General features: G+C 43.1%; 1 protein-coding gene and 1 pseudogene across 2 annotated transcripts; both read left to right on the top strand.

Annotated features, from left to right (window-relative positions):
• Positions 1 to 19,341: 19,341 nt before the first annotated feature.
• On the top strand, positions 19,342 to 118,651 carry APPL1 (adaptor protein, phosphotyrosine interacting with PH domain and leucine zipper 1). 2 transcript variants are annotated; one of them, XM_068253706.1, is made up of 22 exons: positions 19,342 to 19,576; positions 26,823 to 26,921; positions 36,526 to 36,585; positions 44,552 to 44,623; positions 47,169 to 47,256; positions 48,407 to 48,448; positions 50,434 to 50,492; positions 52,574 to 52,720; positions 57,033 to 57,115; positions 62,665 to 62,823; positions 67,455 to 67,643; positions 67,756 to 67,798; positions 69,296 to 69,352; positions 73,003 to 73,091; positions 88,334 to 88,522; positions 104,485 to 104,531; positions 105,223 to 105,397; positions 110,429 to 110,465; positions 110,646 to 110,792; positions 112,909 to 112,959; positions 113,044 to 113,182; positions 116,597 to 116,674. In XM_068253706.1, exons 1-21 carry the CDS (start codon positions 19,523 to 19,525, stop codon positions 113,149 to 113,151), a joined length of 1,995 nt encoding a protein of 664 aa, XP_068109807.1. In that variant the 5' UTR covers positions 19,342 to 19,522; the 3' UTR covers positions 113,152 to 113,182; positions 116,597 to 116,674. The 2 variants fall into 2 exon arrangements, with proteins under 2 accessions (XP_068109807.1, XP_068109806.1); XM_068253705.1 differs by having other exon boundaries at positions 19,344 to 19,576; positions 113,044 to 113,133; positions 116,597 to 118,651.
• On the top strand, positions 32,376 to 32,487 carry LOC137533717 (U2 spliceosomal RNA; annotated as a pseudogene).
• Positions 118,652 to 121,896: the final 3,245 nt, after the last annotated feature.

Consider the following 121,896-nt stretch of genomic DNA (forward strand, 5'->3'; position numbering starts at 1 on the left):
TAAGTCACTGCTGCTCCACTGCTGCCCATGTGTCCCCATCCGAAATGGCCGCTAGAATCCGCATAGGAAGTGGGGTAGAACGTCAGGTGTTTGCATCCTGTGTGTTCTGTGCTTTCCGTTTTCCATAGGTTTCCACATCCGCATGGTGCAGTCAGGATCCGTTCCGGGTGCGTGGGCCGGATGAGCCGGACCCAAAAAATAGCGCATGTTGGAAAAGCCTCCGGAGTCCGGATCCGATCCGGCTCCGTACTGTACGGAACGTATGTGTGTGAACGTCCAAATAGCCTTTGCATTGCTATGCGGAACGTACGTTCCGTTTGTACAGTATACGGTCCGGATCCGATCAGGCGGATCCGGACAGGGAACGCTAATGTGAACCGGGCCTAAACATATTATTTTTATCAAAAAGTATTAAAACCTCACTCAATCCAATCAAGGTACATACAAATAAGCATATGAGTTACCGGTGCGTTCTGAAGAAGCCTTCATAGCCGAAAGCTTACTCCTTTTCTTCTAAGTTAATCAATAAATAATATCATCCTGACCTGATTCGAAACTTCTTTCTCCCCCGTCAACAGTTAGAATACATGACCTGAACACTCTGCTGCCTCCATGCAGCAATTTCTGACCCTTTCAATCCTCCATCCATGTTATAAAAGGTTCTGATCGCAGGCCATGAGAGCCGATCTTATGAATCACAAAGCCCCTCCTCAATATCACATGCTCCTCTGTTTACAAGATAAAAGACCATAGGAAAGGTCTGTTGTCTGTTATTGCTAGTTCAGAAATAGTCTAAATTACGCTAATAGAATTTATAAAATAATAAAATCCATGATTAACCATTTCACCTCGAAGGGTTTTTAAAAATAATGAAAATGCATTTCATTTTTCTATGGAAAGGTGTATAATAGGGTCATTGGATGTGGTTTTACTTTTTGGCCACAAGATGGAGATACAGAGTTAGTGTGTTCTAAAAACAGAGACAGAACCAAGTGTTTGTATTTGTTTATATTTGTGTAAATACAGGGAGGTAGGTACTCATGCTGGGGGAGGTGAAAAGGTTAAAAACGTTTCTTTCACAGAAATAAAACTTCGTTTATAACAGCCACATAGAAAAGTTTTCATCAAGTGCTCACTCCCGCCATCTTGTGTTCAAATATAGAAAGCATCTTTTTAAAATTTTCTTGCAATACAAAGTGCTCACATACACCATCTTGTGTCCAAATTACAGAAAGCACATTTTAAGATTTTCTTGCAATGCCACTTATGCATGTATGTTCAGCTGATATTGGATCATAATATATACAGTAAAACTATCTATCATTATCCTCCTTTTCTATAATACAAAAAAAACAGGGGAAAAGAAGAGAAAAAATATAAATAAAAATGAATGCTGCAGAATAAAAAAGGAGTTAAAAAACAAGGAAAGAAGAAACAGTGGAGAAAGAAAACATGCACAAAACAAGGATCTTTATGAATCATCACCTTTTACTTATAAAAACAATTGATACTATATTCTAAATATCCACTTTGTCTCTCTCTTTAATAATTCAGTTTCCCTGCCCCATCCAACCCCCCCCCCCCCCCCGCCCCACCCCCATGTCGTAAAATTGCATCAATTATACAATATTGCAACCATCTATAATTCTTCCTGTATATAGGCAGATGGCGTAATATCCGTTCATATAGAGCACACCTAAGTCCCCAATTTTACTACCAAATTAGACTTTTTTTTACTGGACTTTCTATTGGGTGTGACCGGAGTGCGATGACATAGGGACACTTCCTGGATAAGGGCAGGTGGCGAAACATCAGTTCATATCGAGCACACCTGAGTCCTCAATTTTCCTACCAAATTAGACTTTTTAAACTGGATTTTCTATTGGGAGTGACCAGTGTGCAATGACATAGGGACATTTTATGGATAAGGGCAGATGGTGTAACATCTGTTCATAGAACGCACACCTGAGTCCCCCTTTAACTACCAGATTTCCAGATGTGATATACCTGGACTTGTTTTTGCAGATAATGATTTATACATTTTTAAATATTATTTTTAAACGAAAAACAGTACAATATTTTTTTTCCAAACATTATTTTTAAACGAAAAACAGTACTTTTTTTTAATTTTTTTTCTTTCCATTATTTTTAAACGAAAAAACCAACAGGGGGGTCTTAGGTTTAGGCACCAACAGGGGGGTCTTAGGTTTAGGCACCAACAGGGGGTCTTAGGTTTAGGCACCAAAAGGGGGGTCTTAGGTTTAGGCACCAACAGGGGGGTATTAGGTTTAGGCACCAACAGGGGGTCTTAGGTTTAGGCACCAACAGGGGGGTCTTAGGTTTAGGCACCAACAGGGGGGTCTTAGGTTTAGGCACTAACAGGGGGTCTTAGGTTTAGGCACCAACAGGGGGGTCTTAGGTTTAGGCACTAATAGGGGGGTCTAGGGGTTAGGGGTAGGTACAGGGAGGGTTACTTAGGCACCAACAGGGGGGGTCTTAGGTTTAGGCATCAACAGGGGGGTCTAGGGGTTAGGGGTAGGTACAGGGAGGGTTACTTAGTAATTTTTTTTTAAACGTTATTATACGTTTCACTATTTAAACGAAAGATTAACGTTTTTACAATTGCCGATTTAATGCACATTATTTAATGATTTATAACTTTAAAAAACATTAATTTTAAACGAAATACAGTACAATACATTTTTAAACGTTATCCATGCTTATCGTTAAAAACCCGGCGCCCTTTTTTCCCAGCGCCCCTTTTTAACGTACGCACCTGGAAGTGCACAGGTGATTTGAGTCTGGGCACGTCACCTTTTTGAAAAAAAAATTTTCCCCCATTGGTGCATGCCTTACACAGAGTAGCAGTAAAATATTTAATACTTTTATATAAAACTTAAATCAGTGAAGAGAGTGCACTGCAGCTCTCACCTTACTGGTTGGCAGTGGTGTTCTCAGGGGGTAGTGCAAGAAGCGGCCCGCCCTGGGTGTCAGCGTGCAGGGGGGGGGGGGGGGAATAACAACCAGACTCCCTTCAGCCTTAGTGTTTTGGCTGGCAGCCTCCGTGCACTGCCGTGCTACCCCCTTGCCGGTATCTTACCTGCTCCCTGGAGTTCAGTGATCTCAGACTTCCTATTAGCGCTAAGCATTATGCAGCAAGCGGTGCCAGACAGTAGGGGAGAGCTGAGCGATAACAGGAAGTCTGATGGTGGACTCCAGGGAACAAGTAAGCCAAGCACGTTTTCCAGCTGCGCTTTACTCTGCAACTATACCAGGCTACCTATACTGTGGGAAACTATTCCAGGCTACCTATACTGTGGGCAAATAGAAATGAAGGAGGCACTCAACTGGCGTATAAACTTGCGTTTATCAAATTAGTAGTGTTTGCTACTAATTTGATAAATGCAAGTTTATACGCCAGTTGAGTGCCTCCTTCATTTCTATTTGTATCTGCTGTGGCGGAGTGGTGATCCGCAGAGGGATTGTGCACCGGCAGCCCAGGTGACATACCTGGAGTTGAAACCAAGCTCAGCAACCCCCTTATTTGCTGTATACTGTGGGCAACCATTCCAGGCTACCTATACTACGGGCAACTATTCCAGGCTACCTATACTACGGGCAACTATTCCAGTCTACCTATACTTGGGGCAACTATTTCAGGCTACCGATACTGCGGGCAACTATTCCAGGCTACCTATAAGGGGACATCTATTCCAAATGTAATTTTGCCTCCTTAAAACAGAAGGCATTTGCAATAATTTAACTGTAAGTAAACTTGGGTTTCCCATGATGCATCAGTCCCAGATATGCAAATCATCTCTTTATTCCCTGGAAAGCAAGGCTGCAGATCTAGAACCGCTGGTGTATAGTGAGCCTGTAGCTAATACATTTTTCAAAACCACACCAAACCAACATACATATAGCCCATTTCAGACATGTTGGTCCTCATCAGTGAATGTTTTGTATTGATATAGCTCTATGGGATATGGCTTGGACCACTACAAAACAATACAGTAGAATCTCTTTATAGTAAACTCCAAGGGAAAAGTACAGTAGTTTACTATGTCAGAAGTTTACTTTATCAGAATTGGTCACACACTGTATATTTATACAGACACATTTGCTGGAACCTAAGCACTGAGTTTACTATATCCAGAGGTTTACTATATCACAAAAGGTGGATCCTATGTGATATAACCTATGGATTCGTGCACCTTGGTCCATGTGAATGGATCCGTTATGCATGCTCCACTGAACCGCACGTTTGGTGCTACAGCGATTTTTCCAGAAAGCGGAACCCTGCGGAATGGAAACAGAGGCTGAAGCTGTGAGAAAACGCGGAAAAGCCGCCGCGTGTGCTCAGAACAAGGCGGCTGATTCCGCATCCAACGCGGCGGTTTGCACGCGTAGGCCTACATCTGCCAGTATGGCTAAACGCGGAGAAACCGCCGCATGCCCTGATAGCGGTGCGGCTGGTTCCGCGTCCAGCGCAGCGGGTGGTACACAACACATGTCTGGTGTGGCTGGGACTGATGGTCCACACAGGTTCAGAAGGACGCGCGCGCGCTGAGAGGCAGAACTTTTATGACAGCCAGAAGGGAGTCAGCTGACCAAGCCGGTCAGCTGACGAATCTACCAGTTCCCATTGGTCCAGAACTGAGGGGAGGTGCTGGAGAGCGCTGTACTATATATACCGGGTGCTGGTCATTCACTGGTTGTCTGCCGTTGCGATCACTACGTGGAAGCACTCAGACCTTTTTGTCAGAATCTGTTACTATTCTGTTATACTTCAGACTAGTTCCAGGGTGTTGATGATCACAGACCTCACACCCAAGATTAGGGACTTGTGTTATCATTCTGTTATATGTCAGACTAGTTCCAGGGTGTTGATGATCACGGAGCTCACACCCAAGACTAGGCATTGTTTATTATCTGTTATGACTTACTGCTTTCCTGACCACTCTTCTGTTCACTGATTCGGTACTTCGCTATATCTGATACTCTGTTGCCAAACCCTGCGTGCCTTAGGATTACCGAATCAGCTTCCTGTCTTTGTACTTTGTATGTCCGTGTGTTGCCGACCTGGCTTGCCCGACCTTGAGAACTATCTCCCCAGTTAAGGAGATAGTTCACAGATCAGTCAGTGACATCCTCCTATTGGTGTTGCTCACACTCTGGTCCTTCCTTCTTCCAGCCTGACTCCGCTCTGCGGGAGATTCTCAGGCTGCTGGAAGGTACTCGTTCTCTAGTGCAGCATTCCCTACTGCCTTTGTACCTGTCCTCCAGATATTGTCCTCAAAGTATTACTGTTGCACCAAACACTCATATCACTCAGGTGTCCAGAGGTTAGTAATATATCTGATTATCGGTGATACTGCAGATCATCAATAATCAGGTATATATCTGTATTTTGGTGATACTGCAGATCACCAATACTCAGACCCTCTCTGCGTTACACCGATCGTTACAGAACGGCAGACCAAAATGCAAATGGACGCACTCACCAGCCGTCTGGGCACACTTACCACTTCGGTGGAAAACATCAATAAAGTGCTGGGAAGCCACCAGACGTTAATTGACGCTTTGTCTGGATCTATACAAACCCTCCAGACGGATGTGAAGGAAGAGCGATCTCCTCCTAGCACAGACATACGTATGCCTGTACCTGAAAAATGTTCTGGTCACAGATCTGACTTCCGAAATTTTAGAAGTAGAGTGTTATCATACTTTGAGTTAAGACCTAATTCTTCAGGAACTATGGCCCAAAGGGTTACCTTTATTAAAACCTTGTTATCTGGCGATTCTCAGACCTGGGCGTATAGCCTTCCCATCAGTCACCAGGCCCTAACCTCTGTAGAGGAAATTTTTAAAGCTATGGCTATAATTTACGACGACCCGGACATTGCCTCGACTTCTGAGCGGAAGCTCAAACTTTTATGTCAAGGCAAGAGTCCGGTTGAAGATTATGCTGCTGAATTTAGGAGATGGTCAGTATCGGCCAGGTGGGACACATTTGCCCTTTTAGATTTTTTTTATCGGGGTTGTCAGACGAGGTCTCCGATCTTATGTTAAGTCAGCCTGAACCTAAGTCCATCGATGAGGCCATTTCATCGGCCATCAGGATAAATCGCCGGCTGCGCTATCAGAGACAGACCCGGGGTAAAAACCATGTGAGAATGGTGTCCCACGCTGCACCCCCAGTGACTCCACCTCCATCCGCTTCACCTCCACCGGAGCCAATGCAGATTGGTCGGTCAAAGTTGTCTCAAGTGAAGCGGAAACGCAGAATATCAGAGCAGCTCTGTCTTTATTGTGCAGAGGGGGGTCATAGAGTGCAAAATTGCCCTAAGAAGTCGGGAAACGCTACTGCCTAGGTGTAGTTGGGGGTAATACCCTAGGCATGCAATTTTTACCCCTAGATGATAAACGGTTGCTTCTTCCCTGTACTATTTAGTGGGAACATAGGTCTGAAGTCACTGAAGCCTTCATTGACTCGGGCTCAGCAGCTAATTTTATGGATTATGAATTTGCAAAAAAGTTGGGTATTGCGGTCACCCCCAAAAACCACAGATTCAGGTTACTGCAGTAGATGATTCCCCTCTGCAGGGTAACAGTCCTCTGTCACAGACTCCAGAAGTGGGAGTCACTATCGGGGTGTTGCATAGAGAAAAGTTGTTTTTTTGTGTGTTACGAATGACAACCTCCACGATCATTCTTGGCATGCCTTGGTTACAACTTCACTCCCCTCAGATTAATTGGGCCACTGGTCAGCTAACGAGCTGGTCTTCCCATTGTTTTCATCATTGTTTAGCGAAGGTAACCTTGGGTGAGACCAAGATTCACGTGGAAGGATTGCCAGATCAGTATTCTGAGTTTGCAGACGTGTTTTGTCCTAAGTCGGCTGATAAACTTCCTCCACACCGCCCTTTTGATTGTCCTATTGATCTCCGGTCTGGTTGTATGCCCCCTAGAGGTCATCTCTACAATTTATCTGGGCCCGAAAAGTTGGCCATGCAGGAATATATCCGTGAAAACTTAGCTAAAGGGTTCATTCGCCCTTCCCGGTCACCTGCTGGAGCAGGTTTTTTTTTGGTAAAGAAAAAAGACGTGCATTGATTATCGGGGCCTGAATAAAATCACAGTAAAAAAATCGCTATCCATTGCCTTTGATAGACGAACACACTGACTACAAAACAGACAAGTCTTGCCAGCAAAAATCTACTTTCCAGATCATGTCCCAATCCTACTATTACTTTGTGTCTGCTAGACATATTTCAGCATTTGTCTGGTCCGAAACTTTAATGTAAACTTGAAGTGAAAATAAACATGAGATAATTAATTGTATGTGTTTTATTAACGTTAAAGAGACTCTGAAGTCTCTAAAAAATCCTCATTTTATAACAAAATCCTGATTAACATATTAGCCCTACCTAAACCAACGCATTCTCGCCACTGTACACTATCTAAATCCACCCAAACTCCCTGGGGGGCAATCCGGGCAGCGCTTCCATGAGAGGCAGAGCTATGAGCAGCAGCTCTGCCTCTCAGCGTCTGTCAGCCCGGATCGCCGCCTCTCAGTCTTCCTTCCCTGAGAGGGGTGGGGGAGAGGCGGAGATCTGCCGCTGATAGACGGGTGTGGAGGCAGAGCTGCGGCTCATAGCTCTGCCTCCAATAGCAGCAAAATCCACGACCAAGAAAGTCGTGGATTTTGCAGGGGAGAGGGAGGGCAAGTTTGGGGGGATTTAGATAGTGTACAACGGCGGGGATGCGGCAGTTTAATAATAATAATACCTTTTTTTGTATAGCGCTTTTCTCCTGTCGGACTCATGCGAGGCAGCCACTAGAGCACACTCAGTAGGCAGTAGCAGTGTTAGGGAGTCTTGCCCATAGAACTCCTTACTGAATAGGTGCTGGCTTACTGAACAGGCAGAGCCGAGATTTGAACCTAGGCTTCCTGTGTCAGAGGCAGAGCCCTTAACCATTACACTTTCCAGCCACCAGGGCTGGATAGGTAGGTAGGGCTATGATGTCAATCAGGATTTTGTCATAAAAAAAGGATTTTTAAGGACTTCAGTGTCTCTTTAAATGGAAAATGAGTGACATAGAACATAGGCAATTTCTTAGTAAGACTAGTACTATACTGTATGTACAGTGGGTTGCAAAAGTATTCGGCCCCCTTGAAGTTTTCCACATTTTGTCACATTACTGCCACAAACATGCATCAATTTTATTGGAATTCCATGTGAAAGACCAATACAAAGTGGTGTACATGTGAGAAGTGGATTGAAACTCATACATCATTCCAAACATTTTTTTACAAATAAATAACTGCAAAGTGGGGTGTGCGTAATTATTCGGCCCCCTGAGTCAATACTTTGTAGAACCACCTTTTGCTGCAATTACAGCTGCCAGTCTTTTAGGGTATGTCTCTACCAGCTTTGCACATCGAGAGACTGAAATCCTTGCCCATTCTTCTTTGCAAAACAGCTCCAGCTCAGTCAGATTAGATGGACAGCGTTTGTGAACAGCAGTTTTCAGATCTTGCCACAGATTCTCGATTGGATTTAGATCTGGACTTTGACTGGGCCATTCTAACACATAGATATGTTTGGTTTTCAACCATTCCATTGTTGCCCTGGCCTTATGTTTAGGGTCATTGTCCTGCTGGAAGGTGAACCTCCGCCCCAGTCTCAAGTCTTTTGCAGTCTCCAAGAGGTTTTCTTCCAACTTTGCCCTGTATTTGGCTCCATCCATCTTCCCATCAACTCTGACCAGCTTCCCTGTCCCTGCTGAAGAGATGCACCCCCCGAGCATGATGCTGCTACCACCATATTTGACAGTGGGGATGGTGTGTTCAGAGTGATGTGCAGTGTTAGTTTTCCGCCACACATAGCGTTTTGCATTTTGGCCAAAAAGTTCAATTTTGGTCTCATCTGACCAGAGCACCTTCTTCCACATGGTTGCTGTGTCCCCCACATGGCTTGTGGCAAACTGAAAACGGGACTTCTTATGCTTTCTGTTAACAATGCCTTTCGTCTTGCCACTCTTCCATAAAGGCCAACTTTGTACAGTGCAATGCATGACTAATAGTTGTCCTATGGACAGAGTCTCCCACCTGAGCTGTAGATCTCTGCAGCTCGTCCAGAGTCACCATGGGCCTCTTGACTGCATTTCTGATCAGCGATCTCCTTGTTCGGCCTGTGAGTTTAGGTGGATGGCCTTGTCTTGGTAGGTTTACAGTTGTGCCATACTCCTTCCATTTCTGAATGATCGCTTGAGCCTTGAACAGTGCTCTGTGGGATGTTCAAGGCTTTGGAAATCTTTTTGTAGCCTAAGCCTGCTTTAAATGTCTCAATAACTTTATCCCTGACTTGTCTGGTGTGTTCTTTCTTCATGGTGTTGTTGCTCCCAATATTCTCTTAGACAACCTCTCAGGCCCTCACAGAGCAGCTGTATTTGTACTGACATTAGATTACACACAGGTGCACTCTATTTAGTCATTAGCACTCATCAGGCAATGTCTATAGGCAACTGACTGCACTCAGATCAAAGGGGGCCGAATAATTATGCACACACCACTTTGCAGTTATTGATTTGTAAAAAATGTTTGGAATCATGTATGATTTTTGTTCCACTTCTCACGTGTACACCACTTTGTGTTGGTCTTTCATATGGAATTCCAATAAAATTGATTCATGTTTGTGGCAGTAATTTGACAAAATGTGGAAAACTTCAAGGGGGCCGAATACCTTTGCAACCCACTGTAACTATGTTTATCCTATCATGTCACATATCACTTCAGTTGCGCTTTAAATCCAAAGTCTTGAAACTAGTCCAGTCCTAGCAATTATGCACCATGTTTAGTGACATAAAATGGGAAATTACCCACACACATATTCTGGGCAGTGACTGGCAAATGTTACCTGGCCCAGGACTGAAGAGAGTTACTATAACCAGAGATCGAGGCTGGGAGCACACTAAGCAGTGCAGAAAACCATGTGTTTTCTGCACTGTGCATTTTAGTTTTTTTGCTATATGTTTTTGGTGTGTGTTTGTATGTGTTTGGAATAAAATAAAGTAACATATCAAAAATGCATGCAAAAACGCATTGCTCTGTGTCTCCATAGAGATTTATTATGTGCGTTTTACATGCGCTTTTGAAAATTCTTCAGCAAGTTGTGCAATTTCAAAACTGCACAAATGTAAAACGCACATATATGTGCATTTTTACATGTGGCCCATAGACTTTCATTAGCAGCAAAAACACTAGTGTTTTCCGCAACGCTAACAATTCTGCCTAAGGCTTAGTGCACACCGAGCGTTTTTTGGAGCGATCCAACCGGCCGCATCCGCCTGTAAAAACGCTTGGCTAATGTATTGCAATGGGATGGTGCACACCGGCGGTTTGAGGTTTTTGCCCAGCCGCAAACGTGGTTTTCTGAAGCGTTTCGTCCTCAATGTAAAGTATAGGAAAAACGCAAACCGCTCTGAAAAACGCTACTTCAGAGCGGTTTGCCAGGCGTTTTTGTTACAGAAGCTGTTCAGTAACGGCTTTTACTGTAACAATATGTGTAATCTGCTACACAAAAACGCACCCAAAACCGCTAGGTATGTTTAGAAAACCTCTCTAAACATACCTAGAATCGCTCTGAAATCAGCTCCCAAAACCGTTAGCATATTGCGGATCTGCTAGCGGTTTTGGTGTGCACTGGGCCTTAGGCTGGTGTCTCCTGGAATGGGTAATTAAATATCTGAATTTCAATCAGATGCCAGCAGTAAGTGGCATGCACCAGGGTAATATTTTTTTTTTGGGGGGGGGGGGGGGGAGTTAAAGTCAATTGAAGTAGGACCAAATACTGGGTGCCGTGGTGGTGCAGGATAGCTGGGCCAGGGTAATAATACTAATTTTTGGTATGCGTAAGGCCCGGTTCACATTACCGTTTTGTTCCCAAACTGTCAGTTCCAACGGATCCTTGCGGACTGGTTTAAATCCGTTTCCGGTCCGTTTAAGTTCCGTTTGTATCCATTTTGCATACACGTTTTGTGTCAGTTTGCGTTTTAAATGGGAAGTTCTAAAATTAGCATTAAAGATAGCTATATATACACCAGAGCTCTGAATGATCTGTAAATACATTGTGGTCATTGTTGAGAAGAGAGCTTGCTGTTTGGACAATGGATCCAGTGTATTTCCAGAAATCAATGAACTGGGATGGATCCCACTCCTGCAACTCTACTAGGCCCATGTGCCAAACAAGCCAAGACGGCCGCTGTACCATAGAGCATACATATGAAACGGCTAGAAAGTTCCGTTTTTATAGCCAGTGTGTTGTTAAGTTCCGTTTTCTATTGGTTTCTATTGCCCTGCAAAACCTTCCGTTTCAGGTCCGCAGGGAGCAACGGTCCAGAAAATTAGGGCCTGCAGAATTTTTTCGATCTGGGGACCGGAACGTAGGTAATAGTTTCGGATGGACGGACGGATGTGTACGGTCCCATAGATTAACATTGGATTCGTTCGCGTCCGTTCCGTTTGTACAGTATACAATCCGGTTCCGATCTGCAAAAAAATGCTAATGTGAACTGGGCCTAAAGCTAATCGAAGTAGGACCAAATGACATACTGGGTGCCGTGCTGATGGTGGTGAAGAGTAGCCGTGTCTGTGTCCAGGGCAGACATGAGGCCTGAAGTAACTGGCACATGCCAGGGTAATAATGCATAATAATGGGATTACATATTTGTGATGTAACCCTCTGATTAGAGTTGGGCCGAACGGTTCGCCTGCGAACGGTTCCATGCGAACTTCCGTGGTTCGCGTTCGCGTCCCGCAGGCGAACGTTTGCGGAAGTTCGGTTCGCCCCATAATGCACCATGGAGGGTCAACTTTGACCCTCTACATCACAGTCAGCAGGCCCAGTGTAGCCAATTAGGCTACACTAGCCCCTGGAGCCCCACTCCCCTTATATAAGGCAGGCAGCGGCGGCCATTACGGTCACTCGTGTGCCTGCATGAGTGAGAGTAGGGCGAGCTGCTGCAGACTGTCTCTCATAGGGAAAGATTAGTTAGGCTTAGCTTGTTCCTGGCTGCATACCTGTTCTGTGAACCCACCACTGCATACCTGTTCATTGAACCCGCCACTGCATACCTGTTCTGTGAACCCACCACTGCATACCTGTTCAGTGAACCTGCCAGGCTGCCACTGCATACCTGTTCTGTGAACCCACCACTGCATACCTGTTCAGTGAACCTGCCAGGCTGCCACTGCATACCTGTTCTGTGAACCCACCACTGCATACCTGTTCTGTGAACCCACCACTGCATACCTGTTCAGTGAACCCACCACTGCATACCTGTTGTGTTCAGTGAACCCGCCACTGCACACCTGTTCTGTTCAGTGGACCCGCCACTGTATACCTGTTCAGTGAACCCGCCACTGCATACCTGTTGTGTTCAGTGAACCTGCCACTGCATACCTGTTCTGTGAACCCGCCACTGCATACTTGTTCTGTGAACCCACCACTGCATACCTGTTCAGTGAACCCACCACTGCATACCTGTTGTGTTCAGTGAACCCGCCACTGCATACCTGTTCTGTTCAGTGGACCCGCCACTGTATACCTGTTCAGTGAACCCGCCACTGCATACCTGTTGTGTTCAGTGAACCTGCCACTGCATACCTGTTCTGTGAACCCGCCACTGCATACCTGTTCTGTGAACCCACCACTGCATACCTGTACTGTGAACCCACCACTGCATACCTGTTCAGTGAACCCACCACTGCATACCTGTTCAGTGAACCCACCACTGCATACCTGTTCAGTGAACCTGCCACTGCATACCTGTTCTGTGAACCCACCACTGCATACCTGTTCTGTGAACCCACCACTGCATACCTGTTCAGTGAACCCACCACTGCATACCTGTTGTGTTCAGTGAACCCGCCACTGCATACCTGTTCTGTTCAGTGGACCCGCCACTGTATACCTGTTCAGTGAACCCGCCACTGCATACCTGTTGTGTTCAGTGAACCTGCAACTGCATACCTGTTCTGTTCAGTGGACCCGCCACTGTATACCTGTTCAGTGAACCCGCCACTGCATACCTGTTGTGTTCAGTGAACCTGCCACTGCATACCTGTTCTGTGAACCCGCCACTGCATACCTGTTGTGTTCAGTGAACCCGCCACTGTATACCTGTTCTGTTCAGTGAACCCGCCACTGTATACCTGTTCAGTGAACCCGCCACTGCATACCTGTTGTGTTCAGTGAACCCGCCACTGTATACCTGTTCTGTTCAGTGAACCCGCCACTGCATACCTGTTGTGTTCAGTGAACCCGCCACTGTATACCTGTACTGTTCAGTGAACCCGCCACTGTATACCTGTTCTGTTCAGTGAACCCGCCACTGCATACCTGTTGTGTTCAGTGAACCTGCCACTGCATACCTGTTCTGTTCAGTGGACCCGCCACTGTATACCTGTTCAGTGAACCCGCCACTGCATACCTGTTGTGTTCAGTGAACCTGCCACTGCATACCTGTTCTGTGAACCCGCCACTGCATACCTGTTCTGTTCAGTGAACCCGCCACTGTATACCTGCTCTGTTCAGTGAACCCGCCACTGCATACCTGTTGTGTTCAGTGAACCTGCCACTGCATACCTGTTCTGTGAACCCGCCACTGCATACCTGTTCTGTTCAGTGAACCCGCCACTGTATACCTGTTCTGTTCAGTGAACCCGCCACTGCATACCTGTTGTGTTCAGTGAACCCGCCACTGTATACCTGTACTGTTCAGTGAACCCGCCACTGTATACCTGTTCTGTTCAGTGAACCCACCGCATAAGTGTGCATACCTGTGCAGTTAAGTGAACCCACCTACCTACGTGAGTGCACGCAGTGTGATATACCACTCCGTGCATGCCCGATATGGACAAAACAGGTAGAGGAAGAGGTAGTGCCAGAGCCAGAGGAAGGCCACCCGGCAGGTCTGCGCGAGGTCGTGTAAATGTAATTTCGTGTGGACCTGGCCCACAGTACAGTGCTCGGGAAGAAGGCACGTCCCATCACCTCCCAAGATTGTCAGGACGTGGTTGAGTATTTAGCGACACAGAACACCTCATCTTGCTCAGCCACCAGCGCTACTACTAGCACCACTTCCGCTGCATTTGACACTTCGCAAGAATTATTTAGTGTTGAAATCACTGATGCACAGCCATTGTTACAGCCAGATGAATTTTCACCAGCTCATATGTCTGAGTTACGCGGCAACACTATGGATGTAACGTGTAAGGAGGATGAAGGACCTACTGATGGTGCATGTTTGGATTTTTCTGAGGCAAGCGAAGCTGGGCAGGATGATTACGATGATGACGATGATAGGGATCCTCTGTATGTTCCCAATAGAGGAGATGAAGAGGGGGACAGTTCAGAGGGGGAGTCAGAGAGTAGTAGGAGGAGAGAAGTTGCTGAAAGAAGCTGGGGCAGCTCTTCGTCAGAAACAGCTGGTGGCAGTGTCCGGCACCATGTATCGCCACCTATGTACAGCCAGCCAACTTGCCCTTCAGCATCAGCTGCTGAGGTCCCCATAGTGCCCACATCCCAGGGTGGCTCAGCGGTGTGGAAATTTTTTAATGTGTGTGCCTCAGATCGGACCAAAGCCATCTGTTCGCTCTGCCAACAAAAATTGAGCCGTGGAAAGGCCAACACTCACGTAGGGACAAGTGCCTTACGAAGGCACCTGGAGAAAAGGCACAAACCGCAATGGGATGGCCACCTGAGCAAAAGCAGCAGCAGCACACAAAAGAAAAGTCACCCTCCTTCTCCTCTTCCTCCTTCAGGTGCATCATCTGCTTCTGCCGCTTTCTCCCTTCCACCTTCACAGGCACCCTCCTCCACTCCGCCTCTGCCCTTGAGCGCTTCCTGCTCCTCTGCCCACAGCAGCAGTCAGGTGTCCGTGAAGGAAATGTTTGAGCGGAAGAAGCCAATTTCGGCCAGTCACCCCCTTGCCCGGCGTCTGACAGCTGGCGTGGCGGAACTGTTAGCTCGCCAGCTGTTACCATACCGGCTGGTGGACTCTGAGGCCTTCCGTAAATTTGTGGCCATCGGAACACCGCAGTGGAAGATGCCAGGCCGCACTTATTTTTCGAGAAAGGCCATACCCCAACTGCACCGTGAAGTTGAGAGGCAAGTGGTGTCATCTCTTGCGAAGAGCGTTGGGTCAAGGGTCCACCTGACCACGGATGCCTGGTCTGCCAAGCACGGGCAGGGCCGCTACATTACGTACACAGCCCATTGGGTCAACCTGGTGATGAACGATGGCAAGCAGGGCGCAGCGGACCAAATTGTGACACCTCCACGGCTTGCAGGCAGGCCTCCTGCCACCTCCTCTCCTCCTGCTACATGCTCTTTGCTGTCCTCCTCCTCCTTGGCTGAGTGGCAGTTCTCCTCTCCAGCTACACAGCCCCAGCTCCGCAGGGCCTATGCTACATGCTAGGTACGATGGTGTCACGCCATCTTAGACATGTCTTGTCTCAAAGCGGAGAGTCACACTGGAGCAGCTCTCCTGGCTGCTCTTAAGAAACAGGTGGATGAGTGGCTGACCCCGCACCACCTGGAGATAGGCAACGTGGTGTGCGACAACGGCAGCAATCTGCTTGCCGCTTTGCATATGGGGAAGCTGACACACATACCCTGCATGGCACATGTCATGAATCTAGTTGTTCAAAGATTTGTGGCAAAGTACCCTGGCTTAGCGGATGTCCTGAAGCAGGCCAGGAAGTTCTGTGGGCATTTGAGGCGGTCTTACACAGCCATGGCACACTTTGCGGAAATTCAGCGGAAAAACAACATGCCGGTGAGACGCCTGATTTGCGATAGCCCGACTCGCTGGAATTCGACCCTGCTCATGTTCTCCCGCCTGCTAGAACAGAAGAAAGCCGTCACCCAGTACCTCTACAACTACAGTAGAATGAAACAGTCTGGGAAGATGGGGATGTTCTGGCCCGACAACTGGACACTGATGAAAAATGCATGCAGGCTCATGCGGCCGTTTGAGGAGGTGACCAACCTGGTGAGCCGCAGTGAGGGCACCATCAGCGACTTAATTCCCTACGCTTACTTCTTGGAGCGTGCTGTGCGTAGAGTGGCGGATGAAGCTGCGAATGAGCGTGACCAGGAACCGTTACGGCAGGAACAGGCATGGGACTAATTTTCATCAGACCCAGCTGTTTCCTCAACACCTGCGGCAGCACAGAGGGGGGAGGAGGAGGAAGAAGAGAAGTCGTGTGCAGAAGACGAGTCAGACTCAGAGGATGATGAGCAAGGTGTTTCTTTGGGGGAGGAGGAGGGGACGGCAGCATGAGAACAACCGCAGCAGGCGTCGCAGGGGGCTTGTGCTGCTCAACCTTCCCGTGGTATTGTTCGTGGCTGGGAGGAGGAGGTTGACTTACGTGACGTCACTGAGGAAGAGCAAGAGGAGTTGGAGGGTACTGGATCCGACTTTGTGCAGATGTCGTCTTTTATGCTGTCCTGCCTGTTGAGGGACCCCAGTATAAAAAACCTCAAGGGGAATGAGCTGTACTGGGTGGCCACACTACTAGACCCTCGGTACAGGCACAAAGTGGCGGACCTGTTACCAACTCACCTGAAGGTGGAAAGGATGCAGCACATGCAGAACAAGCTGTCAACTATGCTTTACAATGCCTTTAAGGGTGATGTGACAGCACAACGCCAGCAAGGTACCACTGCCACTAATCCTCCTCCCGTGTCCACGCAGTCAAAGACAGGACGCTCCAGCGATCTCATGGTGATGTCGGACATGCGGACGTTCTTTAGTCAAACGCCTCGCCGTAGCCCTTCCGGATCCACCCTCCACCAACGCCTGGAACGGCAGGTAGCTGACTACCTGGCCTTAAGTGTGGATGTAAACACTGCTGTGAACAGCGATGAGGAACCCTTGAACTACTGGGTGCGCAGGCTTGATCTGTGGCCAGAGCTGTCCCAATTTGCGATCCAACTTCTCTCCTGCCCTGCCGCAAGCGTCCTGTCAGAAAGGACCTTCAGCGCAGCTGGAGGCATTGTCACTGAGAAGAGAAGTCGCCTAAGTCACAAAAGTGTTAAGTACCTCACCTTTATCAAAATGAACGAGGCATGGATCCCGGAGGGCTGCTGCCCGCCCCAAGACTAAGTCAGTCCCCGCACACACAGCATCTCTGCCTGCACGCCGTGTGACTGGCTGCCTGGCCTGCCCCAAGAAGACTAAGTTGCTCCCAGTCCCTCCACACAGCATGTCTGCCTGCAGGCCGCTTGACTACCTTCTCCGCCACCACCAACAGGGTCCGGGACTCCAGGCGGATTGCTGAATTTTTTAGGCCGCTGCTACCAGCGGCCGCTGTAATAATTTTTCTGGTGCGTGTACATGACTGCCTAATTTTTCTGGCTGCACTGCGGGCAGCTGCAACAACAAAAGAAAAGGCATGTACATGCGCCCATTCCCCTTCGAGTTGAAAATGCAGGGCAACTGTGCTTACAGCATAGGAGGTGGTGAGGAGGTGAGCCGATGACAGCCGGGTGGTCACCAAATCTAGCCGAGTGGAGCACCCGGCTAAAAGAGCCTGGGGAGAACACTGAAGTTCCTCATATCGGACGATTGCCACATCACCATCAGCAGCAATTTGCAGGGAAGTGTTTTTGCTGGTACCTCTTTGGCTGTTAATGGCTCTTTCTGTACCACCACACTGAAAAGCAGAGTACAGCATCTGTCTCAGCTTGGTATAGAAATGCTGCATTTTCACTTCCCTCTATGACTGTAATAGGATCTCTGCCATTTGGGTGCATGCCGCACCTGGTAAATATGGCGCCACCATGCAATTAGCAAGTATAGTGGTGCAGGGGGGTTATTTGTGCATAGGAGAGCACCCAAACTCCGGATGAGACAACCCGATAATAAAATATTGGTAACATTACCTGTTCTGACATCATTCATCCAGGCAGGTGATCCCTTTGGCCCCCTTAAGCCATGCTGAGTTTTTTCTTTTAAATTCTGCCCCAGCTCTGCAGCCACTGCTTGACTGGTTTCTATGTTTCTGAAGAGCTTCAGCAGTATTCAGAAACCTGGTTGTGACTGCAGTGCAACCTGTGACCTGAAGATGTCAGATCAGGTAAGCATTTACCCCCATCATCAGGATACCCCAGGTGAAAATAAAAATAGTTATTTTACTTACCTGAGGCTTCAGCCCCAGACTTGTATGTCCCTCGCCATCCTCCCAGTTCTCCTCCTTGCTCAGCTGTTTGTCCTGCTCCTGCAGCAGACTAGCACAGTACTGTGCATTGCATTGGCCCAGGGGTGCACACAGAGCCGGGACAAGGTCCTCCAGCACCCAAGGCTGAGACACCAAAGTGCGCCCCTCCACCCCTCCCACCCCAGCTGTCACTCACTGATTGCTGTTAGACTAAGAGGGCCACAGGGCCCACAACCTCCCCAACACCTTAATATCTAGTTATCTGGCTTGCAGTCACTGCCATGTATCCCCTTTTCTTATTTCTTCCTGTTTCATACACAATTAGGAATGACAGCTGAATGAATTGTGCGCCCCTCCTACACTGCGCCCTGAGGCTGGAGCCTCTCCAGCCTATACTTTGGCCCGGCCCTGGGCGCACATCCTTGATCGCACTTCTGTGACAAGGAGCATTTCGCATAATGCGAGGCTTGACATAGTGCACATGCAGAGCGTGATCATCGATGTGTGCCGACGGGCTAATGAATGCGCAATACTGCGCGATTCAGCTGCAGAAGCAAGAGGAACAGCTGAACCAGGAGATAGACAATGAGGGACATACTAGCCCACAACAGCAGGAAGAAGCCCAAGGTAAGTAAAAGAACAATTTTTGATTTTTACCTCTGGTATCCTTTAAGACAGAGCCTATCATGACAGACTGAGGCTCTGTCATTTTTACCTGTTCCCTTCCCGTGTTGCAGCTGTTTTTAGAAAGTTTAGTACAGAGTGCTGGGGGGGGGCAATAACCACCTCCACTGGCGGTCTACGGCTGCTACTGAACGAGGATAACGCTCAGAAGCGAAATAGTGAGAACTGAAGCTGTGCTCATTATTCCAGTACAGCATAAATAAGCTGCCCATGCGTGTGCACCTCCTGCCCACTGCCCAGCCTGCCAGACATTTGGTCGCAAGGAAAATAGTGCTTCAGTTCCAATTCATCAGACTGTTGTGGGCGGAGTTCGCCGCGGCTCTGTCACTTGTTGTCATTCATGGGAATGCATTGCCTTCCTCTCTCAGCTCTGGTATCCTCCTGACATCGTGACAACTTCCTTATGTTCCCGCCCCTTAGTTACGGCTACTGATTGACGTATCCCGCAATCAATCGGCTGCCCGGGTTTCTGAACAACTGCGCTATCCATCCAATCGATTTCCGTATGAGGCTGGACATCCGCTGTGTGTGCTACTGGCTGGGTGCAGATCAGCTGCTGAGACTGTCGCTCCTGTTCTGGGCTTAGCTCTCTCGGTTGCCCCCACCATGCTCGGTATTGACAAGCTACCGATCGAGGAGACGTTGGAGGATAGTCCCCAGGTCAGAGGCGTTCCCGTGGCTCTGGCTGCAGTACTGGGGCTCTGTGTACCTGTGCATTGGGATGTATTGATTGTGATGACGTAATGTTGTGTAGTATTGATATAAGGAGTACCTTGTGCTATGTATTTATCATTGCCTTTAATTAACTTTCCTCTGCTGCAGAATCCTGACTTCTGCATGCAAAGTATATGGTATTAAATGCTAAATACACCGTGATCTGATTGTATTTATTATAATTGTATATTATCAAATTAATATGTGTTTATACAGCGCCTTTATTTTTTTTGCTGCACATTACAGAATACAGTATAATCCTTTTATAGTAAGCTCCATAGGACAGGGCACAATAGTTTTCTATATCAGAAGATTATTATATCAGAAATTGTACTCAAGCACATAAAGTATACTATAGTACTGTAGAACCTTTTAGTAGGAGGGCTCTTCGGTCTCTTTTATACCCCTATACATTCCTAGTGGTTTGGGTCACCCCGAGTTGCTTGGTTACTCTGTTAAAGAGAACCTGAGACCGACGGGAAGAAAAGTTTTATACATACTTGGTGCTAACTACAGCCCCTTCCATGCTTACCGCTCCCTCCACCTTCTGGATCTTCTGTAATTATGCGCGGAAAGTCCTCAGGTTCGTGGCGCACTGTGCATGCATGGCTCGGCCGCACCTGCAGTCTCAGAACACTCCCGGCCACGGGAGTGAGATAGGGCAGCACGTGTGGCCAAACTGCACATGCGCCGAGGGCCCTGACTGGAGGACTTTTTGGGGACAGTTTAAGAAGATCCAGGAGTTGGAGGACGGTGGCGAGGAAGCAATTAGCCTGGAAGGGGCTGGAGGAAGCCCCAGGTATGAATACATTTTTCCACAATTCCCATTTCAGGTACGCTTTAAATAACTGTACAGTATAACATACTGCAAATAAGCTCAATCAGTGCAGCTGCAGATACTGCATAGCAACCATGCACAGATGATAGACAGTTCCCTCAATTCAGCAAACGAGCACCGATACCATCTAAGCTAGATCAATATGCAGGGATTTGTATGTAAGAATCATGCAACAGCTTACACAGGAAGCATAGTTCTAACCAGCTAGTGCAGGTTCTGGTAGTGTGCTACTGATAGGCGATTCCTTCATAATCAGACAGCAGCTTACACAGGAAGCATAGGTCTCACTAGTTGAAGTAGCTTGTGGTGTTTAGCCAGTGCCCAGAGCAGTATGCAAATAGCGAGCAGGCTTCAAGTGGCTGACAGCTCTATCATGGCTCATGGGTCTCTGATTGACATATGACACATGCGCCTACCAAGTTTCCACTATCGCCGGATACAGAGTACCACAGAGGCTAAAAACAGGTTCACTATAAAGGAAGTTCTATCTGTGTTTACTGTACCAGGCATTAGCCCCATATACAGTGGGATGAGAAAGTTTGGGCAACCTTGTCAATCAACATGATTTTCCTGTATAAATCATTGGCTGTTAAGATAAAACATGTCAGTTAAATATATCATATAGGAGACACACAGTGATAATTGAGAAGTGAAATGAAGTTTATTGGATTTACAGAAAGTGCGCAATAATTGTTTAAACAAAATTAGGCAGGTGCATACATTTGGGCACCACAAAAAAGAAATTAAATCAGTATTTAGTAGATCCTCCTTTTGCAGAAAATACAGTCTCTAAACGCTTCCTGTAGGTTCCAAAGAGAGTCTGGATTCTGGTTGAAGGTATTTTGGACCATTCCTCTTTACAAAACATCTCTAGTTAATTTAGGTTTGATGGCTTCCGAGCATGGACAGCTCTCTTTAACTCACACCACAGATTTTAAATTATATTCAGGTCTGGGGACTGAGATGGCCATTCCAGAACGTTGTACTTATTCCTCTGCATGAATGCCTTAGTGGATTTTAAACAGTGTTTAGGGTCATTGTCTTGTTGAAAGATCCAGCCCTGGCACAGCTTCAGCTTTGTCACGGATTCCTGGACATAGGTCTCCAGAATCTGCTGATACTGAGTGGAATTCATGCATCCCTCAACTTAGACAAGAATTCCAGTCCCTGCACTGGCCACACAGCCCCACAGCATGATGGAAATATTTTATTGTATGTAGCAGGTGTTTTTCTTGGAATGCTGTGTTCTTTTTCCTCCATGCATAACGCCCCTTGTTATGCCCAAATAACTCAATTTTAGTTTCATCAGTCCACAGCACCTTTATTCTAAAACGAAGCAGGCTTGTGCTTTAGCATACCTCAAGCGGCTCTGTTTGTGCTGTGGGTGGAGAAAAGGTTTCCTCTGCATCACTCTCACATACAGCATCTAAAGTGTGCAGACTAGTTGAACGATGCACAGTGACTCCATCTGCAGCAAGATGATGTTGTAGGTCTTTGGTGCTGGTCTGTGGGTTGACTCTGACTGTTCTCACCATTTGTGGCTTCTGTTTATCTGAGATTTTTGTTGATCTTCCACTTCGAGCCTTAACTTGAACTGAGCATGTCGTCTTTCATTTCCTCAATATGTATCAGCTGAAATCCCTGAGACAGCTTTCTGTATCCTTCCCCTAAACCATGATGGTGAACAATCTTTGTCTTCAGATCATTTGAGTTGTTTTGAGACCCCCATGTTACTACTCTTCAGAGAAAATTAAAAGAGGAGAGAAACTTACAATGACCCCCTTAAATACTCTTTCTCATAATTGGATTCACCTGTCTATGTAGGTCAGGGGTCACTGAGCTTACCAAGCCAACTTGAGTTCCAATAATTAGTTCTTAAGGTTTTGGAATCAATAAAATGAAAACAGTGCCCAAATTTATGCACCTGCCTGAATTTTATTTAAACAATTATTGCGCACTTTCTGTAAATCCAATAAAACTTAATTTCACTTCTCAAATGATCACTGTGTGTGTCTTCTTTATGATATATTTAAGACATTTTTTTTTTTTAACATAACAACCAACGTTTTATACAGGAAAATCATGACAATTAAAAAGGTTGCGCAAACTTTCGCATCTGACCTGTACTTTTTAATGATGCTTGCCGAGACCTGGACATTTAGTTTACTATATCCGAGTTTACTATAATGAGATATACTGTACACAAAATACTTCATGACTCAATCTGTTCTTCAAAAGTAGTAGTTTAGAGCCAATTTGAGAGGAGGCCAAATAACCTACCAGTATGTTTCTGCATTGTTGGAGAAAGACAAAGTTCTCCTGGGAAACCCACGTAAAGGATACCCGAGGTGATATGTGACATGATGAGATAGACGTGTCTGCACAGTGCCTAGCACACAAATAATTATGCTGTGTTTCATTTTTTTTTCTTTCTCTGCCTGAAAGAGTTAAACATCAGCTATGTAAGTGGCAATTTCTGTCAGAGTCAGGACTGGGTCAGACTACTACAGTGTGACCCTCACTGATAAGAAATTACAGCTATAAAACATTTTCCTAGGAGAAAATGGCTTCTGAGAGCAGGAAAAAGAGTCAATATTCATATATTTTATCTCTGACATACTTCACTGAATGTCATTAAGCAAAACAATAAAACAGTAAAAACTTAAAAAGTAGATTTAAATATAAAATAAAACTGGAATATCTTAAGTCATTTTTAGGAGAAGGGGGATAGATAAAACTGTTTATTTCTTTAGTTTATTTTCACCCCGGGTGTCCTTTAAAACATAGGAAGAAAAACAAAAGTTTGCTTTCTTAAAACAGAAAGAATTTGCGATAATTCAGGTTGGAGTGAGTTTGAGATGTCTCCCAGGGCATCACTGCTGAATATATGCAAATTAAACCATTGTACCCTTAGAAGCTAAACACACCTCCAGAACCGCTGGAATGCAATGATGTGTCATTTTGTTAATTTGTACAGAGCCATAATAATCCAACATGCATACAGACTGTTTCGGATTGTTTGATCCTCATCAGTGCATGGTATGGAGTAATTTGGCTCTATGCAGTAGGGCTTGTAACACCGAGAGGCACAGACTAACCAGCAAGCTCATGGTGACCCAGAACTCATTGGAGTGTGTAAGGGACTACAATGGTCCTAAAAGCCCCCTTACTAAGATGTTAAGAAAAACAAAAGTTTGCTTTCTTAAAACAGAAAGAATTTGCGATAATTCAGTTGGAGTGAGCTTGAGATGTCTCCCAGTGCAACACTGCTGAATATATGCAAATTAACCATTGTACCCTTAGAAGCTAAACACACCTCCAGAACATACAAACATAGGAAGAACATGCAAACTTCAAGCAGATAGTAGTATTGGGAGTCTAGAGCTGCAAGGTGATAGTGCTAAGCACACATGAACACCCTTGTGTTCCTAGATATGATGGGACATCGTAATGTAAACACGCATGTAAAATCAGCAATCGCTGCAGGGATACAGGTTGGAAAGCATGTCTCCCTTTAGATATACTGCTAAAGCCTGTTCCCTTGATCTCTCTCTCTCTCTCGTCTCTCTCTCTCTCTCCTCTCTCTCTCTCCTCTCTCTCTCTCTCTCTCTCTCTCTCTCTCCTTCTCTCTCTCTCTCTCTCTCCTCCTCTCTCTCTCTCTCTCTCTCTCTCTCTCTCTCTCTCTCTCTCTCTCTCTCTCTCTCTCTCTCTCTCTCTCTCTCTCTCTCTCTCTCTCTCTCTCTCTCTCTCTCTCTCTCTCTCTCTCTCTTCTCCCCCCCCCCTCTCTCCCTCTCCCCCCCCCTCTCTCCCTCTCCCTAAACCTAGTTCACATGGTTGTTAAAACACTTGGAAAAGTGCATACAACACTTGCACACATTTCAGTGCATTTTGTTGCATTTATTGTGTTCATTTAGCATTAGTTTGTAGATGTTTGGCCTCATTGTAACATGCTTGGCTACAATGGTTTCCCATTATTTCCCACTCTGTAATACAGTGTTTCTTTGGATGTCTTTTGTGTTTAGTTATACAGTGGCATGGATGATATGTTTCACATGACAGCATTTTGGGCCATATGCATGCAGCAGTTAAAGAGGAACTCCAGTTAAAATAATGTAATAATAAATGTGCTTCATTTTTACAATCATTATCAGCGTTCTCCCCAGAATTTTTTTCCAACCGGGTGGCATGAAATAGTAGCCGGGTGGCATGAAATAGTAGCCGGGTGGGTTGAGATGAAAATGCAGGGCAACTCTGCTTACAGCATAGGAGGTGAGCCGATGACAGCCGGGTGGTCACCAAATCCAGCCGGGTGGAGCACCCGGCTAAAAGAGCCTGGGGAGAACACTGATTATGTATAAATGATTTAGTCAGTGTTTGCCCATTGTAAAATATTTTAAATCCCTGATTTATATTCTGACATTTATCACATGGTGACATTTTTACTGCTGGCAAGTGATGTAGCTGCTGCTTGCTGTTTTGGTCAGTTGGAAGCAGCTGTAAACAGCTATTTCACACAATGCAAAGACACACACTTGCGCTCAACAGATTACAGTAGTGGCCCTTTAAACCATGCCACGGCGCTGCTCTCTTTAAACTGGATGGAGCCAGTTACTGGTAAAACAAGAGGGTGGGGGGAGAACAGAGAGCGCTCCAATGGTGCATTAACTTAGATGTGAAATTACACACACTTAAATGTTACACTTACAATTAAAATGGTGATGTTGCGCTTTGCTAAACAATCCTCCAGTGGGTAACCTCAGCCTAATCCAGCCTGGCCAGGGCGGGCGGTGCAGATGGTAATGCTAGAGGACGTCCGTCTGGAGGGAGAGCTGTGCGCCGTTGTTACTGTCCTACGTCACGTACAGTAACAATTTTAATTGTAAGTGTAACATTTAAGTGTGTGTAATTTCACATCTAAGTTATTGCACCATTGGAGCGCTCTCTGTTCTCCCCCCACCCTCTTATTTCACACAATGCAACTGGGTTCACAGACTGGAAACTGCCAAGAGTACTACTCAGAATTTCTTTGTGGGAGGGGTTTCACCACAATATCAGCCATACAGCGCCCCCTGATGGTTTGTTTGTGAAAAGGAAATGATTTCTCATGTAAAAGGGGGTATCAGCTACTGATTGGGGATAAAGTTCAATTCTTGGTCGGAGTTTCTCTTTAAGTTCTGGTTACCCATCCATCAACTAGGCCTGTTTTCAAAATGAGACTCTAACCATAATGTAATACTTGGGAGCCAAATCCCTCTGTCCCTCTTTCTTCCTTGTTTGTCCCTCTTTCAGGACTGATGTACAGATCTCTGTAAATATTTGTATTTTTCTACAGTAAAATGTGTTCCATTGACTCTAAACTTTATTCCCATCATTTAAATTGATATATTTCTCATTTTCAAATGGTAATGTGAAGGAAATGAACCAGAATTGAAAGGATGTGTGTGGAGTGAATTATATTTTTTTTTTATTTAATGAAATCTTTATGCTGCATTAATAGGGGTCTGCTAGGGGCGTGGCTGGGGATGTGACAGGGCGTGGCTCAAATGTCCCTCTTTCTTATCTCAAAAAGTGGTATGTAATCAGTATTACTGATTTTACAGGTTTCCCACATATGAAATAAGGTCTATTTCTGTTTCTCTTACACATCTACTGTACCCAGGAGAGAGCTAGTAGGTATCAGCTGAAAATTCAAAGGTAGTTTTTTCTCCACAGGAAGCATAAATACCATGGGCAGCATTGGAAACAAATTATCTGACAGCTGATTGGTTCTAGTCTACTTGAGGTGACCCATGGAGAAATCCACTAATGTGATTGGGTGGATAGCACCCTCTTGAATTTTTTAGGTTTTGGGTAGATTGTAGTAATGACTACAACCATACTATTTGCATGCTACACAATTTGGTCAAATACATCGCTTCAATGTTGCTGTTAATGGAGAACTGTTCCATATGAGGTTTCTTGCTGGGTCACTTTAAGTAGACTAGCACCAGCACCAGCTGATTATTTAATCCAGCTAATAGGGATCAATTGCAGTCACCCACAGGGGTCAGGATGTGTTGCTAGCGTAAGTAATGCCAGCATAACTAGCGTAACACGCAGCACAACTTGTTTTGCCCTAGCAGCTGTCAAGTTACTTAGGTAATGTGTGTTATGCTAAATAGGCAACTTGCTTCACTCTGTCAGCGATGGTAACAGTAAAATATCTGCTGTGTGCTCACAGAAGTCTTACCACAGTTTAGTGCATCAGGGCCATTGAGGCTGAAGTGGTGTTTTTGAGCTGACTGCAGTTATAACTATTTATAGAAAATAATGCCACTTTCTTTATCAAACTTATTTTCTTGTTCCTTTCTTTAGACACGGTCTCTTCTGGGAGTCTTTGAGGAAGATGCAGCCGCGATCTCCAGTTACTGTAATCAGCTGTATAGTGCAATGCGTAGGATCTATGATGCTCAGGTACTGAACCCAAGCTGTCCTGAAAAAGTTTACTATTATTATATTGTCAAATAAGTATAATTTTTGGAATATCTTCATATATGTTAAAAGAATTATCAGGCAAAAAAAAAAATGAGTCTCACTTACCTGGGGCTTCTACCAGCCCAATGCAGCCATCCTGTGCCCTCGTAGTCACTCACTGCTGCTCCAGTCCCCCGCCGCCAGCTAGTTTTGTTTTTGCCGACCTCAGGATGGCTGCATGGGGCTGGTAGAAGCCCCAGGTAAGTGAAACTTTTTGTTTTTTGCCTGATAATTTCTTTAAGTTCCACTTTCTGCACCCTATTGCCAATTTACCTGTGAGGGTATGGGCAAGTGCCTTCCAGGACCTTCCACCAAATGTGTGGAGTAGATACCCTCACCTCTTATGGAGGTGAAGATAAGCTCTTTATCCTTGACATGGACATGTAGGCTTTACGGGAAAGAGGTAGGACTTCTGGCCCTTTCCTGGAAAGCTCCCTCTACAGCTATGGCATTTTTATTTTCTTTCAGTTAAAAAAAAAATGTTTAGCAAAATAAAACATGGTGCAAAAAGGACCGTTTTGAGGGGGCAGGAGGAGCAGCATATGTGTTTCCTGTCTTGTTCATCCTTACAAGTGGAGAAACAGTGAGCAGCTGATCGACTCTGTCCAGTCAGTATGACCTGATGCTCATGCTTTTGTTGACATACAAAGAAAAGCCAGATCAGGCTGCTGGCTGTGCTCTTTGAATGGACTGCGTTTAGCTGGACAGAATTACAGCTTATTTGCTGGGTAAAAAGATTCTTATTAATTCATCCATGTAACCAGCAGTTTCAACCAACCAGCACAAATCCCCAGCAGTACTCACTGTGGTAAAGGCCAACCTCCTGACCTGTTTGTGAGCTCTGCTGTGTCTAAAGACTCCACAGCTCCCCTACAGTTAATATACTTTCAATTGCTGTATTTAACATTTAATGCAGAGTTCGTGGTATGTGTATAGCGTGAGGTATAGTACTGTGTTAGCTAGACCTATTTTTAACATTGAGTCTCAAGCAACCAGAAAGCACACTTAGCCAGCATTAGCTGATCCCCGTCTGTGTCAGATAACTGTGACTCTACTGTATTTAGTTGATTGGTAGGCATTTAGCTTTAAAGGATTTCGGGGGGGGGGGGGGGGGGGGATAGGCTGGGGAGTTGAAAATAAAAACAGACACTTACCTGGATCTTCTATCAGCCCCCTGTAGCAGTAATGTCCCACACTGTCCTCCTCCGATCCGCCGTTCCCCGCCACCGACACCGGGCAATTATTCGTCCAACAAGACGAATAATGCGCGCTCCCGCTCGCGTCATTGGAAGCTTATTGCACAGGCGCAGTATGAAATTTACTTGTACTGCGCCTGCGCAGTAAGCCTCCACTGAAGCGTGCGGGAGCGAACAGGCATGTGGCCATGGCTGCGCAGCCGCAGTTGGATGGCATGCCTCGCTAGACCAGGGCCGGAGGCGGAGAATGATGGATTGGAGGAGGACGGTGTGGGACATTACTGCTACAGGGGCTGATAGAAGCCCCAGGTAAGTGTATGATAAGTGTATGGCAATAAGAAAAATAGATGCAATGAAATGGTGCAATAGTATCCAGGAAATAATTTGGTTTTCTTCTGAAGCCTAGCTCCCCATTACAGTAACCTTTGGTAATGTTTCTTATTATAGTTCCCCCAATTATTGTGCGCCCCTTTAATAGGGCTCTTTATTATACTGCCTCTGCCTCACATACTGTTTAATATTACTGCGCTCCTTATTATATTGATCCCCTATTTAGCTTTTCTTGTTATAGAGGAGCCAGAAAGGTACTTTTTCACCCCACCAACTGAGGCCAGTCTCACCGCGGAGAGAAATGCCAGGGAACCCCTCAAGGGACCATGGGGTTCTAGGTAACCCTGGTTGAGAAAGCCTGATCTAAACGCTTGTCTCAGCAGAGTGTACATGTTTGCTCCGGAATAGGGCAGAACATAAAGGCAGTGGCTTATCTTTTAGGAAGCAGTTTCTTTTGAAAAAAAAATATGCAGGGAAGGAACTAATGTCATGGAAGCAACCACCAGTATGGTAAACACTGTGAACATGGAAAAGAAGTTGTAGTAACAGATTAGTAGCTCTGTGGTGTGGCCTTGTTTTTTGCTTCTTTTTTGTTTGCATTCCTCTTATCACAATGAAATGAACTATATCTTGGTTTTTTTCGCCACCAATTAGGCTTACTTTAGGTGGGACATTATGCCAAGAATTATTTTATTCTAAATGTGTATTAATGGGAAAATAGGAAAACATTTGGGAAAAAATTATTATTTTTCAGTTTTCGGCCATTATAGTTTTTAAATAATGCATGCTACTGTAATTAAAACTCATGAAATGTATTTGCCCATTTGTCCCAGGTATAAAACCGTTTAAATTATGTCCCTATCATAATGTTTGGCGCCAATATTTTATCTGGAAATAAAGGTGCATTTTTTTCAGTTTTGCATCCATCCCTAATTACAAGCCCATAGTTAATAAAGTAACAGTGTTGTACCCTCCTGACATAAATATTTAAAAAGTTCAGTCCCTAAGGTAACTATTTATGTATTTTTTTTTTAATTGTACATTTTTTTTAATTTTTTTAAACTACAAAAAAAAAAAAAAAATGGGGAGTGTGGGAGGTAATGAGTTAATTTTTTGTGTATAAGTAATGTATTTGTATGTAAAAAATGCTTTAGGGTGTAGTTTTACTATTTGGTCACAAGATGGCAACAGTAACTTTTTGTTTAACCCTCCTGGCGGTTAAATTTTTCTGCCAAATAGGCAGAAATCCTTTTTTTTTTTTTATTTTATTTTTTTTTGTTTCATGTAAAGCTACCAGAGTGGTAGCTACATGAAACACCACTAGAGGGCGCATGTGTCCCTCTAGTGCGATCGTCGCCGGCATCAATAGCAAACGGGAACGCGTATATAACGCGTTCCCCTGTTTTGCTTCTCCTGTCGCCATGGCGACGATCGGAATGACGTCATGGACGTCAGCCGACGTCCTGACGTCAGACACCTCCGATCCAGCCCATAGCGCTGCCTGGAACTCATTGGTCCGGGCAGCGCAGGGCTCTGGCGGGGGGGGGCCTCTTCCGCCGCTGCGTGCGGGCGATCGCCGCAGAGCGGCGGCGATCAAGCTGTACGCACGGCTAGCAAAGTGCTAGCTGCGCGTAGCCGCGTACAGCACTTTAAATGGGGCAAATCGCCCCACCAGGGGCTGAGATATCTTCCTGCGCGGCATAGCCCGAGCTCAGCTCGGGCTTACCGCCAGGAAGGTTAATGTGACCTCCAACCGTAAGTACTAGGAGGCTGGGAACTGTTTTTTTTTTTTCACAATGATCGCGCTGCTTAGCGGAGAAGCAGCGGGTCATTGCGGGGCTTAGATCAACGAACGGGAATGGATTTTCCCGTTCATTGATCTCCGGGCGAGCGGCCGGCTGCGCTTGTACGAGCGGGAGTGCGCGCTAGAGCGAGCGGGAGCGCGGGCAGCGGCGGGAGAGCGGAAAGTACGGATTTCTCCGTCCCTGCGGGTGAAAGGATGGAAAAAGGGACGGAGAAATTCGTACGGGCGGGGGTAAAGTTGTTAAACCCAGCTTAAATAGTGTGAAGCATTTACAGTACTTACTAAAGAAATTATTAGCTTCATATGGTTATTACTCACCCGTACATAATTGTAGTATTGTGTTGTTACTCTAATAGACATTGCAATATCTTATAGAAGCCAACAATGCAACTGAGTCATGGGTGAGATGCAGCCATGAGACTACACTGAGATTAATAAGACAATGGTTATAAGGACATTTTTCCTGAAACATAGCCACAGTTCTTTCTTTTCACATGTAGAAAAGTAAAATGTTACTGTATCTGTCTAGAAACAAATGGGAAAAAGATATTGGCTTCAATTCACTAAGCTTTATCAAACATTTTATCGAACGTTTGATAATTTACCTCATGAGTAAAATCTAATTTTGAATTCACTAAGGTGTTATAGATTTATTGAACATTTTAACGATAAAACATTTGATAATTCTATAAAACCTTAGTGAATTCAAAATTAGATTTTACTCATGAGGTAAATTATCAAACGTTCGACGAAGTGTTCATAAAGTTTAGTGAATTGAGGCCATAAAGGGCAACTAAAGTGATATGATGAAATAAACATTGGTACGGCCCAAATCCTACATAGAACAAGCCTGTAGCCTGTATTCCGTCTTTTTTTTCTTCTTTTTTTTTTTCCCCTCTCTCTAGGGGCTAAGAAAGCAGTGCTGTAAATCACATTCCCATGGAGTCTGACTGTAGTGTAAACTCTCAGGCTACATTTCTAGTAGAAGGATGTAAAATGCCCTGTATACAGCATTTTCTGAGTGATTTCATAAGGGGAAGTAGGGCCCAAAATCACTTTCTGTGAAATCGCTCCAGAAATCCTTCTGCTTTTAAGTGGCAAAATAGCTCTAAAAATGCTAGCTTTGTTGACAGTGTTTAGGAGTAATCCAGGTGGAAATGGCTGTCAGTGCACTGGTCCTATTATTATTCCAACCAGCTGTTTCAATACTCCTGCAACCAAAGAGAGAAAAAGAACAACATTACATCAGATAGAAAAACAAAAATTTGCTTTCCTAAAACAGAAAGAATTTGCGATAATTCAGGTTGGAGTGAGCTTGAGATGTCTCCCAGAGCACCACTGCTGAATATATGCAAATTAACCTTGTACCCTTAGAAGCTAAACACACCTCCAGAACCGCTGGAATGCAATGATGTGTCAGCTTGTTAATTTGAACAGAGCCATAATAATCCAACATGCATACAGACTGTTTCGGATTGTTTGATCCTCATCAGTGCATGGCATGGATTAATTTGGCTGTATGGAGTAGGGCTTGTAACACCGAGAGGTACAGACTGACCAGCAAGCTCATGGTGACCCAGAACTCATTGGAGTGTGTAAGGGACTACAATGGTCCTAAAAGCCCCCTTACTAAGATATTAAGAAAAACAAAAGATTGCTTTCCTAAAACAGAAAGAATTTGCGATAATTCAGGTATGGCTCTGTACAAATTAACAAGCTGACACATCATTGCATTCCAACGGTTCTGGAGGTGTGTTTAGCTTCTAAGGGTACAATGGTTAATTTGCATATATTCAGAAGTGGTGCTCTGGGAGACATCTCCAGCTCACTCCAACCTGAATTATCGCAAATTCTTTCTGTTTTAGGAAAGCAAACTTTTGTTTTTCTTAACATCTTAGTAAGGGGGCTTTTAGGACCATTGTAGTCCCTTACACACTCCAATGAGTTCTGGGTCACCATGAGCTTGCTGGTTAGTCTGTACCTATCAGAAAGAAAACAGGGTACTCAAAATAAGATATGTCTTATATATCTCAACATACTTAGTGAGTAAAATATCAGCATTAGACATATTCTCGGCCTTTTGGCTAAGATCAAGTGTAGTATCTGTTCTTGAGGTTTTTGGGGGGACCTGGAGGGATGGCACTGTGGCAGGGTGTCCCTTCTTGTCGTAATTCCCCAGAGGCTGATTGAATGGATCTATACCATGGTCGAAGCTGAATGGCTGAGGGCTTTGCTTAGGCGTACTGCCCCTGGAAGTGGCGCTCCAGGTGCACCTGAAAAAACCTGGGATGTGGCAGATCCCAGGCGGAAGTAGGGTGCTTTGGTCTGTACTACCCATATGCATAGCCAACTAACGCAGCTCCCCGGCCTTTTGGCTAGGGAGAGTGCGGAATTTGTATCACTCCGGCCGCAAGGTCGGGGCCAGCTTGCTGGCACCGGGGACTTGTCCCCTGGGACTTCGGTTCCCACCCGGCTCCCTCTCGGGGAGCCACCCGGACCATGTGGACACGGTTGCCACATGGCCAGGCCCTTTGGGTAACCACTGGGCAATGTCGGGGTCCTCCAATCCTTCGGGTGTCGGAGGACTCCAGGATCCTCCAACCCTTCGGGTGTTGGAGGATGCCACCCCCTGAGCCGAAGGCAAAGGGAGAAGGTTCCCTTCGGGGAACAACCGGAAGGGCCCTGCTGTATTGTGGGGCCCGTGGCTACTCATGCACATTTTGTGGGGGTGCTTTAGGGCACTCACGCTTTTTCTGTGCATGTTTTGTGGGGGTGCTTTAGGGCACTCACGCTTTTTCCGTGCATGGGGCTAATAGCCTTGCTTACCCGGGACTCCTGTTGCATGCAACAGGAGCCAAGAAAGCTTAAAAAAAAAAAAAAAAAAATCAGCATTAGACATATAGAGGTCACTGACTGTAGGATCCCCACTAGGTCTACTTCATAAAGATTAAGAGAAAAATACAAGACAAACTTACAAGATAAGACATTCTATAGATTGTCGACGCACTCAGTGAAATACCATAGAGCAGCCATTTTCAACCGGGGTTCCGTGAGAACCCTTCAGGGGTTCCGTGGCATTTTCGCAACTTTTACAGGACAAAATAGTCTCGGGTCCCCCATTTTTGTGGGACAAGTCCCGGTCGGCGGATGAATCTAAGTCGCGGCGCATCAACCAATTGCGTACTTCAAACCTGTATGAAGCATGCGAGTGACAGCTACAGAGCGACGGCAGTGCAGCGAGAAGAGGGAAGACAGAGCGAGACAGCAAGGAGAGGAAGACGATTATGCAGAAGAATGGATGGTGAGTATTTTTCTTTCCTCACAGATCACGGGTGGGCAGAGGTATGAAAGACAGCATTATAAAGCCCACCAACACTCAGAGGGACAGTGGCTGCACTAGAAAACATACGCTGCATGGGGGGCACACGTTTAGCCCACCAACACTGAGGAGGCAGTGGCTGTACTGAGGGGCATATGCTGCATAGGTGGCACACATTTAGCCACCAAAATCTAATAAGGGGCATAGTGGCTGCACTGGGAGACATGTGCTGCACGGGGTGCACACTTTTAGCCCACTGACACCAATGAGGAGGGCAGTGGCTGCATTGGGGACGTGCTGCATGGAGGGCACACTTTTATGTCACTGGCACTAATGAGGGGGCAGTGGCTGCACTGGGAGACATGTGCTGCATTGGGGGAACACTTTAGCTAACAAACACAATTGATGGGGGGCAGTGGCTGCACTAAAGGACATATACTGCATGGGGGAGCTTACATTTAACCCACTGACACCAATAAGGGGGAAATAGACTGCATTGGGGAACATGGTGCTGCATGGGAGCAATTTCATATGTGGGTGTGATAGCAGTATTTCTTTTCTAGGACTGACTGCTGTATATTTTATATGTGTTGGTAACTGCTGCATTTGAAGTGTGGGTGGATTTCTTTATTTCAAATGTAGTGTAATTGCTTCATTTTAGTCATAGTGTTTCCGTTATGGCATTTGTAATGTGGGGTAGAAATTACTGATTCCATTTATGTGGTGTACTTGTTGCTGAATTTGTAATGTTACGGTAATAAGACATGTATAATAGTTAGAATAGAAAACACATAAAAAGAAGTAGGTTAATATTCTCCAAAATAAACATTTTTAGCAACGATTCCATTTGTAGGTATAGAATACAACCATTGTTAAGGTACTTCAACTTGTCAATCAAAGTGGTGCGATTTGTATTTGTAATTTTTATGCTGAGGTTCCCTGCGATACGAAAAACTTTGTAGGGGTTCCTCAACTCTAAAAAGGTTGAGAAAGGCTGCCATAGAGAATATTATGAAACAAGTTGCCATTCTTAGCTAGCTCAGGAAGAGTGCATAAAAAGGGGAAAAACGCCCATCAAAAGATCACAGGTTTCAAAGAGTGTAATACACATAGGACCAAGCGTAATGTTAGGAAAAACTCTACCCATTGATCAAAAAGGAACAGCTTAGTTCCCTTTAGAACCTGGTTCCCTTAAAGCAGTAGGATTTGCCATACTATGCCAAGGAAAAAAAACACATGTATAGGTAGATAAATACTTGATCTGCTTACATAACACATGTATTGTACTGTCCACGTTTTGATTTCAGTAAATTTTATATAGTAAATGAAGAGAATTCTGTTCCTGGTGGGGGCCATGTCTTTTGCCCACAGTTTAGTTTAAATCCTGATGTCATATCTGCTCTTTACTTTTTTTCCTTTTCTCCTCCAATCGCTGAGTCACCTCAGCCTTGCTTGTAAACACAAGTGAGCAGGGGATCAGGTTTCAGATAAGCAGCTGGCAGGGAAATAAAGGGAAGAGGAGGAATATATTATAGACAAAAAGAACCCCCAGCATGCAACTGTTTGGCACTGACTATTAAAGGGCCAGTGCTCCTTAAAGAGAACCTAAAGTAAAAAAAAAAAAGATGAACTCACCTGGGGCTTCCCTCAGCCCCCTGCAGACGATTGGTGCCCTTGCAGCCCCGCTCTGACGCTCCAGGACCCGCCAGCGACGACTTCCGGTTTCGCCGTCACCGGCCGACAGGCATGGGAACGCGAGTGACTGTTCGCGTTCCCAGCCTGTATATCGCCCCCTATGCTGCTATTGCGGCCAGGAGGTCGCAATAGCAACATAGGGGGCGATATAGAGGCTGGGAACGCGAACAATCACTCGCGTTCCCATGCCTGTCGGCCGGTGACGGCGAAACCGGAAGTGTTCGCCGGCGGGTCCTGGGACATCGGAGCGGAGCTGCGAGGGCACCGATCGTCTGCAGGGGGCTGAGGGAAGCCCCAGGTGAGTTCATCTCGTTTTTTTTTTTTCTTTACTTTAGGTTTTCTTTAAGTATGTGATTTGTTGTAACTTTTCTGTTGACAGCCTGCACATAGATATATGGTTTTCAAAGCCATAAATGCTGATAGTTTATTTCATCATATTTCTCGGATTCTGTTGAAATGACTTATTGACATTATTTTAACTTCATAATAAACTTGTATTTATTATTATATAGCTCGCTCCCCCAGCACTCTTATCAGGTCCTTTGCTGTAGTTTCTAATGTCGTTTCCTAATGTAGTTTCCTGACCACAGCTGTGTTTGCGGCCACTGTGTATGCGCGGACCTGTCCCCGTGCCTCTCTCAGATGCACTCCAGTAGCTTCCACAGTTCACAACAATTTAAAGGGAACCTAAACTGAGAAGGATATGGATTTTTCCTTTTTAAATAACACCAGTTGCCTAACTCTCCTGCTGATCTCTAATACTTTTAGCCACAGCCCCTCAACAAGCATGCAGATCAGGTGCTCTGACTGAAGTCAGACTGGATTAGCTGCATGCTTGTTTCAGGTGTTTACTTCAGCCACTACTACAGCCAAAGAGATCAGCAGGACTGACAAGCAACTGGTATTGTTTAATTGGAAACATCCACATCCCTCTCAGTTTACGTTCCCTTTAAACTGCTCCCGGCTACGGTAGTCAGGAATCTTCCAGAGGGGACAGCGGCACCCAGGAGAACATTGGAACTACAGGGAGTGATCTGATCTGCGGTCTGCTAGGGGCTGGAAGAAGCCACAGGTGAGTAAATCTCAAACTCTCCCCCCCCCCCCCCCCCCGCCCCCAAACCCCCCTCCTCTCCCTTATTTACGTTTACCTGTTTTTAACATATGTTCCCACTAGTTAACATTTGTCTTGTTTGTTACCAGAATGAATTGAGCGCAGCTACACATCTCACTTCCAAGCTGTTGAAGGAGTATGAAAAACAGGTACGTGGACAGACTTCTTCTGTATAATAATAACGGTTTGGCAGCACGGTGGCGTAGTGGATAACACTCTTGCGTTGCAGCACTGGGTTAGAATCACAGCCAGGGCACTATCTGCACAGAGTTTGTATGTTCACACAGTGTCTACGTGGGTTTCCTCCAGGCACATACAGATAAGTTAATTATATATATATATATATATATATATATATATATATATATATATATATATATATATAGCGCCAACATATTACACAGCAGTGTTCTCCCCAGGATTTTTTCCAGCCGGGTGGCATGAAAAAGTAGTCAGGTGGTGTGCGACGGGGAAGTGCAGGACAAGTGCAACTCTGCTTACAGCATAGGGGTAGGATGAGGAGACGAGCCGATGTACCTGCTAGGTACACACAATGCAATTTTCTGACAGATTTACTGTCGCATGGACTATTTCCAACATGTTTAATCTTATTTTCAATCGATTTTCCGTTTACTTCTATGGGAAATCGTGCTGAAATTTGATCAGAAATCAGATTGGACATGTTGGAAATAGTCCATCTGACAGTAAATCTGTCAGAAAATTGCATCGTGTGTACCTAGCATTAGGGAGAAAGTATTTCAGATTATGGTGCTCAGGTTCCTTTAAAGCAGACCAGCACTCAGAACTTCCTCTCTTCTCTAAAAGATAGGCAACATAATAAACTTTAATGGAAGACATTTCATTGTTACAGCTGATACAAATTCTACAATAAATCTGCACTGTCATAGCAGTCAGGTGACACAGGGGAGAAATAAAATTACAAATTGTGATTAGACAAGAGGGGTAATTAGACAGGCCAGACTCTATAAATACATGCAGGGTACATTTCACTGTTTTCCTTCTATACAAGAGTTCAGGTCCACTTTGTTCATGCAGAGTGATTGTTGAAGGGGGAGGGGGATCATTACTGACAGGATGCAAGCTGGGGAGCTGGGGGGTAGATACAGACACAGTAGGAGAGAAGATTGCTTTTTTTTTTTTTTTTACTGGGACGGAGCAGAAAAGAGCTAAGTGCAGAGGAGGCTGCCTCTGAAACACCGTCACTGTACATGCCCTGTAATGCTCGATTCTATCCCTGCTCCACCAGACCAGACAGCGTGAGGTGACAAGCAGAGGAGCGCTCCCCAGCTTCTGAAGTGTACAGCGTCAGCTTTCCCTATTGTGCGAGAGCTGGAGGCTGATTGCTAGCAGGCAATGGAGCGCTCCTGCCTGGGGTTTTTTGCAGCTGGGTGGGTGATTGACAACAGCTGGGCGGGGTCTGAAAACAGCCGGGCGGCCCGCCCACTTAATTGGCCCTGGGGAGAACACTGCACAGCGATGTACAGAGTATATTGTCTTGTCACTAACTGTCCCTCAGACAGGCTCACAATCTAGTGCCTACCATAGCCATATGTCAGCGCTGTATAAATACTAAATAATAATAAGATTCTGATTACCCACAATGTGTGTAACTAAAGCATCTTATATCGCACTATGCCCCAGGCAAGCCTAGTGACTACTTGGTGGGTTAGTACATATACTGCTTTTATGGTGCTATAAATAAGCTTCAAACTATCCCATTCATTCTTATGCACACTACTGCTGTGTGGTCAACAAGCCTTGTGGAATTTATTGTGACCCTATGGTCTAGTTGTGTAACTACTAATCAGGAATAGCTTGAGGGCCCTACATGCAGTCAGGGTTAATTAAAGGTCACTTTTTAGGTTATCCACATGCAGCTTACTCCTGTGCACAATCTGTGTATGTATGAATATACACAAGTATGCATACCTGAATATTTTTGTACTCGTCCATAAATACACGTGTGATGTGCATATGTGCCTTATATGTATACCCACAGAGCGGCACGAACATACACGTCCAGATATGTACAGACAAATTAATAAACTCCTACAGCACATTGCATGTGCACAAGCTTGTATGGGAGAGAATTAGCACAACTCAATCCATAACAAAAGTCGTGTGTTGGTGTGTCAATCCTCGATATGTATGTAGCTGGCATGCTGAAGGAATAAGGTTGCAGGCGGGGAGACACAACCACACATCTAACAACAGTCACAATTAGTCCCAGTCTTTCTTGGCAATAATGGTTAAGACTGGCACATTTGACCACATTATAAGTACTGGCACTTATGTGTACAGTATGTGTTATATATAACTGCCATCTTTGTACTGTGCTTCTCTGGTAGTTCCACTATGCCTCTTTTTGTTCGCTATAGACCCCCACAGTTGTCTATTAATGTGTAAATGCTTCACTAACATATTTGTGATCCGTTCTCAGGTCTGATCTTTGCTCGCTGCTTATATTTCCTATTCCTGTCCGTGCCCCTGTCCGTGAAGAGGTGCTTTCTCAGTAACAGGATGTATAGCAATAATATCAGTGATCAGACATAACCTACAATATAAGTAAAGTTGCTTTCATGGGGATGCATTGACATTAGAGCTGGCGTTTTTACGCATACATTGTGCAAATTGCTGAGGAAGAGGGGGGAGCAGTAATGCATTACTAACCCGGGAGCAACTTTGGTGCTATTTTTTACCTTTTTGATATTTGTCCACACAACATTTAAGGAGCATTAACAAATGAATTCCCTCTGGGCATAGAAAGGTTAGGGTAGTGAGCCAAGGATAAAGTGCATGTGTTAAAGTGAACCTTAAGTGTCCCAAAAAAAATGAGTTTTACTCACCTGGGGCTTACCTCAGCCCCCTGCAGCTGATCGGTGCCCACGACGAGTCGCTCTGATGCTCCGGGTCCCGCTGGCGGCCACTTCCGGTTTCGCCGTCAGGACCCGTCAGGCTGGGGAACGCGGCTGATACTACGCGTTCCCAGCCAAAATAGCACCCCTATGCGGCCATATGTCCGCATACGGGTGCCTATGCGGACATATGGCCGCATAGGGGTGCTATTTTGGCTGGGAACGCGTAGTATCAGCCGCGTTCCCCAGCCTGACGGGTCCTGACGGCGAAACCGGAAGTGGCCGCCAGCGGGACCCGGAGCATCAGAGCGACTCGTCGTGGGCACCGATCAGCTGCAGGGGGCTGAGGTAAGCCCCAGGTGAGTAAAACTCATTTTTTTTTGGACACTTAAGGTTCACTTTAAGCACGTTATGCACGGCCTATAGCATTTGGCAAGTTATTGATTAATCTTTAAGTGGAATAGTGATTGATTTCACACCTTTCACCACTTGATCTACAACAATTTGTAATACATCTTGGACAGGTTTTCTTTATCAATTGTCTTTCATTGTTCTCAATCCCTAGAGCAGGGCTTTTCAACCCTTTCCTCAAGTACCACCAACAGTACATGTTTTGCAGAAAACCACAAACATGCACAGGTGAGGTAATTAGTGTCTCAACAGAGCTGATTAACTACCTCTGTGGATTTCCACAAAACATGCACTGTTGGTGGTACTTGAGGACAGGGTTGAAAAGCCCTGCCCTAGAGAACCCATAGGACCTGTAGTGTTCTATACAGTAGCAATACAAAGTATGTGAACCCTTTGGAATTATATGGATTTCTGTACAAATTGGTTATAAAATATGATCTGATCTTCATCTAAGTCACAGAAATAAAAATCACAGTCTGCTGAAACTAATACCACACAAATACTTAAATGTTTCCATGTTTCTATTGAACACACCATGTAAACATTCACAGTGCAGGTGGAAAAAGTATGTGAACCCCTAGACTAATGACCTAAGTGGAGTAAGGTGCCATCTAGAGTCCAATTAATGAGATGAGATTGGAGGTGTTGGTTAAAGCTATCCTGCTCTTTAAAAAGCACACACCAGTTTTGGGTTTGATTTTTCCCAAGAAGCATTGCCTGATGTGACTGATGCCTCACACAAAAGAGCTCTCAGAAGACCTACAATTAAGAATTGTTGACTTGCATAAAGCTGGAAAGGGTTATAAAAGTATCTTCAAAAGCCTTGCAGTTCATCAGTCCACAGTAAGACCATTGACTGTTAATGGAGGACAGTTCAGCACTGCTGCTAGTCTCCCTAGGAGTGGCCGTCCTGTAAAGATGACTGCAAGAGCACAGCGCAGAATGCTCAATGAGGTGAAGAAGAATTAGTGTCAGCTAAAGACTTACAAAAGTCTCCTGCATATGCGAACATTCATGTTAGTGATTATGCGATACATAAAACACTAAACAAGAATGGAGTTCGTGTGAGGATACCACAGAGGAAGCCACTGCTGCCCCCCCCCCCCCACCACCAAAAAAAAAAACATTGCTGCAAGTTAAAAGTTTGCAAAACAGCACTTGGATGTTCCACAGCAGTACTGGCAAAATATTCTGTGGACAGATGAAGCCAAGGTTGAGTTGTTTGGAAGGAACACACAACACTGTGTGGAGAAAAAGTGGCACAGCACGCCAACATCAAAACCTTATCCCAACTGGGAAGTATGGTGGTGGGGGCATCAGTGTTTAGGGCTGCTTTGCTGCGTCAGGGCCTGGACTGATTGCTATCATCAAAGGAAAAAATAATTCCAATACATTTTGCAGGAGAACTTAAGGCTACCTATCCAGCAGCTGAAGCTCAGCAGAAGAATGTTGTTGCAACGGGACAACGACCCAAAGCATAGAAGTAAATCAACAGAATTGCTTAAATAGAAGAAAATACGCCTTTTGGGGTGGCCGAGTCAGAGTCCTGACCTCAACCCGATTGAGATGTTGTGGCATGACCTCAAGAAATCGATTTACACCAGATGTCCCAAGAATTTTGCTTTTGGTGTGGGGGGGTCCTCCTGGCCTCCTCGATGACTTTCTGTCATATGTCAATTGTAATGATCTGAATTTAAATTTTACGATGAGTCATCATGACACTCGTATCGATTATCTAGACCTGACTCTTATTGGAGACACTGATCTTCATTGTGTCTCCACTAGGACTTTCCGCAAGCCCACAGCAGGCAACTCCATACTTCTTGCTACTTCATGCCACCCCAGACACACTATCAATGCTATTCCCACTGGGGAATTCACTCGGGCTGCCCGTAATTGTTCAAGTCCTGCAGAACTTGAGCTAGAATGCAATTTAGTGGAGGATCGCTTGAGACAGAGGGGATACACCAGGAGCCAGTTAGCTCGAGGACGCCTCAAAGGCACAAAGAGACCACGTAACGAACTTTTTAACCATCAGGAACCAGGGTGAGAACCAGGATGAGAGGACCACTTTTGTTACTGAATACAGCCTGGAATTTAATAAAATCACAGATATTGTGAGGAAATACCTTCCAGTGCTGAATTCAGATCCCAAATTCAAAACCATCCTTAAACAAGGATGTCGTTTTTCTGCCAGAAGAGCCCGCACCCTGGGGTCGATCCTTTCCCCTAGCCTTTTTCAATCCACTTCCTCATCTCGTGTACCCACTTGGCTTGCCACGGTAGGTTCTTATCCGTGTGGCTTTCCTACTTGTAATTATTGCCATTGCCATAGGAGGGGTTCCTCTGTTCTCTCTTTTGCGACTGGTAACAGTGTCCCCATTAAACAATACGTAAATTGTGACACAAAATGTGTTATTTATGTTATTTCCTGCACGTCTTGCCACTTACAATATGTGGGATGCACCACTCGCAATTTGAGAGCCCGCATTGCTGAACATTTTTGTGGTACGAATTGGAAGACTTTTAAAAAGTCGGCAGTATCTAAACACTTCAAAAATGTTCATGAGGGCAACCTTTCCTCCTTCATTTTTCAGGGAGTTGAGCGTATAGTGAGCCCCAAGAGGGGTGGGGATACCATCAAGTTACTTCGTAGGCGGGAGGCGTATTGGATCCATAGGATGAACACTCGTACTCCTATGGGTCTCAATACACGTTGGGATTTGAATCTTGTTTATGACTGTTAAATGCTATTTTTGATTCCTTCTCAAAAAAAGATTCTGTGCATTTACTTGCTCTTTTTTGCTTGTTAATCAGGCTACTATATCTGGCCCTATATATGTCCAAAGTTTTTTCCATTATTGGTGTTTTTATCACTTTTTTACACTTGTTGTTAGCTGTTATTAATTGAATATATTTGTACAATTTTGTATATTCATTATGCACCTTTTTATAGATATTGTAAATATGTGATGTCTCCTTTAAGGCGAGGGCTGGTTGAGGTACAGGGTGGAGTCTTTCTACCCCCGCCTACATAAAGCCCTCCCCTTGCAGGTTCATTTTTAACTATGACTAAGGGCAGACTGTAAGCCCGACACGCGTCAGTTGAACCTTGTGATTTTTTTACCTTTGCCATGTGGATTATCTGAATAAAGAACAACCAGCATTTCTTCTACCACTGATGGTTTGCGGATCCTTTTGTGCAAATTCCTATATTGGCTTGGCTTCCCAGATCCTGCACCAATTGGTTGATTTGGTAGGGGGTTATGAGCGTTTTGATCCTCTCATCCTATAGATGTCCCAAGAATGTTGCCAACGGGTTCACATACCTTTTCTTGCTACTGTATTTGGGCCATGTCATTTATTTGGTCTTTTTCAATGCAGTAAAGTATCTTGAGGCTGTCAGAATCTGTGAAAACTGAGTAGGTAGGTGTTTGTGTCCAATCACAGACCTAAATTTCTCATTGAAATGGTTCTTAAAGGGAACTTAAATTAAAAAAAAAAACACTTACCTGGAGCTTCTACCAGCCCCCTACAGACATCCTGTGCCCTCGCAGTCACTCACGGCTCCTCCGGTCCCCTGACCCCATTTAATTTCGTTCTTGGCAGCTTGGAGTTGGGTTGTCACGCGTACCTTTTCATGCATTCCCGCAAGTACAGGATGCTAACATGTATATTTGTAAGCGTTGCAGGTGCAACGCGTACATAAATACGTGTTGCAGGTGCAATGCGTACATAGATACATGTTGTCTATGGCATGTATATGGCAGATATAACATCATCTTTGTTGGTTCTTGTTCCACTTGTTCCAGTGCTGGGACTCCTGAAGCTTGCGGATTCGCTCCTGCATGAGAACAAGCATGTCCGCATTGCACCTGCACAGTAGCATGGGCCTGCTCAGGCTTTGGCAGAGGAAGTCAAGCCCAATCTGGTCCGTGCTACTGCGCAGGCCCGAGCCATCGACATGACATTGTACACTTTAAAGTCACCCTGTGGTGAGGCATATCTGTAAACTGCCATATTTCTATTTCCTTTTAAAAAATACAGATTACCTCACTGTCTTGCTGATCTTCTGCCTCCGATATTTTAAGCTACAGACCCAGACCCATTAATGACAATCTGGTGCTCTGACCAAAGTTTGACCACATTAAAGACATCCTTGTTTCAGGTGTGTAATCCAATACTAATGAAGCCAAAATATCAGCAACACAGTGCGGCAACTGGCATTAAAAGGAAACTCCATACTTCTGAATAAATTTACATTCTCCTCTGCCTAGGTTCGCTTTCAAACTTAAGAAAAAAATAAAAAGGCTTTCAGATACCTTTTTAAAATGGTTATTAATATGCTGTTGACCTATTGAGTATTGCTTCATTGCATTACCATAGCAGTGGGGTAGTTATGGGGAGGGGTTATGAAGCTTCCTTGTGCCGCATATACCGTACCTGTAGCAAATAGGACCACATCTTACATGATCCCTGGAGATACCGTAATTAGTAACTGATAATGCCCAGCTGACAACACTGAATGCCCATGGCTAGTGTCAGTTTGTAGTTCTGCTGTCCCATGACAACATAAGGAGTAAATACACCGTAGCTAACTTCAGTTGTCCTTCTAAGATAGGCAGTACGGCCATATTGGATTTTTTCAGCACTGTTAGCAGGAAAATACGAGATAGGGAAGAAAATAAACTGTACAATATCTTTATTTAACTTCACACATATTTGGGTAGAGCAGGTCTTGTTTAAATTCAATCCAGAGTTTGTCATTTATTTTCCTATGCTTTAAAAACTTATTTTTTTTTCATATAATCTTTATATTTGGTTACAGCGGTTTCCTCTAGGTGGTGAGGATGAGGTGATGACTTCAACATTGCAACAGTTTTCAAAAGTGATTGATGAAGTAAGTACCTCTGTTAGTCAGATTATTCGTACTAGTATCATATAGTGAACTTATTGAAGAACATCATAAATAACTGGTTGTTATCCAAGTTTGGTTAAACGTGAGCATTGTGCAATATGCTATAACTTTGCTTACTTTTTTGAAATATATTCTTGAAAATCACACTTTTTCCGTTATGTTAAAAAAAAAAAAAAGTATGTGTTTTCTAATAATTTTGTTGCCTTACCTTGTTGGACTTTTTCTGAACCTAAGAATCTCGAAAATACTTAAAGGGAATGTCCAGGCAGCCACCAAAAATGTAATTACCCAGGGCTTCCCCCAGCCCCTAGCAGCTGCTATGTCCCTCGCTGAAGCTCCGCTCTCAGCCGACCTCACCAGGTCACCCTCTACTGCACCTGCGCGAGCACTGCTGTCAATCACTCACACGTGGCAGAACTACTGTGCCTGCGCAGTACACTTCACATCACATGCGAGTGATTGAGGGCAACGCTCGTGCAGACACAGTAGAGGATGACCTGGCGAGGTCGACCTTTGCACCGTCAGGGACCGGGAGCTAGCAGCTGAGAGTGGAGCTGCGGCGAGGATCTGCAGATGATTGTCAGATATGCAGATGAATGTCTGTTAAATATGGTGTCTATGAGGATCTGCAGATATCATAGACTATGAATGCATTTTGCAGGAACAGATCTTTTGCAGATACTGATCTTTTGAATGTATACAGCATCTTTCTGTGCAGCATCTTGCAAAGATTTTTATCTGATGAGGAGTTCAGCTTCATAGACTAGACTGTGTAGAGGAACACAGGTTTTGCAGGCACCAATGTAGTAAATTATAGCTTCTTTATTGGTCACATCAGCCATGTTCTAGGTAATACACCCTACTGAAAATATGAAGTGTGTGTGTGTGTGTGTGTGTGTGTGTGTGTGTGTGTGTGTGTGTGTGTGTGTGTGTGTGTGTGTGTGTGTACACGCGAGTAACCTCCTCCTATATAAAATTACGTAGAGGTCAGCGAATAAAGTTGACTGCAGAGGTGCAAAAGATGCAGTGTTGAACAACTTGATAAAGAGCTTGGTTGCTCGAAACAGCGGTCTGTCGTTGTACCCTCTGCCTTGTCTGATGTGACCAATAAAGAAGCTATAATTTACTACATTGGTGCCTGCAAAACCTGTGTTACATGGGTGCTGTCCCAATCACACTTCTTGGACTAGACTGTGTAGAGTATGGCTCTCATACTACATGGAATGGGGTAAAATTGGTCTGTGATCTTGCCTTTTCCAAGTGTCAAGTGTGTATCTCAAGCGTCGCATCCAGTGTTGACGCAGTTGGTGTGTACGAATGCACGTGGCCCACTGCTCGTTGCCAGTGGCATTTACATGGTGTCAATTGGTGAAGGGAAACAAGTGTTCCCTAAGCTAATTACAGTGCCTGGAATATATGGACATGACCCCCGATCAGGGGCCATGTCCATTCATAATAAAGGAAGTAAGTTAAAATGTAAAAACATTTTTTTAACACTTCCTGGTAATCTAGGGTAGTATCTTTGTATCATAATTTCTATTTTCAAAAGCAGTTCTTTTATCAAAAGACAAATAGCAGCAACGACAGCTCCACTTTTGACGGATTTTGCCAGTGTACCTGCTTCCTCAGGCAATTGTGTGGAGCATCTGGGAGGCTTAAAAGAGTATGCTCAGCAGGCTTTCTCTTACAGCAATGTTTACCTAAATGTACATGAATAAGCATAATGACCTATAAATCATATCAACATTTAAAATGTCTTATCTTTATTTATGTATGTTATTAAAGTAAACAATAAAAAGTTAAATATATAAAATATAAAAAAGATAAAAAATACCGCTTTACATGCATGATAAACGCGCAAAGCACCTCTGCAGTCAACTTTATTCGCTGACCTCCACGTAATTTTATATAGGAGGAGGACACACACACACACACACACACACACACACACACACACACACACACACGTTGCAGATTAAAGGCTGGAACATTTTGGAGTGGCCATCGCAGTCACCAGAGTAAAATCCGATTGAGAACCTCTGGTGGGACTTAAAGAAAGCAGTTGCAGCGCACAAGCCTGAGAATGTGACTGACATGACATGAAGAATGGGCTAAGATACCCGTAGATCGCTGCATGACACTTGTGTCAAGCTATGCTTCACGTTTAAAAGCTGTTATAACTGGAAAAGAATGCTGTATTAAGTACTAAGAATGAATGTCACTTGGGGGTTGAATAAACTGATAATGATGTGAGCACAGAAAAGACATTTGTGTTTTTTTCATTATAAATGTTATGTTATATTTGTCTGACTTACAAGTGCCTCTTTTATTTAATTGTAAACAAGATGACTGAAATGATCAAAATCAATGTCAAACTGGACAAAACATTAAATTGCAGTGGGGGTTGAATAATTTTGAACACAACTGTAACTACTCAGACCCTGCTGAAAATAAATGCTCATTCTCTGTAAAAACATGACAATTATTTTAACAAACCTAATTAGTATAGCTTCTTCATTTGCCACAGCTAAGTTCCTGTCACGCAGTGTTGTCTACTCAGCTGGCCGACGCCATGATGTTTCCAGTTAGCCAGTTTAAAGAAAGGGATTTGAAAGGTAAATTACTTTAATCTTGCATGTATAATTGTTGATTTCATAACATAAGCTTTAGGGCTTGTTTTCAGTATGCTAGCAAAGATGTCTTCATTCTTCCATTTAGAGACACAACCACATGCTGCATTATTAGTCTCCTCCAACATAACAGGCATACAACAAAAAGGGAACTGTATGGTACTTTGCTGAAAGACACACTTTAAATTATTATTGCAATCTTGGGCTGGACATTATCTGCATAAAATGTGTATGTTTTCCCCATATTTGTATGGGATTCCTATGGACACTATTTGGTTTTCTTCTACATTACAATACACACTGATAAGTTAAATAGGAGGATTATCCAGAAAGTAACAGCCATTTTCAATTAATCAATGATTAATCTTTTCACATTACATCACATCTCCTCACACACGAGTACAATGGCCTTGTTTGCCCTGATGAAGTAATTTTTTTTTTTTTTTTTTTTTTTAAGACGCTAACCCCTAAATAAACCATGGAGTGTGTCCATGTGTTAGGATAGTGGTATCTGTATAGGGTAAAAATTGGTGAGTCAGGAACTAAAATCAAGGACTTGGACCTATTCCTTGTTCAGAATTTATCCAGAGTCTGAGATCTCATCCATTTAATTACTAAGGGATTGACAAGGGCCTTCTTAGAACAGAATAATGGCATCTGCACACATGGTGACTGTCTCTTGTGAATGGGAAGTGGTGGAGACCAGCAATGTTGCCCCCTTGTCTAATAATTGACTGTGACAGACTCTGCAAGTGTAGCTTACAGCTCTAAACCCCTAGTTAAAAAGCCAGGCATTTTCACCAGTATTTGACATATTTAATACATTTTCTGTTGTTTTAAGATAACTTGAGTTTTAGCTTTATCTGTTACTTGGGCTTTAAGTGCATCTTTAGCTATTTGCAAGATGGTATAATTGACTGTTTGCTAGAGAGAAGTGTCCTCCCTCTTTACATCCTTCTTGGTCTGGGGCACACTGCTTGTAATTTCATGTTTACCTGATAAATTGTGTCACCTATTGTGTTCTGTATTAAAACCATATCTCTGTTTCCTTTTAGATTTAGAACGTGTTCTTGTATGACTGTACATTATTTTATTTTCCTAAACTACTGCACGGCCTCTGTTTTCCTTCTTCCAGAGATTCTGACATTGAAGGAGATCTTTCAGATTGCCAGCAATGGTAAGTATGCTTGATGTGACTAAGGAGTTTGGACTTAAACAGAGGAACAGTTTAGAAAATGAACATGAATCTGCCACGCAGAATAAACTATAGTTAGAAAAAAGTAAATTAATAACAATTTAAACATTGAAACGTTATATACCTGTATTAGATGTACTGTGCAGGTCAAAGACCTTCAATGGAGAGGAATTTTCATTCACCTGCATCTGATGCAGGAATGTAGTATTGCAGCACAACTGAACAAAAATCTATGAAGAAGGAAGAGAATTTTGCTGTAGATGCTGAAGCCCCACCCAGTTTCACATATGGGCAGGTTTAAAGTAGTGGTTTTCAGTGTCCTTATTATTTTCAACCTCTGTTATAGATTTTCAAACAATGGTTAAAGATAGGGCTGCATACTGTGTGGTTTTACCTTCTTCTCTTCAGTTCTCTCTTCAGTATGTGAGCCTGCAAAGAGCCTTGTCCAGACATTCTGGTATGAAAATGTGACTATAGCAGCTCCCTTGCCATACTCCAGCCTCTGGATTAGAGCAAAGTCGGTATGATGCTCAGGAAAACAGTCAGGGTTGTGGCTAAATCCTAAATCCTCGTGCCTTACCCATTCACCAAGCTGTTTATAAATCTTCCAGCGAAGGGGCTGAAGTATGGTCAGTGGGAATGGAGTGTATGGTTGGACTTCAAAGGCTTGACACAGCAAGACCTGACAGGGCTCTCTGCAGCATCATTTTGAGAACTGCAGAAGTACTGTTAAATGTAAAACTAAGGAGCTTGGGGCCCCTGTGCAAGTTGTACATGGGGCCCCAAGCACTCTATGGATATGGAGCCCCAAAACCTACCAATAACAGCTGCAGTGTCAGAGAGGTGTATTTAGAGTAAGGAAATAGTTTAAGGATTACCACTATTCAATGCACATATAGAGGTGTTCATTACCAGCATAGCACCTATGAAAAGCTAATAAGATAGATGAATGAGGGCCCCTCTGATCCAGGGTCCCCGGTGCAGTCGCAACCTCTGCACCCCCTATTGCTACGCCATTGGTACTGACCCGCTAATGGCTATCATGGAAATATTAACCCATGAAAGAAGGGACACCTTGCAGTCAATTTTTCTGTTTGATTGTATGTTCTCCCCGTGTCTGCGTGGGTTTCCTCCGGGCACTCCGGTTTCCTCTCACATTTCAAAAACATACAGATAAGTTAATTGGCTTCCCCCTAAATTGGCCCTAGACTATGCTACATGCACTACATGATACATAGACATATGACTATGGTAGGGACTAGATTGTGAGCTCCTCTGAGGGAAAGTTGGTGGCGATACAATATACTCTGTACAGCGCTGCGTAATATGTTGGCGCTATATAAATACTTTAAATAAAATAAAATAAATAACTGACAAAGTGGATATAAAAAAACAAAAAAAAAACAAACAAAAAAAACACCTTAATGCAGCGGTATAGTTGCATAATATGGACCATGATTCATCAGAAATGCTGTGGTGTTAGTTTCTAGAAAGGCTTCACATGTTAGCACCAGTATGTAATGTTTTTCTCTATGGTAGTGGAATTTAGAACCTGTTAGGGTGGGACAACATTACTAACCAGCATATTTATGCTAGTCAGCCTTTATAAAATGAACAGTTATGTCTTTCACTGCACAATCACTGTTTAGGCTTCGTTTCCATGCAGCACAGAGCCCCGTGCAGGTTGCGGGGCTTGCGATCCCATTCACACTAAATGGGATCGTGGGCTAAAGCGCCCTGAAATGCAGGCAACCATGCATGGCGATTCAGCAGTGAATTGCCGCGCATGACTGGAAACGGCAGACAGTTCAGTCTATACACTGTCTGCTGTCCCTGCGATAGCGTTTCCATAAGTACGCCTGAAAGCAAACTATATGGAAACGAGCCCTTAAATGTGTTTGCCAATACACAGGTGCTGTAGCCATTTTGTGACCTGGCCGATTGTATTTTCTTTCTTCTTTTTTTAGATCATGATGTTGCAATCAATCGGTATAGCAGATTGTCCAAGAAGCGAGAGAATGAAAAGGTTAGCATTAACTGTTATTTTCTGCTGCTGAGTCTACCAATATTTACAATGTGCACATTGCATTACATGTGTGTTTTAATGCATGTGTATGAAAAAGCTCACTGCATCAGTTTTTTTTTTTTTTTTTTTAAAGCCTAGTCAAAGACTATGCAATGTGCACACATTCACACACACTTCTTTGCACCACCTTCTGACATCCAATGCCTGAGCTTCCCCCATTTTTTTTTTCAAGTTTAAGTGTAACAAACTTACCTGGTGTTATCTCTGGAGGCTGCTCTGAGCAGCTGGAGGAAGCTTACTCTTCCTCTTCGGTCGGTCGCACCCTCGGCTCCCTTGTAGACGTGAGTCAGCATGTTCGCATCCCCGGCTCTCCTGTAGATGTGGGTCAACATGTTGTTTCTGGCAGTCTCTCTAGGAGGACGCGCACAGCTCAGAACTGGAACAATAGGTTAAAGGGAACCTAAACTGAGAAGGATATGGATTTTTCCTTTTAACATAATACCAGTTGCCTGACTCTCCTGCTGATCCTGTGTTGCCAATACTTTCAGCCAGAGCCCCTGAACAAGCATGCAGATCAGGTGCTCTGACTGAAGTCAGACTGGATTAGCTGCATGCTTGTTTCAGGTGTGTGATTCAGCCCTACTTCAGCCAAAGGGATCAGGACTGCCAGGCAACTGGTATTGATTAAAAGGAAACATCCATATCCCTCTGTTTAGGTTCCCTTTAAGGAGGCCTGTCTGAAGTGTGTCATATGATTCCTGCGGTCAGCTGACACTTGCTACAGGGATGTTGCTGATTGGTCTGATTTTCCTGGGGGCTTGGTCTGTGCTCTATTACTGGTATATAAACCCTGGGCATTCAGTTACTCGCTGTCCGTTATAGCTTTCAGTTCTCTGAGCGCTGGAACTTGCTTTACTACTTAGTCTAGTTAAAGTTCCGGAGAGCTACATTTCATATATTGCGCATCAGCGCGATATATATGTATTCTAGTCAGTCAGTATTGTATTATTGTAATATTGTATATTGTTCTGTGTATCGACCTTTGCCTGCCTCTTGACCTCGAATCTGCCTAGCCCCTCTGTATTACTGCCATCTGATATCTGTGTATGACTCAGCCTGTCCCTGACTTCGCTCCTGTTTGATCCTTCCAATACGACATCTGACCTATGTGTATGACTTCGGCCTGTATAACATTTTTGCACCTGTCTTAGCCTACTGTACTTTAGCCATCTGATTACCAGTGTATGATCCTAGTCTGTTATTGACCTTGCTCTGCCTCAGTCCCTGTGTACCGCATATCTCTGACTTTTTGTATGACTTCAGTCAACAATCTGACCTTGATTATTGTATATTCAGTGTACACTTCATAGCCTGCATCACAGCCAGCGTTACATAAAGTGTATTAATTTTATTTTTTGTTTATTTATATGTAATTACAACATAAATAAATAATAAAACGTAACATCCCCACTTGGCTGCAATGGACCCCTGCATCCATGTTAAAGTGGGATTATACTCTAAAAACTAAAATTTCAGTAAATACTCTTAGTTACATAAAAGAACATTTGAAAGCATTTCCAAGTATTCTCTATGAGTACATTTTTTTTATTTTCATTGCAAAAAGCAGTAGAAGCTTGCTTATCTCTTGTTATTAGACAAAGTCAAGAATCTCCCTGTGCCTGTGTCTTCACTCTGCCCCCTCCTTTTCTGGTGATGTGACTCTGTTGCCAGTGCGATGTGTCTATTCAGCAGAGGGAGGGAATGAGGGGGACAGAGTAACGACACAGAACACTTGCCTTTGCCTATTACAAGTGATAAACAAGCTTCTGCTTCTCTCAACAGTGAAAATAAACACTTTTATAAACCATAAACAAATTGGAAGCAGAATATCATTCAACTAACTAAACACAGCACTTTCTTTTTCATTGGGAAGCTTATGAAAGTGGTTCTGGTTTTTTAAAACCTAATTAAGTACCCTGTACTTGCTTTTATCTAATTAGTTACATTTTTGTACAGGTTTTTGTTAAATAAAACGCATGCATATCTTGGTCTCGTGTGAACTGCATATTTGACTTTTTTAGACCAAATTTGAAGCTACAGAAGATGTTTACACAGCCAGAAAGAAGCAGCACCAGACGATGATGCATTATTTCTGTGCACTGAACACTATTCAGTACAAGAAGAAGATTGCAATATTGGAGCCACTTTTAGGCTACATGCAGGCCCAGGTAAGTCATTCTCAATTACTGAAGCAAACACAACTGCATCTAAATATGTTTTTTCCTATCTTTAGCTATTATTAATTATAACATGATATTCATTACAGGGAACAATACTTGTTAATGTAAACCTATGGACTCCTAGGGTCCTAGTCTAAGAACTGAACCCAGAGCCTCAGTGTTTCCAGCTACTTTGCCACTGACACATGACAGACCTCACAGCTTTAGTTCAGTGTGCTTATTTTTGATAAACATGAGTCTGTTTACTTCCATAGTGGTTAATTTAATGCCTGGAAGAATCAGCAAACAAGATTTTTCAAACGCTGCTCAGAATTTTCAAAATATAACAAACTGAATTCCATGCAAACTAAAAGTTCTGTATTGAGTCATTCCCTCTATACCTACTATTGAGAACATATTTTAAAATGAAAAAAAATACATTGTTCCATCCTGCACAGTTTAGGTTACATTGTGCTACAATGATACTGCAGTGGTTGCAGAGGAGGAGCAAGATGACACCAGTATTATAGCCATAACACAAGGGGATTCTTCTTCCTGTCCTTGTTCTTTTTGCTAGAGGCATTATTCATTGGCATAGAAATTACCTTGGCTTCACTGATAGGACCAGGCCTTTGTTTGGTAAACAACGTGCTCTCTGCATTTTACATCAGGAAGATGCATAGCCCCTTTATTATACATTGGGAAAATGCATAGCCCCTTTATTATACATTGGGAAAATGCATAGCCCCTTTATTATACATTGGGAAAATGCATAGCCCCTTTATTATACATTGGGAAAATGCATAGACCCTTTATTATACATTGGGAAAATGCATAGACCCTTTATTATACATTGGGAAAATGCATAGACCCTTTATTATACATTGGGAAAATGCATAGACCCTTTATTATACATTGGGAAAATGCATAGCCCCTCCATTATACATTAGGAAGATGCATAGCCCCTCCATTATACATTAGGAAGATGTATAGCCCCTTCATTATACATTTAGAGGATGCATAGCCCCTTCATTATACATTGGGAAGATGTGTAGCCCCTTCATTATACATTGGGAAGAGGAGTAGCCCCTTCATTATACATTGGGAAGATGCATAGCCCCTTCATTATACATTGGGAAGATGCGTAGCCCCTTCATTATACATTGGGAAGATGCATAGCCCCTTCATTATACATTGGGAAGAGGCATAGCCCCTTCATCATACATTGGGAAGATGCATAGCCCTTTCATTATACACTGGGAAGATGCATAGCCCCTTCATTATACATTGGGAAGATGCGTAGCCCCTTTGTTATATAGTGGCTTGCAAAAGTATTCGGCTCCCTTAAAGTTTTCCACATTTTGTCATATTACTGCCACAGACATGAATCAATTTTATTGGAATTCCACGTGAAAGACCAATGCAAAGTGGTGTACACGTGAGAAGTGGAACGAAAATCATACATGATTCCAAACATGTTTTACAAATAAATAACTGCAAAGTGGGGTGTGCGTAATTATTCAGCCCCCCCCTGAGTCAATACTTTGTAGAACCACCTTTTGCTGCAATTACAGCTGCCAATCTTTTAAGGTATGTCTCTACCAGCTTTGCACATCTAGAGAATGAAGTCCTTGCCCATTCTTCTTTGCAAAACAGCTCCAGCTCAGTCAGATTAGATGGACAGCGTTTGTGAACAGCAGTTTTCAGATCTTGCCACAGATTTTCGATTGGATATAGATCTGGACTTTGACTGGGACATTCTAACACATGGATATGTTTTGTTTAAAACCATTCCATTGCTGCCCTGGCTTTATGTTTAGGGTCGTTGTCCTGCTGGAAGGCGAACTTCCACCCCAGTCTCAAGTCTTTTGCAGACTCGAAGGTTTTCTTCCAAGATTGCCCTGTATTTGGCTCCATCCATCTTCCCATCCACTCTGACCAGCTTCCCTGTCCCTGCTGAAGAGAAGCACACCTAGAGCATGATACTGCCACCACCATATTTGACAGTGGGGATGGTGTGTTCAGAGTGATGTGCAGTGTTAGTTAGTGACAGGAGCCCCCGAGTTCAGGTAGTGACAGGGACCCCACAGTTTAGGTAGTGACAGGAGCCCCCGAGTTCAGGTAGTGACAGGGACCCCACAGTTTAGGTAGTGACAGGAGCCCCCCAGTTCAGGTAGTGACAGGGACCCCACAGTTTAGGTAGTGTCAGGGACCCCACAATTTAGGTAGTGACAGGAGCCCCCCAGTTCAGGTAGTGACAGGGACCCCACAGTTTAGGTAGTGACAGGAGCCCCCCAGTTCAGGTATTGACATGGACCCCACAGTTCAGGTAGTGACAGGAGCCCCCCAGTTTAGGCAGTGACAGGGCCCCCCAGTTTAGGTAGTGACTCTAGGCACAGTAGCGGGGCAGGGGGGACGTCTTCCCCCCCCCCTCCCCTCACCTCGGGGCTCACCCTTCCTCACTCCCCCCTCCATAATTGAGCCACTGGCAACGGGCGGCAGTGGAGCGGAACACTTCCTTTATCCCCTTCTCCGCCGCTGTGCCTGCTGCTCCCACTTCACTGCGCTGAGTCAAGTGGGGGGCTTACCAAGGGGCGCCGCCACTGATTCAGCTAGGGGGGGTGGCGGCCAGGGAGGGGGCAACGGGCGGCCAGGGGGTTAGATACCCCAATTTGCCTGACGTGCGGACGCCCGTGTGTGTAGGCCCCTGCAATGTACATCAGGAAGATCCATAGCCCCTGCAATATACACTTGGAAGATGCATAGCTCCTGAGTCCTACACCAGAAACATTTTAAATCCCTGGTATCAAGAAAATGTATAGCCCCATACATAAAAAAAGATGCATACGCCTTCCATTATACACTAAGAAGCAGTGGCAACTCCAGCTTAAAATGTTTCGGGGGGCAAAAAGGGTGAACGATGGCTGGCTCGTGGGGCCCATGTGGGGGTGATCAAAATCAATGTTGTATGGTGAGCTTTAGATATTTTTTGCCTAACTCAGGTGATAAAATTAAGGCTAACTGTTCAGCAGTGATCGTTACCAAATGTAAACAACAGAACTCAGAGGCTTCTGAGTAGAGCAGATTGTCCAAATGATGGTGCTATTATGGAAGATAAATTACCTACAGATGTACTTGGCTAGTTGGCTGGCATGCTTAAATCCTTACTTGTTAGCAAGCTGCTCCTGTGTGGAGAGATCACAGGCAAATCATTCCAGCTCCCAGCTTGTGTCTGACGACTCTACAAGCAACGGGAGGGGGAAGAAGCAGGAGAGAGAGAAACACTGTGTGTGTGATTCCTTATCTTAGTAGCTAAGCATTGCTGCGGACCAGAGAGCTGCTATTTTACAGACTAAAGCTTGTATTTTACAGGCAGGTAGTTTTGAATCAGGATAATACCATTTATTGGCTAATCTAAAAGAAAAACGGTGAGCTTTCAGCTAATAAGCATTCTTCATACAAGGAGGTAGAGAGATGTTTTTGCAAATATAAGTGTCATCCAGTTACATTAATAACAAGGGATCTTACATGGATTGTGGGGTGTATATATAGTACCCTTGGTTTACTTCACCTCTACATAGACTCCGGATGACATGGAGAGCTTTTTACAGACCCTATTCTTTTTTGTGTCCACTGCTGGAGCCTGGAAATAGTTAAAGCGGACCCAAACCAAACATTTTTTTAATTAAAAATATTTAATTGCACCACTCTGACACAAACAAAGATAAATGAACACTCCTTCAAACCTATGATCATGTCGGTGCATGCTTTTCACCCTTCTCTTTTCATAACTAGGGTTATACTGGGGGCAGCCATTAGCAATTTCTCCATTGCCGGACACCATCTACTCCACCAGTTTGCCGGACAAAATCCTGGCAATTTGAAAGGAAGGGAGTGGTTCCTCCAATAAATGTAAAATATTTTACATTTGTCATCATGCAGCTGAAAAAAGGCTGCTATTTATTATTATAATTTAGAAAATAGATTTCATTTCTGAAATCTTGTATTTTTAATTTGGATCCTGTGTGTGTGTGTGTGTGTGTGTGTGTGTGTGTGTGTGTGTGTGTGTGTGTGTGTGTGGAGTGCCCCAGTGTAACACTGCTACTGCCAGGAAGAGGCTGATAAAAGCCTCCCTCCTGATGTGTTTTTAAAAAAAGTCATGAAAATGCTACTTTTTCTTGTGTGTGTGGTTTTTTTTTTTTTTTTTTTTTTTTTTTTTTTTTTTGCTTCAAAGCATTTCATTTTGAGTCCTTCTATATCATATCCTGACATTTTAACTTTATCAGCATGCTATTTTTCTGATCTTAATTTATATTTATAGATTAGTTTCTTCAAAATGGGCTCCGAAAATCTCAGTGATCAGCTGGAAGAATTTCTGTCCAACATCTCCACCAGCGTGCAAAAGTAAGTCTGTATGAACAGCTACGGTTTTCCATGAATATCATCCTCACCAGTTTGTAAATTAATATGGTCACTGTATTACTGTATACAAAACATTATCTACATCTGCAGACATAAATTTGCAGCCAGGCTGTAATTGCTCACGGGAGAAATTGCCCTGAAAGATTATCTTGTCTATGGAACTTTGGTCTCTGAGTACACAGTGCATAGTGCTTTCATAATCGCTCAGTTGTCTGGTGTTTTCAATGTAACTCTTGGTGGCTTTTTTTTTTCTTCATCAAGAACATAGAAGTAACTTAAAATGCAGAATAAGGGCAACTTTAATACAGTTCTTAAAATATATTATCCCTAAAGGTATATAATAAAGACAAGGACAAAATGGAACTTTGAAATGGTCTTTTTTTTTTAACCAGAAAAAAGTTTATTCAGACAAAACAAAAGGATACATATCGTACAGTGAAACCAAAGGTTACATTTGAAAAGCAGTCTTTGTATGGGGGTACAAATATGGTAAAGATTGGGTCTATGCAGTTACATATAAAACAGATTGTGTTATAAGGAGTAGCACACATTGCTCAAGAGGAGCTCTCATTTAAAGAGTAATCTCATATATTAGATAATGTAAGAGATGGAACATTCAAAGGGAAGTAAACCATTGCTCATACTGTACCACATCGCACTGTCTAGGTGCATGTATATATTAACAGTTGAGAATAAAAAGACAGGGTACACATGAGCTTATATAATGTATTCTTAGGCTTGTATAAAAGTCTCGTATTTGAAGCTCATTTTCTATCTTTCCAGACATCCCAGATTAGGTGGAATTGCTCTATTCTGTTTCTATGTATATAAACTAACTTTTTAAAGGGAAGGCCTTTATCTAGACGTTGAATCCAGCAAGAGAACCGGGGGGGGTTAGGTGACAGCCAGTGCAAAGCAATTTCTTGTCGAGCGGCAAATAGCGTCTCTCTCATTAACATTTTGGTACATGCTCTCATTTCTTCCTCATCAATTATACCCAGGATGCATAAAAGGGGGTTGAGGGTAGTTGGGCAGCCCATACGGTCATGTAGGAAATTTACAATTTGAGTCCAAAAATCTGCCACCGGGGGGCATTCCCAAATAAGGTGGTAAAATGTAGGTGCACTGTACCCGCATTTTGGGCAGACGTTTGCCTTTGAAATGGTCTTAATTCAGACATTAAGAGATCAATATTAGAATAATAATATGGTAATTCGGATCAATTTAAACAGCTTCAAAGAAAATATATGTAACAACTAGCAAAGGAGTTGGGCTTGATAGACGCCAAAGCCTACCCAGGGCTGTAGTGCCAGAAGAAGAAGAATTGCTTAGAAAGTAATTTAGCTTGCACACCTTACAGTTTGACTATATATTTGTGAAATGGTAACAATGTGAAATTGTTATGGTTACAACTTCTTTCTTGTGTTTATTGCCATCTGTGTCTTATTAATGGCCTTTACAAATAATTGCTTGGTAACAAATAGAGGAATGGCTTAAGGTGCCCATACACTAAAACGATTTCCCGTCAACATTTACAAAATAATGATGATGTGGTACATAACACCGGAACGCATTCACAAATGGGACCCATCTTTACCATCAGTCTGCTGGAGAGAATGTGGTGGTACAGGCTCACTTCAACATATATTCTGGACTTGTCCCAAAATTCAAACTTACTGGACAGAGGTTCAAAATTTTATAAAACGCTACACAGAAATTGAGGTACCACTAGATCCATGGATATGCTTACTGGCTAAACCTATGCCAAAACTCAAAAATTCATCCTTGAAATTGCTTAACCACTTCCTGACGGCGGCAAGATGTTTAATATCTAAGCATTGGAAAGATGTTAACCCTCCTACAATATCTGAACTCCATGGTAGAATTAAGTATATATATAATTTAGAATATCTTACAGCCCGTCTGCAGGACAACTTGCTGGTTTTTGGAAAAATATGGGGTGATGTCTCTTTATAATAATTAAGGTATTTGTACTTTGCTTTAGATAAACAGTGAGCTGACATTACGCGACCGGCATAATCCCTCTCTATCTCTCGATCTATATCTTTCCTTTTTCTCTTTCCAATCTCACTCTGATCTGATCTATCCACTTACATGTTAGATATGGCCCCTTAGTTTACTAACATGCTACAGTTTTTGGTACAGATTAGCTGTGATGGCGAGTACTTAGTACCCTACAACAAAGTGCCTAAATTGTTGGTTTTTGGGACCAAAATGAGCTTAACTATGAGCCAACCCATAAAACTAAAAATCCTTTATAGCATTAAACCTAAAGGACGCCAATGAAACAAAAGAAACATTATTGCCAATATAGGAATTTTTATTGGTGTCACAGATTGGTTTGTATGAGAGTTTATATGGCTGTAAACATAATGCAATTGTATTGTCATGTGAGCTGGCTGTATATATGTTAAAGACAAAATAAAAAAATTTAAATAAAAAAAAAAAAACGATTTCCCGTCGAAATACAGCAGATTCGATCAAATCGTTACGCAAATGTTGACTGATCGACCGATTTCCACCTGAAATCGATTGATTCAGTTGATCTCTCCAGGCAGAAAATTTAGCTACATCGCCGGTGGGTTGGGAGGACGTGGGCGTTCGATACGGCAACGACCAACGCAGCAATACATCACCTGTCTGCCGGCGCGAGTCCCCGGGTCCCCACAGTCTGTCACTTCTTCTGGCGTCTTCTCTGTCTTCACTTCCTGTCCCGTCCTGTGAGAAGGCGAAGTTCAAACAGTAGAGGGCACTCTACTGTTTGAACTTTCTTGTCACAGGACCGGCAGGAAGTGAAGTGAAGAGAAGATGAAGGAGGACGCTGAAAGAAGTGAGAGACTGTGGGGAGCCGGGGTCTCGCGCCTGCGGACAGGCAATGTATTGCTGCTGGCACGGGCCAGCTAGGCAGCGGCAGTTCCACAGGTTTTGAATTGATTTCATGCTGAAATAGATTAAAAATCTGTGTGTACTATAGGCAGCCAATGGATCCCTCTCTGATCAGATTCGATCAGAGAAGGATCTATCTGTTGGTCAATCTGGTGGCAATCGACCAGTGTATGTCAGCCTTTAGTTTTTGATCCATACGGAGATCAAAGTAAACATCAAATCTGTTGAGAAATAAGTGTATGGCCACCTTTATGCTAGCCATACACTGTTCGATTGTGGTAGATCAGGTAAACGGTCAATATCTATCTCATATGGATCTTCTACCTTGCAGCACTATACAGTGGGTTGCAAAAGTATTCGGCCCCCTTGAAGTTTTCCACAATTTGTCACATTACTGCCACAAACATGCATCAATTTTATTGGAATTCCACGTGAAAGACCAATACAAAGTGGTGTACACGTGAGAAGTGGATTGAAAATCATACATCATTCCAAACATTTTTTTACAAATAACTGCAAAGTGAGGTGTGCGTAATTATTCGGCCCCCTGAGTCAATACTTTGTAGAACCACCTTTTGCTGCAATTACAGCTGCCAGTCTTTTTTAGGGTATGTCTCTACCAGCTTTGCTCATCTAGAGACTGAAATCCTTGCCCATTCTTCTTTTCAAAACAGCTCCAGCTCAGTCAGATTAGATGGACAGTGTTTGTGAACAGCAGTTTTCAGATCTTGCCACAGATTCTCGATTGGATATACTGTAGATCTGGACTTTGACTGGGCCATTCTAACACATAGATATGTTTTGTTTTAAACCATTCCATTGTTGCCCTGGCTTTATGTTTAGGGTCATTGTCCTGCTGGAAGGTGAACCTCCACCCCAGTCTCAAGTCTTTTGCAGTCTCCAAGAGGTTTTCTTCCAAGATTGCCCTGTATTTGGCTCCATCCATCTTCCCATCCACTCTGACCAGCTTCCCTGTCCCTGCTGAAGAGATGCACCCCCCGAGCATAATGCTGCCACCAGACTGATATGCAGTGTTAGTTTTCTGCCACACATAGCGTTTTGCATTTTGGCCAAAAAGTTCCATTTTGGTCTCATCTGACCAGAGCACCTTCTTCCACATGGTTGCTGTGTCCCCCACATGGCTTGTGGCAAACTGCAAATGGGACGTCTTATGCTTTCTGTTAACAATGCCTTTCTTCTTGCCACTCTTCCATAAAGGCCAACTTTGTACAGTGCATGACTAATAGTTGTCCTATGGACAGAGTCTCCCACCTGAGCTGTAGATCTCTGCAGCTCGTCCAGAGTCACCATGGGCCTCTTGACTGCATTCCTGATCAGCGCTCTCCTTGTTCGGCCTGTGCGTTTAGGTGGATGGCCTTGTCTTGGTAGGTTTACAGTTGTGCCATACTCCTTCCATTTCTGAATGATCACTTGAACAGTGCTCCGTGATATGTTCAAGGCTTTGGAAAACTTTTTGTAACCTAAGCCTGCTTTAAATTTCTCAATAACTTGATCCCTGAACTGTCTTGTGTGTTCTTTGGACTTCACGGTGTTGTTGCTCCCAATATTCTCTTAGACAACCTCTGAGGCCCTCACAGAGCAGCTGTATTTGTACTGACATTAGATTACACACAGGTGCACTCTATTTAGTCATTAGCACTCATCAGGCAATGTCTATAGGCAACTGACTGCACTCAGATCAAAGGGGGCTGAATAATTATGCACACACCACTTTGCAGTTATTTATTTGTAAAAAATGTTTGGAATCATGTATGATTTTCGTTCCACTTCTCATGGGTACACCACTTTGTGTTGGTCTTTCATGTGGAATTCCAATAAAATTGATTCATGTTTGTGGCAGTAATGTGACAAAATGTGGAAAACTTCAAGTGGGCCGAATACTTTTGCAACCCACTGTACATTCAATCAGATTTCAGTAGAACTCTGAGGAAACCTTGCACAGAACTCTGCCACTGCTGGGTGCAATACAGACTTTTGCAAGCATCCATCATGTACCACTACCCACTGCAGACAACCCGAGTCTGCTGTGCTTGATTTATCTAATGATGGCCTCAACTTATTGTCAATGTTTGATTGATTTGATAAAGAGGACCATAGTTTTTATACTTGTATGTTACAGTTTACCTTTTTTATTGAATCCTAACGTATAGCAAAGAACAAAGACATTATGAATGGGTAGTTTTATCCTCCTACCGTTTGTCTCCTAACCTGTCCTACACCGCATCAGACATCCTTCTCATTTTACCTGTAACATTGTTGTTGTTTTCCCACCCACCTATCTCCTAATCCCCACTGTTTGCCTGCCCTTCCCCTTCACGCTCTCCATCCTGCTTGTGCCCAACGTGCACCAATTTGCTTGTAAGCTAAAAAAGGAACACAAACCACCAAAGGTTCTAACTGTAACCCTGTCGGTTCAAAGCAAACACCTTTCATTGGCGTTCCATTTTAAAAAAAGCCATTTCTCCCCTTCACTGTTTATTTATTCATATATTTGTTTGGAGAATATCCTGAACCTTCATAATATGTATGTTAGATTATGTATGTCGGATTGCATGTGGTTTATGCTGTGTGGTAATCTGTTCAATATTTCCTGTTTTTGCCAGTGTCCGCAGGGAGATGGATAATGATGTGGAAACCATGCAGCAGACAATTCAGGACATGGAAGATGCCAGTGAACCCCTATATTTGCCTGATCCAGACCCAAAGAAACTCCCTGTCAACCGAAATTTAACCCGTAAAGCCGGTTACCTCAATATACGCAAGTAAGAGTAAGAAAACTGGTAGTGCTGAACAAATGGTCATGAGGTTCAAAAATAACATATTCTGAATGGCATATAAAGTACTTAACTAAACAAAAGATGCTGTTCTCTTTTGGAGCTTTGTAAAAATGGCACATATTTGACCTACAGTTACAGACAACCCAGCAAGCTCATGGGGAACCAGAACTCCTAGGAGTGTGTAAAAGGATGATTTGCATATTCAGCAGTGATGCATCGTGATATGCTCACTCCAACCTGAATTATCACAAATACCTTCTGTTTTAAGAAGGCAAACGTTTGTTTTGCTTAACATATTTGACCATAGCTGCTCTTCCTCTTTGTCCAGGTTTCCAAAGCCCCTGGCAACAGACCGACACAGGAAGGTTAGGCCAGGCATGGTCCAGTTCCCCCGGTGATAGCTGCCCTTCCTCTCTGTCCAGGCTTGCCAGGCATATCCCAAAGCCCCTGGCAACAGACCATCACAGGAAGATTAGGCGAGGCATGGTACAATTCCCCCGGTAATGGCTGCCCTTCCTCTCTGTACAGGTTTGTCAGGCATATTCCAAAGCCCCAAAGAATATTGTTATAAGTTCTCCTTTGTATGTACTATTTCACCTCGCTTTGCCAAAATTAGTAAAGAGCATACTTGCGTTTGGGTGATACTGGTGTCTGCTCACACTTCCAGACCCCTTCGCAGTAATCACTTGGTGAGTTTCAGTGGCGCAACTGAAACTCACCAAGTGATTACTGCAAAGGGGTCCAGAAATGCGAGCAGACGCCAGACGCTATGTAGGCATAGGAGAGTGAAAAAACCCCAGTGGACAGTCGTGAGCGGGAGGACCCGGTGATCTTCAGGTCCAGCCATGACCTCACAGGGACTGCACTGCTAAAAGAAGTACAGCTGGCGCAGCATTCGGTCTTAGGAGAAGACGAGTGGGCCCACGAAGATCAGCTTTCTGTTACAGCAGAAGCTAGAACTGTCTCCCTAAGTAGCGGCATATGAGTCTGCAGTGACTGCTATATAAGTATCACCCAAACGCAAGTATGCTCTTTACTAATTTTGGCAAAGCGAGGTGAAATAGTACATACAAAGGATAACTTATAACAATATTCTCCATCCTGCATCAGCTGTCATGAACTATTTATCTTCTTTCTCCCCCAAATAAGCATTACCACTCAAATACCTAAAAGAAGACATGAAGAGTGAGTGATATGGTGGGTTATACCAGCGCTGGTTGTGAAAATGAGCTCTTGAATAATCTAGGAAGCTAGCATGTCTAATAAGCAGGCATTAATACCGCTATTTGGGCACTGCATGATATGTTCTTATGGCATCCTCATGGTTTTAATAATATTCTGTACAGAATAATTTTATGGTTGTGCATGTTGTATTCTCATTGTTGCCCGTGTGCATATGTGTCCTCACATCTGTGCAATAAATAAGTGTTCTGGACATAATTAGATGTGGTGCGTTATACCTTCCATCCATATATCTTGTTTTTTGTAAGTAAATTTTGGTTGCATCAATCATTGATGTCCAGAAAAATATCACTAATCACAAATTGATTTGTGCACGGACATTCCCAGGATGCAGGCCACAAACAATTTTTCACAATTTGCCTATAATGGCAGGTATATGGAAAACACAAAACGCTTGAAAAGCGCTTTGTATAGCGATTTCCCGAACGCTTTTAAAACTAAATATATTGTATTTATTCTTTTCCGGGTCAAAGAGTTCACTTCCTGACTGACGTCAGGAAGTGGAAACAAAAAATAGTTCTGCAAAAGCGCTTAGAAATGCGCTGTAACGAAAAACCTACAGCGCAGGTAAGCGCCGGGGAAAACTCACAAAACGCTGGCGTCACAATTGTAATTTATGATGTGAACACGCCCTTACTTGAACTTGGAGATTGACACTATAGTGGCGGCATTGGTATATTCTACTAGAGTTTTGCATATCTTTTAATCTTGTTATAAGCCAAATATGAAATATTAACTATGAATATTTCCTATTTAAAATTTGTAGCCAGTAAGTGGATTGACAAAGAAAATTAAAAGCTGAAAAATATCTGCCTAGCACAGTTGTTTAAATATGAGCCTCCGAGCATTGATCTTAATTTGTTTTAAGTATATTCCTGTTTAAAGATAAACTGGTTTGTGACTGCCTAAGGTGAGAAGCCCGATACCTTGTTAAAGTGGTATTAAACTCTGACATAGTATTCAATAAAAACGTGTTTTCCTACTTTTTTATATCGCATACAGTTATCATATTTGCTTTTGTGCATAAGTATTATTATTCATTTAGAAATTACAAGTTCCCAAAGTACAGTTTTATTTGCTCTGAAAGCTGCCATTGCATTTTATTCATAACTGGTGTATTTATATTGTAATGTACCCAGTAATGATTTCTGAGTAGTGTATCAGTTATAGACATATTAGAAGAAGTTTGTGCACTGTCAGGGAATGTTTACATTCCTCTCTGCTAAGGTTAAGTAAACACAAGATAATGTTATCACCAGTTCAGATGTGGAATTCCCTGCAGGGAGTTTTCTATTGAAAAAGTAAGTCCTGTGTTTTAACCCTTTGAATGCTGTTCTGCTTTAAAAAAATGTGGTAGTATATTATATGCTGTAAATCTTTTAGAGCAAAAAGAAATGCTGCTTTTTATACCACTGTAAAATTAAACTCTCCTTTTGTTGAGAAAAAGCCAGTCCTTTCAGTTTAGCTCTGAACATCGCTGACATTAACAGCAACCTTTGTAAAACACAATTGTTAAAAACTTCCTGCAAGAGACTGTGGTATCGGAGTGTGCAGTTTTGCTGCTAGTCAGTGGATAAGTCCAGGTGAGGAAACGGGCTAAAGCCCCATACACACACTCAACAGCGGTCTTTTAAGCTCTCACAACTTTTCTTGTGATACGCCTAAAAAAATCTCTTGCTATTGTTCAAGCAGCTGATAAGACTGATAAGAAGTCAATTCAACATTTGGATTGCCTTCTTATCCGTCTTATCAGCTGCTTGAACAATAGCAAGATAATTTTTTTAGGTGTTTCACAAGAAAAGTTGTGAGAGCCTAAAGGTGCGTATACACACACTACAGCAATGAACGACAGGTCCGTCAGACCCTCCCGCTGGGCGGACGGGCGTTCCAGCGACAGTAGTGCGTGTGTACAGTCTGCCGGGCAGACTGATAAGGCTGTTTCTGAACGATCCGCTCAGCGGGAGGGTCTGACGGACCCGTCGTTCATTGCCGTAGTGCGTGTGTACGCACCTTAACAGACCGCTGTTGAGTGCGTGTATGGGGCTGAAGACCCAATACGCTCCTGTGTGTTGCTTACTTTAGCAAGGCAAAGATAGTATGATTCACAAAGTCATCAAAGAGCACATAGACAGCACTGTCTGATGTCTCATGTGTTGCTCAGCAGTGGGTTCTGGCAATGCACTGCTACCTGCATTTCAGTGCACTGAGCAGTCTAACCCAATTCATTGTAGTTGCATGGGATTAGTACCACAGTGTCAGCAACTTGGGTATCATGCATTTTTGTAAAACGTGTCAACATACAAGTGTGTATGGTCCCTACTAAGCGCCTACTCTGCAGCTAATTGTGATTTCAGCAACTTGGTTGGGAACTTTCTGGGTTGTCTGTATGCCATACAATAATTGGTTACTAGCATTAAATTACAGAGTCTTTTGGAGCATAAATATTTGTTTGTTGCACTTTTCAGTGAAAGTGGGCAATAATGTGATCACTAAACAATATGAAGGACCCCCAGCAATAGTATTAAAACTTGAAGCATGTTATAGTTAAAAAAAAAAATCACATTTAGCCCTTTGCTTCATATTTTTCTGACCTTTATATAAGTGACAAATGTCAAGTACAGTAGTTGTATTATCTGACAGTTGAACTACTCTATGATTACTTGTGGATAGTGTACTGGTTAAGGGCTCTGCCTTTGACATGGGAAACCAGGGTTCAAATCCTGGCTAGGTCAAGTATCTATTCAGTAAGGAGTTCAAGGCAAGACTCCTTAACACTGCAGGGTGGCCTCTTGAGCACGTCCCAGTGGCTGCAGCTCTTGAGCGCTTTGAGTCCGACAGGAGAAAAGCGCTATACAAATGTTTGGATTATTGGATTATTATTATTATTACCTCTAAGCAGATGATTAAAGCAAATAATATATGATATGAGCCTCTCCGTACTGAGTATGCGAAACTACGGTCCACACATGCCCCAGAGAACAGAACTACACACACACACAGAGGAGAAGAGGAAAAAGCCATGCACAAGCAGTTTTGTTCTACTGGGCATGTACGAACCTTGCCCAGTACGGAAAAACTTAGATGACAGCACGACAATAAGCGAATCTTTGAAAAGCCCTTGTCGAATATGCTTAAAGCACTGCATAATGCAAACAGATCAAGTTACCTGATTAGTAGCAATTCACAGAAAAAGACAAAAACACAAACCCTTTCTAGAATACAATTTGTTTCGCACATTCATGATTTGATAAAGTTATGCGTACAAAAGGGAGGGATTAGCATCTATGCTGAGGTGTATATAAAAAAAAGTATGTTTCTGTATGCTTGATCCCAGTTCCAAACTATTACCTAACTGTGCTCCTTTCCTGTTTCAGTAAGACAGGGCTGGTGTCTTCTACGTGGGAGCGGCAATTTTTCTTCACTCAGGGGGGGAATCTCATGAGCCAAGCCAGAGGAGATGTAGCAGGAGGTCTGGTCATGGATATCGACAATTGCTCTGTGATGGCTGTGGACTCAGAAGACAGGCGATACTGCTTCCAAATCACATCCTTTGATGGCAAAAAGTTGGTCGTCTTCTGTTTTCAAAAATGCATCTAGTCATATGCCAGTATTAATACACAATGTATTTGCACTATATGTGTTATGTTATCTTGATACATTTTATTTTGTTCCCAGATCTGTGATTCTACAAGCAGAAAGCAGAAAAGACAGTGAAGAGGTATCATTTTTTTTTCATACAGTAGGGCTGGATAGGAAGATGGAGCCTGGGAATATTTTGAATACAGTACAAAATCACGGGGCAGATTTCAGTCAAGACTGGAGCAGTTGCCAAGTTTCAGATATTAAATATAACAAGGATTCTGATTAGTTGTTCTTAGCAACTGCCCATTTGCTCCAGTTTTCCCTTCACTAGCTATGATAAACCAGACCCCACTAAGTGATGACAGTTTCAGAACTTGCAATTGAGATGTTATGCTGAGTACACACGGTGCGTTCCCGCACTTGATGCACAGCTCGATTCCCGTCAATTCGCGGACGCTTGATTATTTCAGACATGTCCGATTCCCATTTCGATGGAACGTTAGGTCGATTTGACATACTTTACATGAGAATCGACCTAACCATCATCGAAACGCGCTCAGAAATGCTCGGAAATAATCGAGTGGCCGGGAATTGAGTGGCGCATCGAGTGCGGGAACGCACCGTGTGTACCCAGAATTATGCTATTCCACCACCAAAGGGAACCTTTCATGTCCTCACTCATAATTAAAACCCCGATTTGGCATTTGGCCTTTATCTTGACACAGTGGCATGCTGATAAGGATGTAGCTGCCTGTAGACCTTCATCTCTGTATTAACAGGATAAACACTGTTATTCCTTATGACATTTTACAAGATAATTGAGAAAAGTGTTAAGCCACTTACTGATCGCATCTCAAAATTCTTTCCCTGCTTATATAATTCTCTTACTGATTCTTTTCCCGTAATTCTGTAGAATGCATTCTCCCAAAGTGTAAACTTAGTGGAGTGATCCTTATCATAATCACAACATTCAGCTTTTTGTTTGGATTTCATGTGCAGCGTTGAATGTATTTTTGCAAGACTGAGGTAAACATGTACTAAAACTGTCACTTGGGAGGGATTTGGGCTCGATCCATCAGGCCACAGTGCGGTGTTGAGAGGTTTCTGTTGTAATGCAGGGGGAGTATGGCCAATGGAGCAATGCACAATAGAGCAGCACACAGTAAGGAGAACAATGCACTCGCCTGAGTCCATCCCCTGGCAGCTTGCATGCTGATACACTGAAGAGGGCTGCTGTACACACACTAGATTATTGGTACAGGTGGCTGAGAACCATGTAGTGTGTACAACAGAGCAAGTAGGAGCACAGAGTAGGGAGTGGTACAAGAAGGTTCACTGGATTTGTTACAATTTGAGGGAAATTCCATGCAAAAAAATGTTTGTGTAAACCGTGAATATGGATTTAGTTTAGTTTGTTTCTGTATTGCTACTAAAAAATAATTTTATTTAAATGATCCTTCACTTGTGTGGCCTGGTAACTTAGATCTTTTAAAGGGATAAGCATGTTTTTGATTTGTATTTACAATATGTAATGATAATGTTATTTCTTATACACTAGACACTAGAGCATGGTATCTAGAACATTACAGTATGGTTGTAATATTCATTGTTTCTTTGTTTTTTTCATGCACAGTGGATAAGTACAATAAATAATATTTCCAAACGAATCTATCTAACGGAAAACCCAGAGGTGAGTTCTGCTTCCTACACTTGTATGGATCATGCAGACATGCATTTTTAGCAGTATTTGAAACTATAGTGAACCTGAAGTGAGAGGTATATGGAGCCTGCCATATTCTTTTCCATTTAAACAATACACATTGCTTGGCAGTCCTGTGGATCCTCTGCCTATTATACTTTTAGACATAGACCCTAAACAAGCATGCGGATCAGAGGTTTCTGACAAAAATCTGACCAGATTAGCTGCGCGTGACTTTCCAAAATTGGGACTTATTGGATGTTGGTCACTGATAAGATGGGAAAAGCCCAATAAATTTAGATACCCCACCTCCTAAATCAAAGGAAGGTCTCATGCCATTGTTCAGTGCATAAAAACCATCTTTTATTATAACATTTCTAAAAATTACAGGTAAACAACACACATAAAAAAAAGAAATAAACCCTAAGATTCCAAATACTTCATATCCAGACGGTATTAGTGGAATACAGCAATTACCAGCTAATCGGGTTGGATACAACAATTCTCTGAATGATTAAAGAGAGTCCGAGGTGGGGACATAAAATAAAAAAAAAAACGATGCTACCTGATCCAGGGAAGCTGGGCGGATCAGGTATCTGCCATCCGCGCCGCTCTCCACCGCTCCGTTGGCCTGCATCGCTTTGCTTTCATGACCTCTGAGGACACGATGCTGGAAGGAGAGCGAGCTGCTCTCTCAGCGTGCAGAGAGGCGGGGGAGTGGCCGAGGGCGGGACCAGGAAGAGACAGCTGCCCAATGACAGCTGGGAAACCTTAGGGTTCTTTTCTTTTTTTATATATATATGTTGTCTATCTGAAATTTTTAGAAATGTTGTAATACAAGATGGTTTTTATACACTGAACAATGATATGTGACCGTCCTTTGATTTAAATCAACTATGATTCCCCATTAAATTCCCAGAGACTCCTCAGTTGTTGCTTATACTTTAGCTGCATGCTTGTTTCAGTTGTGTGATGTAGATACTACTAAAGCTGAAATGATCAGCAGGACAGCCAGCCAACTGGTATTGTTTAAAAGGAAATAAATATTGCAGCCTGCATATTCCTCTCACTTCAGGTTCCCTTTAAAGGAAACCAAAAGTAAAAAAAGAAAAAAGTTTAACTCACCCGGGGCTGAGGTTTGATTTCGGCAACTGGGCCAGTTGACGGCCATGGCGCCTGCACAGAATGCTCTCGATGGTGGGGAGCATGATCTAGAATGCGCACGGCCAGGGCCGCACAGGCGCAGTGCCCATTGGCTGGCCCAATCGCGTAATGGAAACTGAGTCACTGCAAGGGACTGGAGGATCGTTCTGTGATGTCGCAGCACAAGGCGGCTGCAGGGGTCCGGTAGAAGCCCCAGGTGAGTTACTGTGTTTTTTTTTACTTTTGGTTTCCTTTACAGCAGTACTCCAGGAATAAGTTTAAGAAGTATGTTTTAAGGTGCCATAGCCTTTCATAAATGTATAGGGTTTTGAAGAACTGTGAGCACAAGATACATTTAAACACTACATAGTATTTAACTTTTAATTTATGATATCGAAACATTCCAGAGACGAGCAGTTTCAGTACAGAGAGGAGTTTCTACTCACTTATTTGCCTTGAGGGAGTTGTTCTTTGGATTTTTAGGACAAAACTTGCAAGGAGAATTTTCATATTTGAATACTGAGAACTTTTATGATTTTGTTATTTGAGCAAAATTATAGTCAAACAAAGAAAGCAGCTGTTCATGTGAAGACATCTCCGTGCATAAAGTGTACCAGAGATGTTGACATAAGCAGATTTTATACTTACCTGGGACTTCCTCCAGTCCCATGTCCTCCATGGGCTCCGTTGCCATCCTCCTGGGGCCCTTTGTTCCTCCGTTTTGCTCCCTCGTATATATCTGTCATGGCCAGGAGTGATTCACTGTGCATGCATTCCCGTGGCCTGGGCCGTTCTGCTCCTTGCCAGTATGCTCCTGTCGACGGGTGCGTGTTACGGCTGTGCCCGCTGTGAACCTTAATTGGCCGTGACTGAGATATATACTGGGGGACACAACAGAGGAACGTAGGGGCCCGGGAGGATGGTGATGGAGCCCATGGCCGACATGGAGCTGGAGGAAGCTCCAGGTAAGTAGAAAAGCTGCTTATTTCAATATCTCTGGTTTCCTTTAAAGGGAACCTTAACTGAGAGGGATATGGATGTTTCCTTTTAAACAATGCCAGTTGCTTGGCATTCCTGTTGATCTCTTTGGCTGCAGTAGTGGCTGAATCACACACCTGAAACAAGCATGCAGCTAATCCAGTCTGACTTCAGTCAGAGCACTTGATCTGCATGTTTGTTGAGGGGCTGTGGCTAAAAGTATTATATATTACATATTACAAATATATATTATTATTATTATTATTACACACAGGATCAGCAGGAGAGTCAGGCAACTGGTATTATTTTAAATTGAAAATCCATATCCTTCCAAGTTTTTAGGTTCCCTATCAAGTGTTGTCCTTTAAACTGACAGTTTTGTAGCTATTATCCATAAATGCATTGGAGGACATGCCTGCTGTAGTACTAAATACTTATCCCTCTTTAGTATGTGATTGAGTTATGGCATTCCAGTTTGATGTTGTTTTCATCCTGTTTGGGGTTCTGCCTGTTCTTGTAAGGCAGTGTGCTGTGAATAGGTTTTCTTATGTGCTTGTGAGTAGATATTTTTATGTCCTTTGTAGAGTGACTCATCTTCAGACTGCATAAAGACTGCAGACCTCAACTTAAATCTGCCCTCTTAGGAGGCAGCAAATGTGTGTATTAGCTTACATTTATACATATCAGCACAGATGAGTGTTATTACTGTAATACATGTTAAAAAGACTCAAACAAAAAAAGTGACTCTGGGAGTACTTACCTCGGGAAGGGGGAAGCCCCTGGATCCTATCAAGGCTTCCCTGGTCCTCCTCCATCCCACAGTGGCCTTGACAATTTGTCAAGCTGTGGTGCAGACGCAGTAGCACCTGCAATATTTATCTTCCCCGGCTCCAACACATGCACAGTAGCGGCTCCCCGATGGGCTAAGGCAGAAATAGCCGATCCCAGTCGGGTCCGCTCTACAGCATAGGCGACTTGCGCCTGAACAGTAGAGCAGATCCAACTGGGATTGGCTATTTCTGCCTGATCCCGAGCCAAGAGCCTTTACTGTGCCTGCGCTGGAGTCAGGAAGGTAAATATTTACATGCCTGCCGTTTAGAGGGGCCCAGTGAGACCATCGTGGGGAGGAGGATGGGGGAGGCCTCGATAGGATCCAGAGGCTTCCCCTACCGAGGTAAGTACCCTCCAGGGACACTTTTTTTCTGTTACAGGTTTTCTTTAAGAGTCAAAATTCTCTTGTACAATTCAAATTTTATAAAAAATAATTTTATGGTTCTAATTTTGCACCTTCAATAAAAACATTGGGAAAATAATTAGTTTTGTTCACATAAATGCCTGTAAAGGCTTCTTTGTGTTTTTTTTTTTTTTTTTTTGGTGCATGTATTCAACTTGTGTCAAATGGATCACTGGTGCACAAGTTGGCTTTTTCTGTTATTATTTACATTCATAAATACTGACTAGTGGTATGTTTATCGAATACTTGTGGAGTATTAAGAGTTGACAGTCAATTTTTATCACAGGAAACTGCTGCCAGAGTAAACCAGACTGCCTTAGAAGCCGTGACCCCATCTCCCTCGTTCCAGCAGAGGCATGAGAGCATGAGGCCTGTGTAAGTTCATTGCATCAGTGATATTTATCACACATGAAAGTGGATTAAGAATATTGGTACATTATTTTGAGCCTAACTGGTTAAAGTGGATCTGAGATAAACTTTTTTCTCATTGCATAATTGTTCCTGTCATATAATTTATAGGGCATTCCTCAAGCCAAATACTTTTTTTTTTTTTACTGTACTTTTCGGACTATAAGACGCACTTTTTCTCCCACGTCTTATAGTCCGAATGTAACCTACCCTGGTACTTTATTTCTTTCCCTGTATAGTAAAATAGGTCCTAAGCGAGCGGCAGCACTACTATCCAGAGCGGCATAGCAGCAGCCACTGTAACTATGCCCACTACTTGTCCTTTGATCTTAATCCCCCCAGCGTGCCCCGCAGCAGCATGATCCACAATGTTTCCATGTGGCATAGGAGAAGCCGGCGTTATCAGCATAGCTGGTCCTTTAATCTCGCCCAGAAGCCGTCACCCGCTGTTATCTCTAATGCTGGTCCTTTAAACTTGCCCAGAATACGCCGCCCACCGTTATCTCCAATGCTCATCCTTTGATCTTGCCCAGCGACAGACCCCATTAGCGCGATCCCGGCTGACTACCGAAATTATAAATCAAGCCATCTAAATGGCTCAATCAAGCGGTACAAACCGTGTATTCCCAGCATTAGCCTTAAAGCGGATCCGGGATGAAAAACTAAATATAACAAGTGACTTGTCTATATATCCTATCTAAAGTTTAGATAGTTTACACAGCAAATCTATCTTCAAACAGCTTCAACAGTATATTAATATTTTTTCCTGTGATACAATGGGAGCAGACATGTTTTCTGCTTGTCACTATTACACAATCACACACACAGGCAAGCTTATCTGTATCTAGGCATGCTAATCTGCATATTCTGTGAAAACTCCACTCTTATCTCCTCCATTACACAGGCAACTGATCTGTATCTGCACTGCAGCTCTCAGATTGTGAAAACTCTGCCTCTGAAATCTATAGCTAGTAACACCTTTTTCACCTGCCCAGACTGAAATCCCACAATCCCTTGCAAGCGCCAAGGCATTCTGGAGAAGCTGTGGGTGTGGCTTATTTAGTTTATAGGAAAGTAGGGTATTAAAACAAAACAAAACAAGTATTTGGCTTGAGGAATGCCCTATAAACTATATGTAAGGAACACAATTATGCAATGAGTAAAAGTTCATCTCGGATCCACTTTAAAGAGAGTCTAAAGCGAGAATAAAACTCGCTTTTTTCCTTATATTCAGCAGGTGCATGTTTGCCCCTGCTAATACGCCGCTATCCCGCGGCAGAACGGGGGTCCTTTACCCCCCAAATCCCCTCCGTGCTGTGCGGGGAGTGCTTTCTGCTTGAGGCAGGGCTAACGGCCGCACCTCTGCCTCTCAGCGCGTCTATCAGCGCTGATCGCCGCCTCTCCCCCGCCCCTCTGTCTTCCTTCACTGAGAGGGGCGGGGGAGAGGCGGAGATCCGTCGCTGATAGACGCGCATGGGGCAGAGCTACAGCTCATAGCTCTGTCTCCATGAGCATCAAAATCTACGACCAAGTTGGTCGTGGATTTTGCAGGGGGGGTTTGGGGGGGCAAAGGACCCCCATTCTGCCACGGGATAAGGGCGTTTTAGCAGGGGCAAACATGCCCCTGCTGAATATAAGGTAAATAGCGAGTTTTATTCTCGCTTCAGAGTCTCTTTAAGCTGTGTACACACTTGAAAGATTAATGAAAGATCACAGACCAATTTTACCCCCTTCCATGTAGTATGAGAGCATACTCTACACCAGGGGTCTCAAACTCGCGGGCCATTTGCGGCCCTCGATACAATATTTTGTGGCCCTCGCCGGCAAAAGCTTCCTTATAGTTCGCTTCAGTGCTCCCAAGTAATCCGCTGCATCCCCGCCGCTAAACGAGGGCTGCAGAGCCCCCAAATCGCCCGGGGGCAATCCGCCTGCATTTCCTGGAAGGGGCAGAGCTTTCAGCTTCAGCTCTGCCCCTCCTGACGTCAATCGCTGCACGGATCGCCGCCTCTCCCCGCCCCTCTCTGTGAAGGAAAAGTGAGAGGGGCGGGCAGAGGCGGCGATGCGCCGCGATTGTGAAATTCCTTATGCGGCCCAGCCTCATCCTGACTTTGCCTCCTGCGGCCCCCCAGGTAAATTGAGTTTGAGACCCCTGCTCTACACAGTCTATTCTATTGAGCTGATCTCCACATCAGATAAAAATCTTTGCAAGATTGCTGTACACATTCAAAAGATCAGTATCCGCAAAAGATCAGTTCCTGCAAAAGATCAGTATTTTGCATCATAGACTATGATGCAAAATGCATTCATAGTCTATGATATCTGCAGATCTAATACACACGTTGTTTAACCTCCCTGGCGGTCTATTAGAAACTGCCACGGGGCAGCACAGCACTATTTTTAAATTTATTTTTTTTAAAAACATGTAGTGAGCCTAAGGCTCGCTACATGATAGCCGCTGTACAGCGGCATCCCCCTGCCCGCTTCGATCGCCTCCGGCGATGACGGGGCGGGATGACGTCACCGCCAGGAAGGTTAACAGACATTTACCTGCAGATCAGATCCACCAGGATGGATCTTCAGATATGCAGATGATTATCAGATCTGCAGATGAATGCCTGTTCAACATACAAGGTGTGTATGAGGATCTGCAGATATCATAGACTATGAATGCATTTTGCAGGAACAGATCTTTTGCAGATACTGATCTTTTGAATGTGTACAGCATCTTTGTGTGCAGCATCTTTCAAAGTTTTATATCTAATGGGGAGTTCACCTCAAAAGAATAGACTGTGTAGAGTAGGGCTCTCATCAGAATCAGGATCAGTTTTCAGAATCAGTTTTATTTCGCCAAGAACAGCAAGAGCCATAATCGGAATTATTTGTGGTACACATGGCAAAGACAGAGTAAAGACATACAACACATACACTTTGAAATGCAGTAATCAGATATACAGATAGTGATGCCGGTAAACACTAGTAAAAGGCCCCCGTTTCCGGATAAGAACCGAGGGAGGCAGCGACGGGGACCAGCTGACCGACCCGGCAACTACGAGTGCAAGCCGGACCGGGAAAGGTCAGAGATCAGTGACCGAACGGCTTGGGGGAAGAAGGTGTTCTTCCGCCTGGTGGCTTTGGATGGTATAGTCCTGAAGCGGCGGCCCAACGGGAGGAGCTTGAAGTAGTGGCTGCCAGGGTGAGAGGGGTCACGGGAGATCATGGTGGCCCTCTTCCTCAATCTAGCGGAGTGGAGCAGATCAAGAGGTGGAAGAGGAGATCCGATGATTCTCTCTGCATCAGCTATGACCCTCTGCAGTTTGTTTATCAATGGCCGTTGCACCCGCGTACCAAACAATGACTGAGGAGCAGAGGATGGATTCTATGGTGGCAGTATAGAAGCTGGTCAGCAGCTCCCGTGGCATGCCAAATCTCTTCAGTCTATTCTCACCTGTGAGAAGAATCAGTCGATTGAGTGATGGCCAGAACCAAGCAGACCGCCCGCAAGTCCACCGGAGGGAAAGCTCCCCGCAAGCAGCTGGCCACCAAAGCCGCCCGGAAGAGCGCCCCGGCCACCGGAGGAGTGAAGAAGCCTTACCGCTAACGGCCCGGTACAGTGGCTCTCCGAGAGATCCGCCGCTACCAGAAATCCACCGAGCTGCTGATCCGCAAGCTGCCCTTCCAGCTCCTGGTGCGGGAGATCGCCCGGGACTTCAAGACCGACCTGCGCTTCCAGAGCTCGGCCGTCATGGCTCTGCAGGAGGCCAGCGAGGCTTATCTGGTGGAGCTCTTCGAGGACACCAACCTGTGCGCCATCCACGCCAAGAGGGTCACCATCATGCCCAAAGACATCCAGCTGGCCCGCAGGATCCGCAGCGAGAGGGCATAAGCGCCTCATATTCCTTTAACATCACAACACATCATACTACATGGAAGGGGGTAAAATTGGTCTGTGATCTTTCATTAATCTTTCAAGGGGATTGGGAGAGGAGGGAGGGGGAGGGAAGTTTTCACAGGCTGAGGGCTGGAGATGCTATCAGCTTGCCTGTGTGTATTGTAACAAACAGAACATGGCCGCTCTCATTGTATCACTGGAATAAATAATCATAAACTGTTGAAGCTCTTTGTAGGTAGAGTTGCTGTGTAAACTATCTAAACTTTAGATAAGATATATAGACAAGTTACTTGTTATAGTTAGTTTTTCATATCCAATCTGCTTTAAGGATCTTGGATGTGTGTCCATGATGGGTTTTTTAACTGTGGGACTTGTCTTGTGAAAAGTAGGAAGGGTAAAGATAGAAAATGTGTATTTTCTGCATTTATGCCTAATTTTTCCCTGAAAAATGCCTATAAAATACAATATTTTGTAGAATAAATACTACTCAAAGAAACAAAAATATATATCACTTAAATGACATAAATAATAAAAATCTTTCATTTTTCTTGATCGAAAAAAAAAATATTCTTTTCACCATTAGTCCAGCACTCTGATTCCCTCACTCCCCACCGCTAAATGTTACGTGGGCGCATTTGGCCTTGCAATAGGGCCACTGCTGCCGGATCTAGTGCAACAGGGAGTCCTCCTGCATGAATCAAAGTCTTGACACTGTGATCCCCTCTAGCACCATGCAGCACCGCGTAGTAATAGAATTAGTGCAGAAGCTTGTTCCTTATGCCAAGTCGCCTCCTTGCTCTGGATAGCCACTGCAATATCACCATCACCCATATTCCCCCCCACCCCCCATGCAACACAGTGTAGTAACATAATTAGCGCAGAAGCTGGCTTTGTCACCTTTTCCTAATTCCAGGTCACCTTCTTGCTCTGGTTTACCGTTGCCACAGCAATTTCACCCCCCCCCCCCCCCCCAGCACACTGGAAAAAATGAGTGCTGGAGGTGAAGTTGGGGATCGTGAAATAGGCTTGGGAGGGGTTATTGATTAGTTTCTCCAATGTTAGTTTGCCAAGAATTTGATTACTGTTATAGCCTATTCCTTATACCCCAGGTAAAACCCTTATTTTGCAGGAGTTCTTGCATTATTCGTCAGAAGTTTCACTTTATTCCTAGTCAGTGTGTGCCTGTGAACGGGCGCTAACTCTTTTGTCACTGCAAGGCACAGATGAAATGGCCGACACATTAAATCTCAGCTGTGTCAGAATGTGGAAAGGAGCTTTGTTGGACGTTTACTTGAAGAGCAGGAGACTTAGGATAGATCTTTACTAGTAATAAGAGACTGCAGTCATTATCAACCATTCAATGATCTCATGCCTGCTGGGTCGAATTTATTTTTGTCCTATGATTTATTTTTATTTTTTGGGGCACGTTTTCAAATGTCACTGAGTAAATCTGGAGGTCATTCATGATTTCAGGTTTCCCTAGTTCTACTATAACTTTGTAGAACGTATGAGAAACCATCATCAATAAAAAAAAAAAAATAATAATAATTAAAGGTTCATCAGTTGCAATATTGACTTTGCTGTCTTTCTACCTTTTTGGATATTTTTCAGTCTACACCTGTCCTTAGAAAGGTAGCAACAGTTAGCCTGTGCACAGTAAACTACTTAACGACTCTTCCAGCGCTCCCAGCCTTCCTGTAAATCATCTAGTGGGACTTGTGTGTTTTGAATTGCTATGTACCCACATTTCCTGATGAGGATCTCAATATGAGATCCTCATCAGGGGGAAAAATTACACAGGATTACCCTCTCCTCTTGACAGTCTCTAGTAAGAATGGAATTGAGTCCACAGTGATGTGGGAATAAAGCTAAATTCACAGGATAGAAGCAGCTATTATACTGCCTTTACCTGTTGAACCTCTTGGAGTATAGGAGGTGAAAGGTCTGCCTATTTACATTAATTTTCTTGGGATAATAGATTATGTCGATGGTTCCTGTGATTATAACAACCCCAGGTTCATCTAAAAGACAAAGGCTTGGTTCACATTGAGGCTTCAATAGCTTACGTTCCGCTCCGATGAGCGGAATGCAGCAGCGGAAGCAATGCTTTCCCGATAGGAAAGTTCACATTGCTACGTTCCGCTCCCTGCGTTCCGCTTGTTGGATCGGACGTTCCCAACCTGCACGATCCTTCCGCTCTGCTCCACTTCACGGAGCAGAACGCAGCACAGGAGTGGATGCGTGCCAATGTGAACCCGGCCAAAAGGAGACCAGGAGCCCAATGGTGCAGAATCGTGTAAGAGTCAGTAAAGCAAATTGCTAAGGATGTATATACCCACAAAGACGGGTTGCAAACCATTGTAACCACCGTCAGAGCAGGCGGGAAATTAACTGTCCCCGCTTGGTTTCCCAGGTCTGGAATTGGTCAATTTTATGTGCTTGAATAAAATACCTTTTTTCAATAAACTGGTCCAAATTCTTCAAGAGAGGTAAGATTCCCTCTCTGTTTATATGATTAATAGCTTATTAGCCTATCTTTTATGCATTGGGCGCCTCCACTCCTGTTTTAAGTGTCCTTGGGATAATGTTAAAGCATTCTGTGTGGAATGCAATAAATTAGATTTCTTCATTAAAAGAATATTAACAGAAAATAGATTTCTACACACATTTTTTTTGAAAAAAAAGCTGATAAATCATGAGCAAAGAAACATCCCTAACTGACAACTATACAACAAATACATTTCTTTACTTAAGGTGCGTACACACATGCGACTATAGTAGTTTGAAACGATCGTTCCCCGATCATTTCAAACGACGATCATTTGAAAAAAAGAAGCAAACGACCATGAAGTCGAACGACGGACGAGCTAGATCGTTCAAAACGAACGATCTAGCTTGGCGGAATTTTCCCAACGACGATCGTTTGCAAAAGTAGTACATCGTTGGAAACGATCGTTCGTACTAGGCTTGACATGCGCATTTCACTATTTCTCCATGGAACTTTTCATTTTTATGCGCAGGCGCAATAGGTGCTTTTACGTTGTGTAACGTTCGTTCTAACGATGTGATCGTTACACACCTTTTACAACTAACTTTACTTAGGTCGTTCTTTCGTCAATTAAAAGTTCGTTCGTCGTTGACAACGAACGATCGTTGTCGCATGTGTGTACGTAGCATTATTTATTGTGAAAGATTGCAGGGCAAGAAAACAAGGGGGTCTGGGTGGGATCTTAATAATTAGTGGTATGAAACTCAAAATTACATTTATTTCTCTTAAACATTAAACACAGCAAAAAAAACTAAAACAATGAAAGACTGGTATAATAGCACTGGAAAGCAATTTACACTTCACCTAAGCTAATGAATAACCGTGCCAGTTACAGGACAAATTAGCAGATTTTCTGGTAATTAAAGAATTGCTGAACAAATAAAGCAGAGCAAGTTCTATGCTTCCCCCATGGATATAGCAGATGTTTTTCTGCATTTTCTCTTACATATAATTACTCACACAATCTTATGGTGGACTACAACAGCAGTCTTATACATTTAGCTTCTGTGTGAAGTGGAAGTTTGAATTATAAATGCTTCCAGTATCTTGGAAACCAATAATCTCTTTTTACTATTATTTTTATGCTACCCTTAAAGAGAGTCTGAAGCCAATTTAACCACTTGCCGACCGCACACTCATACCGTGCGGCGGCAAAGTGGTAGCTGGAGGACCAGCGACGCAGATCTGCGTTGCCAGATGCCTCCCTAATTAATCAGGAAAGGCCACTCGCGCGAGCGGCCGTTTCCTGTTAGATCACGGAGCGGGTCTCCGTGAATAGCCTGCGAGCCGCTGATTGCGGCTCGCAGACTAAATGTAAACGTAGGAGACATTTGTCTCCTTTGTTTACATTGTACGGCGCTGCTGCGCAGCAACGCCGTAAGGCAGATCGACGATCCCCGGCCAATCAGCGGCCGGGGATCGCCGCCATGTGATGGATAGCGTCCTGTGCAGCCTGGATCACCAGGGGTGAGAGGGAGGAGAGGGAGGGGGGGAATTTCGCCGCGGAGGGGGGCTTTGAGGTGCCCCCCCCCCCCGCAACATGCCAGCCAGGAGGAGCGATCAGACCCCCCCCCCCCCCCTGCACATCATCCCCATAGGGGGGGAAAAAGGGGGGCGATCTGATCGCTCAGCATGCCAGCTGATCTGTGCTGGGGGCTACAGAGCCCACCCAGCACAGATCACAAAAAATAGCGCTGGTCCTTAAGGGGGGGTAAAGGCTGGGTCATCAAGTGGTTAAAGGGACTCCGAGCAGTGCAGAAACTATGGGAAGATGCATATCATTTTAAAGCTCTCTTTCTCCTCTTTCCAATGATATATAAACCGCCGCCCTACGCCTTTTAGTTTTCGTTATTTTTGCAACTGAAATTGCCGAGACCGTGATTTCGATCGCGAAAATAGAGAAAACTTAAAGGCATAGGGCAACGATTTAGGTGTCGCCAGAAAGAGGAGAAAGAGAGCTTTAAAATGATATCCATCTTTCCATAGTTGCATTGTAATACACAGGGCGACTTTTTCTGCTGAATGGAGCTGCTGACTTTGAGAAAAAGTCGCCCTGTGTAATACAATGTAACTATGGAAAGATGGATATTATTTTAAAGCTCTCTTTCTCCTCTTTCTGACAACCCCTAAATCGTCGCCCTACGCCTTTTAGTTTTCTCTATTTTCGCGATTGAAATTGCGGCCGCGACAATTTCAATCGCTAAAATAGCGAAAACTAAAAGGCGTAGGGCGGCGGTTTATATATCATTGGAAAGAGGAGAAAGAGAGCTTTAAAATGAGATGCATCTTTCCATAGTTTCTGCACTGCTCGGTGTCCCTTTAAAAACGGATTTTTACCTTTTATTTATGTTAGGCATGTTTGCCTCTGTTAAAACGCCGCTATCCCGCGGCAGAACAAGGGTTTTTTTACCCCCCAAATGCCCTGTGGCACATTGCGGGGAGCGCTTCCGTGAGAGGCAGAGCTTTTGGCTGCAGCTCTGCCTCTACACACCGCCTCTCCCCGCCCCTCTGAGTCTTCTTTCACTGAGAGGGGCAGGGGAGAGGCGGAGATACGCGCTGGTCGACACACATGGAGGCAGAGCTGCAGCCGAAAGCTCTGCCTCCCTGGGCAGCAAAATCCACAATCAAGAAAGTCGTGGATTTTGCACAGGGGATTTGGGGGGTAAAAAATCCTCGTTCTGCTGCGGAATAGCGGCGTTTTAACAGGGGCAAACATGCCTAACATAAATAAAAGGTAAAAAGCCGTTTTTTAAGTGGCTTCAGGGTCTCTTTAAATACCTTTAAATGCCTTGGAATGGCCTAGTTACAGCTCAGACCTCAGTCAGCACTAAGCTGAAAGAGTGTTAGATTTGGGGCTAATACCTATGTACACTCATGATTTCAGTGTGTGTTGCAATAAAAAGTATACACTTTAAAAAGTAAATATGTTGCTATCCCCCAAAATATTTTAATTCAAGGTTATACTGTAACAAATCATCGAAAATCCCAAGGAGAATGAATACTTTTTAAGGCACTGGTTTGTTATACCTTTTGGTGCATGGAAAAACCTGGCCCAGGTTTCATATCACCACTATGCACACACTATGAGCTATGTCTTGAGGATATGAACTGTATGATAGGTTTACCAGCTTATTGATTAGGTTATTATATAATGAAGGAAATGGGAGCTTTTACTTTTGATCAAACGTTTTTACATCTTTTATAAAAGTAATGGAAGTTGTCTGTCTGCTGTTTCTCCAAGTAACATGAAATTTTAAGTGCCAACTAAGGCAAAAAACAACAACAAAAAAATAAAAATAGACAGCAGGCATATTGCTAATTAACCACTTCACCTTGAAGGATTTTTCCCCTTAAAAAAAAACAGAGCAATTTTCACCTGTGAAGAGCGCTCCTTCCATTCATTGGCCTATAACTGTATTACTACTTATCACAACAAAACAATATAGATCTTGGTGTCTTCTGTATGTGTAGTATTAATACGCTAACAGGAATCACTGAGTGGATGGGTTTTGTGAATGACGGTGCCGTCTCATAGATGGCTGCGGTCTTTCACATGGGGACTTAGATCAATGAATAGGAACTGTGTTAACTGTGGCTAACAATCAGTAGAGGTAACGAGCATGGGGGGAGGGACGTAGTAGCTACGCCCCTGCAAGCAGTTATGGCATTTTGCAAGGACGTAGTTACTCATCTCAGGGGAGGAGAAGTGGGTAATTTAGCATTGCTCTGTGAGTCTGCCCACCCCCATTGCCACTATTTTTCCATGGTGTAAAGTAAGGTTTGTTAATCCTCTAGTACCCCAAACAGTGCATGTTTTGCGGAAATCCGCAGAGGTAGTTGATAAGCTCTGCTGAGACAATAATTACTTCACAGACAAGACACAGAACATTTATATCACACTTTTCTCCTGGCAGACTCAAAGCGCCAGAGCTGCAGCCACTGAGAGGCGATGTATAGGCAGTAGCAGTATTAGGGAGTCCTGCCAAAGGTCTCCTCACCGAATAGGTGCTGGCTTACTGAACAGGAAGAACCGAGATTTGAACCCAGGTCTCCTGTGTCAGAGCCCTTAACCAGGACACTATCCAGCCACTGGCACTGTTGGATAGTGTACTGGTTAGAGCTGTGAATGTTTGTGGTTTTCTGCAAAACATGCACTATTGGGGGTACTTGAGGACTGAATTGAGAAACCCTGGTGTAGAATATTTGAGGCTTTTCTCCGCTGCCAGGCATTTATCCATATATTTTCTAGAACATCAGTTCTGCTTCTCTTTCAACTTATCCTACCTTTCTTAAACTGACCCCTAGTCTCCCTAGTTACATATTAAATTAGCACAAGCTCTGCTGTTTTTTTGTTGATGATGATGTTGGTTTTTTTGTATTTGACTCTTTGGTTGGACTTTAAAGCAAATTTGCAGTCAAAATTTAAAACCTATTGGGTGGGAAAAGAAGGTATATTTTCCTTCACATGGGCTGGCTTCATGCTGGCAGGATCCGTTCTGTTTTTGTCCCACAATGTGGACCACTGCAATTTCCAGTTGCCACAGCACTTTTCAGAACAAAGGTGCAGCATGCTGTCTATATTTACCTCTTCCTAGGTTTCCACTGCCCTATGTACTTTCCTCTTCTCACTGATGGGATTACATTTGGACTGGAGTTCCACTATAAGCCTTTTGTGAAGAACATCTCTTATGATATTGCAGTTTCATTATTGGTATTTATTTGTATAGCTTTAATACCTATAGCAGCATGCATACTATTCACTTCTCATTTATATAGTTACTTCCAATTTCCCCTTCATATAACCATAATTTATAGTTCAGTTTACTAGATACTAGCTAAAATAACAATACATGACAATGAATTGCCCTATATGTTTACAGGATTCCTTGAAGATAGTTTGTGTGTCATGTAGAGAACTGCAGTCATTCTACAGTTTAGAATTTCTCCAACTGAAAAGGGTGATGAAGAAAACATTTCTTGTTGGCTAGGCAACCAGGTATCAGCCTTTGTTCACTTTAAATCCTAACTTGCAACCACGAAAGGAAGACACGGCACTCAAGAGCTGTGTGCAGCAACAAGCTGTATTGAAGCAGGCAGTACACTACATGTTTCGGGCGGAGCCCTTCATCAGGTCACACCTGATGAAGGGCTCTGCCCGAAACATGTAGTGTACTGCCTGCTTCAATACAGCTTGTTGCTGCACACAGCTCTTGAGTGCCGTGTCTTCCTTTCGTGGTTGCCTGTTTGTTTGCAGGTGTGGTGGACCTGCATGACACTGAGCACCGGCTGGCCGACTTATTGTTGGTTATTCCCGAGGTGAGGTGATCTCTTTGTTTCTGTTAAATCCTAACTTGCATTGAAGCTAGTTGCTGCGGGAAACAAGATTGTTTTATTTAGCACACTTTGCATACATCAGACCTTTAGGACCGTTTCAGCAGAGTTTTGACTTGTTGTTGCTCTTCCCCCAATACAAGCAGTAATGTGCATAATGGTTTTCATTTTACATGGTTCCTAACACAGTAGCACTGTGGAAATGACTCCTGTAGATGCATTCTTCATGCATTTTTATGGCATCTCTAAAACTTCTCTAAACCATATTGCAAGTGGTTCTTACATGACCCTTTCTTTGTTTTAGAATAAGAAATTGCCTGTTGTTTTGAAGGAAACAGATCCAGTTGCTATGCTATTTGTAAATCGCGTGTGGTGCTAGGAGCATGACCCTGAATGCCACAAGTAATTTGAATGATACAGTCAGCTCATCATAGCATCTAAATTATGTCTGGACATCATCTTTATGAGTCATGATTCCCTTGTAAGATAATACTATAATTCTTCATGCAACACAGTGACATTCTTTACATCACACCTAGATTCTCAATTGTGGTATGTGTTAGAAGTTCTGATGGGTCCAGGGTGTACTCAGGCTTGGCATTGTTAATTGAAGAGAGGAAATTTACAGATTTCAAATAAACCCTGTATAAGCAACAACACCAAATTACTATATTCGCTATTTAAATACTATAGTAAACTTGTTTAGAACCAATTACCGTGTACTACTACTAAATATACATGTCAAGGGGTACTTGAGATAATCTTTACCATATCTGGGGGTACTTGGTGAGAACAGGCTTGTTGAAAAGCACTGACAATAGCACACAAGATTGTACATGAATATCTGGGAAGTTGTTTTTTTTTTTTTAGTTTTACTGGCCATGCCTAGTGAATACTTATATTTCACTGGTCCCCAAAAGTATTAACAAAAATATTGTAAAATGATCTTCAAAGGTCCACTGAACTCTTCTCCCATTGCCCCCTGTACGGTGTGGCTGTCTACAGACTGGCTCTGGCTGCCACTTGTCCTCACCCTGCAGTGTATATTGGGTTGCAGCGTGGGAAGCAGCACGGGGGAGTTGTGGGATGAGGTGTGGTCTGCCTGTAGTGTTGTTCCATCCATTTATAGAGGGAGGTGGGAAACAGGTGTGATATCTGGTCAGCCTGTCTACCAAGCTTGTATGTGGTGAAGTTGGGCTGAAGATTCTGAAAGGGTTAATATGAAGGGATCTTTGGGGTGTTATAGAATTGACTTCTGTACGCGTTAGAAAGGGGAGACAGCTGGTTGAGAGCCAAGTGGAAAAAAAAGCTTGGGCTGTAACATGGCTCCTCATCAAAATGTAAATATAATGAGTTATATTTTTATTATGCATTTACATTGCTATGGGTGGCACTGTGGCTAAGGTAGTAGATGGCTCTCTTGTCTCTTAGCACTAGGGTCCGAGCTAAAGTTCAAATCTGGACCAGTGCAGTACTAGATCCCTTGGGTGACAGTGCGGCACCGACACTGTACAGACGTGTTACTAGCCTTTAGGCTGATGGAACAGCGCATGGGTGACATCATGCGTCATAGATTCTCAGCAGCAGCAGTTGTTTTGCAAGTGCTGGGGTGTAGTTTCTTCTAGCCTCTGTATGGGGCTTAACTGAATTGAATGAAAACAAAGTTGGCATGGATAAGTGACATCCTTCTTGTATGACTCAGCGGGTGAATATTCACCTAGCAATATTATGTTCATTGAACCATATACGATGCTATTTGCATAAACAATTGCTAGCCGTAAGCACTGGTGTTTGTTGAATTTAAATCTGGCCCACAATCAGTCACTGATAGGTATATTCACAGTTTTTCAAGTATACCTGAAGCATGGTAAAAATAAAAGTTAGATACTTGCTTCATTAGTAGGAAGCCTTTGCATAGTCCCTGATCTTGGATGGCTTAATCTGGCTTCCCTCATCTTAAACCCCACCAGTTCTTCTTCATCTTTTAGCCACACTGCCAGCCATGGATAAGTGCGTCCCAACTGGGCATGTATGACTTGAGTCCAAACATGCTCAGTAGAATCAAGTGCACATATACAGTGTAAACAAAGCTGTGCATGAATGTTCAACTGGGCATGCATTGCAGTAGAATCCCTTTATAGTAAACTCCAAGAGACCAGAAAAAGTACTTAACTATATCAGAAATTTGCTATATCAAAATTGGTCATACATTATATATTGACACATTTGCAGCGACCTGAAGACTGAGTTTACTATAGCCAGAGGTTTACTGTAACGAGTTTCCACTGTATTATTATTAATTATTGTATTTGTAAAGCACCAACATATTATGCAGCGCTGGATGATAATACATCCAATGATACAAAGGAAGACAGACGTAGCAATATACAGACCAGGCTGAATAATTACGCACACCCCACTTTGCAGTTATTGATTTGTAAAAAATGTTTGGAATCATGTATGATTTTCGTTCCACTTCTCACGTATACACCAATTTGTATTGGTCTTTCATGTGGAATTCCAATAAAATTGATTCAGGTTTGTGGCAGTAATATGACAAAATGTGGAAAACTTCAGGGGGGCTGAATACTTTTCCAATCACTGTAACATAAGACAACGTTATACAAGGCAAACTGGGTACAAAATACTTGATCATGCAATTTTGGGCTGGTTTGGTAGGCCCAGTAATACAAGTACGAGGTGGTCATAGGAATACATGTAGAATACACTAGGACCCTGCCAAAGGCTCACAATCTAAGGACCTTACTCGTGCATGCCCAGTCAGGATGCGCTCTCCAAGGCTGGAAGCGCAGCCAGAAGAAACTAAGCTGAATACGTTTAGAGGGACCCTTAGCTGTAATCTTGGGGTGTGTGTGCGAAGATATGGGAAGCCTCTGGACTTTCCAGAGGCTCCCCACTAACAAGGGAAGTATCCAATGTTTTATTCTTACCATGTTTCATGGGTAATGTTAGGTTAATTGACGGAATTATTAGTGAATCTATTGCATATTCACTGATTTAATCAGAGTGCTCAAATGTTATCTTTTCTTGTGTGAAGTGAGGCTTTTCAAGCTACGAATCATGTTTTCAATTTTTGATCATGTGTCCTCAACCAAGTGGGTTCAGAAAAGCAAATTCAGGAATAACAATGGCAGCCTGTGGTACAGGAAGTGGCCAATGTCTGGGCTTCTGACCAGGTACTTTACAAATTAGCTGATCATGGAGTTTCCATACTGAGCAAAATGAGCACAGCCTCTGAGTGCCTTAATCTCAGATAACATTTGCACCTACAATGGAGCATTTTTTAGGGTTTAAGATCCTACAGTCTCTTTAATCTAAATAGAAAAATATGTATAAATAATACAGTAAGGAAGAATACAGATGGCCTAGAAGGCTACATCTCCCTGCACAGGAATAATTATGTTATACTTTGTTCCATAGGCCATCACGTGCAAACCCCCGGACCACACGCACCAACAGCACCAGCTCAGTGGGCTCTGATTCCTCTGCTCTTACCGCTCTCTCCTTGGACTCCATAGTAGCTCCAGACACCCCTATTCAGTTTGACATAATTTCCCCAGTGAGTGAAGACCAGTCTGGACAACCAAGAACACCAGGACAGTCTGGCAGGTAAAGTCTTGTAACTTCTGGATCTTCTGTATGAAAACTGCAAAAAGATAAAGCCTAACCCAATCATTTCAGATTTCACTACATTTCTAAAGTGACAGAACTGCTTCAAAATAAAATAAACTTTCATGAAAAATAACCGTAGTTCAGTAACTGCAAAGTTCCTTTTGTTTCAAAAGGTTTTTATTTGTGTAAAGGACAATGAAGCAACAAATAAACAATCAGAAAATTGCATGTTGAAACCCACACAGGGGCTGTTTAAGGTGACTCATAATAGTCCACTTACAAGTATGCAATTATCTAATAAATGAAAATGTAATATAAAAAATGACAAAGATAAGAAAAATAAATCAAATGAGCTTATATCATATATCCATAAGCTCTCCAAGAACTTGACAGAAAATACTAAGATCTGGGCCTCAATTCACTAAGCTTATCTCCTGTCTTTAATAACATTTCTAGAGTTATCACCATGGTGATAAGGCATGTAGTATTCAGGAAACATTTTACCTCCACAAATCTAAAGTTAACTCTTCTGTCTTTAAGTTAAGGTGAGAGCTCTAAAGTTAACTATTCAATCCTTAAAATAACTACAGAATTCTAAAGTTAAAGACAGGCTGTTAATTACCTGCATGTGAAAATAACTACAGAGGAGGTAACTTAAGGACTGAAGTGATAAGATAACTCTCTCACTGTGAAAACGTATCTCTACACCTTAATAAGGCAAGATCATTGTATGGAGGTAAGTGTTCTCTTGCCTTATTATCTCCAGCATGATTTTAGTGAATTGAGGCCAATGTTTCAAGGACAGCTCAATAATAGCTTAATAATTGCAGCAGAGGTTTAAAGGACAACTGAAGTTAGAGGGACATGGAATGGCTATGAATACCATATTTATTTACTTTTAAGCAATACCAGTTACCTGGCTGGCCTGCTGCTCCTTTGCCTCTAATACTTTTAGCCATAGACCCTGAACAAGCATATGCAGATCAGGTGTTTCTGGCATTATTGTCAGCTCTGACAAGATTAGCTGCATGCTTGTTTCTGGTGTTATTCAGAAGCTACTGCAGTCAAATAGACCAACAGAGCTGCCTGGCAACTGGTATTGTTTATAAGGGAATAAATATGGCAGCCTCCGTATACTTTTCACTTCAGTTGTCCTTTAAGGCCTAGGTTTTCTAGTTTAGTAATCCAGTGTGTCCATATGTTCTGAAAGCTCTCCAATTTGACGTTTTGCTTGGCAAGAATTTATTCTGATATCATGGTCTTTCAGGGTCTTTGTTAGGGCATCAAACACTTCAGTGTGGGATAAATGGGAAGACCTTTAGTTTCTATCCAGTCCTGCAACTACATGGATACATTTATGAATGGGATATGTGACACTTTTTGGCCTGTTACCCAGGAAATACATTGTAGGATCAAGGGAAAAGGTACAAGGGAGAATGTTCATTGAGAGTGGACTTCCTGCCAGAGGTTATGCGCCCATGAGCATGTCCAGAAGCAGATTTCACCATAAAAGCTATAACAAGTATCCCATAGTGCACCGCAGCATTGCAATGTGGGCCATTGATCTACTGCCATGCCTGACCGAAATTTTAATTGATTTTATGCTACAAAATCACCAAACTTATAATCAATGTTGCTGGTTGTTCTGCAGATTTCTGGCGGATTCGATCTGAGAGAGCGAATCTGCCAGGAAAAATAAGTGTGAAAAATAAGCGTGTATGGCCTGCTTTAAGGAGGCTAAAAACAGGCCAGTAAAGATCCATACAAATGCTAGATTTAAGTTCATTGATGTGGCTGATGACGACTGCCTCAGCTGATAACATGGCATGAGTACAGCAGCCCCTGACCACCACCCAGCTAACGATCAGTCAGGCAAATCAACTTGGCCAAGCAAATGGCCAATACTTTTGTCTTTGCCACACGCCCCACCCGACTCATGAAGGTTACATCTGCTCTGCTCCGTCGGCCTTCTACCTCCCCACATTACAACAACATATGGAGTCAGCTGTACAGCTGTCTTTGCATCTGCACAGCCTCACCGTCACACGACATCAATCCAGCATGTGTACGGGCCATGAGAGCCTGATTAAGCAGACAATTGTTCTCTCCCCAGACAAATTAAACATTAATGAAAAGAGGCTGGTGCACCACAACACTACATTTAATCTTGAGCATATTTCAGCAAATATCTGAGAATTTTTTTTTAGTTGTTTAAAGGGATCCCAAGGTGAGAGGGGTATGGTGGCTGCCAGATTTCCTTGCCCAGGGACCTGCGGGGTTCAGCGACGACGGGGCTGTCGGGCGGGCGCTCAAGTTAGACTGAGGAAAAAAGGCCTGCGATCAGCCATCCCCTCGGCTCTCCTAGGGAATGTCCGCTCCCTTCCAAATAAACTGGACGAACTCCGTCTCCTCAGCGACAAGCGGGAGATCGGTAACAACACCCCGGTACTCTGCTTCACGGAGACTTGGCTACATGAGGACATTCCGGACAATGCCCTATCCCTCCCGGGTTTCAACCTCATCCGGGCGGACCGCGACCGCTCTCTCTCAGGCAAAAGGAAAGGCGGGGGGGGGAGTCTGCTTTTACATCAACTCCTCATGGTGCCTGAACACGTCGCTTTTAACCAGGAAGTGTACCCCTGACCTGGAGCTCCTACTTGTCAACTGTAGGCCTATCTACTCACCCAGAGAGTTCTCATCCTACGTCCTCCTGGGGGTTTACATCCCGCCTGATGCGGATGTCAAGCTGGCCGAACGTGATCTGAGCGATATCATCACACAGTGGGAGACGACCCTACCAGACTCCTTGTTTATTGTACTGGGTGATTTCAACAAAGCCAACCTCCGTCGGGAGCTGCCACGCTTCCATCAGCACGTTACCTGCCCCACCAGGAATGACCGCACACTGGATCACTGTTACACGATCCTGAAAGACCCCTACAAAGCAATCTCATGGGCCGCACTGGGTTCATCCGACCACAACCTCATCCACCTGATTCCGACCTATAGAAGACGTCTGGAAGCAGCAAAACCAGTTCTCAAATCGGCAAGAGTGTGGTCAAACGAGGCAAAAGAGCAACTTCAGACCTGTTTCGACAGCACAGACTGGAGGGCTCTGGAATCACCTAACCTGGATGAATGGGCAGACACGGTCACTTCCTACATAAGATACTGTGAGGAAACCTGCATTCCCTCAAAGTCCTTCAAGGTCTATCCGAACAATAAACCCTGGTTCTCCAACAAGCTACGGAAGCTGCGGAAACAAAAAGAGGCTGCACATAAGTCCGGCTCCATAGAGGACTTCAGGATAGCAAGGAACTCCCTCAACAAAGAACTGAGAGTGGCAAAAAGGGTATATGCAGATAAGATGAGGAAGAACCTAAGCTCAAATGATCCACAGGCTGTTTGGAGGGGGCTCAAGGAGGCCACAAACTACAAGCCTCCCCCTCTCCATGCAACACCAAGCACTGAGCTAGTTGAGGAACTGAGCAGCTTCTATTGCAGTTTTCCTTTTGCGATGCTGCGCTCACATGTAGTTGAATCTTCATAGAGTTGTATCACTCAGAAAAAAAAGAGAAAAAAAACAAAACCATAGCATAATACTGTATTGTAACAATGCCACATCCCTCACACCCAGTGCCAGGAATTAGTCGTGAGCTCTGCCCAAAAATCCACCACAGGTCACCAGGTCACACTGGTCCTCACCATGTGCTATGGCCGCCAGCCACAGACAGCAGTTTTACACTTTTCAACCCGTGCAAGTTTCCTCAGGCTTACACACCACCACCAACATACGTGGCCTCTCACCTTCTGTTTTGCTGCCCAAGTTAAAGACAGCAACTGCACTTAAACACCCAACGGAACTCTCGCTGTCAGCCTCAAATAGATGATTCCATGGAAGCAGGAGTCTCACATCAGCCTAATAACTGAGAAGCTCCACATAGTGTAAAACCATTCGCTTTAATAAAATGTTTAAAAGTAGTGCACTCACAATTTTCCAATAAAAACAAGCATTTCAGTAGAATTCTCCACGCCAGCTCAGTCCGCCCGTAGCTCCGCCCTACGCGTTTCGTGCATGCGCACTCATCAGGGGCTTGAGGCGCATGACCGGCCAGCGTCTTAAAATACTCCTATTTTCCTCCCCTCATCCAATCGCCAGTTTCCCTCACTTAAGATGGCCGCCACTTAAGATATGCTGATAGAGAGGTTTGTGGAAAAGGGGTATGAGAGGGAGACATTGGGAAGGATACGTGATGCTGCTGAGAAAATGGATAGGGGACAGATGTTGGGAAATGGGAGGAACAGTAATGATGGAGGTGGGAGACAGGAATACGCAATGCTGCTTGATTATAATTCCAGGCATGGTGAAGTTGAGAGTGTGATAAGGAGGCACTGGAATGTACTGAGGGCCGACACGGTGTTGGGACGGAATATACCTGCCCATCCACGGTTTATATATAAGAAGGCGAAAAATCTGCAGCAGATCCTGGTTCCAAGTTTCATTGATGGACCACAAAGGAGTAGGGGAGATATGATGGGAAACAAAGGGTTCTATCCATGTAGAAAGTGTGTAGGTTGCACAGAGTCGCAGGCACAGAAACGGAATGAGGTTGTGGGTAAGGTTAATGGGAAGAAATATGTACTTAGGGACTGCATCACTTGCAGCACCACTCATGTTGTATATATGTGCTGGTGTCCTTGCGGACACCAATACATTGGGAGGACCACAAGGAAACTCAAGGATCGGATAGGTGAGCACGTTAGAAATATCAAAAAGGGCAATCCTGCACACAATATGTCTAAACACTTTGCTGAACACCATGGGCGGGATCCGGGTATGATGAGTTTCTGTGGGATTGATAGGCTAAGGGGTAGCTGGAGAGGATGTAACAAGGTTAGGGAATTGTCTAAGATGGAGTCACGTTGGATTCATGAACTCAAGACGTTGCACCCAAGAGGCCTGAATGTCGAGTTCGATTTGAACTGTTTCATTTCAAATGATTAGATAGAGGTGGGGTAGATGTGTGCCCCTTTCCTTTTTTGGGGACACACATGTACCCCATTTAAAAACATGGGGCTTTGTTTGTGGCGCATTGGACTGTTGTTACTACGGGGGCTGGGATTCTTCTCTTCTTTTCTTCTTTTCTTCTTTTTTTCTCCTGGTATGGTTTTTTGTATTAAGACTATTTATCCATATGTCCGGTGATGCTGGCCCTTTTTGCTGGGTTCACTTGCACTCTGCCATGTGCGTGGGGGGTGTGGGTGCATGCAGTAGCTGGATCCCGGACATTGGACTTAATGAAAGGAAGAAATTGTTTTGTTTTATTTTTGGGCTATTAGGCATTGGACTAAGGATGAGGTGGAAAATGACAGGAGAAATGTGCAATCATAAGGGGGATGCTGGACATTAATGCTTGGAAAGAACCATATGGAGGGAGTCAAGAGGGTGTATGTCTTTAAGCTGCCATGATAATAATGATGCTTTTTTGGGGTATGTGGAAAACTGATACTGTCTATTATTTTGGGGTAATGAATGTGGTAAACTGCAGTGTTGTCATGAGGGGGTTTGAGGAGCGGACCATACTGTATAAAAAGGGCTAAAACAAATAAGAATTCCGTATTATCGCGGAAGGCTCCGGTTCTGAGCCAATCATAGCGCTGGATTATCGGCATGATGTAATGACTAGCCATGAGATGATGTTTGGGGGCGGCACCCTGGGCGTGAATAGACGTGGCTGGCCTCCCAATGGAGGTGCAGTGGGCGGACTGCAATGACGGGGTAGACCCTTGCTGACATGGCAATTCCTCATAGGTTGATGAAAAGGATGGTGTAGGGCGGAAGTATTCCGGCGGCCATCTTAAGTGAGGGAAACTGGCGATTGAATGAGGGGAGGAAAATAGGAGTATTTTAAGACGCTGGCCGGTCATGCGCCTCAAGCCCCTGATGAGTGCGCATGCACAAAACGCGTAGGGCGGAGCTACGGGCGGACTGAGCTGGCGTGGAGAATTATACTGAAATGCTTGTTTTTATTGGAAAATTGTGAGTGCACTACTTTTAAACATTTTATTAAAGCGAATGGTTTTACACTATGTGGAGCTTCTCAGTTATTAGGCTGATGTGAGACTCCTGCTTCCATGGAATCATCTATTTGAGGCTGACAGCGAGAGTTCCGTTGGGTGTTTAAGTGCAGTTGCTGTCTTTAACTTGGGCAGCAAAACAGAAGGTGAGAGGCCACGTATGTTGGTGGTGGTGTGTAAGCCTGAGGAAACTTGCACGGGTTGAAAAGTGTAAAACTGCTGTCTGTGGCTGGCGGCCATAGCACATGGTGAGGACCAGTGTGACCTGGTGACCTGTGGTGGATTTTTGGGCAGAGCTCACGACTAATTCCTGGCACTGGGTGTGAGGGATGTGGCATTGTTACAATACAGTATTATGCTATGGTTTTGTTTTTTTTCTCTTTTTTTTCTGAGTGATACAACTCTATGAAGATTCAACTACATGTGAGCGCAGCATCGCAAAAGGAAAACTGTTAATCACATCTGATGCTTGATGACTGGTGCAGCGATCCATGGACACGTAAAATTAGTTCTTGGACTTTGAGAGGGACTTTTTCTAGTCTATTATATGTGTAAGAAATAATTTATGTATGTATGTTCACTAACTGTTTATTGTAAGCAGTGAGCGCACGAGACATAGATCAATTTATACGTTTCAAGTAAGCATAATTGTTAGTGCAGCACACTGGTTATTTTGTGATTGTGACAATATGGAGTTGCTGAATGTTTTTAACAGGGGGCAGGTTGATATTGACACAATATTCACTAAGGAGGCTAATCCTCAGAGTGGAAATGTGGACAATTGTTTTAGGAATATGCACTCCCTGATGCAAAAGGAGATAAACACTTGGTGGGATGCTGCCAGCCTGAGAAAATCTATCAAAGAGGGAATTATTCCCAAACGGTTTAGATGGGATCTTGTGGTATATGATGGAGAGGAGGGAGATGAGAATGATAAAGAGTTAGGAGATTTTTTTAAATGATTGTGGTTTTAACCTCTTGAAAATTCTACTGAAGCGAAAAAACGTGAGAGCAGATAGAATTAAGAAAGAGATTGAGGAACAGAAACAGAAGATGGAGAATTTTAAAGAAGCCAGTGATTTTAGACAGCGTACTGAAACTATGGTGAGGAATTTAGTAAAAATTGATAAAGAAGTTGGTGAAATTAAGGTGGGCCGTTTCCAGCGTGATTGGCAGGAATATCAAAACAAGCAGGCCTATAGATGGCAGGTAGAACAGATTAAAAGGAAAGAGAAAGCGGAGAGGAATATGGCCGTTGGGAGTGAGCATATGGAGATGCAGCAGCAAGGTGAGTACAAACCCCGAATAGACACAAGATATGAAGGGTATAGAATGGGACCCCAACAGGTACAGTTCAATTCCCCTAGAACAGAAGAGAGATGGGAAGAAGGGAGCCCGAGAGTACAAATGAATGGAGCAGCAAGAAGGGGGAAGACTGGGGGATATAGAGGAGAGGATAGATATAATGAAGGGGGGCATAGAGGCCACTTCAATCAACCCAGGACCCCGGGATTTCGAGCAGGGATGGGCCCACAGAGACCTAGAAGGGAATGGAGATCACAGTATCAGAGGAACGATATACCCAACTATGTACCTACACAGAATCGGTTTGATCCACTGAATGATGTTGATGATGATTTTTTTGGGAAAATTTGGGACGAGGTGAGGAGGCAGCGAGTGGGGGAGGGGGAGGTGGACCCTGGGGGAGGGGGCAGGAAACGAGGAATAGAAGAGGGTGCAGAGGGGGGAGAAGAAAAAAGAAGAAGGTGAAGGGAAAGGGCATTTTTAATATTAGTCAGGTCCAGCTTAAACCAGAAGAGATGGCCATTTTGGATAAAGGCCTGAAATATGCCCCCAAGCAGGGACTAGACAAATTTGGTACGTACATCAATGTACAGAAGTACGTTAGGAAACTTAATATTAAAAAATATTTCCTATCTAAAGAAGCCACAATTAGGAATAATGATAGACCAGCCCCCGATTATGTGCACACAGGACTGAGAAATAGGTCCCTATTCAATCCAAATACATACAGTACGGGAAGTACAGTTGAAGTGTTTAGAAGATTGGTCACGACAGATTTAGAAAAATTGGGTGATCAGAGGAAGGATGGCGAGTTAGTGACAGCACTTAAATTAGCTGAAAGAAAGGACCTGCTGATTAGGCCTGCTGATAAAGGAGGTGGTGTTGTGGTGATGAGGAAGGACCAGTACACTGATGAATTAGACAGGATAGTTGGGGATAGTGCAACCTATGAGAAACTGAGAGGAGACCCCACTAGACAATACAAAGGGATACTAAGAGATATTCTGAAGGGAGGGCTTGATGAGGGGATAATTGATGATTCAGAGTTTAAATATCTTATGATTGACGTGCCAAGGATACCTGTGATATATCAGAATCCAAAAATACACAAAGATTTGGAGAGACCCCCGGGCAGGCCCATAATTAGTGGAATAGAGTCCCTAAATCAGAGAATAGGCGAATATATTGACAAATTCCTACAGCCCATTGTACAAAAACTCCCACATTTGATTAAAGACACAAAACAAATGATTAAAGAGGTAGAAAAGATTACGTTAGGTGGAGATGATCTCCTAGTAACAGCGGATGTAGCCTCATTATACACAATAATCCCGCATGATTTGGGAATGAAGGCAGTAGAAAGAGCCCTAAGGATGGATGGTGCACTAAAGAGGGAGCAAATTCTGTTTATTCTACGGTTGTTAAAGTTCGTTTTACAGCACAATTATTTTTGGTATGCAGGGCAATTTTTTCGGCAGATAACGGGATGTGCGATGGGGGCAAAGTTTGCACCCAGTCTAGCTAATATTTTTATGGATGAGTGGGAACGACAGGTGCTGGAGAATAGCAATAGCCAACCAGTGAGATACTGGTTTAGGTATATAGACGACCTGTGTATCGTCTGGAAAGGGAGTAGACTGGAATTGGATCAATATGTGGAATGGCTTAATTCCAATAAGAGGGGTATCAGATTAACGGTGGAGAGTGATGAGAACAGAATTTGCTTCCTTGACTTGGACCTCTATAGAAAGGGAGATAGGCTGCAGATGCGGACCTATTTCAAGAAAACAGATAGGAATGGATACATCCCATATTCCAGTTGTCATCACAAAAAATGGCTTACTAACATACCTAAAGGACAGATGTTCAGAATACGACGTAATTGTTCTGAGATCTCGGATTATAGAGAACAGACAGATATGCTGATAGAGAGGTTTGTGGAAAAGGGGTATGAGAGGGAGACATTGGGAAGGATACGTGATGCTGCTGAGAAAATGGATAGGGGACAGATGTTGGGAAATGGGAGGAACAGTAATGATGGAGGTGGGAGACAGGAATACGCAATGCTGCTTGATTATAATTCCAGGCATGGTGAAGTTGAGAGTGTGATAAGGAGGCACTGGAATGTACTGAGGGCCGACACGGTGTTGGGACGGAATATACCTGCCCATCCACGGTTTATATATAAGAAGGCGAAAAATCTGCAGCAGATCCTGGTTCCAAGTTTCATTGATGGACCACAAAGGAGTAGGGGAGATATGATGGGAAACAAAGGGTTCTATCCATGTAGAAAGTGTGTAGGTTGCACAGAGTCGCAGGCACAGAAACGGAATGAGGTTGTGGGTAAGGTTAATGGGAAGAAATATGTACTTAGGGACTGCATCACTTGCAGCACCACTCATGTTGTATATATGTGCTGGTGTCCTTGCGGACACCAATACATTGGGAGGACCACAAGGAAACTCAAGGATCGGATAGGTGAGCACGTTAGAAATATCAAAAAGGGCAATCCTGCACACAAAGGGCCATATGCAATTCACTTTTTCACCTGACTTTTCTCCCAGGAGATAATTTTTCATCTTCGATTAAAATAACTTTTCAGTACTTTTCAACTAAAAAAGTACCAAAAAGTAGGTAAAAAGGTACTATCAAAATTATTTTGAGTATTTTCTTGTTCTCTGATGGCTTAAAAGGCATTTTATCGACAAGTTTAAAAATATCACCTAGGAGAAAACTCAGGTGAAAAAGTGAATTGCATCTGGCCCAATATGTCTAAACACTTTGCTGAACACCATGGGCGGGATCCGGGTATGATGAGTTTCTGTGGGATTGATAGGCTAAGGGGTAGCTGGAGAGGATGTAACAAGGTTAGGGAATTGTCTAAGATGGAGTCACGTTGGATTCATGAACTCAAGACGTTGCACCCAAGAGGCCTGAATGTCGAGTTCGATTTGAACTGTTTCATTTCAAATGATTAGATAGAGGTGGGGTAGATGTGTGCCCCTTTCCTTTTTTGGGGACACACATGTACCCCATTTAAAAACATGGGGCTTTGTTTGTGGCGCATTGGACTGTTGTTACTACGGGGGCTGGGATTCTTCTCTTCTTTTCTTCTTTTCTTCTTTTTTTCTCCTGGTATGGTTTTTTGTATTAAGACTATTTATCCATATGTCCGGTGATGCTGGCCCTTTTTGCTGGGTTCACTTGCACTCTGCCATGTACGTGGGGGGTGTGGGTGCATGCAGTAGCTGGATCCCGGACATTGGACTTAATGAAAGGAAGAAATTGTTTTGTTTTATTTTTGGGCTATTAGGCATTGGACTAAGGATGAGGTGGAAAATGACAGGAGAAATGTGCAATCATAAGGGGGATGCTGGACATTAATGCTTGGAAAGAACCATATGGAGGGAGTCAAGAGGGTGTATGTCTTTAAGCTGCCATGATAATAATGATGCTTTTTTGGGGTATGTGGAAAACTGATACTGTCTATTATTTTGGGGTAATGAATGTGGTAAACTGCAGTGTTGTCATGAGGGGGTTTGAGGAGCGGACCATACTGTATAAAAAGGGCTAAAACAAATAAGAATTCCGTATTATCGCGGAAGGCTCCGGTTCTGAGCCAATCATAGCGCTGGATTATCGGCATGATGTAATGACTAGCCATGAGATGATGTTTGGGGGCGGCACCCTGGGCGTGAATAGACGTGGCTGGCCTCCCAATGGAGGTGCAGTGGGCGGACTGCAATGACGGGGTAGACCCTTGCTGACATGGCAATTCCTCATAGGTTGATGAAAAGGATGGTGTAGGGCGGAAGTATTCCGGCGGCCATCTTAAGTGAGGGAAACTGGCGATTGGATGAGGGGAGGAAAATAGGAGTATTTTAAGACGCTGGCCGGTCATGCGCCTCAAGCCCCTGATGAGTGCGCATGCACGAAACGCGTAGGGCGGAGCTACGGGCGGACTGAGCTGGCGTGGAGAATTCTACTGAAATGCTTGTTTTTATTGGAAAATTGTGAGTGCACTACTTTTAAACATTTTATTAAAGCGAATGGTTTTACACTATGTGGAGCTTCTCAGTTATTAGGCTGATGTGAGACTCCTGCTTCCATGGAATCATCTATTTGAGGCTGACAGCGAGAGTTCCGTTGGGTGTTTAAGTGCAGTTGCTGTCTTTAACTTGGGCAGCAAAACAGAAGGTGAGAGGCCACGTATGTTGGTGGTGGTGTGTAAGCCTGAGGAAACTTGCACGGGTTGAAAAGTGTAAAACTGCTGTCTGTGGCTGGCGGCCATAGCACATGGTGAGGACCAGTGTGACCTGGTGACCTGTGGTGGATTTTTGGGCAGAGCTCACGACTAATTCCTGGCACTGGGTGTGAGGGATGTGGCATTGTTACAATACAGTATTATGCTATGGTTTTGTTTTTTTTCTCTTTTTTTTCTGAGTGATACAACTCTATGAAGATTCAACTACATGTGAGCGCAGCATCGCAAAAGGAAAACTGTTAATCACATCTGATGCTTGATGACTGGTGCAGCGATCCATGGACACGTAAAATTAGTTCTTGGACTTTGAGAGGGACTTTTTCTAGTCTATTATATGTGTAAGAAATAATTTATGTATGTATGTTCACTAACTGTTTATTGTAAGCAGTGAGCGCACGAGACATAGATCAATTTATAAGCTTCTATTGCAGGTTTGAGGACCCGACAGACCGTCAGAGATACTGTCCCGCTGCCCTCTTTCCAAGCCCGAGCCCTCCCTCCCCAGTAGTGAAAGAGGTGGAGGTTCTGCGTCACCTGTCCACACTGAATGCTAGGAAAGCTTCGGGACCTGATGGGGTATCCCCAGCCTGCCTGAAAACCTGCTCACGGCAGCTGGCCCCCATCCTCACTTCCATATACTCCAAGTCCCTGAGGGATGGCAAGGTACCTACTTGCTTTAAAAAGTCCACCATTATCCCTGTCCCAAAAAAACAAGGAGTCTCGGACCTTAACAATTTTAGACCTGTGGCCCTCACTTCTGTTGTGATGAAAACCTTTGAGAAAGTGATCTTATCCCTCCTTAAGAACTCCACACTGCACTGTCTGGATCCGTTCCAATTTGCTTACAGAACTAAAAGGTCCACTGACGATGCTATTAATATATGCCTGGAGTACATCACCGGCCACCTGGACAGCCCGGACTCATATGCCAGAATGCTCCTCCTGGACTTTAGTTCGGCTTTTAACGCCATCTGTCCTCGTATACTGCATGACAACCTAGAGGAACTCGGTGTTCACCCCTCCCTCCGCTGCTGGATCACAGACTTCCTTACAGACAGGTCTCAAGTAGTTAAGCTGGGCGACATCTTGTCCAGACCAAGGATTACCAACACGGGAGCCCCTCAGGGATGTGTCCTGTCACCTTTCCTGTTCTCGTTCTACACCAACAACTGTACCTCTAAGGACAACTCTGTCAAGGTCATCAAATTTGCTGACGATACCACCATTGTTGGCCTCATAAGAAAGGGTAATGAGCAGGCCTACCGAGACGAGGTGGAGAGAATCTGCCACTGGTGCAGAGAAAACAAGCTAGTGCTCAATACCATCAAGACTGTGGAGATGGTCATTGACTTCAGAAGGCAGAGTACGACCCCGCACCCAATTCTCATTGATGGTGCTGAAGTTGAAGTCGTTTCCAGTGTCCGACTCCTGGGCACAACCATATCTGATGACCTGAGCTGGAAGATGAACACCATCACAACCCAAAAGAAGGCCCAGCAGAGACTCTTCTTCCTGCGCCAACTAAAGAAGTTTGGTATGGCCCAAGAACTCCTTAAATCCTTCTACTCCGCCACCATAGAGTCTGTCCTCTGCACCTCGATACTTGTATGGTACGCTGGCGCCACCGCCAGCGACAGATACAAAATTCAGAGGGTCATCAGATCAGCGGAGAAAATAATTGGGAAACCCCTCCCCCCCCCTGGAGCTCATCCACAACTCTGGGTTGTGCTCTAGAGCAGCAAAGATTTCCAATGACCCATCACACCCAGGTCATCGCTTCTTCCAACGGCTCCCATCGGGTCGGAGGTTCCGGGCCCTCCCCACCAAAACATCAAGGCACAGAGACACTTTCTTCCCCACAGCGGTGAAACTCTTGAACTCCCTATAAATCCTGTGGTGCTCCCCTCACACTTGTTTTTAGCCATGACACGTGAGGGTTAGTGTGCTGGGATCTTTCTCAGCATGTGTTTTTGCTTCTTGCTGTGATACTGCCTCACGGCTCTTTGCATTGTATATTTCTGCTGTAACTTAATGTTTGTACACTGTTTTGTGTTGTTATGTTTATGTCTCTGCTGTAACTTTGCCCTGTGATGCTAAAACCAATTCCGGGCATGACCCAGTCATGCTTGGCGAAATAAACGATTCTGATTCTGATTGTAAACAATGCCAGTTGCCTAGCTGCCCTGCTGATCTGGCATAAGTAGTGTCTGAGTCAAAACCTTGAAACAAGCATATGGCTAATTCAGCTGAGTCAGAGTACCCGATCTGCTGCATGCTTGTTTAGGGTCTGTGTCTGAAAGTATTATAGACACAGCATTAGGAGGACTGCCAGGCAACTGGTATTGTTTAAAAGGAAATAAATATGGCAGCCTCCATTTCCCTCTCACCTCGGGGTTCCCATTTAAGAGACATTGAAGCGGAAAAAAAATTATGATATAATGAATTGGTTGTGTAATACGGATAATTACTAGAATTTTAGCAGCAAAGAAAATATTCTCATATTTTTATTTTCAGCTATATAGTGTTTTTATAACATTGCATTATTCTCTAATATTTGCAGTTTAGACACCACTCAGCATTCTAAATGGGTTCAAAAGTTCACTAGCCTGCTCTGTACAATCTTCCCTGCACAGGAAAAAAAATATTCTCTTTTAAAGCTCATCATCTCAAGTGTCTATCAGAGTTCTCTGCAACTTTGAAAGTCTTGGAGTTAAATGGCTAATTTGCATAGATAACTGGAGTTTAACTCTTCCTTTACTGGAAACAATATTAGACTTGTGTCTCTGCTGCTAATGTTTTTTTTTCTTAGCTGCACTACACATACAGATCATTATATCATAATTTTTTTTTCAGCTTCGGTGTCTCTTTAAAGGACAAATTCACACTTGATTTGATGCGATTCTGCTTTTGCAATATATGCTTATATATTCCTTATGCTTATGTGTTTTTGTTAGGAGTACTCCATTACTGTACTTAATTGCTTTTCAAACATTTCTTTGTTTTAAAGTAACTAACAATATGTATGATATTTGCATCTGTTTGTATGATTTATATTTTTATAATGTTAAAACTCACTGTAATTGACTACTCTGAACCCAGCAATTCACCTCCTGAAGCAATTGTACCACATGTTGAAAAGCTAGGGCATTAAGTATACAAACAGTAAAAAAAAAATCAGTAGTCCTAGAATGATTTATTTTAATGAGATAAAAAGTAAGACATCTAATTAACATTTAATCCAATAGCATTGGTCAGTCTTGTATATTTTGTATATCTTGTATATTTTTAAATAGCCCTAATAAGTTATTTAACCCTTTAGCAGCCAATTCATTTAGAGGCTTTCAAATGCTCCAGGCCAGTTTATTTTTGTACATTTTTTATTTCTTACTTGTTACATTTGCTGTAATACTGCTGTAATGTGTATTTATGGCCACTTGTCACTAGGGGGCAGTGTGAAAGGACTTCTGCTTTCAGTTTCTATATTTTCTGCTAGCAGAGAGAGAGATCAAAGCATTCCAAGAATTTACATCACAACCAGTTCTACCAACTGGCAGGGACGGATCTAGGGGGGAGCAAGCGGGTCTCTTGCCCCAGGCGCAGTTTGTTGAATTCTTAAAAAGGCGGCAAAATTTGGATGGGGAATGGCAGTTTAGGCGCCAAAACCTGACCTTGCCCCAGGCGCAACTTGGGGCAACTTGGTCTAGATCCATCCATGCCAACTGGAGTCATAAGCAGTGCACTTATCTCAAACGAGATAACTCTATTAAAGCTGATAATGGGTTAAAACTGTTTCATATACCAGTAGATCAAAAACACTACTGCCTTAGCATAGTAAACAGGAAGAGCTTGTCGGGGTTTCATTGTTATACACAAGGTGCTTCCATGCATTGCTACACTTTCATATTAATAACCTCAGCATGCTTTGAAAACCGAGTATCATGTTATACATGTTGATTGTAAAATGTAGTTAAATATTTACAATAATAACTTGCATAACTAAGTTATGTAAAACATTTGTAACATAAATTAAAATGCTTTGCATTGGTTACAATTCATTATAGTTACTTTTAATTATGTTTTACGGTTATAAATGCCTCGGCCTTTGTACTAAAAAACACATTGTCCTTCATATCTCTTTTTCACCATTTTTTTTTAAAGATAAAAGCCATTTCTAGGCACAATGATTTACATCTTTGTTTTTTAATTTTTGTAAATCCTCGTTCATTTATGTTGTAATGTATCTGCATTCTAAAGACCTGCACGAGGTGTTAGTGTTTAGCAAATACAAATGTATTTTTGATTATTGCTACAGGAGAACTAATCCCTTTGGAGAGTCGGGAGAAAAACCTGTTTCAGAAGGTAATTCATACTCTTTTGGTACAGGTTGTTTTTAAGGTCTACCTGAACGGACATAAATCATGTGGGTAAATGTAGTACCTACCCTACTTAGAGTTTGCCTGTGTTCACTTTCTATTTTATTGCATTGCAAGAGTTAAGAAAATAAAATAGTGCTTTTATCTACCTAAATTAGACAGTCAAACAGCTGTCAAATGCAGTGCAGCTCTCTAGAAAAGTCTATGAAAAGCAAAGCACATTTATATTACTGAATGTAGAATCCTGGTAATGACATAGTATTTACAATTTCAAATGAAAATTATTGTATTATCTGCTTCATATGATGCACCCTCCCCCTCAAAAGTGTGGGGAAAATGTATGTGTCTCTTACAGACGTAATTATACATTACGTTTAATCTTTTGAGTTAGCCACTAAATGGCTTCACTTCTATTCTGAAGGTCCTTCTTTCCATTTAAAGCAAGTGTTGCATGTTTCAACTTATCATAAAAGGGGTTTCTAAAGGATTGTTAAAATAATTTTTGAAAAGCCACAGCTTTTCCTATAAGGTACTTTTTCTTTATAGTTGTGTATTTTACACAGTGTTGGAATCTAAGCCAATCGAGATAAATCTAACATTGAATTCTGTTTGCTGATTGAAGGATTACTTTGTTGTTCAAATTACATTGTTCTGATTTATTTGTTTTTATTCTCTAGATTCAATCCTTCACCAGCTGTTCATTGTACGCTTTCTTGGATCTATGGAGGTGAAAGCAGATGACTGTCCTGAAGTTGTCTATGAAACAATGCGCCAAATCTTAGCGGCCCGTGCAATACACAATATCTTTCGGATGACAGAGTCCCACCTCCTTGTCACCTGTGATTGCTTGAAGTGAGTTTTGCTTTCTGTTTTATTTTATTTTTTTTTGGGAGGGGGGGGGGGGGGGGGGCGTTAGATTTTTTCCCCTTATAAACCACCTGTACAGGATTGAACATCTATTCGGGATCTGTTGCTCTTTGTCACCATTGGTTAACAATAAACAGTTTTCCTGAGCTAAAGATCACCGGAGAACATAGGTATTTTGCTATTCTGCATATCTGACTTAAAGGGAACTAAGTAGAGATGAGCGTAATGACGTAATTACGATTTCGCGAAATTTTGCGTAATTAGTGTAATTACGATTATGGCCGTAAGTACATAATCGTAATGAAGAAGGATTTCGCGAAATTTCGCGTAAGCGTAATTTTCGCATTACAGTGGGTATTACGAAATGTATGCGTATGGCCATGCTCCCAAGCGGAAAAGTTGACGCATGGATCAATGTTAGGTAGCCGCCGACTTTAAGGGTTAATAGCAAAGCCCCCCTAAATGCTAAGAGCCTCAAATTTGGAGGAATATATTAAGGAGATCAGAAGGAATAAGAAGAAAATTTTTTTTTTCAAAAAGACCTTATAGTTTTTCAGAAAATCGATGTTAAAGTTTCAAAGGAAAAATGTATACATTTAAAAACCCGCCGACTTTAACGGTTAATAGCAAAGCCTGCTTAAAGTTTAGGAACACCAAATTCCCAGGGTATATTAAGGGGGTCAGTGGGAATAAGAGGAAGACATTTTTTTTCAAAAAGACCTTATAGTTTTTGAGAAAATCGATTTTTAAGTTTCAAGGGGAAAAATGTCTTTCAAATGCGGAAAATGTCAGTTTTTTTTGCACAGGTAACAATAGTGTATTATTTTCATAGATTCCCCCAAGTGGGAAGAGTTTTACTTACTTCGTTCTGAGTGTGGGAAATATATATAAAAAAAAACGACGTGGGGTCCCCCCTCCCAGACCTCCTTAACCCCTTGTCCCCCATGCAGGCTGGGATAGCCAGAATGCGGAGCACCGGCCACGTGGGGCTCCGCACCCTGACTATACCAGCCCGCATGGTCCATGGATTGGGGGGTCTTGGAAGGGGAGGGGCAGCCAAGCTTTCCCCTCCCCCTCCGAGCCCTTGTCCAATCCAAGGGGCTCTTCTCCACCTCCGATGGGCGGTGGAGGTGGAGGCCGCGATGTCCTGGGGGGGGGGTCATGGTGGCATCTGGGAGTCCCCTTTAAAAAGGGGTCCCCCAGATGCCCACCCCCCCTCCCAGGAGAAATGAGTATAGAGGTACTTGTACCCCTTACCCATTTCCTTTAAGAGTTAAAAGGAAATAAACACACAAACACTTAGAAAAGTATTTTAATTGAACAAAAAACAACCACGAAAAAAAGTCCTTTAATATTCTTAATTAACCATTAATACTTACCTGTCCCTTTTAAAGTGGTCTAACACCCAGCATTTCAACTTTGCTTTAAAAGATTGCTTACAGCTTATAAACTATTATGCCAGATTTTTTTTTTTTAGCAGAAATTCACTGAATGGCTTAAACATGACATTCTAGTGCTGCATTTAGCTAGAAATGCTCCTCCTGCTTGCTTGTTTAGTTACAAATGTATCTATCTACAATGTAACAAACAAACACTGCTCTGAGAGAACAAAGAGGGCTTCCCCGGCAGGCTTTTCAAAGGTCTATTTGTATATCAAATAAAGATACATTTGTAACTACAGATAAGAACTGATGTGGATTCCTAGTTAAATCCAACACTAAAATGTCATGTTTAACCCATTCAGTGAATTTCTGCTTAAAAAAAAAAATCTGGCATAATAGTTTGTAAGCTGTAAGCAATCTTTTAAAGCAAAGTTGTAATGCTGGGTGTTAAACCGCTTTAAATAAATTATCCCTCGCAATAGCCTCGGAAATGTTCTATCAGTTACATTGTAACAAAGTTATTACAATGTAACAACTTTGTTACATTGTAACTACGCCGCACCCGACGTCACTCGCCGCATAATTACGCGTCCGTGCAGGTCGCTAAGTCCCCGCCGGCTCCCGCTGTCCACCCCGCCCACATCTGTCACCCACATGTGGGTGACGTGTGGGAGAGGCGGGGAGGGCAGCGGGAGCCGGCGGAGACTTAGCGTCCTGCACGGACCCGACAGAGCTCTGAGCTATATAGCTCAGAGCTCTCTAAGCATCTTTGAATTTGGGCTCCAAGCAGCCCCATTGGTCCTTAGCAGACCAATGGGGTTCCTTCTCCGCCGGCTCCCGCTGCCCTCCCCGCCTCTCCCACACGTCACCCACATGTGGGTGACAGATGTGGGCGGGGTGGACAGCGGGAGCCGGCGGGGACTTAGCGTCCTGCACGGACGCGTAATTATGCGGCGGCTGAGCGGTGAGTGACGTCGGGTGCGGCGTAGTTACAATGTAACAAAGTTGTTACATTGTAATAACTTTGTTACATTGTAACTGATAGAACATTTCCGAGGCTATTGCGAGGGATCATTTATTTAAAGGGACAGGTAAGTATTAATGGTTAATTAAGAATATTAAAGGACTTTTTTCGTGGTTATGTTTTTTGTTCAATTAAAATACTTTTTCTAAGTGTTTGTGTGTTTATTTACTTTTAACTCTTAAAGGAAATGGGTAAGGGGTACAAGTACCTCTATACTCATTTCTCCTGGGGGGGGGGGGGGGAGTGGGCATCTGGGGGACCCCTTTTTAAAGGGGACTCCCAGATGCCACCATGAACCCCCCCCCCCCAGGAAATCGCGTCCTCCACCGCCCATCAGAGGTGGAGAAGAGCCCCTTGTCCTTGGATTGGACAAGGGCTCGGAGGGGGAGGGGAAAGCTTGGCTGCCCCTCCCCTTCCGAGACCCCCCAATCCATGGACCATGCGGGCTGGTATAGTCAGGGTGCGGAGCCCCACGCGGCCGGTGCTCCGCATTCTGGCTATCCCAGCCTGCATGGGGGACAAGGGGTTAAAGAGGTCTGGGAGGGGGGACCCCACGTCGTTTTTTTTTCAATATTTCCCACACTCAGAACGAAGTAAGTAAAACTCTTCCCACTTGGGGGAATCTATGAAAATAATACACTATTGTTACCTGTGCAAAAAAAACTGACATTTTCCGCATCTGAAAGACATTTTTCCCCTTGAAACTTAAAAATCGATTTTCTCACAAACTATAAGGTCTTTTTGAAAAAAATTTTTTCCTCTTATTCCCACTGATCCCCTTAATATACCCTGGGAATTTGGTGTTCCTAAACGTTAAGCAGGCTTTGCTATTAACCGTTAAAGTCGGCGGGTTTTTAAATGTATACATTTTTCCTTTGAAACTTTAACATCGATTTTCTGAAAAACTATAAGGTCTTTTTGAAAAAAAAAATGTTTCCTCTTATTCCTTCTGATCTCCTTAATATATTCTCCAAATTTGAGGCTCTTAGCATTTAAGGGGGCTTTGCTATTAACCCTTAAAGTCGGCAGCTTTTTTATATTATATGGGAGCGTTATGGTTTATCGCGAAATTACGGTATGGTTTAATGTGAAATTATGGCATGAACGAAACGCGAAATTACGCGTTGAAAATGACGCTTACGGTATTTTCAATTACAATTTTAATGGCAATTACGCTACCGTAATTTCGCATCGTAATCGCAAATTTCGCATGCGTAATTATAGTAATGCGAAATTACGAAAATTTCGGCTCAACTCTAGAACTAAGCAGTATTTTTTTTTAAACTTCTCAAACAAACCTCCCCCAAGGGAGTTTCATAAACTGTGTGGGCTTTTGGGGTTGCAGCAAGCATTTTCTTACCTACTGGAGGGCTGCTTCATATCATGCTGCCTATATACAGGCCTCTATCTTCTCTCTCCTAGTGCCGCAGAATTGCAGGTTTAAAATGATATAGCATGCTCCCGGCCACAGCAATGCATGCCATGGATGTGCAATGTATGCTGGGAGATGTAGTTCTCATTAATGCGATTATATCACCTTGCTGGGAGATGTAACCACAATCATGAACTACATCTCCCGGCATGCATCGGACCAGCCAGGGACATTATATCATCGCAGGATGACCTGCGGCACAAATTAGAGAAGATGGGGGCTTCCGTATAGACGGGGCTGCGCCAGTAAATGCCTACAAATAGCTCACATAGTTTGCGATCCTCCCTTAGGAGTATATTTATTTAAAGTCAGCTGGTCTAGTGGGACAATTGCTGCAGTTTTTATGCAGTCTTTATGTCTTGATAAATTCTTGAAATATCAGCCCCAGTTTGCCATAACCAGTGAGTATGTCAGTGTCTGGATCCTATGCTGAGCAAGTGTAGAAAATAGCTGCAGTAAGTAAATTATACATCTCTGGCAAACTGTCTGTGTTTTCATATCAGTCTACAAAACCCTGTTAGGTTTTGTGTTCATCACAATATGCACTAGGTCTTTGAGTCTCCAGTGGTGATGTCGCACTAGGCATTTCATCTGGGAGCCCGCTGTGTCAGTGCAATAGCTCAGACTCTTGAATTCACTTCTAGGAGGAAGTGTGGCACAATCTCTGCCCACTTCTCCCATTCTCCCAGGCAAGAGCAGCTGTTGCAGCCACCAACATTCCCCTTCTGGTCACTCCATCAGCACGGAGATCTGCTGTGACAGGAGTGGGCACTTCACTTTTGGATCAACTCATGTGTTTCTATTTTATATGGAGGTTTGTAAGAGAGACAGCTAGTCTGCCCCTGATCCTTCATCTCAGTTTCTGCCATGGGAGGGAGATATGCAGCATCCCCGCTGTTGCCATGGCTGTGGCGCACGTAGGAGACGAGGAGTGCAGGGGACAGAGCTACACAAATGCTTTCCAGCCCGTCAGGGAATTACATGGGGCCGGGCAGCCAGCCCTCACTGGCTGCCCCCCAATAAAATTTAATGGACTCTTGCGTATTTACAGTAGGTGATGTGTTTCATATAGAATGGGGCAAAAAAAATATTCTTGTGATTGGGCTTGACGTGTTGATGACTTTCCCATGAATTTAAATCTTATATTCTAACTCCATGTTCTATCAACTAATTTTTAGACTGATTGATCCACAGACACAAGTTACCCGACTAAGGGTGAGTATTTGGAGTTCCTCACATGATGTTTCATATAATGTAAGAATATTTAGTGATTTACTGGCAGCACAGTCAGTCATTTAGCATCAAAATATCGCATGGATTAACAAGTAACTAATTTGTGTCCATATTGTGAGAGATTTATAAGCTTTTAAAACCTTTATATTATTTTCCCTGTAGTTCCCATTGCCAAATGTGGTTTTATATGCCACCCATCAGGAAAACAAGCGGTTATTTGGCTTTGTGCTGCGATCAGCAGGAGGACGTTCCGAGGGTCGTCCTGTTTCAGTCTGCTATATCTTTGAATCGAACAACGAAGGAGAAAAGGTATGCATTATTGGTTATGCAGTGAAAATGTCTCTAACCATTTAGTAAGCTGACTAGCGCAGACACTTCTCTTGATAGCCGTTGATGGTCCATTTTTCAAAGGATACATCCAAGCGTTTAAAAAAAAAAAAAAAAAAAGATCCACTTACCTGGGGCTTCCTCCAGCCTATGGCAGCCGTCCTGTGCCCTCGCCGCAGCATCGGTGGCTCACGGTCTTCTCCGCTGGTGCAGCCGACCTCGCCAGGTCGGCTTCTTCTGCTCTCCACCACGCGGGTCAGGTGGTCACTGGCAATGGAAAGGCGAGGCCAGTTCTTGGAATAGCCCTGTTATTCCAATTACTGTATTGTAGTACTACTGGTAGGAGGGAGAACCTGATCGATCTAATGTAAAGCTTTATACATAGTGGTATTAGATATGGTGGTCTGTGGAGTGCATAGCTTCAAGGACCACTAACAAAATAGCAAAAGTTAAAATAAATGCATACACAAAAACTACAATGTACATTTCTCCCAGAGTAAAACACACTACAAATGCCTTTTCTTCCTATGTATATGTCACTTACAGTAGGTTTTTATTAATATGACAATTCTAACAGGTTTTGGTCTAGTCCATCTCCACATGGGGAATTCTCAGGAATTTCAGTATTTTCAAAAGTCCCAACTGGATGACGTGGCTTAAAATAATGAGCAGGCTGGCGGGAATCTTTGTACAGGCTCTTTCTAGAAAAGACTCTTGAATTAAATTAAAAAACAAATAATTTTCTCTTGAGGGACTCATGAAGCGAGAAAAGAAATGTAGTTTTACTTACCTGGGGCTCTTTCTAGCCCCTAGAAGTCATTTGGGTCCCTCGGCGCAGCTCTGGTCCTCCCATGGGTCCTGCTGGCAGCCTGTGTGGACCCCCGACGGGTCAGTGCTTTCTGCACATGCGCGGGTGTGCGCCTGCGTCACCCGGAGCGTACTGCACCAGTGCACGGTATGCTCCCAATGACATGGGTGTGCTCGTGCAGTCCCCTCGCCAGCACATGTTTGACCTTTGTCCTTACATTTGCTAGTCAACATAAATTTCAAATCTGAATGATTTTGGCCACAGTGTATTAACCACTTTACCCCCCGCGGTATGAATTTCTCCGTACCTTCCGCGCTACCGCCGCTGTCCGCGCTCCAGCTGCTCGTGCGCGCGCTCCCGCCGCTCGTGCACGCCGCCGCCCGCTCGGAGATTAAGGAACGGGAAAATCCATTCCCGTTCGTTGATCTAAGCCCCCGCAATGATCTGCTGCTTCTTTGAGAAACAGCGCGATCATTGTGATTCTCCCAGCCTTGTACTGCTTCCTGTAAGCGTCCTTCTGGACGCTTACAGGTCGCATGTAAACAAACTCACTGTGGCCATCTTGTGGCCAAATAGTAAATTTACACCCTAAAGCATTTTACATATACAAATACATTTAGTTTTACACATTAAATTAACTCATTACCTCCCACACTCCCCAATTTTTTTTTGTTTTGTAATAAAAAAAAAAATACAATTAAAAAAACAAAAACATAAATAGTTACCTTAGGGACTGAACTTTTTAAATATTTATGTCAAGAGGGTATAACATTGTTACTTTATAAACTACGGGCTTGTAATTAGGGATGGATGCAAAACTGAAAAAAAAATGCACCTTTATTTCCAAATAAAATATTGGCGCCAAACATTGTGATAGGGACATAACTTAAACGGTTTTATAACCGGGACAAATGGGCAAATACATGTCATGAGTTTTAATTACAGTAGCATGCATTATTTAAAAACTATAATGGCCGAAAACTGAAATAATAATTTTTTCCTATTTTCCCATTAAAACACATTTAGAATAAAATAATTCTTGGCATAATGTCCCACCTAAAGAAAGCCTAATTGGTGGCGAAAAAAAACAAGATATAGTTAATTTCATTGTGATAAGTAATAATAAAGTTATAGACGAATGAATGGAAGGAGCGCTGAAAGGTGAAAATTGCTCTGGTGTTCAAGGGGTAAAACCCCTCAGTGGTGAAGTGGTTAAATGCTCTTGCACATCTTCTACCCTCAACCTGTTAAAACCAAAGCATTTAGAACTTTTTTGTTTTTTGTTTACAGATTTGTGATTCTGTTGGCCTAGCAAAACAGATCGCCCTCCACGCTGAACTAGTAAGTACACCCTTGACTTATTAAAAGGTAACCTGTATAATGTCTTTACAGACTCTACTTTATTCTATTTTTCTTTTGCCAAAGGACCGAAGAGCCTCTGAAAAGCAAAAGGAAATTGAGAAAGTCAAAGAAAAGCAAGAGAAGGAAATTAGCAAACAGAAACAGATAGAAAAGGTGATGCAAGAAAAGTAACATCTGCAATGGCAAGCAATTTAACTAATGGGTACCTTAATTTAGTTTTTTGTCCTTTGCTTATTCACTGAAAATAAAAAGACGTAAGCTGGAAATTTTAGGCGCCTGCAAGCAGTTAAAGTTTAGATGCCCATAGAAATATCGGTAATGAGGGCAAATTTGGTGCTAGTAGCTGGGGCCGCCTGCAATACAAAATACAGGTACCGATAGCAGTGCCCCAATTTCCCCTCATTGCCAACATTTGTGTTTTTGCATGTGTTTTTTTTAATGTGTGTGTGTGTGGGGGGGGGGACGAGGAGGAATGAAGGTTAGGAATCGGTAGTGGGAAGGTTCAGTGTGAGAATAAGGTTATGTTTAGCTAAGTAAAACATTGGTGTTTGTTACTGATTTTTACTACTGTCATTTTCACTGTAACAGTAGAATATTGGTAAATTTACTTTCTTTTTTTTTGGCACCATTTTTCATGTACATGAAAAAAACTATTTGATGACAAAAGTATCGGCAGATTATCCAGAGGACTTTGTGTCTGGTTATTGTATTACACTTATTCACTTACAGTGCTGTGAAAACATGTTTGCCTTTTTCCTTATTCCTCCTGTGATTTTATATTTTTCACAATAAATTGTGGTTAATGAAAATAATAAGTTGTATTATACAAAGTGGATCTGAGTAACCCTGACTATATATGATGTGATCTAAAGATACAATTAATCTCCAGTCATTAACAACATGTACAGTGATGTGAAAAACTATTTGCCCCTTTCTGATTTCTTATTCTTTTGCATGTTTGTCACACTTACATGTTTCTGCTCATCAAAAACCGTTAACTATTAGTCAAAGATAGCATAATTGAACACAAAATGCAGTTTTAAATGATGGTTTTTATTATTTAGTGAGAAAAAAAACTCCAAATCTGCATGGCCCTATGTGAAAAAGAAACTGCCCCCCTTGTTAAAAAATAACTTAACTGCGGTTTATCACACCTGAGTTCAATTTCTGTAGTCACCCCCAGGCCTGATTACTGCCACACCTGTTTCAATCAAGAAATCACTTAAATAGGAGCTATCTGACACAGAGAAGTAGACCAAAAGCACCTCAAAAGCTAGACATCATGCCAAGATCCAAAGAAATTCAGGAACAAATGAGAACAAAAGTAATTGAGATCTATCAGTCTGGTAAAGGTTATAAAGCCATTTCTAAGGCTTTGGGACTCCAGCGAACCACAGTGAGAGCCATTATCCACAAATGGCAAAAACATGTAACAGTGATGAACCTTCCCAGGAGTTGCCGGCCGACCAAAATTACCACAAGAGCGCAGAGAAAACTCATCCGAGAGGCCACAAAAGACCCCAGGACAACATCTAAAGAACTGCAGGCCTCACTTGCCTCAATTAAGGTCAGTGTTCACGACTCCACCATAAGAAAGAGACTGGGCCTACATGGCAGATATCCAAGGCGCAAACCACTTTTAAGCAAAAAGAACATTAAGGCTCGTCTCAATTTTGCTAAAAAAAAAAACCCATCTCAATGATTTCCAAGACTTTGGGGGAAATAGCTTGTGGACCGACGAGACAAAAGTTGAACTTTTTGGAAGGTGCATGTCCTGTTACATCTGGCGTAGAAGTAACACAGCATTTCAGCAAAAGAACATCATACCAACAGTAAAATATGGTGGTGGTAGTGTGATGGTCTGGGTTTGTTTTGCTGCTTCAGGACCTGGAAGGCTTGCTGTGATAGATGGAACCATGAATTCTACTGTCTACCAAAAAATCCTGAAGGAGACTGTCCGGCCATCTGTTCGTCAACTCAAGCTGAAGCGATCTTGGGTGCTGCAGCAGGACAATGACCCAAAACACACCAGCAAATCCACCTCTGAATGGCTGAAGAAAAACAAAATGAAGACTTTGGAGTGGCCTAGTCAAAGTCCTGACCTGAATCCTATTGAGATGTTGTGGCATGACCTTAAAAAGGCGGTTCATGCTAGAAAACCCTCAAATAAAGCTGAATTACAACAATTCTGCAAAGATGAGTGGGGCAAAATTCCTCCAGGGTGCTGTAAAAGACTCGTTACAAGTTATCGCAAAGGCTTGATTGCAGTTATTGCTGCTAAGGGTGGCCCAACCAGTTATTAGGTTCAGGAGGCAATTTCTTTTTCACACAGGGCCATGTAGGTTTGGAGGTTTTTTTTTCTCACTACATAATAGAAACCATCATTTAAAACTGCATTTTGTGTTCAGTTATGTTATCTTTGACTAATAGTTAACGGTTTTGGATGAGCAGAAACATTTAAGTGTGACAAACATGCAAAAGAATAAGAAATTAGGAAGGGGGCAAATAGTTTTTCACATCACTGTATGTATTATAAGGGAGTACTTGAACAATATATCCTCCAGTCTATTGGTCGTATAGTACATCGATGTTTGTAGAAATGTAGTTAGATTACATAGTGTTTGGGTCGGGTTAAGAACCTAACGTAGTATTTTTCATTCACACTTTTATTTCCTGTATGTAGGGGAAAAAAGCAGTCTATCACGCATCTGAAAAGTAATGACCCTCATTCTTACACAATAAACCAAATAAATAAAATTGGATAAATATTTTGATTTATCAGACAGACAGCTTGGTTACAGGTAGCCCTGACCAGTGTAAACCTTACCATGCTCTGATCTTTACCATGCATTGTAATTGGTCACCATGAAAATTTTACAGGAATGCTCACCCATAATAAAATAAATGAAGACTTATGTCATAAATCCTTGAAATGTGGTTGTATAGTTTAAGTATCACATGAGATAGTTACTTTATCATCTCTCTTTATTTGTGAATTGACTTTTACATTATACGATCTATCACCTGGTCTTGTCACTACCTACTTTTCTCATGGTAGTCACAGGGCATGTTGCAGAAGTGAATACTGAGCACCTTGATTTTGGCATAATGGAAACACTAGAGTATTGTCTTATTAAATGGGTGACCAGGAGAAGTAGGGTGGTTATATTCTTTTCACATCACTCTTTTTGCCCGCAGTGTGATTGATGATTACTCTGATCTCCAGTTATTTTGAAAAATCAAGTTAAGTAACTTCTTTTAAGTCAATATATAAAGCTGCAAGATATTAGAAATGGTTTGTTAGCTGTTACATTTTGTAACTTTTTTTTTTAATTAATAAATAGTATCAAAAAAAGGAAGGTTTTTTTTGGAGGTTAATAACTCAAGACTTAAAATACAAAGTAAGTGTTATTTTGGTACAGGTTTTTTTCTTTATTACAGGACAAATAACTTCTTTGATAAAAAACAAAAGGAAAACCTATTTTAGATAAATAAATAAAGCTTTCAGAATTGAGCCCAGCATTTGTTACCATGTTGAATACAGGAAGATTGACCGTTGTTTTCATACTGGTGGCCACAGCATCTGTAATTGTCTTTTATGTGCTCTTTATACCAGGACCTTGAGGAACAGAGCCGCTTAATAGCAGCTTCCAGCAGACCCAACCAGGCCAACACAGATGGACAGTTTGTAGTCCTAAACTCCAGCCAATCAGAGGACAGTGAAGTCAGTGAGGATGGTAAAAAGAAGCGCGAGTCTGAAGCATGAGAACAAGGAACAAGCAGAGACTTGTCAGCATCTGATGCTTTAGCTTATGGCACAAAAGCATGTGAGACAGAGAGATAAGCTCCTTTTTTATTATTGTTCTGATTATTATTCTGAAAACCTTTTTAATGAATATATACAGCTTTGGGTTATTTTACCTTGATATCCAAATCTTTGCCATGGTTTTGTGAACTGTCTACGAACGCTTGATTCGACTACAAAGCAAAGTTTCCTTTTGTTTTCTCCTTGCACTGACTTCCTGAAATTCTCAAACGCACTGAAGATTCCTGTATTCTATGTCTTTTCTCCGGGTGTCAGCAGTCTTGTAGCTTTGTTACTTTGAAGGAGGCCATTTGCCTTTACACTCTGCCCTTTTTCCCTTGTTTGCTTTGCTCTGACCAATGTTTTTTCCTCCTTTAAATCCTTGTTTTGTTAAAGCAGAAGGTTCTCTGGAAAAAGAGAACAGACAAGTGCAGGTAAGGAATTGTGCAGTACACAGTTCTTGGCTTTCCTTCAGAAGATTAAAGGAAGCTGGGCACAGGTATCAAAACTGTTAACGTCAAGTTATCCAAACGGCTAATATTCAGTTTTGGGTGGTAAATCGCCTTCAGGGGTTGTTTTTTTTTTTTTAGACATCTTGGAGAATAGAGTGGTGAGCACTTATTTAGTGGCAAAAGTGTAACTGTTTAAAATTCTATACAAACCACTAAATGAACAGTAGAAACACGGTGTAATGAAGCTACTTACCTGACATAAGATTTTTAATACTGTCCAGTCAGTCAAGACTGTTCCTTGACCTTTTTTTTCACTGCATCCCATCTGGATTTGCTGATTGGTTTGTGATGAGGAGCAGCATATTGATAAGTCATCAATGAAGGCCCTATCTTTAGAAAGTAACAGTGTGAGATGGGCAGTACATCGAGTTCTGCTTTCCAGGGAATTACAGGTGGCGAATATATTTATGCTAGCCAGATAGAAAAATGCATTTAATGTATTATTTTTACAGGAGAATTTCAAGACATGTCATTGGATTGGACAATGAATAGGAATGACATTTGCAATGTATACTATTTAAACTTTTGTACATTAAAACTTCTGAAGAACAAAACAGATCAAAGGAAACCTGAGGTTAAAATAAACTGTGGAGATAAACAATTGTATCTATCCTCCTACTATTAAAATGACCCGTTTTTAATTTTTTTAGAATCCCACACTTTTTTTTCTGTTTAAGGGCCTGTTTCCTGCGCTACCTGCTTGTTGGACTCTAGATTGCATTTCCCACCATCCTTAGCAGGATAAATACACTGACAAGGCTTTCGAGTCAAAACAGAAAATGCATCCATACTTATATTTTAGGAACTAGTTCAAGAAAACACAAAAGATGACTGATGAGCAAAGGTACAACTATATCTTCATTTAACCATTTCAGCCCGGCGGGATTTTTCACCTTATGCAACAGAGCAATGTTCACCTCCCATTCATTCGCCAATAACTTTATCACTAATTATCACAATGAATTGATCTGTATCTTGTTTTTTCTGCCACCAATAAGGCTTTCTTTGGGTGGTACATTTTGCTAAGAATTGTTTTTTTCTAAATGCATTTTCACGGTAATTAAGAAAAAAATGGGAAAAAAAATCATTATTTCTCAGCTTTCGGCCATTATAGCTTTAAAATAATACATGCTACCATAATTTAAACCTATGTATTTTATTTGCCCATTTGTCTAGGTTAATACACCATTTAAATTTTGTCCCTATCACAATGTATGGCGTCAATATTTTAATTTCCAAATAAAGGTGCATTTTTTCAGTTTTGCGTCCATCACTATTTACAAGCTTATAATTTAAAAAATGTTCGTAATATACCCTGTTCACATGCATATTTAAAAAGTTCAAACCCTTAGGTAACTATTTGTTTTTTTAATTGCATTTTTTTCCATTAAAAATTGTATTTGGGTAATTTTTGGTGTGGAAGTTAAACAGTTAATTTAAAAATTTAATAATGTGGGTTTATTTTGTTACATGTATGTAGATGTAGTTTTAATATTTGGCCACAAGATGGCCACAGTGAGATTTGTTTTTTTTTTTTCGTCCAGGGAGCACTAAGAGGATGGGAAACGTTGTTTTTGTTCCAGAAAGACCGCGGCCTCTGATGAGAAGCCATCGTTTTTTCTGCCGTGGACTTAGATCGATGAATAGCAACTATATTCCTATACATTGATCTCTGGGCTAACTGGGGGCGACACAGGGGCACGCGGGAGCGCACAGAAGCAGCCGCCTGGACGTTAGGATCAAGTCCAGGAGGCATAAATGGTTAACTTGGCCTTAAAGTTTTGTTTGGCATTTCTCTTTTAATAGCCAGACAGTCAACCATTTGATTTCAGATAAGACAGAATTTACTAAACTACCAACTTGATGAAAGCTAATAAGCTGGTGGCTTAGAGGATATCTGTGCTTAAAATATGAACAGTGTGTGTGTGTGTTGGCACAAGCAGTTTCCTGAAGAACCTTAGGCAACATGTGACATGATGAGATAAACATGTGTGTATGTACAGTAGAAAACATTAATAACCAGGCTGTTTTTATTTTCTTCCTGAAAGTTTATTTTCAGGCATGCAGGTAACGGCTTCTGTCTTGTCCCCTCGTCAGAAATATAGTAAATATCACTGATAAGCAAATTATTGCCATAACAGTTTTCCTGGGAAAATAACTTCTGAGGGCAGGGAGAGATAGAAAAAAGGTCAGTAGTTCATGTATTTTAACTGTGGGACACTTAATAGGCTGCCATTGGAGCAGAGACAATAAATCTTTCAATCCACTTTGTTAATGTTTAAATATAAAATAAAACCATGGGATACCTGAAAAAGTTGTTTTTAGGAGTAGAGGATAAATACAATTGTTTATCTCATTAGTTTATTTTCACCTTGGATTCACTTTATAAATCGAGCGGTCAAGTTTTTACTGTCGAGGAAGTCATTTTGTGTTGGCCTTTGCATTGGATTTGCATGAGGATATCTGTGAAAGTGCTGTGTTGAATTCAGTGGCATTCATCACTTATCTTGCCTTTTTTGGTTTACAGAAAGCTGAATGTTTTTCTACCATCCCTGATCTGAGATATATGTGGGATTGCGATTAGTAAACCGTTACTTTTGTGTTTTGTGGACTAAGACTGTCTCCTATGTATACATATTGTGATTTCAATTAAAGGAAAACTCCATGATGTGCTAAATAAAAGTATCTTTGTAGAACTGTATGTAAAAAAACAACAACTTTGAATACTGGTTTTCCCTTCTTTATATTACGGTTTGAAAGTCGGACTATATTTCCCAGAATCTCAGAGTAGCAGTAGAAGCCATGTGTCTTTTTTGAGGGGGTAGGACTTTGTAGTTCACAGAACGTAGGGGTTAAACCTTATGTCTGGCAATAGGAACTACAAGTTCTAGAGGTCTTAAAGTTAACTTGGTACATTACAATTAAAAGCATTTTTAATTGCCTCCATGGGCCCCTCCGTGTCCGTTCGGTCCCCTTCATTCTCCTGCTGTCAGTAGCAGTAGTTGGGGACTTCTGCACATGCGTGGCCCTTGCCACATGCCTCCTTGGATGCACTCCTGTGGCCGGTAACATTCTGAACCTGCGCAGTTAGGTAAGTCTTGTAACTACACAGGTGCTGAATGCTCCCAACCATGGGAGCACAACCAAGGAGGAAGCACACAGTAGTCCCTGACCAGCTCATTCGGTGACTGTACCGAGGCTGCCAGTGGTGAAACGGAGGGGACCAGACAGACACAGAGGGAGCACATGAACTACAGGGGGCTGGAGAAGGCTTCAGGTAAGTATAAATCCCTTTGATTGTAATGTCTCAGGTACACTTTAAGCCATACATGGACAGGTACACTGCTGCAGGCTTTGAAAGGTACTGTAATACATGTACATGAATTATCATTACTTTTACATTTTTTTTAGTTCAGTTTTGATTTAGTTTAGCTGAAAAAAAACCTTCTTACATTTACAGCTGTAATGCAAATCTGTTTCACCTGTTGTCTCCAAACTAATTTCGATAGGAAACTGTTAGCTGGCAAGAGAGAGTGCTCAGAACTTTTACAGCTAATAACTTTTGAGGGACACAAATAAATAAATACAATTCAAAGGCATGAATTACAAATGTTGTTCCTATTGAAAGCCTGATCCAATGACACTTCCTAGACTTCTCCTGTTAAGGGTTATCCTGCTATGTTGTAGTTTGCAGCCAGAGAGAGCTGTGACTTTCAGCAGTGCATTGTACATTGGTGTATTCAGTGTGTGTTTCTGTATCATAAATGCAATGAAGGAAACGCTTTCTGGCTGAAGCTGTTAATAATAGGGGCACATGTAGGCAGATTTATTTTTCTGCATTCCATGACAGAGGTTGTGACTGGGCCCCTTGAGCCTGAGGGGCCCTCCTTAAACAGCAGCATTAGCTCTTTATTGGTCCTATGCTTTTAATTATCATTTCTATAGATTATTTGAATAGTGGTAATCATTACCGAACTGTTCTCCATCCCTGCTTGCAACCTCTAATACTTTGTTTGTTTTTGGCTGGTATTGTTGCGTCATATCAATTGTTATGTATAAAGTGCTTGGGAGGCCCAATGTAAAACTTGCACTGGGGCTCAAGATCTGTAGCTATGCCACTGGTCAGGATTGTTATAGTGGGGCAGCACGGTGGCATAGTGGTTAGCTCTCTTTTCTTGCAGCACTGGGTCCTCGGTTTGAATCTCAGCCAGGGCACTATCTGCATGGAGTTTGTATGTTCTCCCTGTGTCTGTGTGGGTTTCCTCCCACCTCCCAAAAATATATAGATAAGTTAATTGGCTTCTCCCTGAATTTGCCCTAGACTGTGATACATTCACTACACAACACATACATAAACATATGACAGGGATATATGGTAGGGATTAGATTGTGAGCCCCTCTGAGGGACAGTTAAGTGACAAGATTCTCTGTACGGCGCTGCAGAAAATGTCGGTGCTATACAAATACTAAATAATATTATATGATGACAGTAATTTTAGTCCCTGCCTCAGATACTAATGGTTTCCTAATTCTGTGAAGACGGCACAGAGCCGCTCTGTATCCATACAGTCTTCTCAGATCTTTTCATCAGCAACTTCC

The sequence above is a fragment of the Hyperolius riggenbachi genome, chromosome 9 (assembly GCF_040937935.1).
Source record: "Hyperolius riggenbachi isolate aHypRig1 chromosome 9, aHypRig1.pri, whole genome shotgun sequence".
In the NCBI taxonomy this organism is placed as follows: Eukaryota; Metazoa; Chordata; class Amphibia; order Anura; family Hyperoliidae; genus Hyperolius; species Hyperolius riggenbachi.

Bases quoted from the DNA above. Each gene is read 5' to 3' on its own strand.
- APPL1 (XM_068253705.1), top strand. From the start codon at position 19,523: ATGCTCGGTATTGACAAGCTACCGATCGAGGAGACGTTGGAGGATAGT. The intron at 50,493-52,573 runs GTTAGCATTAAC...TGACTTTTTTAG, and splicing joins AGAAGCGAGAGAATGAAAAG to ACCAAATTTGAAGCTACAGA. The intron at 52,721-57,032 runs GTAAGTCATTCT...TTATATTTATAG, and splicing joins TAGGCTACATGCAGGCCCAG to ATTAGTTTCTTCAAAATGGG.